Source organism: Cupressus sempervirens, chromosome 5 (genome assembly GCF_028749045.1).
Source record: "Cupressus sempervirens isolate cs-2001-9-10 chromosome 5, ASM2874904v1, whole genome shotgun sequence".
In the NCBI taxonomy this organism is placed as follows: domain Eukaryota; kingdom Viridiplantae; phylum Streptophyta; class Pinopsida; order Cupressales; family Cupressaceae; genus Cupressus; species Cupressus sempervirens.
Genome location: NC_143122.1, coordinates 138,220,343 through 138,364,521, shown reverse-complemented (window position 1 = coordinate 138,364,521; position 144,179 = coordinate 138,220,343). Strand labels below are relative to the sequence as shown.

At 35.4% G+C, this 144,179-nt stretch overlaps 1 protein-coding gene across 1 annotated transcript; it reads left to right on the top strand.

Moving 5' to 3' along the window:
• Window positions 1–42,444: 42,444 nt before the first annotated feature.
• LOC149554879 (uncharacterized) lies at window positions 42,445–140,691 on the top strand. Its single transcript, XM_089828883.1, has 9 exons — window positions 42,445–42,608; window positions 49,690–49,761; window positions 64,688–64,777; window positions 72,835–72,877; window positions 110,293–110,399; window positions 111,698–111,793; window positions 114,574–114,764; window positions 129,317–129,386; window positions 140,095–140,691. The coding sequence occupies exons 1-9, from the start codon at window positions 42,471–42,473 to the stop codon at window positions 140,218–140,220; spliced, it is 933 nt and encodes a 310-aa protein (XP_089685009.1). The 5' UTR covers window positions 42,445–42,470; the 3' UTR covers window positions 140,221–140,691.
• The last annotated feature ends 3,488 nt before the right edge of the window (window positions 140,692–144,179 follow it).

The window sequence follows — 144,179 nt, the reverse complement described above, 5'->3', positions numbered from 1 at the left end:
CAAATACAATGTCCTAGATCCTGTATTCATTAAAAATTACCACACATAAAGCTTCCATTTGGGGAAAAAATCCTCTAGTTCTCAATGGGGTGGCTGCACAGCTAAAGCCTCCTCTCCAACAACCCTGCAGAGTTTCCTACCAAAAAAGCATAACCACTAATTTGTCAGAATGACGGGAAGAAAAACTAAATATTTATTTACATAATTTCATGGGGCCACCTCTGGATGAAAAACATAGGAGTTCTATGCCTCTCCATGAGACCAAATTCTTTGTAAGTTTTGACATCCCTGACTTTTTTTACATATTTTTACAAATTCTTTGTAATGTGCATGCACAAGAAACCAAAACATCCTACACATTCAACACCTTCATCATTCAGCTAGGAAACCTAACAAATTAAGAATTGGTGCAAAGAAACATTTACTCATGTTTTTGTTTTAGCTATAGCATGGAAATAATAGTTCAAGATTTTAAAAGAAACTAAATAATAATAATGGTTGAATATGATTTGTGGAGAATAAATTATATAATCCAATTACATGTACTTCATAATTTGGATTGACAGTCTTTTGGTAAGTAGAGTATCAATGAGTTGAAGAGTAATTAGCCAACACTTTTAAATCTTCTTGGTCTAAAGCCTCTTTACTGTAGAGGCATCCTACACTAGTGAATAAATAAATGAATAATTATAATTGAAAAATCCCATAACTTGGAGGCCACCCTATGTCAGGTTGTGAAACATTGAAATATAGGTCCATGAGTTAATACATTATTGTAGCAACAAAATTTCAACCCTACGGATACAATATTACCTCCCAAACCATCAATGACAAACCTTCTAACTATAATATTAATTTATTAAACAACTTAAGTGTCAAATAGCTACAGAAACAAGCAAAGAATAATAAACAAAAATAATATGCATGCTTTATTACTTAGGATTTCATGCCATCCAAAATGGCTTAAGAACACCTAAAGATTTCATGACACAAAATAATAACAATAGTTGAATGGAATGCGCTCAAGTGATAAATACACATGCCTATTTGAGAGAGAAGAAAAAATATTAAAAATAAATAAAATACCTACTCCAACATGCTGAGCAATGCCAGGTGGAAGTGTTTCATGACATAAACAAGAGAATGTGACAGTTATAACATTATGGCAATAGTAGTGTTAAAGAAGATGACAATAGGTGCTCCAAAATTCATGGCCTAAATGAGCAAAGGGATTCCAAAAGATGTATTATATTATGCAAGCAAGGGCCTTGAAAGTGAGTGCAAATAATTCTTTAACCAAGCCCTAGGCGAGCTAGGCAATGCCTCGCTAGGGACTGTCAGCAAATAAAGAGCTCTCAAGAGCAAAGATTGAAGAATGAAGACTTTCCCTTTTGAGGGATTGAAAACGGGTATGAGGAGGTTCTAACTTATGGAGGAGGAGTCCTAATGAAGTGTGGAAGGTGTCTTAAAAGTGGGGACAGTAGATAGCCAAGAAAGCCCTATCAAACCCTCAATTTTGCTTTTTTTTTTTGTACGGGCTCTACGCACCCTAAGACCCTAAAAATACTTGAGCATGGGTCCTATGTATCAATTTTTCTTAAGGCCAAAGGTGTTGAAACTCTAAGACAAAGTGATGTAGTAGTACAGAGTAGAAGTCTTCAAATAGCAAGGAATGGTGGAAATGCTCAAATTCCCTCAACACCCAAGGTGAAGGGTCCTAGTGCCAAATACCTATCAAAATTATGGATATGGGCTTAATGGAAGGTTATCACAACCCCACAAGACAAGGTAACCTAATCACTAGGTCTACACAAGTACCAAGCACCAAAAACTCAATATGTACTACTGGATTCCCTTAGCCAAAAGAGGGATCAAACCCCAAAAACTGAATACAAAGACCAAGGGTGGCCTAAAATCATTTATATGGCATATTTACGTCCTAAAAAACATGAATCCATGATTCATTTCATCAAAGACAACTTATAGTATGAAGTTGCTTTGAAAAACCCCTAAATTGGCTTGTAGCCCTCCTAGAATGAGGAAGAGGTGTAAATTTGGATTCTTCCAAAGGACATGGTGACTTGACCAATTATTTGGATTTCCTTTTTGGTCTTATGAAACATGACAAAGTTCCCAAGCATGAAGAAGAATGGAGGTTGTTGTTGTTGCAACATTAGACCAGATTTGAAGGCCTAATTAGGGCTCTGTTTGCACTGTAGGTACACTTTCTAAAAAGATAAAATACAATCCAACAATTACAACATGTGGGGGCATGTAAATGAGACAAATTTCCTGGATCTTAGCCTCTGGTGAACCCAAGAACTCAATCTAGAAGGACTGTTGTAAATGTTGATTTGGTGTACTCTTCGTGAAGCACACCTAGGGTATGGCGGCAAACTCACCTCCTTGCATCTTTTGGGGAAAAAAATTAAATAATATGAAATTAAATTTTTACACCTTGTATTCCACCAAATGGCATCAATTTCCCATGGTGGAATATGCCAAAATAACCCAACCCTAGCAAGTTGTTGATTTATAGGCTAATTTTTGGGCAGCCGGCAATAAAAATTGAATAACTTTCAAACTATGAAGAGTTAGAACATGAGATTTGTTGAAAAATTAAATAGATAAAATTACTCAACTTTTAGACCCACTAAGACATCTCCAATCATCTATATACGTCTGTACTAGGGTCTGCAACACGTGTTTATGCAAGGAAAAATGTTGATTTTATTGCTTTCAATGCCAAAATTACATATCTATCCTATCACCCACCTATAAGGGCTTAAATAGGATTCTCCCAAGGGTTATATTATTGGTTTGAACCAACTAGATGTTTGGGAGAGGATTTCACAAGTTTTAGCAACTTTTAAAGAAGTTGCTCAAAGTTGCTTTGACAACTTTTAGAGCAATTTTTGCATATTTTGCAATTTTGCATATCTAGTGACCAAAATTGGCCCTAACCTTATTTTTAAGATCCTTAAAGTATTTTAACATGAAAACATGTAAATACCTATGCCTCAGATCATTAATGACTAATATTTAGACAAGGGCTTATAAAATGCCAATCTTGTAACTATGGCCTTACAATGAGATCCAATGTTAAATCTATTATTCCTAAGCATGACTAAAGGCCAAAAGGACCTTAATTTCAAATATTTATGGTAATTTTTGAAGTTAGAGTTGGTGCTCCTGCACCACAAAGGAGCTATTGGCCCTAGAAATCTGGGTGGAGGCCTAATTAGGGACTCTCCTTGTAACCCTTTTGTGAAGAAATCTTGAAATCGGGTAGAAACCCATTGTTGTTATCCATTCAAGCACAATAAAAGTGTTTCAATAACATCTTAGGACATCATGGAAACCTTGGTTGGATTGGGGAGCGCTATGGTACCCTAGTAGACCTATAAAACCTTTGGAGGGATATTGTTCCTAGAAGAGTAAGGGAGTGATGTTGCAAGTTTGGATTAGTTAACCTGGTGAGGAGCTTGGGCAAGGTCAGGGGATGTTCTAAGTAGCAAGAGATCCTATAGAACACATAGGTGTATAGAAAACACCAAGATCCACATATAATATACAAGGTTGCACAAGGACGGGGGTACTTGGGGTACTTAGGGTATGGGTATGGGTATGGGTACGGGTACAGGTACATCTATTTTTTATAATAGGGGACGGGGGTACTTGGGTATGTCAAACTTTATTTTTAATTATACTTTTATATTTATAGAAAACTTGAATTTATGAGTCATGACAATGATTTTTCAAATCAAGAACAGTGATAAAGTTTGCAAATATAATGTATTGTTTTCAGTTTCAAATTTGTTATATGTTTGTAATAATAATTTATGATAAATGTTTAGATGCATAATATAGAAGGTATGTTTAAACAAGAACAAGAAGATCATAAATCATATGACAATGACATATTGCAAATGATAAATTTCTAGCTTTAAAACTGATAAAGTTTATTGTTGATCAATACTGTATCAAAGTTTCAAACTGATTAGGTATTGAATTAAGCTTGATAAACAAATAACAGAGAAGGAAAACTTTAAACATGAACAAGATCATAAATCATATGACAATGACATATTGGAAATGATAAACTTATGCTTAAATAGTGATAAAGTTTATTGTTAATCAATATTCTATCAAAGTTTTGAATTGATTAGGTATTGAATTAAGCTTGATAAACAATGAGCTAATACACAAACAAAAAATCAAAAATAATAATAATCTGAAATCTCAATCAAGGTCCTTAGCTATAATGCTCTCCACTAAGTACCCAGTACTTGGGATATGTGTATTTGGTACTTGGGTACGTGGGTACGAGTACCAAGGGTGTCATACATGAAGAAACATATAATATATTATGATAACCAGTAATGTCATACATGAACAAACATATAATATAAAATGATAACCAATAATGTCATACGTTAAAAAACACATAATATATTATGATAACCAATAATGTCGTACATGAAAAAACATATCATGTATTAACCAATAATGTCATAAGTCTAATAATGTCATGCATCAAATAAATGCCATACATCAAATATAAAATGTCATCGAATATGTCCACTAACATAAAATTCAACATATATGTCCACTAATACCTATACATGTATTTCTATCAACTATATCTTCTCCTTCCCACAAGGGGAAGGAAACAAATCTCTAGAGGTCTTTGGTCATCGTGTGGAGGGAGATGATGGTGATGATGGGGTCTTCCTCACACGCTCGCTCATCCTCTTGTTGAGCCTCTTCTCTAACTCAAGCTGATATAAACAAAGTAGATATGAATCAATAATTATTATACATTGAAATCAAACACAAAATTAATTATTTTCTCACCGCCATCATATAGTCGCTCTGCAAGTGCACCTCAAAGGCTCATGGGTGATCGGGTGTGACAAGACCCTACGATAATTCAATCAATATAATCATTTATAAATAACATTATAAATTTTGATACTAACTATTATAAACAACTAAATCCAAGAAAATTCTTTCATACCTTAGTCAATGGCTGTGAACTAGCCATAACTGTAGCCACTCCATAATTGACAGACTACTAAAGATGAGGAGGAGTCTTAGATGTCAAGAGTTGTATGTCATACAATACACGTTACATGTAACATGAAACTAAAACAAATATAATCAAATGAATTAAATTAACATGAGACATATGTACCTCTACGAAGCTCGTATCATGTCTAGGCTTGGAGTCTGTAGTGAATGCCGACAATCCTGTAGAGAACTGATGCACATGCATAAATTTTTTTGTCAATCCTTCATATGATTACTTAATAAATATATGTATTAATTTAAATGATTAAATCGATACATACCTCTTTACTCATCAACAGGACGAAAAATGGGGTCGGGGGATCGCTACTAGGGCCGCCAACACTCTAACCCTAAATTTTGAACAATGTCAACACATGCTAATTAATTAGTCATTCACTATGTATATAAAATGTGATCAAATTGGTTTATTATAATTTTAATTTACCTGTGTGTCAATGCCAAATGTCTCATTCATGAACTGATCAGTCACTAGCCCATCATCTGCACCATCTGTAGCACATGATGTGCACATATGACCGCGACGTGCAGAAGGCTCCTCCTCAACTAATAGACTTGTGCAATGAATGAGGGTCTGTGTGAAAGCACTAATAGTCCCTAGAGTGCTAGCCTCTACATGTTCCTTCACAACTAAAGGAATAGTCACATGCTCACCCTTTGACTAGAGCACAGGTGCCCTAACTACATTAGGGTCACAACGTGCCCCCGACCTCTCAAATGATGACCCCCCACCTCTACCCTGAGAGTCTAATATATCAAAATAATTGAGGATCTCCCCAAGGACAAACTCACAATACAATTTCCTTAAGAAATACATTGGGACCTCATGATTATTGCAAGAAGGGGCATAAAAAACCATCCACCATCTATCCCAAAAATTATTTCTAATACCATCGTGTATGCACCAAAGGATGGGGAACCATTTAGTTCCCTCTCTAATAGTATCTTGTTCATCAGGCTTTCTAAATAATACACAAATCCTCCCTTTCGGTATATCTTTTTTTTTAACATCTTGATATGATAATTTATTTGCATAATATCATTTTTGTTCATCCCTCTTAACCTACCAAATATCTAACTGACCACTAACAGAAGCTATGTGGATCTTAATAGACTCAAGGGAGGATGCCAATCGAGCTCTCATTGGATTGGTTTGTCCACAAGCTTTCAACCTACCAATGAGTGCTTCTAATTCAGTTTTGCCTCTTTCTATTTCATTTATTATGTTTTCTTGTGTGCCAGCAGGAGGTCTTTCAATTGGTGTAGGTTGCAGAATTTGTTGTTCTTGTTGTGGAGGGTTTTGGTTTGGATCTTGTTGAGGGTTTTCATTTTGATCTTCTTGGGGATTTTTCGATTTATTATTCACATTTCCTAATAAGAAATCAATTGAAATCTAAATAAATAAACAAATTTAAAGAACAATTGAAAAAAAAAACCTACAAAACAATACAAAAAAACATATAAAACAATGCAAAAAGAAGGTCAAACAACATACGGCTTGCTCATGACCTCAAACTTCGACGGTGAGGTGGCATATTGACAAGGCAAGTGTTGAAAACCTTAAATTTGTTGAAATGCATACGCACTGTGAGGAGTAGTTGGAAAAAAAAGTTAAAATGAATGGGTTGCAGGTTTGTAGCCCATTTATAACAATTGGGGTTTTTTAAAGCATGTACGCGTTATAGCATGTATGTACTATGGCTCAGAATACCCAAGCCATAGCGCATACGTTGTATTAAATATTAGAAGAAAAAAAAAAGTGGTGTCACCTTTTTGGCACCACAATTTGGTGCACTTACCCAATACAAAGGAAGAACAGATGATCGAGACTTCAAGAAGAATAAGGACTAGAAGGACAAAGGTAATAAATCATGTTATATTGTTGAAGAAGAAACTGGTATTGAATCTGAAAGTAATGATGAAGTAGTTGTCTATGTTGTTAGGAAAGAAGATTTTGATGAAGATGAGAAAAATACATCAATCTCTTATGTGAACAAAAGTGATAGATAGATAATTGATAGTGGTTGTTCAAATCATATGATTGGTGATAGAAGTAAATTTAAGGACATAGTACAATATGGGTAGTTGTGTTAAATTTGGTAATGATGTTCCATGTCTTATAAAGGGTAAAGGATCAATTCAACTAACTGATAAGATCAAATATGTTAGTGTTTATTGGGTTGAAGGACTTAACTATAATTTGTTGAGTGTTTCACAGTTAAACAAATCAAGTCACAGAATTGAATTCCATCACAAAAAGGCCAAAAAATTTGATGTTGATGGTAAATTGATTGGAAGTCATGATCAAACAACAGGTAACTTATTATGTCTAGATTTATCTGATGAGACATGTCTACTTGCACAACATGAAGATATTTGGCTATGGCACAAGAGGTTATGTCATGTAAATTTTGACAATTTGGTTAACATTAGTAAAATGAAAGGAGTAAAAGGTTTTCCAAGATTAAAGGAACCTGACAATGCTATGTGTAAACAATGTCAGTTGAGAAAAATGACAAATTTTGGTTTTAAGAGCAAAACATACTCATCAAATGATATTTTGGAGTTGGTGCATACTGACTTATGTAGGCCTATTGGTGTTCAAAGCTATTATGGAGACAAATATTTCATTATATTTGTTGATGACTATTTTAGAATGATAATGTGATGTTTCTTAAAGAAAAATATGCTGCTTTTTAGTTATTTAAGTGATATTTAGCCAGAGTTGAAAAAGAGATAGGGAAGAGTTTGAAGTGTTTGAGATCTGACAGAGATGGTGAATTCATTTCCAATGAGTTCAACATATTCTACAATGACAAAGGAATCAAAAGACAAATGTATGCACCTAGGACCCTCCTCAGAATGAAATAGTTGAAAGAAGTAATAGATTAATCATGTATTGTACGAGAACATTTATGATGGAAACAAATGTGTCACAAAAATACTAGAGAGAAGTTGTAAGTATAGTTGTTTATACTCTTAACAGAGTGCAAGTCAAGAAAGGTATACATACTAAGCCTTTTGAATTATTGTATGGATATGCACCTAATGTGAAATATTTTAAAGTTTTAGAAGCAAACATTACATACTTAAAGACAATAGAAATGGAAAACATGATTCTTAAAGTAATGAAGGTATATTCCTAGGATATTCCACTAAGAGAAAAGCTTATAAGTGTCTGAACTCTAACACTAACAAAGTTGTGGAAAGTGCAAATGTGAAAGTTGATGAATATACAAAGAAAAATAAAGTTGAAAGCAAGAAAGAACCTAAAGACTATAGTTCATTCATAGATGTGATTGATAGTGCTCCAAGCACTCCACCTGAAAGAGAAAACAAAGCTACAGATCCTTAGCAGTCTAGGAATTCCAAGTTGCAATAACTAGTTGTCAAACAACAGATTGTGGGTGTCAAGCAAGAGGAAAATGATGACGAGTCATAAATAGAGGAATCCAAACATCAGGAAGGAAATGTTGAGTGTACAAAACATGAACTAGAACTTGAAAAAGAGAGAGATAATAAACTTGAAAGCATTTTTCAAGATGAACCTATTGAAGAAAAAAGAAGAAAAGAACATGTTCTGGAAAAATATGTGAGAAGACATCATGCACCTAAACAAATCATTCAAGATAAAGATTCTGGTGTTATGACAAGAAAAATATTCATGAGTGATACATGTTTACTTTTTGAGTTTGAGCCCAAATCTGAAAAAAGATTTTTTGGAGAATGGAGATTGGATACAAGCAATGAATGAAGAAATTGAGTAAATTGAAAATAATAAAACATGTATGCTAGTACCCATACCTAAAGAAAAAAATGTTATTGGAAAAAAATGGGTATTTAGGAACAAAACTAATTGAAAAAGGAGAAGTCACAAGGAACAAGGCAAGACTGGTATGCAAAGGATATGCACAAGAGGAAGGTGTTGACTATCAAGAAACATTGCCCCTGTAGCAAGACTTGAAGGAGTTAGAACACTACTTTTTGCTTATAAAGGATTTAAGGTATATCCAATAGATTTCAAATCTATATTTTTGAATGGGATACTTGAAGAAGAAATATACATAAAACAACCTAAAGGATTTGTAGATCCCAACAACAAAAAACAAGGTGTGTAAGCTGCACAAAGATTTATATGGTTTCAAACAAGCCCCAAGAGCATGGTTTCAAAGACTAAAAAAATATTTGGTGAAGATTAGTTTTGTGAGAACAAACAATAACAAAAATATGTATTTGAAAATTGGCAAGAACAATGAGGTATTGTTATCTAAACATTTTGTTGATGATATCATATTTGGAGGTAAGGAAGCATTATGCAAATCTTTTGTTGATGAAATGAAGAAAAAATTTAAAATTTCAATGTCTGGTGAGATAAAATTCTTTGCTGACTTACAAGTATATCAAATGAAGAAAGGTATCTTCATTACACAATTCAAATATATCAAGGAGATATTGAAAACTTTCAGGATGGAAGATTCAAAACCAATGAGTACACCTATGTATATTGGATACAATTTTTTTAAAGAATGATGATTTTTTTGATGTAAACCAAACACAATATAGATAAACGATTGGAAAATTGTAATATGTTGTTCATAGGAGACTTGATATTGTATTAGCAGTCGGGAAGGTTGCAGGATTTCTAGAAAATCCTAAGGAAAATCACATGATGGCAGTGAAAAGAATACTGAGATATCTGAAAGGAACAAAAGACTATGAATTGTATTACTAAAAAAATGATGGGTTTGAACTGAAGGCATTCACTAACTCTGATTGGGTAGGAAATTTTGATGACAAAAAAGCACAAGTGGAGGTGCATTATTTCTAGGTAAGAGATCATGGAAAAACAAGAAGCGGAACTACATTTTCCAATCAACAACGAAAGTTGAACATGTGGCAACAATAGTGAATTGTTCAAATATCATATGGATCAAATACTTGTTGAAAGTTATAAAGGAAGAAATTATTGATCCAGTGGTTATCTATTGTGATAACACAAGTGCTATTAACATATCCAAGAATCCTATAATGCACACAAAGATAGGGCACATTTCTATCAAGTATCATTACTTAAGAGAGCTAGTCCAAGACAAAGAAGTGAAATTAGAGTATTTGAAAAATAAAGAAAAAATCACTAACATATTCACGAAAGCTTTACTCGAAGATGCTCATGAAAATCTTAGAGGTAAACTAGGGGTGATTCCCCTAATAAAGCTAAATAAGATACAATTAAGCATTGCGGGGGTGATTCCCCTAATAAAGCTAAATAAGATACAATTAAGCATTGCATCAAATGGGTAGATCAAACTATCTTACAAATCGATGCAAATAATTATGCATAAGGAGTTGTCTAAAGTAGTAGTAGTAAAGAAGAAGGACAAAATAATGAATTAGTCATATGAAGATGACAGATGAAGAAATCAGAACTGACATGAAGGTAACTGTAGTATGAATTAAAGGTGTCTTTGACATTGTTGTCAAAGAGGGAGAGGTTATCTAAGTTACCGTGGAAAGGAAGAGATGTAATTTAGTTACCTATGTTGTGATCATCATGAGGGAGAGATTATTAGAAAGGTTACACAGTAAAGAGAAAGTGAAAGATTATTCAGACAAGATCATAATGAAAGAGGGAGATAATGAAAGTTCGAAGAGATATCTAAGTAAGAGGAAGTGATTACGTAGAGGGAGCTCATAAGATTTATTTGAGGTGTTTCTAGAGATATGAATCGGAATAAAACTAAGGATATTAATGAAGATCTGATACACTGAGGATGTTTCTCAAAGTCAATACAAGTTTTGGATTGTATGGTAACTAGAACTATTCAAGAAATTTCTAGAGGTTTTGTCATCAATGCCAAAGAGGGAGATTGTTGGAAACTACAATTAGAATAATTGTTATGTTGTCATTGATGTCAAATCTATTGGTGAGAAAGTTTTTTATTTGATCTAAGTGTCATATCTATTCTATTGATGAAGAGGATTTGAGAATTTGTTCATAACAAAAGAATCTAGAGGATTTGTTGAGTTATGAAAATGAAACTACAAATGGACACTTGATTAGTTGGACTTTGACAAGATAAATTGATTGTTTAAATCATGTTGTAAGAGTAGAAGACAATAATGTCCAAGTCTTGAAACTGTGAGCAAAGATATATCAAATGCATAGGCTTAACTAAGCAACATAGTTGAAGACTAAAGAATTTTGAAGTACATGTCAAGTGATGTTAGAGTCAATTGAGCCATAGTAAGTGCCAATAAAAATTAGTCTTGGTCGAGCATCAATATTGACCAAGTGATAGTGTATGTGTCGAGCAAGAAGTTTAGTAGTAACTGAGTAACCCAATGATGACTGAGCATCAGAACACAGTGTTGGATGCAGAACAACATTTTAATTATTTGCAAGGAATCATTCTTTGCAATTGACTAAATTGATCTTGGGATATGGAAAGTGTGTTGAAGATAAGGATCGATGATTTGTATCATTAAATTCCAAGAGAGGATTAGGTAAATGACCTAAAGGATTGGATTCCAAGACAAGTTTCTAGAAAAGGAGAGAAAAATAGAATGGTGATCAGATTTATTGTATGTAATGAATTGAATCGTAAACCCTAAGATCTACAGTGGTTTTTAAGCATAAAAATATCAAAATTACCTATTTAAGGAGGTACATGGGCTAACTTATTGTGTGTGTGTGTGTGTGTGTGTGCGTGCGCGCTTGTAAAGTTGAAGCAGTGACTGATGTTATTGATTGGAAAATCAAAGTAGAAGGCTAAAATGAGTTAACAAGAAGTGAATTATGATTTCTTGAAGAGTTTCCAAGTGAATCAAAACTGAGATGACCATGGAGGCTAGACACTGAATCAGTACATGATAGCTAAACAGAGATCTGTACATGCAAAGTGAGTTGTACTCAATATATCAAAACCTTGTTGTTACTTTTTGACCATTATAAATAATATTTAAAATCCTTTAATCATGGTTGACCTAACAGTCATTTCTAAATCATTTAACAATGTGACATTCTAATGGAATGCTCTAAAGTCCTCTAACAAGGCCACTTTTAATAGGGTGATTAAATCCTTTAACGAGTCACATTTAACAATGTGTTTTGTAACCTTTAACAAGGTTGGCTCCTAATAGAGCTCACTTCAAAAGAGTGAAAATTGGTGACATGTTGCTGGTGATTTTTCCCAAATTGGGTTTCCACGTTAAATCCTAGTGTCAAAATTGTGTGGATATTATCATGGTATTTTACTGATTAATGTTTACATTCTAAAAGTTTGTTATTTTAGAATAGTGGACAACTAACTAATGTTACTGAAAGTTTACATTAGAGACCGAGCAATGAAATGAAAAGATCTAAAGTTGTTTAAGTGTTTGTTTGTTCAATTGGTACATTTGGTACATTTGGACCTTGGATAATCAATTCAACCCCCCCCAACTCCTCTTAGTTATTATAAATATTCTAACACTTCTTCTTCCCCTCTATAGGATTATTTATCTATAAGGAAGATCCTGATGATGATCCACCTTCCCCACCTCCACCAAGTGTTCAATGAGTGCACAAGTGGGCTTGTGATATTGTTAATGTAGTTCAACCTATGGTAGGAGAACCTTTAGATTCTTGTCACACTCATTCTATGGATGAGGAGCACTCTTCTTTGATTAACCACACTTGGAATCTTTGTTAAAAGGAAGAAAGTTGGTTCAGTGCCAGTGGGTATACCATACCAAGTATGGTGTAGATGGTTCTACTAATAGGCACAAGACACATCTTATTATGAAGGGGTTTTCATAGGTTAAGGGTATATATTACTCTAAGACCTTTGATCTTGTTACTAAGATGAGTTTTATTTGCCTTGTGCTCTCTCTTGAAACTTCTCAGGGATGGATAGTACTTCAGATGGATGTGAAGAGTTCATTTATACATAGAGACCTACACAAGGAGATCTAAATGGAGAAGCCTCAGGGTTTTGTGTAGGACTCTCCTACGGTGTATAGACTTAGAAGGTTTTTATATGGTCTCAAACAAGCCCATTGGGATTGGTATGAAAAGGTGGATTCCTTCTTACTTGCGTACAAATTCACACGTTGTAATTCCAATCTTACTATGTACATTCAATGTCATGGGGCTGATCTATCAATACTTGTGCTATATGTTGATGATCTCATTATTATAGGTAGCTCACCCTCTATGATTCAAAGTGTTCACCGAGCTTTGAGAGAGTAGTTTAAGATGACAGATCTTGGACTTCTACACTATTTTTTGCCCCAACAAGTTGTTCAATCTTCAAATGGGATAGCCATACTCCAACAAAAGTGCACTTCTAATATGCTTCAGAGATCCAATATGCTTTATTGCATACTTTCTCCCACACCTTTTCAGTAGAGTGTTGTTTTATCTACCACTTGTTCTACTCCTACAGTGGATTACACTTTATATAGACAACTTGTGGGTAGTTTTTTGTACCTAACACACACATACGTATCTTTCCTTTATAGTTGGGCTTGTCTCTATATTATCACATGATCCTCATGAGATTCATTAGCAAGCTTCCAAACATATCGTGAGGTACATTCAAGGTTATACATGTTATGGCATTCACTATACATCAAGGGATCCTCACATTCTTGTTTACATAGACTCATATTGGGTTGGTGATGTTGATAATCAGAGGTATACTTTTGGATTTGTTTTCTATCTTGGTTCTAGTCATATCACATGGCCTTACAAGAAGTAATATGCTTGCACATTATCATCTACAGAGGTAGAGTACATGGCAATTGTGCTAACTAGTTAGGAGGTCTTATGGCTTCAACAATTGATGACAGAGTTTGGTTGTCCTCCTAATAGTTCCACCTTCTTCTATTTTGTGATAATTAGAGTGTTATCCAAATTTACCTCAACCCTATTGAGCATCAAAGGACTAGGCACATTGAGCTTCATATGCACTTCATCAAGCATTTAATTTAGGATGCCTCTCTTATCTTGGAGTACATTTCCACTACTTAGCAAATTTTTGACATCTTCACTAAACCTTTTTCATCCCTGTGATATCTTCAACTCCATTCTATGCTTGGGGTGAAGGAAGTTCTCCTTGGGGGGTGCTAATGATGAGTCCTTACTTTCTTCTTTATTGTTTTAGCATTATTCTATCTCTTTTAGGAGTAGGGTTCCTCCCATGTGGTTTTCTCCTTTTTCTCTATTTTTCAAAGATTTGGTTGTGTTGGGTACCTCATCAAGCCATGTTGTTGGGACCCATTTATGCTTTTAGTATTGTATTTTCCTTGCTTTTTCTTGCATTGGTTATAGTTGAATTGTTTCTCATCTTAAGGGGAGGGGGGAGGGGTGTTAGAGTAAATAATTGATTTAATTATATTGATTAAATTAACTTTACTCCCTTTTTAAGATTCCCCTTTATGCAATTGCATTGCTATTTAATAATTAAATATTAATTATTAAATGTCCTTTGCCTCTTAGGGTTTCCCTTTTAGGTTTTACCATCTCCTTCTATAAGAGTTGATCAGTTATATGTTTTTTCTTATTCTTTTATTTGATAAATATATTCCTGCATGTTTACATAAACAAACCCTTGCCCTCTCTTGTCTTTTCTTCTTTGTGATAGGTTCTTGCATGCAACTGTTCTATAGGATCTATGGATTTGTATTGCTCAAATCCTTCAATTCTTATACCTAAATTGGGTAGTAAATTCTATATCAAGAAACATGAAATTAATGTTAAGTTTGATGCTAAAAGTGATGAAGGAATATTTCTTTTTTCTTCTACTAAAAGCAAAGCATACAAATGCTCAAACAAAAGGACAGACAAGATAATTGAAAGAAAAAATGTAAAAGTTGATCAATTCTTAGAGAATAATGAGTAAGACATTGTGAATAAACCAAATAGGTACAATGGACTTATATATTATGAACCTGTGAACTCGAAACAACACCACAAGTGAATGCAAGGGCAGACAATGCTCAACTAGTAAATGGAAATAAACTTGAAACTAATAATGAGAATGAAGAGTTCAGAATGTTGAACCAATTACCTAAAGAAATATAAGGATAAATTATAGTGTATCTGATATAATTGGTGACAATAGTGAAGGAGTATTAACTAGAATTCAGTTAAGAGCTACATACATTGTATGTTTTCTATCAGAAATTGAACCTAAGATTATAAAAAGATACTTTAAAAGATGATAAGTAGATATCAATAATGAAGGAAAAATTTAATTAGATTTAAATGAATAGGACATGGTAATCGATACCTAGATCTAATGAGAAAAATGTGTTAGATACTAAATGGGTTTTTAGGAATAAGCTTGATGAAAATATGAAGTGATAAGGAATGAGGCAAGAATAGCAAAGGTTATGCTCATGGGAAGGATTTTATTATGGAGAGACTTTTTCACTTATATCGATAGATTGGAAGGAGTCAGAATAGTGCTAATGTATGTTTCTTACAAATGAATTAACTTCTATCAAATGGATGTGAAATCTTCTTTTCTAGATGGAATACTAGAATATATACATAGAACAACCTGAAGGATTTATTACTGAAAAAGGTAAGGACTTGGTTTGCAAATTATAAAAAGCATTGTATGATTTGAAGCAGACACCAAGAGCATGATATGAAAGGTTACATTCTCATTTAATAAAGATTGGATCTACAAGAACAAGTGATAATAGTAATGTTTACTTAAAATCATAAAATGAGGGGAAAATATTAATAACTAAAATATTTGTCAATTACATAAATATTTAGAGGAAATGAATCTATGAGTAGGTCATTTGTTGATAAAATGAAAAAAGAACTTGAGATGTCTATGATAGGAGAGATCAAGTTCTTTAACGGATTGAAAGTATGATAGATGAAAATAGGTATATACCTAACCTAGTCTAAGTATATTAGGAAATATTTAAAAAATTAGGCATGGAAGATTTAAAACCTCTAGGTACACCTATGGTTATTGGCTACAAATTATCCAAGGAAAAGTGTTCTATGGAGGTAAATGAAAAATTATATAGATCAATGTTAGGTAATCTACATTATGTTGTTCATGGAAGAACAAATATAGCTCATGTAGTAGAAATAGTTGTAAGACTTTCATCAAATCCAAAGGATTCACATATGAAATTAAAAGGATATTCAAATATCTTAAAGGAACTAAATATTTTGGTGTACAAAAAACAAGAAGATTTCGATCTAAAAGTATATACATATGTTGATTGGGCTTGAAATGTTGATGATATAAAAAGTACAAGAGGAGGAGCTTTCTATATTGGAAACATATTGGTATCATTGACTAGCAAGAAACAAAACTGTATTTCACAATCTACAACTAAGGCATAATATGTTGCTATTGTAATTAACTGTCAACAAGTAATTTAGATAAGGAAAATACTAGAATGAATACATGAGAAGGTAACTAAACATGTTGTAATTCATTATGATAATACTAGTGCTATAAACATTTCAAAGAATCTAGTGATGCATTCAAATACCAAGCACATAGCCATAAAATATCATTTTTTGAACAAGTACAAGATAATGAAGTTAGATTGGCATGCGTTCCTATTAAGTAAAAGGTTGCAAATATATTTACTATACTATTACCTATGGAGAGCTTTTAATATCTTAGAGGTAGATTAGGGGTCCTACCCCTATCTACTATCAATTAAGAAAGAATATTCAAGTTGCATCAATTCATAACACAAGCTAGAAGATCATAAGCATGAATTGATTATAGGTGGACTACTCCACAAAGGGAGAAGTCTAAGTAAGTCAAGAGGAGGTTAAGTATAATAGGTAACATATTAGAAGTAAATGCAAAAATATTGATCACCTTTGGCATTATTACCAAAGAAGGAGTAGATGAGAAAGTATCCTATAGATAGAACTTGAAATATCAAGAGAGAAACAATGATGAGGAATAGGCATAACTAAAGTAACATCAAGGGGGGGAAAGGAAATAAGAGGAAGCAAGAAAAAATAGAATCAAGAAGCATGGGATTATTGACTCAGGAATTTAAGGTATTTTTCATAGGCCTGATGTGATTAATCAATAGGATGGCAATAAAGAGTGAATATGGAACTTTGGGCAAATATAGTGGACACATTTCCACTTTCATCTATAGTATCAATAATATTTTCCATCAATGTCAAAGGGGGAGATTATTGGCATAATTGATTAATGGTGTTGATTGGATGATGGATATTTTTGACATAATGGTGATGATGATATAGTATATATTGGAACATGATTTGATGACCAAATAATTAATTATATTGTCTTCATTGATGTCAAACTATTTGACCAAGTGTTTTGACATGTTACCACCTATTCATGAGAAGAAATAGTGAGTTACAAAATGATTTAAGTGTTTCTATCATAAATAAATGTTAAGTGATGAGTATATATGTGATTTCTATGATAACACCTATTTATGTAAATATTTGAGAAAGTTATGGAGACAAGAATCAAATTGGGTAACAATTGAGATAGACAATGAAGAATAGTTGAATGATTTTGATATAACACAAGGTAGGTTGCTAACACTTAGTCCTAACTCTCTTAGAACTTTCTTAGGCCTATGCTTAGCCTAATAGGGTTCTTTTCTCAACCCCAACCAATAGATTATCTTTATTAGATCCTTCCACAAACTCCTACCAAGGTAACTTCAAAGAATTGCTTGCATGCTCCTTTTCAAGATATTCTTCCTACGCACCTCCATAAACCATTTTGCAACCAAATGGACTATAACTCCTTTTTGATGGGATGAGAGTTTCCACAAGTCATTTTTGACCTTCCCTAGACTCCTAGTATCCTTCTTTGCAAGATTTTAATATCCATTTGTTTCCAAGACCAAAACAGTCCAAAATAGGCCTAGTTAATTAGGCCTCCTAGTTAGGCAAAACAAGAAATATCTCAAAAATTCCCTTATCAAGGTGGCAAAAAAAACTGATTTATGAGTACCTTTTCGAAGATCTCAATGATTTTCAAGTTTTTATGTTCTCAAGGTGTCCGTACAACAGAAAGCAAGAATTTAGCCTTAATACAAGGGTTTCAAGCAAAATTGCAACATCACCTAGGGCCTCTTCACAAGGGTAGCAAATTTGATCTTGGAAACTTATCCTTTGGAAAAAATATTAATTTATTGTACCTCTACCTTCTCCACATCTAATTTGAAGTATTAGCAACATTCAAACCTTCATGTTCTTTCTTTTACCACTGTGATTCCCTAGCCAAGTGCACAAAACTTGCCTAGGGCATCATTGGAAAAATAGAAAATTTCATTTTCAGAGCCCAAGCTTTATAATAAACTATGTAAATTATTTCATCTCCAATTTCCCTCATTTCCATGATGATTCCATATTGGGAATTCATGGGAGAGTCATTTTTGTGTGGGTTGCCTAAGTAGGACCAACAAACAGGGTGTTTCCAAGATAATTTTCAAAACCTTAACAAATGAACACTTGAAAGGAAAAATACTATAGAAAAAAGTATTTTAATATAATGAAATAATTGAATCTAAAGTTAAACTACAACCATCAATCCACTGGTTTGATCTTGCATTGCAAAAACTAAAAACTTTAAAGAGAAAAATGCTCAAAAATGTTTGTATTCAAATGCAATATATCTTCTTCCAATGTCCAACCTTTTGAACTTGATCCTTTCAGGTCTTATAAGGACTCCCAAGGTTTTGGTTTAGTTAAACCAACCATTTTCCTTCTTTTCCATGCCATTTCAAGAAAAATGCAAAATTTGTTATCAAGCAACTTGGCAAAGTTGTTGGCAACTTTGGCAATTTTTACATTTTTTACTTTAGTACCCTTTAAACCTTTTTGGATAGATATAACTAGGTCCAATAGAGGTTATTATGCATACCTTAGCCTCCTGGCAACAAAAATACTCATTTTTTCCCTCTAGACCCTGCCTAGCAACTTAGCAACTTTTTTACAATTTTTTACAATAATTGATCAATTTTGCATTGTAAGAGTTCCAAACATTTGGGCAAGATGGAAAATCACTACTTAGCACTTAGTTGAGTCATATTCCATTTCCCAATTAATTGTACAAATTTTGAACCACTTTGACCACCTAGTGTCCACCTAGAGTTCATTTGCACACCTAAACAAGGCTTAGCCAAACCAACTTGGCCTAAGCACCCCAATACAACATAATGACTTGGATAGAGTCACAAAAAGCTTCAAAAAAAAAACAAAAAAGCACAAAAAAAACCAAAAACAAGGTTTTAGGTGCCTTGCACCAGATTTCAATGTCTCTTAGTATCTATAAAGGAAACAATTGAATTTATTATTTGTTATTATTCATGAAGACGTTGAGGAGACATAGTTAGGACAACACTCTATAATGAAGATTGGTAAAAGTGATTTGATTAGTTGAAAGTGTTACAAAAAAAAAGGTCTTATTAGTAAACAAAGTCATATCAATAAACTAGAAAGAGAAATCTTATGGGTAAACTAAAAGACAAATCTTATCGGTACAAAGGAACAATAGGTGAATAAGAAAATTGTGAAGGCTTATCCATAAATGAAGAATAGTTAGAGAAGATTCATGGTGCGATCATACAGTTTATGTTATTATTGGAAAGTGTGCTTTGTATTGGACAACTAGAAGGCTAAGGCATGATTTAAGAAAAAGAGGCAATGACACAAATATTGAGGTAATATGTTTGAGAAAGATTCTTCAAGAAGTTTTCTACAAGGTCAAAACAACTTATGGAGTTCGAAACAAATTCCAAGTAAAGACAAAATGTAAGGCCGACATGGTCAAAGGAAGAGAAATATGAATGGTTAGATTTATTATGGTTAATTTGGCTCATTGAATTTAAGTTTAGGTTTTCTGATTGAAGTGACTCTACATAAGGAGGAAAATGAAGAAGTTTTTTATTGTGGAAAAATAGTGTGACAAAGAAGATTGCTAGAGAAGGTTGTGATCATAGAGGAAAACAAATAGATGACTACAATCAGAATAGAAGATCAAGTATGGTATGTTGATGTGAAACATAGCTTTATTGGATTTGATTTAGCAGATATAGAGCAAACTAGAGTCCACTTCTTATATATTACTCTCTAACCATTATGGGATAAAAATCCCTTAATCGAGTGATCTTAAGATATCTTTTGTAAAATTCTTTAACCACATAACATTCTCAAAAGAGTGTTCAAAATCCTCCAACAAGGTTACTCCTAATTGTGTGTCAAATATGTAGGTATCTACAAAAAAACACTTCAATAAGATATTATATCATTAGGGGGTTAGCACATGAAATGTATAAAAATAAAATCATAAGAACCCCAACAAAATTGTCATATTGCTCTCTAAGGCATGGGTGTGAAAATAAGCTTGGTTGCCCTCAAATCAAGATCTTTAATTAGTGACAATGCACCACTAGAATAAGAGATTCAAATGACATGAACAAATGTAAAACATGAGTTTCATTTCATAGTTCTGAGATGAAAGATTAGCTAACTACTATGAAAAGTAAACAAATACACAACATGAGTAAACAAAATAGCAACATAACATTACTTGTAAGGATGAGGGATATTTGAGCTTCAAATGAATTCTATTCATAGAAAGGATCCTCAAATGAGTGGTTAAGGTTCAAAGTTGAGGGAGTGTTAGGGTGCAACATGGAGTGATTCATGTGATGTGCTCCCATTCATCCATGTGGCAACTTCCTTGTCCCTTTCTCCTCTTGTAGTGACATGTAATTAGGAGACAATATTGTTTCCCTTTTTTTAATTACTCTATCCAATTCCATTTAATCATTTGATTTAATTAAATAGACTAGGCGATTAATGGTTGATTTAGGAATTAATAGATTTGATTGATCATTTGATTGGGATTGAATTGATTGATTTTGATGAATTGTATTCATATTTGAGTTGGCACAATTAAGGTTTTTTTTGATGAATTATGTGAGTAACATGGTTAACATAATTGAATTGATTTTTGAAGGAAATTATGTCAGTAACATGGTTGACATAATTAGAAGAATGTTTTGATTAGGAGAAAATAAGGTTTCGATTTTGTAGGACTATTTTTTGGTGATTACATATGCCCCTCTTGAATCAATGTATGAGCAGTGTGTTGATTCAAAGAAATAACTATGTTGTCATAGAGACCACTTTGATATAAAGCGATGAAACTATCTCTAATCCATGGATTGCGAATAATGAGTTTGATCAGATAAGATTCAATTGATTGTAAGACTTTAAGCCATTGATTTTGAACTTGCTATAACAAGAATTGACCATATTGACTCCAAAATTGATAGATCGAATGTCAATAAGGGCTCCAAAGAGATATCATGTTTAAGTCACAGTGTGAAAACTGAATATATAATCATGATTTGCTAACAAATAACCAATTTAGGTCACAATGTTAAAATTTATATAAGTCAAATGATATCAAAAGAATTGATGTTAGATTAACAAAATAACCACTTTGATATGGTGCAATGAAATTGATCAACTATGAGATTAATTTATTTTCATAGATTAACTAGTTTGATATGATCTGACAAAACTAATAAACTATGAGATTGATTTGATTTAGGCATAGATAATTAACTTGATATGATGCAATGAAGTTAATTACCCAACAGTCTTAGCTTGATCGAAGCGAACTGTCATGCCCCTAGCATTAATAGACATGATTTGATTGAAGATTGATTGATTTAGATATTATTATACCCCCTCTAGAGCAAAATCAAAATGATACTTGATGAAACCTTGATTTGAAGCATTTATATGATGTTTAATTAAATAGAAATGTGATGATTGATTAATTCAGAGATGATGAGAATCACCTGGAAGTTGTTGTGATTGATTAGTAGATGTTTTGAATCCTTTGCTGATTTTTTTAATCAATTACAGTTTGATTTGAGTTAAGATAGTGTTGATTAAATGCAATATGACCAAGTTCTTTGTATGATTGGGATCATATGATTTTAATTTTGGTCTCGATAATATGTAATATTGATAGAATCATTTGACCATGATTTGAGCGAGTAGTCAAACTTGGATTTTGATTTGTGATATTAGATTTTGTTAACCACTCATATGTATGGTAACAATTATTTGAAGCTCAAATAACCCAATGCAATCTAAATTAACCATGAATGTATCTAAGTTAACATGAATGTAGATAATTTTTTCAACCATTACTCAAAGTGAATCATTTTTCATCATCACACATTTGTTGTAACAAACATCATAGGCTAGTACAACCTTCACTAATAGATTTAATAGTCGTGAAGGTATGAATACTATTTAAGTCAGATGCAATGTCAAAAGTGAACCTAAGCATCAAGGTATGTAGGCTAGGATGACTTGTCAGTTAATTTCTTTTGTTTTCATAAGCAAGATGACATTGTTTTGCCCCTTGTCCTCACAACTCTAGTCATTTAGACATCATTGAGTCACACATGGTTTATGATGACTAAACATCATCAATGATGCAAAGAAAATTTAAAGTTCAAGCATGTCCCTCTAGTCGTTGAGACATCACAAGGACAAGCACATAGTTATAAAACAACCGTTGTGCAAGTTTGTGTTAGTTGTTCCTAATTTTAGCTTGTTTTAAGACTTTTCTATCTAAATCTACTTGTTTGTTTGAAAGTACTATTGAGAAACAGTTTTGTCTTAGGTTCACTTGTCAATTGCAATACGAGTGGAGTGTTGAGAAATATTGTTGATTAAAGTGTTGAGAAACATTATTTTTGTTGTTTGTTATAGGAGTGTGGTGTTGAGAAACACCTTTATTTGTTTGTGGTAGTGTTTGTGATAATTTTGCATGTAAGAGTGTTAACAAACATTGTCCTATGCCACTAGAAAACTTTCCTAGACTACAAATTAGGCTTGAAAAAAATTGGTGGATCAATCACGACTGACGAGATATACTTGACAATTGGATTAACTAGTAGAGAGGTTCTTAGTGAAATACAATCATCCTAAAACTTGGATATTTATAGATTCCATACTTAGGTGGCTATAGCATTGTAAATTTCATGTCAAGTTCAACAGTGTCTCAATTTTACCAATAACTATGTTGGAAAAAGACAATGAAGCTCAATGGTGTCTCAATTGTGATGATAACTGGATTGGCATAAGGTAGTTAGCTTGGTGAAAATACTCGCATGTGAGACTTGAATGACTCACTTCAGGGTAATGATTGATGTCAATTGGAGTCACCCTCTGTAGGATGACTAAGAACTTGTCAATAACAAGACATGATTGTCCAAAGGATGAGATGCAAGTTGATTAAAGATCTCACATAACTAATAGATTCAAGGCTAGGCTTGAAATCTGCATTTTTTGGAGATTATAGATGTTCTCTTTCTTTTTTTTGCATTTTTAGCAATTTTAGATTTTTGAGATATTTAGATGATTTTGAATTTCTTCTGGATATTTTTCATTTTTATTTTGGATTTTTAGAGATATCTAGTTCTCAAGGAAGGTCACATTATTTTGCCCCTAGTGTCTAGCAAGGTACAAGACATGATAGATTAGCAAGTTGATATCCCAAATGGATAGGTAATGATGCATGAAGCAAGATGTGATCCTCAAGTCTCAATTATTCAAGATTTTCCAAGCTAGGAAAAGGTAATATAGTTATACAAAATATTTTTTGGATAAGCAATGATAGTTAATGAGCTAGATAACATATAGGATAATGACTAGATGTCATGAAAGCACATGGTTCCACAAAGTGGACATGTCAAGAGGTTTCTAAGAACCATGTTTTTCTTCTTCTTCTCTCTTTTTCTTATTCAATGTGATCAAGCCCAAGGGGTCAATGGAATAGGATAATAATAGGATATAATGCTTAGAATGAAGTGCTCTATAGTGAATGACTTGGGAAAATCAAGATCATGATAGGGTAGCTAATAGATAAGATGGTCAATGCTCTTAGATAGCTCAACTTTGTCAATATTAGAGGTGAAATAGGAAGTGGATGGATGATGGGGAATTACACACAATGCCTATTTGCTAGATTTCCACCATGGTACTTGTCCAAGGTGCCACAAGAAGTGGTTTTCACCATATGAAAAACTCTCTTTTTTAAAAAAAATTCTACCAAGGTGCTTGTTTGCCAAGTTTTGACCAAGACGTATTTTCTCTTCTATTCATTTTTTTCTTTTATTTTTTATTTTTGGAAGGACTTCTAGCCTTTTTCTCTTTTGATAATGATCTTTTGGAAAGGATATGTAATGATGACCTAAGGTCACTAAAAAGTATGCTCAAATATTTTGATAAGGTGATGGAAGGAAGATAATAGAGCAGATAGAGGTATATGGAGGACAAGTCTTTATGCATTGAATGCAATAAATTGGATAAAAGGATAGAAGGAAGATGGATGATATGTAAGTATGGGATAATAGATTGTATGTTGAAAGGATTTAACAAAGATAGATGAGAGGGCAAGGAAGATCAATATTGACACACACCTTAAAGAGTGGTGGAATTATGGAGGAAATATGAATTATGTAGCTCTAGGATTTAATGCATGAGATGATGGAAGATTCTTGGAGGAAGATGGTGTGGAAGCCCTTGGAAGCTTCAATGTTAAATCTAATTTGTTTTCAATATTAAAGTCCATTAAGAGAGACATGGGAATCCATGTAACTTTTGATTTTTTACTTCTTTTAAATGCTTTAGTAAGCATTTCTTTAATGATGGATTTTGGAACCCATATTTTCTTTGATTTTGTTCTTTTCTTAGTGTACCTTTGTGGTCTCTTGAATCTTTTTTCTTTCTTTATATTCACAAGTCAATTAGATTGGACATGGTGATATTCATTTGTAAATGGATTTTTCTATTTCTTCATTTTATGTTGTACATCCAAATTGTTTATAAAAGACTTGGGAATTGTGGATGAATGAGGTTGATATGGTGGGTTTAAATGGATGGGTGGATGAAAGTTTCTCAAGGATGAATATATTTGTTGATCTTGGGGTATAGGAGATGAATGGATATAAGGTCCCAATATAGATGGAATGTTTGAAGGTTTTAGCTTTGAAGTATAAGGACCAGGTATGGATTTAGATGGTGCAAATGGATAATGTATAGGGATATCAACATCTTTAGAGTGAGTAACATGACCAATGTTCTCATATTTAGGAGACAAATTTACATTAGTAGGCTCATGAATAGCTTTTACAAGATCAACTAAATTGAGATGGATATGGAGAAGTATCATAAGTTAATGAGATACTACTTTTATCTTGAAAAGGATCTTTGGATAGCATAGAATGAGTACTTTTCTCTTGATTTTCAATAAGCTCACTTAAAACGATATCTTGATCTTTCTTGGAAGATGGACAAGATGTGAAGGATATATTGTTCTTGAGATGGAAGGATGACATCATGCAAGGCATGTAAGGAGATGGAGTGATATTCATCTTGACCTTTATTCATATTTATTTCTTCACCTTTTGACTAGTTCTCTAGAAATGGAGCCACTTCTAAGGGCGAGGGTGTATCTTGTACTTGCATGATAAGAATTATAGCACATGAAGGTTTAGAATCTTTGATTTTGGAATAATTGAAAAGATGTGTTGTCAGATTCTTTTAGAGTTAGCCCTTGAGGGTACACATAGTCAATGTGATAAGCATTGGATCCTCTATTCAATGAAGTCATGTTGGATAGCTTTGATGCTTTAGGAGAGGCATGAATGTTAGAAGAAGTAGGATCTTCAATAGAACCAATATTAGAAATAGGTTTATTTTCTTGAGAGTAGCATCTTCATTACATGAATTATTAGTATTTTCAATTTCAATCGAGTTATCATCAATAAGATATTGGATCTTATGTTTCAATTCCAAGCAATCTGAAGTTTTATTCTCAATATGTCAATGATATCCACAATAATTATTTAAGTATGTCATTCCACATGAGGTGGTTTGAGGTAACATGATTAGATCTTTGTCCATAATTTTTCCAAAGTTGTTTCATAAGCATAGTCCAAAGGAGTAAAGAACCTCTCAAAGAAATGTCTAGGTTCTTCTTGATGCTCTTGTAGATATGGAAGATATTCAAGGGAATAAGACATATCCATTTCTTCATTTTTTTGATCAAAGATATGTTCATTATTAGATTGTGAGATATCCTCTTCATCAAATATTAGATTATCACTATTGAAATTTGATTACAAAGATCATTGTTGAAAAAAGATTATTGAAAGAGGGAGATTGTTGAAGAAGACTATGTGTTTTGATCATTGTTTTGTCATTGATTTCAAACCTACTATTTGCTGGTAAGACAATTGCTTATAAGATTCAAGTACCATTACTTAGTTGTTTGATGAAGAGGATTTAATCAATAAGATGTAACAAAAGCACCTAGAGGAAAGGTTGAGTTATGATTATGTAATGAAGTACAAGGATTAGTTAAGATAGTGATGATATGATGTATTGATAATCTACTTAAGGTTAAAAATGTTGACTACACTAAGAAAGTTTAGAAGAACAAGTTACACAAAGTTTGTCTGCCAAGCTTGACCGAGTGGATCATAGGTGTCAAGCAAAGATAGTGCAAGCCAAGCAGAAAGTTAGTTGGAATAGAGTAAAAGAAAATTCTAGTGGATGTCAAGCAAGACAGTAGAAGTTGAGTAAGGTTTAGTTGATGACAAGCATCAATAAGGTTTAGTTGATGCCAAGTGATTTTATAGTAGATGTCGAGCAACATAGTATGTGCCAAGCATCAGACGGTTGATAATGTCCAGCTGTTGTATTATTTTAAAGATCAAAGATTCACTGAATTTGAGTTGACAAGTTTGTTTTCTTGAAACTTGTGAACTAGGAGGAAGATAAGGTTGATGAGCTAGTGGCACATAATTTGAGGTAAACCATTTTGAGGTGATTTCAAATGGAGTCTAGGAGAAGTTTCTAGAAGAGATATGAGATATGGGGTAGATACATTATATCCTACCTAATCCATCTGAACCCTAATTTGGATGATGGAAAATGAGTGAGAAAATATCCTAATTTCCTATTTATAAGAATGTATGGTCATGAAGCAAAGTTGTCATGCGCCAGAACCTAAGGAAGAGAAGGAGTTAAGGGTTTTGCTTCATCAAGTGACCTAAGAGAAGAGTTTGCAATAACATGTTAAGCGAGAAGGCTCAAGGAGATGAATGCTTAAAGGGTGAACAAGCTATTAGAGATGCAAAGTATGAAAGCAAAGCAAAATTGAGGACTGAATAGAGATCTGTAATCTACAAGAAGAAGTTGTAAGTTGTATTAGATCAAAGCTCTACTGTTACTCTCTAACAATTGTATCAATCTCGGGTAAATCCTTTGGATTGAGGTTGACCTAACAATCATTTGTAAGTCCTTTAACTAGGTGGAATTTCAAGTGAATGGCCTAAAGTCCTCTAACAAGGCTCACTTCTAACAGGGTGATTGAAATCCCTTAACCAAGTCACATTTAACAATGTGTATTGTAACCTTTAACAAGGTTGGCCTTTCGCAGGACATCACTTCAGAAGAGTGAAAAGGAGTAGCATGTTACTGGTGGTTTTTACCAAATTGAGTTTCCACATAAATCATTGTGTCAAGTGTGTTGATGAATCTATTATGTTTCATGCTTTACATTTCTGCAAGTTGATTTGATAGTAACCTACAAGTTTTAAGTGATTGCATAATCTTATGGATGCATGCATGGATATGAATGTTTTATGGATTCATTAAGCTATGAAAAGTTTTATTTATACATCTGAACCTTGGATAACTGATTCAACCCCCCCCCCCCCCCCCCAACCCTTCTTAGTTATTTTAAAGAATTTCAACAACTGGTATCAGAGCCATTTGCTTAAAAGGACTAGTTTGAAGGTACTAGAAGCACAAAGATCAAGATGTCTAAAAGAGAAGTGCCCAAGCTCAATAGAGATAACTTTCCTGCATGGTACAGTTTGATGAAGCTACACCTTGGAGGACTTGAAGATCATGCACAATCTACCATTTTTGTGGAACATGTTGATCTAGCCGGAGCCCTAACTGCTGAAGATATGAAGAAGAAAGAACATAATCAAGCGATGTTGGAGATTACCTCTGCCCTAAGCTATGTCAAATTTGATGATATCAAAGGTTTTGACAATGCAAAGAAAATGTGGGATGCCCTAGCCACCATCTATGGAGGAGACAAAAATGTTCAAAGTGCCAAATCTGAGAGTCTCAGAGGTAAGTTTGATGATATGAGAATGGAAGAAGGTGAGAATATTGCTTAATATGTTGCTAGAATCAAAGAAGTTATTAGCGCAATAAAAGGAGCTACTAGTTAGATAGGCGATGATATTGTGCTAAGCAAAGTCTTGAGAACACTGTTGCCTATTTATGCTATTAGATTTTCTGCAATTCAAGAACTGAGATGTATTCTAGGAAATGATCTAACCCTTGAAGGTGTGGTAGGTAGACTCATTGTTTTTGAGCTATCTAACTTTGATAATTACAAACCTGAGAGTCTTAAATTTGCTTTCAAAGCTAAGTTGTTATTGAAGGATTATGATGAGAAGAAGTAGAAGAAGAAGAGAAAGACAAAATATGTGTCTAGTGACAATGATATAGATGAAGAAGATGTCAAACAACTGGAAGCACTACTGGCAAAAAGATTTCATAGAGGTAAAGGTAAGTTCAAAGGTAAGCTACCCATCATTTGTTTCAATTGCAATAAGGTTGGTCATATTGCTGCAAGATGTACACAAAAGAAGAATTACAAAGGTGGTGACAAGTACAAGATCAAAAGAGAAGATGACAACAAAGATTACAAAGACAAAGGCAAGAAGTCATGCTACATTGTTGAAGAGGAAAAAAGGGATGATTCTAATAAACATGATGATGAAGTGGTGTATGTTGCAATGAAGGACGAATCTAATAAAGATGAGACAATTGCACTTGTGACTTATGTGAACAAAAATGATAGATGGATCATTGACAGTGGATGCTCACATCACATGACTGGAGAGAAAAGTAAGTTCATTACCTTAAACTGTTATGATGGAAATAGTGTAAGATTTGGTAATGAAGCACCATGTTTGGTAAAAATAAAAGGTTCTATCAAACTCACAGATAAGATTTCATGTGAAAATGCTTGCTATGTTGAAGGATTGAACTATAACTTGTTGAGTGTGTCACAACTAAACAATTTGGGATGTAAGGTTGAATTTAAAAACAAGATTGCTAAGATATATGACAAAAATGGGAAACTGATTGGAAAAGGCGATCAAACTAGGAACAATATATTTTATCTTGACATAGAGGATGCTACTTGTCTTGTTGTAAAATTTGATGATGTATGACTTTGGCACAAAAGGTTATGTCATATTAATTTTGATAACCTGGTTAGTATTAGTAAATTGAAAAAAGTTAGAGGTTTTCCTAAGTTGAAGAAACTTGACAATGCAATGTGCAAACAATGTTAGTTAGGCAAAATGACAAAGTCAAGCTCTAAGAGTAAAACTTATACCTCTAAAGGAATATTGGAGATTGTTCATACTGACTTGTGTGGACCAGTTGAGATGCAAAGCTACAAGGGAGATAAGTATGTAATGTTATTTGTTGATGATTACTCTAGGATGCTGACAATTATGTTTTTGAAATAGAAATTTGATGCTTTTCAAATGTTTAAGTGGTACTTAGCAAGAGTTGAGAAAGAAATAGGTAAGAGTATGAAATGTTTGAGATTTGATAGAGGAGGAGAATTTACATCAAATGAATTTGAGATGTTTTGTAATGAGAGAGGAATCAAAAGACAAACATTTTCCCCTAGAACCCCTCCACAAAATAGGATTGCTAAAAGGAAAAACATGTCTATAATGGACTATGCTAGAACACTCATGATGGAGAAGAATGTTGCTCTAAAATACTAGAGAGAAGTTATAAGTACAGATGTCTATACCTTGAACTGTGTGCAAATCAAGAAAGGTACTCATTCAACACCTTTTGAACTATGGTATGGATATCCACCCAATGTAAAATATTTTAAGGTATTTGGAAGTAAATGTTACATTCTTAAAGATGTTATGAATGGTAAACTTGATGCAAAAATTGAAGAAGGTATATTCCAAGGATACTCCACAAGAAGTAAAGCTTATAAGTGTTTGAATACTAACACTAACAAAATTGTGGAAAGTGCAAATGTGAACTTTGATGAATATATAGAGGTACATGAGGATGAACCTATGAAAGAATCGGATGGATACAAATCATTTGTATACTTTTATGAAGGAATGCTTAATGAAGAAGATGTTGCAAATCAAGTTTCAAATCAACAGAAAGCTTAAGCGACTGCTGAGACATATCCTATGAATGTTGAGTTGCATTCAAGAACCAAGTTGCATTCAAATGCCAAGTTATAGAATGAAGTGGATGCACATTTTGATTCTGAGATTAGTACACATGAAAGATATGCTAAGATACCTGACAGAGATGTACATAATGATTCCAAATCTGAAAGACAAAATGAAGAAGCAAGAGTTGAGCCAAGATTGTCCAAATATGTCAAAAGACATCATCCTATTGCTCAAATCATTGGAGATAAATATGCTAGGTCAATGATAAGAAATAGATTGAGAAGTGAATCATGTTTGCGAAGCATGAAGGAACCCAAAATAGTGAAAGATGCATTAGAAGATGTGGACTGGTACAAAGCCATGGAAGAGGAGATTGAACAAATAGAAAAGAACAAAACACAGAGTTTAGTTCCTAGACTAGAGGACAAGAATGTGATTGGCACCAAGTGGGTATTCAGAAACAAACTAGATGAAATGGTAAATTCACAAGGAACAAAGCAAGATTAGTTTGCAAGGGTGTAGACGCTAAAAAATGGCTCGCATCTATGGTTTCATCACTTCTTCATACTAATTTGTCCCATTTTCTCATTCTATTAACTTTGATCTTTTGGCCAAAATCAATCATATTTCATCATTTGTATCCTCTTTCACATCAATTTCATGTCATTTCAAAATCATTTCATATAAACTCAAAATCACCCCAAATCAACTTGGAATCACTTGAAATCAGCCCTAATCAACCCAGAACATATCAAAAATTCCAAATTAATCATCATCTATCCAATCCTAGGTATTGTTGTGGCTTTCTGTGTCTTGGAAACCTATCAACCTATCAATCTTATCAATCTAACCTTAGTACCATCGCGGCTCTCAGTACTAGGTCAAACTATCATTCATGTCATCTAATCTTTGACATTATTGAGGCTTTCAATGTCGAATCATGGCATTATCAACCATTTTAATAATATTGACAATGTCTGTTGATGTTATTATGATCAATCTTATCGATCAACCTCGATCCCGTAGCATTTGCAATGTCAGCTAAATGTTACGTATCAATCAATTCATGTCATGCATCCTTGGCATGTTATCAACTTCAATCGATTAATCTAACCATGGCTTTGGTCTACTTGTCATCATCTCATTCGATCTATATCATCATCACATTTTCATCAAAGGATACAGTCACATTCATTTAATCAATTTGGCCAATCATTTACTAATTTTCTCTATAGGAATAAATAACCCATAATTTAATTCTATTATGCTCACTAATTATTCTTCCTAATTATCGTCCTCAATTAATTAATTTTATTAGTTAATTGATTCATCATTTACAAACCATGGAAATTTACAATTTCCTGAGTTCCATTTTCCATCATTAATTCCATTTTCTACTAATCCTTATTTTGTGGAATAAAAGGATTTTTAATTCGAATACTCCATAAAAGATTGCATCATAGTGACACTTGGATATGACACCTCATGGATTCTTCTTTGAAACTTGGATAAGATATGTCATAATCAAATATTCTTATTCCTTATGCATGTCTTTATTTGGATTATTTGTCATAGATACTTGGCTTTAAGTGGGTTGAGGTGTCTTATAACGCATCATAGATTATCTTCCACATTTAGCCAAGTTTGACTTTCATGTGTCATAGAATCTTACAATTGGCATATTTTGTCATATGCATCATGGATTCTCAAAGGAATCTCTTGCCACATCACATATCTATGGGTGACAAATCCAAGGCTCTCATCCTCCATGCCAATTATAAGATGAGAATTCTTCCTCTCATTTCGAGTCTTAATTCTTGAGTCCTTGAGGTCCTAATTCTTGAGTCTTTGAGTCTCTAATTTCTTTGCATTTTGCATTCTTGCTCTCACACTAAAATCACACTTCAAGTATTCTCATGGCATTATCCCTATCATAGACTTTGCTTCAATATTGTGTGCACTATAGGCAAGTTGGAGCTACATCATTTGGAGAAGAAAGAAGGACATGGGAGCTACAAATGAAAGAGGGGGTTTCTAACCTTGTGTTTTCTTCGTTTGATTAGTTTGGCTTTCATGGTAGACTAGTGGGTGCTAACGTATGATTATTGAGTTTGTGATTTTCTCATAGTATGTTATGCATTCAACCCATTTTTTAGGTCCTACAAAGGGATATGCTCAAGAAGAAGGAATTGACTATGGGGAGACATTTGCCTTTGTTGCTAGAATGGAAGGAGTAAAAACTCTACTTGCTTATGTTGCATGCAAAGGTTTCAAAGTTTATCAGATGGATGTTAAATTTGCATTTCTGAATGGCATATTAGAAGAAGTTTACATAGAACAATGATAAGGTTTTTTTGATGATAACAATCAGAACATGGTATGTAGACTACACAAAGCTCTATATGGTTTGAAACAAGCACCAAGAGGCTAGTATGAGAGACTTTATAACTATCTTGTGAAGATTGGATTTGAAAGGATTGATGATAACAAAAATCTATACATAAAGACAGAAAAAGGCAAAGGTATTTTGTTATCTAAAATATTTGTTGATAATATCATATTTGGAGGTCAAGATGCTTTATGTAAGGATTTTGCAAATCAGAGAAAGAAGGATTTGAAATGTCTATGTTTGGAGAAATCATTTTTTTTTGTGGGCTCACAAGTATATTAGATGAAGTATGGTATATACATCACTCAGTCAAAGTATTTCAAGGAGATATTAAAGACTTTTCGATTAGAGGATTCCAAACCAATAAGTACACCTATGGTGACAGGACACAAGTTGTCAAAGAATGGTGATTTTGTTGAGGTCAACCAAAACATGTATAGGTCTATGATTAGCAAATTACAATATGTAGTACATAGAAGACCTGATATTGCATTATCTATAGGAATAGTTGCAAGATTATTTGCTAATCCTTGGGAGAATCACTTAATGGCTGTGAAGAGAATAATGAGATATTTGAAAGGAATATAAGAGTTTGGTCTATACTACAAGAAGAATGAAAAGTTTGAATTGAGAGCCTACATTGATGTTGATTGGACTTGAAACATTGATGATAGAAAGAGCACCGGTGGAGAAGCATTTTTCTTAGGCAAGAGACTAGTTACATGGACTAGCAAGAAATAGAGTTGTACTTCACAATCTACTGCTGAAGTTGAATATGTTGTTGTTGATGTATATTGCACAAATATTGTATGGAACAAACAACTACTAAAAGGAATGAAGGAAGAAATCACAGAACCGGTGATACTTTATTGTGATAATACAAGTGCTATCAATATATCAAAGAATCCAGTGATGCACACAAAAATAGCACACATTGCAATCAAGTATCATTACTCGAGAGAGTTAGTTCAAGATAAAGAGGTGAAGATGGAATATGTTAACACAAAGGAACAAATTGCTAATATCTTCACAAAAGCATTACCTAAGGATGTTCAGGAGTATCTAAGAGGTAAATTAGGGGTGATACCCATATCAAAGGCTATCTAAGTAATAGAAGAAGTGTCCTACATCAAACAAGCTGATGTTCATATGTTACATATTGATGCAGTGGATCTTACTTTAGGAGTTGCCTAAAGTAATCACAGAGTTGAAGCTTCAAATCAGTCACAAGTAAGGTGATAGAGGAAGAAACTGAAGGAACTACAAAAGCCTATATCTACATATTTTAAGATGACAAGTTTTTGGTATGTCTTTGGCATTATTGTCAAAGAGGGAGATATTATACTAATCAAGAGTCGAGTTAGAACAGATAGGGAGATATTGATCAAAGAGCCAAAAAAGAGGGAGATAATTACTAATAAAAAGGGAGATAGATCAAAGCCATAATGTATAATCATTGAGGGAGATATTCCTGATCAAAAGTATCAAGAGATTATTGTCATAGAGCTGGAGAGTGCTATTGATCTTACAGGGAGACAATTGCTAATATATGAAAAAAAAATGCAAGAAAGAGGGAGAAATCCTAATCTACCTAGTAAGAGGGAGATACAAGAGGGAACTTAGAAGGAGTTATAAGAAAGAGTTTTGTAACCTAATCAGAAGATGGAAGTTTTTGATAGAGGGAGAAATTTTGATACAAGTTTTCTTTTTGGTATTGTCTTGTTGTTTTAACCTAGTTAGTTTGGTTGAACAAGATGTTCATCATTTGATTGACTTAGTTGATCAATTTGGTTTTCCATCAATGCCAAAGAGGGAGATTGTTGAAATCTGATTGAAAAGATCATTGTTGAAGAGAGATTATTGAAAGAGGGAGAATGTTGAAGAAGACTGTGTATTTCAATCATTATTTTGTCACTGATGTCAAACCTACTATTTGCTGGTGAGATAACTGCTTATAAGATTCAAGTATTATCACTTAGTTGACTGATGAAGATGATTTAATCAATAAGATGTAACAAAAGCACCTAGGGGAAATGTTGAGTTATGATTATGTAATGAAGTATAAGGATCAGTTAAGACAGTGATGATATGATGTATTGATAATCTACTTAAGGTTACAAATGTTGGCTACACTAAGAAAGTTTAGAAGAAAAAGTTACACAAAGTTTGTCCACCAAGCTTGACCAAGTGGATAGTAGGTGCCGAGCAAAGACAGTGCAAGCCAAGCATAAAGTTAGTTGGAGCCGAGTAAAAGCAAATTTTAGTGGATGTCGAGCAAGATAGTTGATGCTGAGTAAGGTTTAGTTGATGTCAAGCATCAGTAAACTTTAGTTGATGTGAGTGATTTCATAGTAGATGCCAAGCAATGTAGTATGTGTTGAGCATCAAACGATTGATAATGTTGAGCTGTTGCATTATTTTAAATATCGAAGATTCGCTGAATCTGAGTTGACAAGTTTGTTTTCTTGAAACTTGTGAACCAAGAGGTTCAAAATAAGGTTAATGAGCTGGTGGCACAAAATTTGAGGTAAACCATTTTGAGGCGAATTCAAATGGATTCTAGGAGAAGTTTCTAGAAGAGATACAATATATGGGGTAGATACATTGTATCCTACCTAATCAATCTAAACCCTAATTTGGACGATGGAAAATGAGTGGGAAAATATCCTAATTTCTTATTTATAGGAATGTCTAGTCACGAAGCAAAGTTGTTGCGTGTGAGAACCTAAGGAAGAGAAGGAGCTAAGGGTTTTGCTTCATCAAGTGACCTAAGAGAAGAGTTTGCAATAACATGTTAAGTGAGAAGGCTTAAGGAGATGAATGCTTGAAGGGTGAACAAGCTATTAGAGATGCAAAGTATGAAAACCAAGCAAAATTGAGGACTGAATAGAGATCCGTAATCTAAAAGAAGAAGTTGTAAGTTGTATTAGATCAAAGCTCTACTGTTACTCTCTAACAATTGTATCAATCTGGGGTAAATCCTTTGGATTGAGGTTGACCTAACAATCATTTGTAAATCCTTTAACTAGGTGGAATTTCAAGTGAATGGCCTAAAGTCCTCTAACAAGGCTCACTTCTAATAGGGTTATTGAAATCCCTTAATTAGGTCACATTTAATAGTGTGTATTGTAACCTTTAACAGGGTTGGCCTTTCACAGGGCATCACTTTAGAAGAGTGAAAAGGAGTGGCATGTTACTAGTGGTTTTTCCCAAATTGAGTTTCCACATAAATCATTGTGTCAAGTGTGCTGATGAATCTGTTATGTATCAAGCTTTACATTGTTGCAAGTTGATTTGATAACAAGTTTTAAGTGATTACATAATCTTATGGATGCATGTATGGATATGAATGTTTTATGGATTCACTAAGCTCTGAAAAATGTTTATTTATACATCTGGACCTTCGACAACTGATTCACCCCTCCTCCACCCCCCAACCAAACTCTCAGTTACTATAAAGAATTCCAATGGTCATATCTTGGTTTTTCCATGTTTGAAGGGGATGGAACAGTGTTTAAATAATTCCTAGATAGAAAGAGACAAAATGACCTTAAGGAATACTTGTCTAACGAGGTCCCTTCCTCTTTCTTCATTTCTTGAATTTTGGATTAGCTTGACATCATTTAATAAGGTTTAAGATAGGTTGATCATCCATGTTTTGATTGTCTTGATCTTTATCCAAGTCATAAGGATTTCGAGTCACTCTTTAAGTAGTTGTAGATGTCATTGATTGTGTATTTGGTTTTCTTTGTTTGATAAGAGTTCTTGATCCAAATAGGGAATGTCTTCATGAAGTTTCACTTTGTTCAAAGGTTACGAGTCTTCCTAGCTCTTCTTTAGTTTGTTCAAGATGATTATTAGTGTTCAAATGATATGCTTTGGATCTTGGAAGAACTATGAATGTTTTGTGTTTGCAAAGTGTAGGTCAAGTTGTAGTATCCCAAAGTTTGAATAGGTTTGAAGTTTGCAAGTGTGTTTGTCTTTCTAAAAAGATCTTGATATATGTGTCACAAGGTATATTTATGTGATACAGAGAGGTGACTATTTTTAGCATCAATAAGGGATGACTCTCTTATTTAGAGTCGAGAACCAAAGGTGTTTTGATTTATAATACAAGACAAACATAACTAGCAAGATATATTTGAACTTTGAGCATGTAGTTTGTGGTACACTTGTATATAGACCTAATAAGAGTCTTTTATTTTGCTCCTATAACAAGATGTATTGCAAATGGTTCCAAAAAAGGTATTATAATATGCAATTAGTTTTTGAAAAACACTTTTAAAACTGCCCTCTTCCCAAAAATGACCTTTCCCAAAAATCAGGCTCCCAAAAATGACTTTCCTCCCAAAAGAAACTCACTGCTTCCCTAGAAATGACTTGTAGAATTTTGGAAAACCAAAAATGACTCATAGAACTCTGCAGAGACTTGTTGATTCCCCAAAATTGACTTGTGGATTTTTGTGGAGACTGATAGGCTCATTGGAAACTAAAAATGACTCTTAATAGGAAAATGGGATACTTTATCAAGTTTGGGACTTTTTGGGTTGAATTCTTCAATTTCAATGTTTCAATAGACTCAAATGTGAGTCCTCAATGTTTTACAATAGGGGGATTTTGTTGAAAATAATCCAACCAAGGACAAAGTAACTTGGAAACATGGGGGTAATTTTGACAAGTTTTGGACTCCAAAAAGACAATGGTTATTCCTATAAAGAAAATTGGTGGTAAAGACACAATCCTTATCTCACAACTCATGTGCATACATTCACCTCACACAGTCGTGTCACCCCTAAAGGGTGCCCATATTTTTGGTGTTTCCAAAGACTTAATGAAATATGCTCAAAGGTTACCCTAAAGGGGCCAATGTCATATTTGACCTTAAAACATCCAAGTGTATGCCTATGGTGAGAATCGAGAGGAAAGCTTCTTCTCCCTCCCTGCACAAAAATATGCCCCCTTTCGGAGGTGAATCAGGTAGCAAGTGTCTAAAAGTGTTTAATAAGCTCCTATTCACATTAACCCCTGGTGTTCTTGCAAGTGAGATTGAGGCCTCTCACCACACCAAAACTTGAAAGTGTCCACCATTGAGAAGGAGGGCACAGGGAGTGGTACCACTCAATATAATAGTCAGGGTATCCTCAAGATATGTGATAATATTTAATCAAGAGGATGGAATAAACATGGCTTTGGAGTCTTTGGAGGCTACAAAAATAATTTATTATAGTGAGTTGGAATCATCAGCGAGAGGTTTGTGCTCACTTGGGTTATTCCTGGAGAGATTTTTCCCTCATCTGGAAGGCCCTCTAAAGGTGACTCATGGACTGACTAGTTTGGATCCAAGGGTCTAAATTTTTTATTCTCCAAAAGGATAAGAGCATACTCCTCTATCCTTGTCACTTTGTCGAAGAATGTAAGGCATGTTCATCACTAAGCTAGCTCTTCTCCTAACCAATCCAAAAGATTCTAAGTTTTTGATTGTCCCACAAGGAGAAAAAGAACACACTTCCCTCAGTAGTAGATAGGACAAATGGTTTGCTACCTTTCCTTGCTCCCAAAATTTTGTATCTCGTAAAGAGGTCTAGGTTTCTAATTTTTCCATGGTCATGACCTCCATGTGACAAAGAGAATAATCCCCTATATCAATATCAAGACTCAAGAATGATTTTAACAAGGCCTATTTAGACTAGTTCTTAATAAAGCACTAAATAAGCACAATGTTTCAATGATGTCTTCAAGACAACCTAGATACACTCATTAGTAGTCTCAAAGTTTGATATGTAATCTTTGACATGCGTATCTTTGATAATCGTCTTGTAAGAAACTAGTTAGGATCAAGCCATCACAATAAGCAAGACAACATTAGAGGGTTAGTGATAAACCAAATGAAATCAAACATGCCACAAATAATGTACAAGTTAGGGTTAGCTCAAAATAGGTCAAAATTACATCACAACAATAAGTTCACATTAGGGTTAGCTCAAAATAAAGTGTAAAACATCATAGTATTGTATGCACCCTAAAATGGTCGCCTAGACTATGGGCCCCCATTCTTGAATTTATCAATTCCATTCTTCAATTAATTGATTTCCTAAATCAATGCATTACAATACTTTATTAGATCAATTCAAATCATTTTCTTTGATCAAATTGTAATTAATTCAATTATTTCAATATTTTCTAAGATTTGATCATTTTATCTTAAGTCTTATTTAATTAAAAGAAAACCTCTCTTTTAATTAAATAATTAATCCACATTTAATTAATTAAGAGAAAAAACCCTCTTTTAATTTAATTAAATATTTCCTATTTAATTAAAAGAACTTGCTCCCTTTTAATTAAATAAAATCCCACTTGAAAAAGGAAATAAATTAAATAAAAATAAATAAATCTTTTTTTTTTTCTCTACACTTAAATGCACATATCTCTAAGTGGGATTCCTCTTTTTCCTCTTTCCACTCTCTTCTCAAACACCCCTCTTTTCTTATTGGTGGAATTTTGTCTCACATGGATCAAACTCTATTATCCCATATTGATTGCGAGAAGCCTCCCACCTCCACATTTTCCTTTATAAGGAGTCCTTTCCTTCTCACTTTGATATATAGAGAAATATAGAGAGGGATGAAAAGAGATACATGGAGAAAAATATAGATAAAGATATAGAGAGAGATATGGAGAAAATAGTTCGTTGCTATAGTATTGTTGCGCTACAAGTTTAGACGATGATTTTAGAGAATGAGTTAGAGCCTTCAGATTTAGACATTGGAGCTTCATTGCAACTTCTCTCTTGTTTTCTTATTATCTCTTGCATCCATGGCTTCCATCATCAAGTTTCATCCTTGCATTTTCGTATTATCTTAGAGTCATATTTGTTTTTATAGATTAATATTGCATTATTATTTCCTTTCATAGATTAGTTTTCTTTTCATGCATTGCTTTGCATTGTTATCATTTAGATTAGCTTGCATCTTCATTTGCATTCATATTTTGATCCTTGAATCTCTCATTTTATGGTGTACTTGCATGGGCACAAAGCAGGTCAAACTGAGGGCCTTAATTACAAACCCTCGCACTCCATGAACAAAGAGCTATGAGTCGCCATTTGAGACCTCATTCTTGAACAATCTTGGATTTAATGATTCATAGAAGTGTGTCAACATTTTAGCACACAAGTATCGACCCTAAAACTAGATAGATAAAATAAAACTCAAAACTTTAACACTTTTGAAAAGGCCTCCCCAAAAATGACATTTTACCTAGAAGCAATCTTCTACACCATAAACAACCCAACCAAGAACAATCCTCTGCCCCAAAAAATGATTGATAGATTCCCAAAATCCCCAAAAATGACTCATAGATTCTTGTGGAGACTAACAGATTCTTGGGAAACCAAAAAATATATATTTTTGGTGTTTTTTTGGGTAGAATGAAGGATATAGGTCAAAGACAAGAAAGCAAATGAAATGTGAGGGGTCTAGCCCCACAATGGAAGCCAAACATGTGTGTCAAATATGTGGGTGCATGCAAAAACATACTTCAATAAGACATTATATCATTAAGGGGTAAGCACATGAAATATATCAAAAGAAAAGCAGAAGATCCCCCAAAAAACCATCCTATTTCTCTCTAACCAAGGCATGAGTGTGAGAATAAGCTCGGTTTCCCTCAAACCAAGATCCTAAATCAATGAAAATGCACCCCTAGAATGAGAGATTCAAATGATATGAGCAAATAAAAAACACGAGTTCCATTACATAGTTCCAAGATGCAATATTAGTTAATTACCACAAAAGGAAATAAATGCACAATATGAGTAAACAAAACAAAAGCATAACATTCCTTCTTAAGAATGAGAGCCAATTGAGCTTCAAGTGCATTCTATTTGTAGAAAGGAGTCTCAAATGAGTGGTTAAGATTAAAAGTTGAGGGAGGGTTAAGATGCAACATTGAGTGATCCATGTGATGTGCTCCCATTTGTCCATGTGAAATTTTTCTTGTCTCCTCGCCCTCTTGTGGTTACATGTAATTAAGAGACAATAACATTTCCCTTTTATTGATTACATATAATTAGGAGGCAATCAATGCTTGATTTAGGAAATAATTGATTGAATTGATCATTTGATTAAAGATTGAATTGATTAATTTTGATGAATTGTGTTGGTATTCAAGTCGACAAAATTAAGGTGATTTTTGATGAATTATGTTAGTAACAAGAACAATATAATTGAATTTATTTTTAAAGGAATTATGTTAGTAACATGGTTGACATAATTAGAAGAAAATAGGGTATTGAGTCTCTAGGACCATTTTTAGGTGATTACACTAACATGATCTAAGACTCTAATAGGTCTCCATGGAAATCCCTTAAACGATTAACACCTAATAGTGATGTTGTAACCCTTAATTAGGTAAAATCCTAACATAACATATTTTAAAAGAGTAGAAATATTTGCGAGCATCATTCTCACATCGTCGTTTTCACCCTAATCAGCTTTCCACAAGATATATCTAGTGTTACTATTGTCTAGATATTTTCGTGTATTGCATGTTACTTTACCGAAAGTACTGATGAAAAAATCAAGAAGTTCAAAAGGTTAATATGCATAGTAAAATTTGTTTGGTCTATAGTTTTATTGGGTTGGTATTATCAATTCAACCTCCGCCCCCCCCCCCCCCCCATCCTAGTAATCAATCCTATACCTACAATGGGCACTGCAAACCCATCTCCCATGAATATGAATGGAATACTTAGCACTCATTGGATGTAAGTGATGCTCACAAAGGTGATGCACATGAACTTCTTTAGAGGTCACCCATCTTCGTACTACTTTAGCTCAAGCATACTTAACTACAAAGTTTCCTTCATGGTTAAACACACTTTGCTTGCAAAACCTTCACTGAGTGTTATGAACCATTCATTAGAAAGTCCTTTAAGCTCTTCAAATGACAAGTATGAGATATTTTTCTCAACAAGTCAAATTATGATATTGCTTCAGGATTAAATTGTGTAATTTTTGAGTCAAACTCATTGACCCATGTGTTATGAGTAGTGGTTCACATAAGCCATAAGAATGAACGAAACATGTAACACTCATTGGATCTAGGTGATTCTCACAGAGGTGAAACACTAAGACTTCATAGGAGGTCACCCATTCTAGCACTACTTAGGTTGATAAAATTATATGGTTTTAGCAAATTTGTCATTGAACATAATGATAAAAATAGTTGTAGTTGTTGTACAAAAGAAAAAAAGTAGTCATCTAAATTATAATTTTGAGCAACTACTACAACCATTACAACTTATGTCCGAAAAAATAAATATTAGCAAGGTGACATAAATAAAATTAAAAATTATTTATGCCTATCTATACAAATAAATTATATAACATATTAACTCAATTTGTAAAATTATAAATATATTTTTAACTAATAAAAGAAGTTACCCCACTGTCCCAAAAGAGCAACCATTTCCAACTTTAAATTTGATCGCGAAACACATTACCCAATTGTTCCCTATAATGTATGTGATGTCCCAACGAAACACGCTAAAAGAGAATGAACAAGAAAAGTCCTAGCCAGGTAAAATAAAAAATCCTTCCCCGCTATATTATCACAATTTAATTAGAGCAGGTTTCACTATGCTCCCTGGGAAAGCGTGATTATGGATGAAAATTCTTCCCAAAATAACCCCAATAACCAAAGCAGCAACAGAGACAGAAGAATGGCAACAGCGGAGCAGCTAGTGTTGGAGCTTACCATTCCCGAGCACAGGGAAAATGCTCTCCTCGATCTCTCCAAGGTACCTACCCGCTTGTAACTCCTATTTTAAATTTCTCCTGGATATCCATGGTTACAAATCCCTAATTTGAAGTTTCTCGAAGACATCCGTCTCTATAAAACCCTGGTTTCAAAATTTTATCAGGTTCCCTTATATTCAAGACTCTGTGTTGGGTTTTCTCCACGGTACCATTTTCGTAAAAACACACTTTTTGATTTTATTATTTTGTTTGTTGAGGTGTTCTTTGTTAAATTGAACCCCAACTTGATAATAATATTCATAGTCGAGACTCGAAGGCACTTGTACTACAGTCATGTCTGACGTTGTCGACTTGTCTTCGGGGTTTCTTTTTGATCGAGGCGTTCTAAAAATTGAATTAGATTTTTTTTAAGAGAATGCTGTTTGTCTTTTTGGAATTTTATAAGTCGAATTGAATTCCAATTTCGCTTTTTCAGTTTTGCCCTTAATTTTTCAACTTTGCCCGTACAGACAATTTACATATCGTTAAATTTAGCTAGAATGAATTCTTGTGAGCACTTGTGTGTTTAAAGGTTTTTCTGGGGCCAATCTTTGTTTTAGAAATGGCTTCTTTATGATTATGCAGAGACCTGAGATTCTACTAATTTTGCGAGTCCTACTAATTACTGTTGACAGGATAGCACATCTTTATCTTGGCATAAATGTCTTTTAATCCCTTACCTTTTTTTAAGCTTGGTAAGTCTTTGCTCAGCTTATGAGCTGCGAGTTGGTCTAAGTTGAATGTTGTTTTTTTCCTGAACCAATCTTGGGGTCAGCAAGTGGGATGGCTAATACAAAATATAGGGAAAATCTAAAGTGCTCATATGGGAACATGGATGAAGCATGCATATATTCATTATAGAATGTTAACATATTACGTTTTGAAATGTTCCTTTTTAGGATCCCCTTATACTTTGACCTAAATTCACAAAACCAAAATGGAACAAAAGCAGATATGTAATTAGAGACATAATTCTTACTTTAATAAGATGAGGTAAGCTGTATAAATATCTGAAGTCCAATTTCTCATATCAAGTTGATCTGTTAGATCAATCTCCTCTATCAAATGGATTTTTTCTGCTCAATCTGATCTTAAAATCTGAATAGTACACTTTTATTGTTGCTCCTCATTATTTGCTTGGAATTAGCACCTTTCATTAGAATTGAGTCTCCATTTGTCGTGGTTGCCTTTGAGAATAATATATTAACACGAATTGCTCTCCTAGGATGTCCTCAAATGAAACATCCTCCCCTTTATATCTTCCAATGCGGGGAAGAGTCAGACCTCTTTATCCTGGTTTCCCTTTGAAAGAGTCATAAACCTTCACATTTACCACCTTTTCAAAGAGGCACAACCTTTCATAACTTTGGCACTTCGAAAGAATCACTTCCTTACTTTCTTCTCTATTCTTATTTTCTCTTCTATTAATTCTTCCTTACTTCACACCTTTTCTCTTCCTTCCTCTCTCGCTTTTCAATTGAATTTCTCCTCCCCTTTTATATCTCGCGTTTGAGGGAGACAGAAATTTTTATTTCATGGCTTTTGATCCTTCGTTAACTTTTCTAAATTTAGTCATATTCTATTTTAATTTTGTTATTATATATATATATTTTAATTCTTTTATAATTATTTATTATATATTCTTATTGCAAAAAGGGGACATCAGACATTTGTGTTCAGAATTCATTGTTAATACTCAATATACTTTCAGAATTTAATAAGTTCAAGTTTCATCGTCAATATATGCATTTGATATTAAACAAATAACATGCAAAATATCCAAAGGGTACACTCCTTCCATATGGTTTCATTGCCAATGACTATAGGAAACTACAGAGAAAAACAAAGTACATTGCTGCCTTGTAATCTGCATCTCCCTACATTGCATCAAATCAAAGCTCTCAACTGAGTCATTGCCATTGTCACAGTCCATTGCATCCAATAGAACCCAAATCCATCCCCTTGTTCTCTCCTCACCAACCTGTGCCATGCTTTAAGATCAACATCCCAACTGTAGAGTTGTAGTCTATTGAAACTGATGATGAAGTTGAAGAGCACTTATGCATGACCATTAACTTCTTTGTTTGTCTTGAGGTAACTCAACTCCTCTTGATGGAGTGAATAAATCCACAATCTAGATCGATTCCTCTTTGTTATAAAGGAACTGGCAGTCTGTACAATGAGGCGAGTTGCAAGCACCTTCCATTGTGATGAATCCTATTCATACCATGTCTAGGATCTAGTAGGGTCACTTTAAGCTAATATAGCTCTATCCAAAATTGTTTGTGGTATACTCAATGTTCGACCATGAAAAATTGCAAAGTCAAGGAATTGCATGTGATGTATTGAAGCCTGCTTCTCTAAATACATCTTATTGATGGCCTATGTGAACTTGTTTAAAACTTATTTGTCAGCACTTGGAGTTACCCTCCCATCCTTTGGTGCATTAGAGAAAAGACTACCATATGAAGCGCAATGTTCGTCATGCTCCACCTCTGCAACAAAATGGGCCTAATATGCTGCTTATGTAACCCCAATGTAGGATCCCTAGCCAAAATTGTTTGCTTTATCTTCCCAGATATGCTCCCAAATGTCTCAAGAATCTCTCCAAAACTAGTAAACTTTGTGTTGGCATAATTGACATGTTAGAAAATTTGAAAGTTGGAACATTGGACAATAATTTTAAAATATTTAAACCAAAAATTTAATATGAAAATCAGCAATCTAATATTTAATTCTTAAAAAATCAGCAATGTCTATCTCATAGTTGATGGAGTTCCTTGAGTATAGCTTGAAATGGGCCATCTAGTCCACTTTGAATTCACCATCATTATCTGTAGAGGCTCATGCACCTCAATCATCTTCTCTAATAAGATGAAGTAAGTGGCATAACTATGGTATATCCATTAAAAATCAAAATCAATATAAGGCTTACCGTAATTGGAATACAAATGTTTGAATTTTTTCAAATGTTTTCGAATATTGAAAGTAAAACAAAATGAAGTATGTGGCATACCTTGTCTCAATAGGTTTGAGGAACTTTTCGAAAATGTCTTAAAAAAGAGCAAGGTGTGCAAGTGAACATTTGATTTTTTCTAACTTCTGCCACCCTCGCTTCACCCAATCTATCTTGCTTATGCCAATGTATTGTTTAATGCATGCACTTGTCACGGGGTCCAAAAGATTTGCTTGTAAACACCATCCACCATCAAGCTCGCAAATTTGCACATATGTGCCGAGTCAATGATCACCTGTACTACATTAGCATGTTCAACCTTCTTAATGGAATCTCTTAAAATAAAAAAATAAACAGTCTGCATCCTTACACTTCCCTTAACAGCCCTTGAATATGAGAAAATAAGAATCAATAGGGCATATGACTATAATATTGTTGAGTGGCTGATGTCTATGATCAGTCCTCCCATCCATTACAATAGAGCAACCTATCCTCATCCAAGTTTGCCTCATGCCCTCCATTGGTACATTAAACTTGGAATCCTTTTTGCCTAGGAGGGTAGTACTTTGCTTGTGATCTTCTAGGATATGAACGAGGGACCAATAAAGGTTATATCTCTTACCGCTTGTTTGAAATAAGAGGAATGAGCCACATGAAATGGGATGGCAAAAAGAATTTGGCAATCAAATGCTTTGTAGCTTCTTGTGCTTGCACATTAAACATAGCTTCTTGTGATTGCACATTAAACATAGCTTCAATCGATGCTTCCTTGTCACCACTTTGCATCTTCTTTCCTTTTGTGCTAACTTGACTGCTACTAAGTGTGGATGACATAGGCATACATATTTTGAAATTAAAACAAAAGATGCTTAAGTAAAATAACTCATAAGTAAATAAAACTAAAGTAAAATAACTTACAAGTAAATAAAACTTTCTCTTGAATACAAATAAAGTAAATTAAAATAACTCTTAAGTAAATAAAATAACTTTAAAATAAGTCTTATGTATATAAATTAAAATAAAACAACTCTTTGGTAAATATAGCTCTTTAATAAAAATACTTTTGAAATAAATTGTAAAATGCACATAATAACTAAAGGTTGATATCTCTAATTGTTTTTCTAGTTTGATGTATTTAAGGTATCTACACTAGTTTCACATGGGGGACAAATTCCATTTGAACTAACATGGAAACTATTTTACTCTGTCCAAAGATTTTGGTTTTAACTTTTTGTCCCCTATAATTAGTTTGATGATGTGCTCTCTTTCACTGCTAAATTATTACCATTCACATATTTGGTCTTTTATTATTCACCATGTGATTTTCTAGTGTATGTAGGACTTAGGCAACCCCTTTGTCACTAAAATGAGATTTTTGATCTGTAATATGATTCTAGGATATTTTTCTTTTAATGAAATATCAAACTCTTAATCTAGTTTATAGATTTTATAACAAATTTCTGTTCAAGATTTTTACATTATACTAGTTATACTGTAGTTTCTAATACTTTTAATTTGATACCCAAGATATGTTATGGTAAATTGATGGTGTATCAAACAGAGTAGATGAAAGCTCCTTATATAGACTTACAAGGACAATGTTTCTATTATGAAACAATCGTGAACTAAAGATGAAAATAGAATCTACCCAATAAACCAAAGACTAATTAAGATGACCATTAAAGAAACATTACAATATTGTAATACCCTCCCATAATAGTCATTATCTACATACCTAGCAGAAGATTGTACATGTCTTGTGGTCATAATTTCTTAAGATGATTCTACTGCTGTCAAGATCCTCACCGTTTCTACAAAATGTAATCGACCAAGAGTAGCCAAAATCTGTCTAGAAAAAACAGTTTAGGTTGCCCCTTTCTTCAAAATGCTCTGTAACTAGAGACAAGAGCCTTCCACTGAGATGAGTCAGTCACCAACCCTCCCAGAATCTACAAAACTTCTGACTAAAAATCATCACAAAACATCCAACTAGATTTTGGATTACAGAGCTATCACTCCTTGCAGCCATAGACACACAACAAGAACAATTACCACAATTGAGGAAACATCGGCAAACCCTTCAAATTTTTATTGAAGAGCATGATGTCCTAGAACAGATTGCAAATAATCACATTTTTGAGGAAAAAATTGCTAAATCAAAGATTGCAAACCATTTTTTACTGGTGAAAACGGTAAAATCCCACAAAGGAATCCAACACAACTTTGTGAATTACAGAAATCCAAAAATGCTTTTTGAGGATAAAATCGAAAAACCTTTCTAGAAATTAGAGAGCCCTCCCTGATAGGAGCAAGCCCTTAGTTTTTGAGGAAAAATTATAAACCATTTTTTTTTCAAGGAAGAAAATTATTAAAACCAATGAATTTTTTTTAAAGGGAAAGATTTATGAAAACCCATCAGAATTTTTTGAAGTGAAAAAATTATGAAAACCCATAAGAGAAACCTTCATGTGGTGAAACATGAGACTTCATGTGGTTAACAACATATGCAAGAAACATGCAACTCACAAAAGCACATGCAAACAACATGCATGTACATACAAAAAAATGCAAATACATGCGAAAAAACATGCAAGGACATGCATGATGCAACCCTAAAAAATCAGACACTTTTGCTTAAACCATGAAACCACATGATCAAAACCCTCGACCAAGGTCACAGTTTTCAGCACAAGTCTTTGAAATGAACCATAAAATTTTCATAAAATGTCTCCAATGGTTAAAAAAGAAAAAAAAAATTCTGGAGAAAATTCCAAATCTTAAAGGTTAAATTTTTTCTTATACAAATCACCATATTTTATAAAATCCTATCAACCCACTCTGATACCATGTTATGGTAAATCGATGTTGTATTAAACAGAGCAAATGAAAGGTGATGATAGAAACTACCTAATAAACTAAAGATTAACTAAGATGATTATTAAAGAAACATTACTATATTGCAATAGGATATTCACGTTTGATGAAATATTGCACTGTTAATCTAATCTATAAATGCTATGACAAATTCTGTTCAAGTTTATTATTTTAATACAATTATACCAACACCTTGTTGATATGGTGGTTTGTTGTTGCAATTTTGTAGATGTTGTGAATTTATATTTACAATCCTAGTCAATGCATAAGATGTTATGTTTTATTGTCTAAATGTTCTCTGTACTGTTTTTGATCACTCATTTCCTGTCTATTAATAATAGATCCTTTTACCTTTTATTTGTTGTTGGAGAAATGTTGTCAAACAGTGACGACTTACAAAAATTACAGCAGAAGTTGAAAAGTCTTCCTCAGAAATTGGAAAGCTGGTTTCTCTATCATTGAAGTCTACAAATTTTAGCAAATCCATTCGATTTGAATTAGACTGAACTGTTCAAGAAAAGTGTGCAACAGGCCTAACAAGGCTATATTTCTATCCTAATAAATGGCAAAGTGTAGAAAAGAAGAAAGCCTCCATGAGACTACATGGAGGCCAACTCAGGACAACTTCAAGATCATTGTCCTTGCTATATATGGAAATGAACAGCCCTTCACATTGCTTACTCATCATTTTTCCAGCCCCTTTCATGTGAGGCCTAAGTACGTTTAGACTTTTTATAAGTTCCATTCTGTTCATTTAGACCTGAAGGCCACAGTGTAATTGAGTTTAGGTTCCCTACCTGTATGGTTGGTCTAGGGTTACAATTGTCAATATGACTGCATAAGCGACCAGTTATGATAAATGAAGTGTAATTGATGACATTTGTTCCTGCATTATTTCTTGATTTGTTCTTGTAAGTAGTACAGCTATAGAAATACAGGTACTTAATGCAAGGGTGCCTCTTTCAGGCTTATAGCAAATAATTTTAAGCACTTGTTGATTTTTTAGCGATTGTATTATAAGTTAGCATAGATCTTTGATCATCTTTCATGAAATTTAATATGTTCTAGCGAGCCACTCTGTACAAATCTTTGTAGAGTTGAGAATGCAATTTCCTGATCACTGGTTAGCGCTTTATTGTGAAATTTGGATAGTCCATCTAATGGAGTGGAGAGAAATTCTAGTGGTTGACTTGAAAATTTGTTGTTTTTTCAAGCTATGCATTTATATTTGACATGGTTTTTGTTTACGACAGAAACGTGAGCTGTTTCAAGATCTCGCTCCAATGCTTTGGCATTCTTTTGGTACTATTGCGGCTTTATTGCAGGTTTGGTTTTAGAAGACATCACTTTCACATTTTTGGTTTATTCATAATGTGCTTCTTTATGAATATCTAGATCACATTTTTACTGTAAAAATGTTCAATATTTTGATTCAGTCTTGCACACCTTTTTTATAGTGAGATTTTACTTTTTATATCTCAACCTTGTGAAACCAAGTAGTTCTAGTTATGTTATAAAGATGATTAAATTTGTTGCTTTGTCAATAATTTATAAATTGATTTTCTAAAGGCAAATGATCTTAATCTTTAAACAAATGTTGTAAGACAGAATGAATGAAGGAATTTTAGTGACACCCATGAGACCGTCTAAGGGACCAAGAGAAAACAAATTAATCTGCATGCTGAATTTTCTCAATGTTGACCCTTTTGTTGTGGATCCAAAGTAAGAATGTAGCTGTTTTGTGTACTATTGCCTCTTCAAATAGCTCATTCAGACTGTTCAATTTTAAGTTGTCTTTGTATTGACTGCGGATATACTTGTATGTTAGACAGTATTTGATAAAATGCCATGCAGTTTCCACCACCCGTTTGCTGCTAAAATTACAGGTTCTTTCCTACCACACCTCTTTGCGTACTGTTCATCTACTAGTTTCACATCACAAATGATGAGAGCTGGTCCTTAGTTGAGCAATTCAAATTTTGGCCTTACTTTTAATTGTGGTTCTTAAATAGTCTTTTATCATCCATTCCCACATTCTTTGACATAATATGCTTTTTTTCTTCCTGTCTTTTTTGTTTGCATTGCATTCTTGAATTTTTTCAATACCCACTTTTTTATCTCCTCATTAGTGTTTGGATACTCAATGAAGATTTTTGTCTCATTTGTCCATCCACTTGCCGTTTTTTTCCATGTTTTCTGTCTACGTTCTAGCTCCTCTTCAACCACCTTCTTTGGCTAGCAATGCTTATCCTATTACAATAATAGATAATCGTCTATTATTAGTTAATGGTAATCTATTGTAAATATTTAGTTAGCTTTAGTTTGCTTTCGTGTTTTTAGTTTTCTCTGTCAGAATAGAATGTTTCTATTCTTTACGATTGTTTCTTAAGGAAACATTGTTTTATTCTTTTGTATACAATGACCTTTTGGTCTTTGTTAATAACAAGCAAGTATTTTACCAATTACTTCCGTAATATGGTATCAGAGCTAACACTTCAATTTTTTTCAAAAATTCTATAATTTCTTTTTGAAATTATTTGCTTCAAAATTTTTGGAATTAATTCTGTGATTTCTCAAAAACCTGTCTAGGGTTTTCCGTTTTTGTGAAGAATTCGTGTGTTCACTATCTTTTTTAGGAATTTTTTCGGAAAAAAATGTCCGCTGAAAATCGCAAATCTGGAGGATGTTTTATCTACAACTCGCGAGCTCCAAAATCGTGAGTGGAACATGGTTTGGTGTTTTTAGTTTTTGGTGTTTTATCCTTTGCAAATTGCGACTGGAACATGTTTGTTTCCACATTGCAACCCGCGCGATTTCTTGCTCAATTTGTGACTGCAACTCGCGGCACAACTGGTGCCCTCGTTTCTTCAAGTTGCCGTTTTTCATCTAGCTGCATTTTCTACTGAAAGAAGCAACATTCTTTGCATTCATTTCTGTAGCTGCGATCTAGAACTTAAACCGACGGTTTTTGCCTTCAAAATTGTCACTTTTTTGGCCTACAAACACCATTTTTCTACAAATTTGAGCTTTCATTACTGTCGACTTCGTTTTTTTTCGAAACCCTGATTTTTGACCTTGAATTTTTTTTTGATTATAGATTCTTGGTGGGTTTTTTGAGAGCTCAATTGGGTTGTAGTCCGTTTTTTTGGGTGCCTCATTTTTTAGTACCTCCTTTTTCGAGCCAGCAAATCCAGAAAACGAAGCCATATTCCTTCTGGGTTTACAACTGGTGCACTCGTTTCTTCAAGTTGCCGTTTTTCTTCTGGCTGCGTTTTCTATTGAAAGAAGCCCATTCTTTGCGTTCATTTCTATAGCTGTGATCTAGAACTCAAACTGATGGTTTTTGCCTTCAAAATTGTCACTTTTTTGGCCTAAAAACACCATTTTTCTGCAAATTCGAGCTTTCATTGTTGCCGACTACGTTCTTTTCGAAACCTTGATTTTAGACCTTGAAAAAAAATTGATTATAGATTCTTGGTGGGTTTTTCGAGAGCTCAACTGGGTTGTCGTTTGTTTTTTCTAGGTGCCTTGTTTTTTGTACTTTGTTTTTTGAACCAGGAGATCCAGAAAACGATACCATATTCCTTCTGGGTTTTTCGAGCTCTCTTCTAGGTCACTCTTCGACTATGTTACCCCAGGTTTTCGAGATGTGGGGACGGGGAAACGAGTTTCTGAGACGGATTTTTTTTTCTTGGAGCAGGGGATGGCAGGGGGAACAACTATATAAAAAGTAGGGAAAATTTTAAATATACAGGGAAATTTTAAATATTCATATTAAAACATGGATAACGCATGCTTATATAAATTATAGAACCTTAACATATAATGTTTGTGTTAAATAATTTAACTTTAGAGTTCGCATGAGAGTGGAAATCAAACAAATGATCAAAATTGAAACATTAATTTTATGGGACAGCCAAGGGAAAGGTTTTCGGAAGTTTGCAAGTTTCCATGACGGGAGGGCATGGGGACGGGGTCAATTGTTGCCGAAAATGCGTCCCTGGGTAACATAGCTCTCCAATTTTTTTGGGTCTTCCATTTTTTGCCTCGAAGAATGTGCCTTCACAACTGTTCACTGTTTTTCATTGAAAAATGTGACATGGCATCTTTGACAAACATTCTACTCAAGCACAACTCCAAATTCAATGGTCAAAATTATAGCACTTGGAAGCAGCAGATCATCACAATTTTTGAATATCAGAACACCGATCAACTTGTATTGGGTGTTACGAAGCGTTCGACTGCTCCTAGTTCTGATCAGGATACATGGGATCTAAATAATCGAGAGGCAATGATGCTTCTCAAATTATCCATGGTTGATGATCAGCTTTCTCAGATTCTATCTGGCAAGATAGTTGCCGAGGTTTGGACACATCTCAAAGGTCTTCATGAGACTTCTGACAAAAGCAAGGCCTTCTTTTTGAAAAACACTCTGTTTTCTATTGTCATGGATGAGCGCACCTCGCTCTAGGCACACTTGAATCGGATTTAGGAAATCCATGATCAGTTACTTGCCATCGGTCGCAAGATGGAGGAAGAGGATATTGTGGTTATCACTCATTGGAGTTTATCAAAGTCCTATGAGTATTTTATCAAGATTCTCAACATCACATCTTCTGGTGTTGATTTGAAGTTCATTGATCTCTGCACACTACTGCTTCAACAAGATCGGTGGAAACAACAATTCGGTAGTAGCTCCAGTTACACCTCGATAGAGCAAGCCTTTGCTGCGTAATCCTTTCAGAAGAATAAAGGCAAGTTTCAACAACCATCTCAGCAGAAGTCTTCTGCTCTAGCATCAGATGGTTCCTGAAAGAAGAACATTCAATGCAACTACTGCCACAAGTTTGGACACATGAAGGTTGAATGTCGGAAATGCTTAGCTACACAGTCAAAGCAATCAGGTTCGCAGCCCAAAGCAAACAACGCAGAGCACACTGAGCAAGCGGAATTTGCCTCTTACACCTTCATGGCTAAAAGACCTACAGATCATGTGAAGTTGTCTGCCTGGTACAGTCATTCAGGTGACTCGTCATTTCACTCACCGTAGAGACTGGTTTACGGACTACTAGCCTTATTTAGACTCTGTTATTTTTGGTGGCGGAGAAGAGTACACGGTTGTCGGCAAAGGCAACATTCAGATTCAACCTGCTAGGAGGAATCTCATATTCCTTGATGTGTATTGCTTCCAGGGATGAAACTAAATCTACTCTCAGTTAGTCAGTTGCTACGACATTCTCCACACTTGGATGTCACCTTTAGTTCACGTCAGGGCACCATCACTGATCGGGCAACTCAGTCTATTGTTGCAGTGGGTCTTGAGAATCATGGTCTTTTTAGACTTACTGATTCTAATGATTCTCGGGACTTAGCTATGGTTGCTCGGTGGTCTTCTGTTAGTACACTTTGGCATTAGCGACATGGGCACTTAAATGTGCATTATCTCTCTCAGCTTGCTTGGGATGAGCTTCTTGGATTGCTAGAGATTTAGACTCAACGGCTTGGAGTTTGTGATGCATGCCAGGCTGGGAAGCAACATCGCACACCTTTCACCATTGGCAATTCATGGCGAGCTCCTCAGGTATTTTAGCTTGTTCATGCCGATATCTGCGGCCCTATGGCCACTCCTTCTGTTCTTGGGTCCAGGTATTTTCTGTTGTTTGTTGATGATTTTAGTAGAAAAATGTGGGTGTATTTCCTTAAAAAGAAATCAGATGCTTTTCCTGCATTTCAGAAGTTTAAACCTTTAGTTGAAAAAGAGTCTGGGAAATCTATTATTACTCTTAGATCAGACAATGGGGGGGAATTTTGTTCAATTTTTTTCTCTAGCTTCTTGGATACACATGGCATCAAACGCCAGTTAACTACACCCCACAGGCCACAACAAAATAGTGTAGTTGAACATCGAAACATGACAATCATCGAGATGGCTCGATCCATGCTCAAACACAAACATGTTCCGAGGAAGTTTTGGGCAGAAGTAGTTAACACTGCCGTTTATCTGTTGAACTAGTCACCCACAGTGGTGGTCAAAGGTAAAACTTCGGAAGAGGCCTGGTCAGGTGGCAAGCCCAAAATCAGTCACTTGAAGTTTTTTGGCTCCCTTGCTTTTATTTGGATCCTTGATGCGTCACGCACCAAGTTGGATGCCAAGAGTCAGAAACTCATGCTTGCTGGATATAGTAGTCTTCACAAAGCCTACCCGCCTGATCGATGTAGAGACATCTCGTCTCATCTACAATCGTGATGTAGTCATTGATGAGCAGCGAGAACCTTTCATGCCGTTTTCTCCTGTTCATGATTCGGCATACTAGCCTATGAAGGGTCATGATTTGGGAGTTCGACTTCCATTAGATCCACCTGATGGGAGGGCTCTAGTAGCTCCTGTAACTCCAATTATACCAATGATACCTGTAAAGACACCTTCGGCTTCTCCTGCAGTATCACCTTGATTTGTAGATGCTTCACCTGAGTTTGATCTCGATTCTTCTGATGAGGACCTCGGTCACGAAGCATCTCCTGATACTAATGTTGGTCATTCTCCTATCCAGCCTAAGTGGTGGGCTAAGACACTTGCTGATTTTCATGATGATGAGCTCATAGATAGGAGAATTGTTCGGAAAAAAGAGCAAAACTACAGAGTCTGTTCACTTTGTTCTCATGGCCAACATTCATAGTGTGTTTGAACCTTAAACATATTTCGAGGCTAAAAGAATTCTAGAGTGGAACAAGCCATGGCATCTGAACGCTAGAGCCTGCTGAAGAACAACACTTGGGTCCTTTCTGATCTTCTACCAGGGAAGAAACCCATTGGCTGCAAATGGGTATACAAAATCATATACAAATCGGATGGTACTTTGGACAAGTACAAAGCTTGTTTAGTGGCAAAGAGCTTTTCTCAGCGTCAGGGCATTGATTATGAGGAGACCTTTGCTCCTATTGGAAAGATGAGCACCATCAGATTGGTCCTAGCCATGACAACACAGTTTGGCTGGAAGGTCCATCAAATGGACGTCAAGAGTGCTTTTTTAAATGGTGATCTCCATGAAGAGGTCTACATGATGTTGCCTCCTGGTTTCAAGGTTATTGGTAAGTGATCAAGGCTTCAAGAGGAGTTCTTCATACTCAAATCTGTACATCAAGACTACTGACAGTGATATCATCCTTTTGGTTATTTATGTGGATGATTTGATCATCATTGTTAGTTCGACATCTCTAATTCAGGGAATCAAACATAAGTTATGCCAATCTTTTGATATGACAGACCTTGGGCTCATGCATTATTGCCTAGGTGTTGAAGTTTGGCAACAGTCTTCTGGTATATTCATCTCTCAGTCCAAATATGCCAGGGCCCTGGTAGACAAATTTCGTATGCAGATTGCAAGCTTGCATCTACACCTATGGAGAAAGGTCTCAAATTATCCATAAAGTCTGATTCTCCTTCCATTGGTGATACTACGTATAGGTAACTAGTAGGCAGCCTCATCTACCTCTCTGCTACTAGGCCTAATATCAGGTTCGCAGTTAGCTATATTTCATGCTTTATGACAGCAACTAAGGTTGATCATTGGATGGCAGCAAAACGTGTGCTTCGTTATGTGAAGGGTACTTCAGATTATGGACTTTTATACTCTCGAAGCTCTAATCCTAAACTCAGTGGGTTCATAGATTCAGATTGGGCAGGCTCTGTTGATGATAAAAAGTCAACTTCTAGATATGTGTTCAGTTTGGGATTCAGTGCAGTCACAGGGACCAGTAAGAAGAAGCAGACAGTTTCTCTCTCCTCTACATAGGCCGAATATAGAGAAACTGTTAAGGTAGGATATGAAGTTTTTTGGCTTCGTCAGGTGCTTGGAGATATGCAAATGTCACCAACAGGACCAACTATTCTATTTGTTGACAAGTTAGCACGAAATCCAATCTTACATGAACGAAACAAGCATGTGGATGTTCATTGTCATTACATACGACCGTTGGTTGAAGACGAGACTATGGATTTGCAGTATGTTCCTACGACAAATTAGACTGCAGACATTTTCACCAAGCCTCTTGGTCCCAATAAGTTTGTCAAATTTAGAGGGCAACTGGGTGTTTTAGATAGATTAACCATTAAGAGAGGGTATTACAATAATAGATAATTGTCTAATATTAGTTAATGATAATCTATTGTAAATATATAGTTAGCTTTAGTTTGTTTTCGCTTTTTTAGCTTTCTCTATTAGAATAGAATGTTTCTATTCTTTACGATCATTTCCTAAGGAAACATCGTTTTATTCTTTTGTATGTAATGACCTTTCGGTCTCTGTTAATAACAAGCAAGTATTTTACCAATTACTTACATAATATATCCATGTTACCAACTCTTTTTGTTAACGTTTTCTTTGAAAATAATGACAAACAATGATAAACAAAATAAAAACCACTAAGACAAAACAAGTTATCCTACGAAAACTCTTTAACTTGAGGGGGAAAACCTATCCACACCAAAAATATCTCTTTTATTAAATAAAAATAAAGCTCTAAGTACAATGCTTCTATTTCAATACATAACTTATCATGCAAAACAATGATCTATATCTCTTGAACTGAGAGACTCTTCATATCATAGCCAAAAGTCTCTTCATTTTCCAAATGTGTGACATCATATTTCCGAATGTATGTCAATTCATACCCTCAAACATGTCTCTTCATATTTCCAAATGCGAGTATATGAAAGAGCACCATGCAGGTTATTAGTATCTCCCGCAACTACAAACATTGACACTCCCTCTTAGTAAAGGAGATATCATTTGCATATTTCATGTCATCATGATAAACACAAGGGCTACACCAATATGTCAACAACAAAATTTTATCATGGATTTTCTCCAACATGAAATAGTCATCTCAGCAATGATGTTTACCATGGATACTCCCAGAGGGTGAAAGAACATAAAACTAAGTCATGGAGTCTCACACATGATGTTTATCATGGTTACTGCCAAAGGGTGGATCCACCATAGCTATTGTTAGAGGGTGGAATCAAGGACTTTCATCTCAAAATTCCCTTACAGAGAAGATTGCATTAACAAGGGATCACACCTCAACTTTTCCTTGACAGGGAAGAACCCATTAAGAAGGCACTGAACCTCGAACTTCTCCCTCACAGAGAAGAGCTCATTAGCAAGGGATTGCACCTCGAACTTCTCCCTCACAGAAAAGAACTCATTAACAAGGGATTGCACCTTGAACTTCTCCCTCATAGAGAAGAACTTATTAAAAAGGGATCGCACTTCGAACTTCTCCCTCACATAGAAGAACTCATTAATAAGGGATTGCACCTCAAACTTCTCCCTCATAGAGAATAACTCATGATCAAGGGTTGCACCTCAAACTTCTTCCTCACAGAGAAGAACTCATTACCAAGGGATTGCACCTCAAACTTCTCCCTCATAGAGAAGAACTCATTAAAGCACATAAAAGATCATTTGGATGCTGAGACTCACTCTCAACTGTTGAGAAATTTAGCCTCATAATGAATTGAAGCCAATTACATATGTAATATATATGTGTGTGTGTGTGTGTTGATGGATTTATGTTGATACCCTTTAATATGCCATTCCAGGAATATCACATTGAGATGATATATCTCCATATGCTTGAGAGCATAATGTGTTCCATAACAAATCCTCCCTCGCTAAGAGGGATTGTTAAGATTATAGCTATAGTCGGATTGATTTAATCGTAAGATACAATGTTGATATAATATTATAAATATATTATATTATATATATAATATATATAATACATATGTATTATATATAATACATATGTATATTGTATTGTTATTATATATTATCTAATAATGATTAATCTTAGTCTCCTACTCTTATATTTATAAGAGATTGGGATTTACATATGAACATACCTATAACAATGGCAGTGTAATTACATTTGCCGAAACCGATCCATGTTACTCAACATGGTATCAGAGCAAGGTTCCTTCTATAAAGACTAACAATTTGAAGGTAAATGAGAGAAAATGGAATAATCAATATACAATCCCTTCAAAGGAGGAGAAATCAAAACAACATCATCCAATGAATAAGAGTGTGATTGGAGACCTAACATAGATCCTAATGTGTAGCAGAGCAGAAGCCACAGGATGTTGTTGAGTAGTGAATTAGGGTTGTGATTGCTATGTTATGGGATGGCTACCTAGTGTCGAAGAAGCACAGGCAGGGATTTTGAAATGCTACGGTGCTCAAGCCTAGAAGACACACTGTTGGCATATCCAATCAGCATATGACTGCGTATTGGGAATGGAGGGAGCGCGGAAAAGAGGTTAACACACTCTGTTGAGACACGACAAGAATAATAGAGATTGCAATGTACGCATTTGAGCATTACTGAATAGCTTCATAACTTATACGGGACACAAAATTCCGTATTTGTAAATGCATATCGGGCCATATACTTCATACATACTTTCAAAACAAGACTAGGAGTATTCTACCCTTACCCGCTGAAAAGGAAACAAAGGAAAAACACATTCAAGAGAGTTGTGATGCCATTGGTTCGATCGACGACCCTATGAAATAGAGAATAGCTTAAACATTTGAACATGCCTAAGGAAATTATTATCGTTTAATATCTACAATAAACCTGACAATGGATAAAGTATATCCTTGACTTATAATAATGTTAACAGCCTTGTCACCACTACTAAGGGATTAATATATGCCATAGCCTAGGAGATAAAATTAAAATATGATTGAAAGGGTCGACACTTTGATTCCTTTGAATAATACATGCCACGACCAAAGAACATGCACTATAATGGGATTTTTTATTTCATGGAAAAAGAGAGCTTTTTATAAACATGCTTATAACCTTATACACATGGAAATAAAGTGCAGAAGGAAATGTATTGAATATGTTTGCTCAATCAAAATACCATATTCAAGTAGTATGAATGGCAAGGTGGCTCCTATGTATAAAGGTCTAGAGATTCCAAAGGTATGTCATGAAGGAGAGGTAGGATCCGCCACCAAGTAAACAATGTAAGGAGCCCTCTATTTAGTTGTCCATCACGTGGGAGGAGATCCTCAACATAATCACACATAATATTTTGTGTTAAGGAATATATTAGGAAGTGTGGTAAAGACTTTGGGTACCAATCCCATTGAGGTAAGCTTAATAGGTATATTATGTTACATGCTTTTTATTAGACACATTATTATATAAAGTAAAAAGGAAAGACTACCAACGGGTGCGGTTGTCGACCAAGTGGTATGATATATGATATGTTTTATATTATTTCAGTATTATGAATTAATTATTTTTCATATTATATATTATTTCAATATTATGAATTAATTATTTTTCATATTATATATATAGTATGAAAAATATATGTAGAAAGTTACAAATGGATAATATGTAAAAATCCAATAAGAATGACATTGTGAGTTATAGTAGATCACTAGAATAAAAGTAATAAATAATTATTTTTCAATTACAATATTAATGTCTAATGGAATGAAAGATTAAATAAAAGGATATTGATGTACAATTAAGTATTTATCTTTGAGTATTTTATTTAATTGATCAATGTAGTCTCTCTCTTATATTTTATGTACTATAAGAGCTATTTGCCTTGATCTTTTCCTCTGAGAATGTTCTCTCATGAAAAGGAGGATTGATATCAAGTTTGGAGGGAGCTTAATACTCCATCATAAGCATTATTGAATGAGGACTTAGGAGATTAAGATTCAGAGGGAGCTTGACATTTCATTAGAGGCAATCTTGAAAGAGAGTGAGCAAATAGAGGATATGATGTAGTCAACCTTTGGTGATCTTGATCTTATTGATTGAGAGGGAGTAAACCACGTTGTGATAGATTCACTAATGATATAAGTTTGGAATACACAGATTGCAAGATGTGTGTAATATAGCTTTAAGCAAAAGATCAAACAAATTCCTTTGCATAAACAAACGGAATTTGAGTTGTGAGACGTTAATGAAGTTTTTAAGAATTCATTTGAATCATCTACGAGTCTCTCTTTGATGAATGAAACTTGATGTATGAGTTGTAGATTCATACATGTGGCACAATCATACTCAATCAAGATATTGGTGTATTGTGGATGAGTTTGAGAAAATGGAAGGACATGTTCGCTTCTACTGTTAAGCTAAATGAATGTTTGGACCTTCAATGGATGAAAAGAGCAAGTTTGAACTTAGAAAGGAGTTGTCATATTTGATACAAAATTGTTCAACAATATAAGAATGAGTGGAAATTTTACATTGTGGGGGGAATAATAGTCAATGTTCCATTATCAAATAATCTAAAAAGACAATTTCTGAATCTTCATGTGCAAATAAGTATTCTTATCTTTTATATTTATCTACTCTTTGTAGTCTCTCTCTTATTTGTAATTCTATATATACTATAAGGGTTCTTTGCCTTGCTCTTTTCCTTATGTTTGAGGATATTCTTACAGGAAAAGAAGGTTGGTACTTTACATATGCTACCTAATATTGTGCAGACTCAATCTAATGATAATAGCTCCAAAGACCTTGATGATCAAGATGAATAAAATGAGGCTCTTGAAGCAAACATCTTTGATGATTGAGATTCTTCTACATTAAGAGGAGGTATGACACTTATTCTAAAGCAACATAGGAGTTTAGAAGATTGATACTCAGAGAGAGTCTATAAATAGATGTGTGTGATTGCATGATTTTGATGGGCCTACTCCTGTGTATATCATGAGGAAGTGATGAATTATCACCAAAAAATTAGATATTAGATTTAGAGTGAGTTTGACAAGAATCCTTGGGGAAGAGAGCCTCTAAAGGAGTAACTATTGGACATGACTTCTCAGGGTCATTGTTCAGAGGGAGAATTTTTTGAGGTGCAACCCTTTGTGAATGATTTCTTCTCAATGAGGAGAAGTTCTAAGTGAAACTCCTTGTAATGCAGTCTTCTCTGTGAGAGAAAATTAAGGTGAAAGCCTTTGTAACACCCTTTGACTGGGTTCATGGTGGTTACTATAACACATATGTAATGAAAGGTGACGATCTTTCATTGACATATATAAACAGAAGCTAACCATTGTAAGGTAACGATCTTATAAATGGTAGACTTGTTATCACGACAGACTTCATTAAGTTGTTGTCCCAGAGTGCTAGAAGTCATGATAATGAACGTATCAACCAGAAGGTAACCATTGTAAGGTGACAACCTTATTGACCTATCTCCTAGATGCGCTACATTAACTTGTAGTACCTAAATGTGTTGGATGCCTAAGAGCAAGTGTTATCATGGTTCTTTGGGCAGAATTTTGCTGGACACCATGAAAATCAATTTGTTATGGTTCTTCGGGCTGGATCTTGCTAGACACCATAACTTAAATCTATCATAGGCCACACTTAAGGTGGTGTTCAAATCTTGTATTATAATTGCTTCAATCCTCTCTTTTGCTAAAGAGGGAGTGTTGAGAAATTTAGCCTCATAGTGAATTGAAGCCAATTACATATGTAATATATGTTAATATATATGTGAGTGTGTGTGTGTGTGTGTGCGTGTGTGCGTGTGTGTGTGTGTGTTGATGGATTTATTCTGATATCCTTTAATATGCCATTCCAGAAATATCACATTGAGATGATATATCTCCATATGCTTGAGAGCATAATGTGTTCCATAACAAATCCTCCCTAGCTAAGAGGGAGTGTGAAGATTATAGCTATGGTTGGATTGATTTAATCGTAAGATACAATGTTGATATATATATATATATATACAATTAATACATATGTTGTATTGTATTATAAATATATATTAACTAATAATGATTAATTTTAGAGACATGTCTCCTACTCTTATATTTATAAGACATTGGGATTTGCATTTGGATCATTCCTATAATAATGGCCTTCTATTTACATTTGCCGAAACCGATCCATGTTACTCAACATCAACAGGGTCAACATACTCATAGATTGATTTTCATAATAAATTAATTGACTCCAATGTATGACCAAATAATGAGTTTTTGCAGTACACTGCTTCATGAGCTTGCTGATCCTGAAGTTTTACTCATGTCTTCAATTTTCAGTTAACTCCCTCTGAATGCAATCTCTCATCATCCTTATACTTCTTGATCCATTGTAGAAGCATTTTAGAGAGACTACTAATAGACTCAACCTATGCCCTAAAGAGAATATTAATGCTAGAAGCATACATGATTCACTCTTCCCTATGTTATTGCATAAATCGACTACATAAAATTCATAATTAAAATTTTAAATTTATAATAAAATGTACTTATCTTCTTATTGTAGTCAAAGAACTGGGTCAGTTCTCCAGAGCAGAGAGTCTTTCTTGACAATTCCAGCTTTAACCAAGAAAACTTCAAGCATCATCTCCCTCAGCACTCACAGCGCTGCCACATACAATTGTCTGATACTCAAGACAGAACTCAACACCACAGCAAGAGTCAATGGTAGATCCTCTTACTGCTACACATTACACTTTCTTGTAAAAGTCACACGTTTACCATAATACTTCTGACGCTTAGCAAGATCCAATGATTCTAAGATCCATAGCTTACATATTCAAGAGCGACTGCTTCATTACCAACATGCTTCTCAAAACGTGCAGCTGTATATTCCATTAATATTTTCTAATGCCTAGCTACACAATAACGTTACAAAAACTGCCATCAGACTAGAACAAGGACGGAAGAATAAAGATTAAAAAGGAACTGGCAAGCTCTTATTTCTGACATTGTCCATAAACATAGAACATCAAAAGTGAATGCTCTTCCAATTTAGCCACCATGCTGCCGAAGACTGCTGCAGCCCATAAACAAATAAATAGTGCCTCATTTTATTGGCTTGTCTTGAAGAGTCAACGTTTTGAAAAATCAAGTGATGACATGACAGCTTCATCTAACTTGTCGCAAGCAAGCAGCTAAAGAATACAAGCAGCCAACTCAACCAGTCAATTATGCAGCTCAACCATTCAACCGTGCAGGTCAACCTGCTCTGGTAACATGTTAATGTTTTGACCAGAAATAAAGATAAACAACCATAAACAAAATAAAGAACACCAAGGCACAAAATGACACAATAATTTATCTTGGGAAAGCCCTCCAACTTGAGGGGAAAAATCCAACCACACCAAAAAATATCTTTTATTAAATATAAATATAGGTCTTAATACAATGCTTCTATTTGAATATGCAAACTCATCGCTTAAATCAATGATTTTTATCTTGAATGGAGAGACTCTTCAGATCATAATCAAAAGTCTCTTCATTTTCCAAATGCGTGGTCCTTCATATTTCCAAATGCGTGTCTCTTCATACCCTCAAGCACATGTCTCTTCATATTTCCAAATGTGAGTATGTGAAAGAGCACCATGCAGGTAATCAGGATATATCTTGTAGCTACAAACATCAGCAACTTAAAGTAACATAGCAAAGAAATGATCTCTGAGGCCTCGATGGGAAACATACCAGACTCTGCTATGAGGATCTCATAAGGAATAGTTGTCTTGACCTTGGGCTATTAGTGATAAGATGATCTTAAATTCTTTTTGTTTGACATCATTTGTGATTTGACACATTACTCATTCAAACCTAACATTCGTAAAGGATGATCAGTACCACTAATAGGCTAAAGAGAGCCTTTTTTGTCTTCCAATCCCACAACTCAGCCTTCCTGCACCTATTCTGGAGAAGATATGATGCTTTCCACCGCTCTGGATTCTTTTTGAACTGCTTGTCTCCCAACCGAGTCTATAGTGGATATCAATTCCCAGATATTTGTACTTGTCCACTGTCTCTAAAGAGCTGCCTTCAAATATAAAAGTATGCCGCTTTTTCTTTTTCAAAGAAAAGCTCACAACTTTTTTCTTGGTGGTATTTACTCGCATCCTCACTTCTAGGCAAAAGTGCTCCAAGTTTTTCAAACGTTCTCTTAAACCTTGAGCAGATTTAGCCATAAGAATATCATGTTGAAGATTTAATATAGCTCAAGGCAGCATTTTTTGCAAAAGTGTCATTTGTTTATGGATTAAATAATCATGTATATATACAATTTATGTTATTCATTTGAACAACCATCTTGTTCCTAGAATAAAAGATTGTCACACTGTTTTCTATTTGACAAGCTTAAATGTGGGGAATTGAAGACACCATTTGCTCCAATGTACATGTATTCTTTTGGCAAATTCTGATACTTAATTTGTAAATTTTGCAGGAAATTGTATCTATTTACCCAATGTTATCACCACCTACTCTAACAGCAGGTGCATCAAATCGTGTTTGCAATGCATTAGCTCTTCTTCAGGTTTTATTCATTTCTACTGACTCGTTATTTATAATTATTGACATAGTATTTGTTGTTCAACGATATAGGAGGAATCAAATGTTTATAGTGGTGTAATTAGGCATTGATTTTGATGTGCAAAATGAAAAAGGATGTCTGAAATGTTTAGGAGTGCTTGTATTCCAAATTACCATAAACAATGCAATTTGAAATTAGATGTTTATAACATGACTTCTACCCTCAAATCTTTAATTTATTATTTGGGCACTGCTCTGAGCCCAGAAATTATGGCCATAAAATGATTCCTCCCTCTATTGAATCTTTGTTAGAAGTTGAATTTAGGAAGAATTACATGTATTTAAATTTATGAAATAGTTTTACTTTTGACTCTGTAATAATGGATCTGAAGTGTAAAATGGATGTGGAACTAGCAAGAACAAGTGCTCGTGTGACAAAATACCATTTATACTCTGATATTAAATTAAGTGCTTAGAACACTGTATTCCTACCAAATGAATGAAAACGTTGGTAGATGTGTAAAGTACCAAGTATGCGGTACAAATATTTGCATAAATATAAATTTAGATACAGAACACAAGGGATGTATTGAGAATATCGATGCTTCCAAGTAATTGATATACTCTGGACTGACCATCTTGAGGTAGGCCACACTATACGACTTTCATTATGAAATGAATTACTCCAAATTATCTCTCACTATGAGCCAAATCAAATTCAATAGTTTCATATGTTGCCTTCAAATGGCACGAGCCTCTCTCTATAACTTATCATCGTTACATTAACTCCATGATGATGCCAATAAAATGACTTCAGCCTCTCTCTACATATAACTTATATCTATTGTAAAATTTAGAACCAGAAAAACAAAGAAACAATGTTGTGAAACTCAGAAACACACAGGAACAAATAGCACAGCTATTTTTCCTGGGAAAATTCTGCACTTGAGGGGGAGAAAACCCAGCCACACAGAAATCAACCCTTTATTGAATGCATAAAATCTGGATACTATGCTCTCAATCTTAATCGGAAGATAATCTAATCAGGGATCGTTAACAACCAACAACAGTATGCCTTTTAACAGTTTGAGCAAAACCTGCTTAACATCTACAATACATACAAAACTTTATGTATGTCACAGATACTAAAGACAAAATGATTGACACACCAAAATGATCATGCACCGATCATTCACAAAATAATGTCTGTAGCAGACACAATGATTGCTGATGCAGATACTATAATTTCTCTCTGACATGGAGATTGCTATCATTCACACACAATGATATCTCATTCACACTGGAATAAGCACAACACACTGAAGAAAAAACTCAACACCACTAAGAAGTCACCAGTGAGAACCCAGTATGCTTTAGGAGGGAAAATGCTGACCATCCCCACAACAAAGCTCGTTCTCTGTAGTCATTGGAAGCATAAAAATTACGGATGGCAATGATTTTCCCAAGATAATTCATTGTGATCCAACATACTCTGTTGCAAGGGTATGTATTAGAATCAAACACCAAGTTAGACAAAGAGGGCCCAACAAGCCACCCTTCTCTCTCTCATGCTGAGAGAGAAAGGACTTTGCTTGATTCCATATGAAATTGAGAGAGGTGGAAGCTTGGTATCCAGTGGCTTTAACTTCTTCGAAGCATATAATATCTTTCTGCATCAATTTATTGCACCAGTCTCTCACAACAAGTTCCCCTCATTCTAGCTTGCTAGGTGTAAAGTTATTTATCACTTTGGGAAGAGTTTTCGTGGTTTTTGTTTAGCCTATTGAAGCATTCTGGGTTGACACCATTTTTTTGGATGTGGCCTTCCCACCACCTGAGATAGATGGTCTATCAGAAGTTTTCCTCTTCTTTTTAGTAACTTTTGTGAAAGGGGGGAGATCTTCTTTTGGAAGTGCATCACACACATCAATTTATGTGTTAATTTTCGCTTCTTTTGGAAGTGCATCACACACATCAATTTATGTGTTAATTTTCGCAACCTCATTGCCAACCACTTCAAAATTACAAATCTCTGCATTTTCACTAGTCTGTAGGGTTTTAGCTCTTCTATAATTTTCAGCTCTTTCATTAATAGTGGCCAAGGCCAATTGTTGAGCATTAGGCCTTTTTGGTTCATCATTTCAATTGGGCACATCATGTTGAATGACCGATGTATTATGGGTCTTATGTTAGGAGTTAGCCAAAATAATTTCTAAATCATCCTTAAACAGAGGACTAGTCAAAGACATTGAATACATAGTTGGGATATCCACCTTCCCACACAACTCCCTCCCTATTCAATGATTTAGCAAGGTTACCATCTTTATTTCGGGGGCTATGTACATCACCATTCTGAGCAGAGTTATGGTCACCAGAATCCTTGTTAGTTTGAGTCTTTATTAGAAACCACATTAAATGATTCATTATTTGGTCTTTTCAGCACAGGGCAGTCTCTGTGGTTATGTCCATTGCACCTATAACGAAAACAAGCCTTTAAATTGCTCAACATTTCAATAACCCAAAATATAATATCTTCTTTAAACTGTAAATAGATTTTCTCAGATATATCGAATTCTAGGTTAGTGGCTATTAGCACCATGGCATTGAAATGTCAAAGAGTGACCGTAGACTCTTCTATCTGTAAAACAGTACCCAGTGGTTTTAAAATCTGAGGCAGGAAGGACCAAAGTTCTGTTGGGCATTTTTAATGTCCAACCAGTCAGGAGTCTAACAGGAAATAGCTTGGTTCATATCTCCTTTCGGAGACTATGGGAAAGAGCAGGACAAGGATCACAATATGTTCCAAAAACATTAATTGAGAATTCTCCCCTGCATTCTATGGCCACAACAAATAAACCCTTATGCATCATTCGACAAAAACTGACATAAATTCCCATTTTTTAACCCCAAACATTTGCTATCGAATCACCAAAAGCTATCTTGAAGGTAAAGCTCTCAAGGCCATACAAGCCAAAAAAACTGCAACATTCCTTAATCTATTTTGTTTGCTCTTAATTGCCTTCAACATGTTGCTAGACTGTTGCTGAATAATATTTCTTGATGGATTGACAATCAATTGCTTGAATAATAGTTGAATGTTCTTAGGAATAATTCTCGAATGAATTTCTGAATTTACATGTTTTCCTGTGTTTATTTATGGAATTCTGCCTTGAATTGATGAATCAAAGCATCAATTGATGCTTAATTGATTGTTAATTAATTTCCGTTTTGCTGTTCTTAATTTATCTTTTGAGTTGCTAATGTTTTAAATGAATTGTGCTCTTCCTTTATTTCTTCAATTTGTTAATTAATTTCCATTTTGCTGTTCTTACTTTATCTTCTGAGTTGCTAATGTTCAAAATGAATTGTGCTCTTCCCATATTTCTTCAATTGATGGAAGAGTCATATCTATTCATTCGAATTGTGGCCCTTGCAAGGGGTACACCTCCTCACAAACAATAACTCACTTTGTGTTGTTTTGTTTTGATTATTTTTTAGATCTTTTTGGTTATTGCAGCCAATAACATTGACTTAACAAACCTCAGTTATCTCTCCCCTTTAAATATAAATTTTGGTGCCATTTGAATTTCCTTTGTTCTGAATCAGCTCCTGACATAGAATTGTTATTATATCCTTTTTAACCTTTGTTGGCTCCGTTTGTTGAATCTTTTTATCCTTTTTAATTAATTTCCGTTTTGCTGTTCTTAATTTATCTTTTGAGTTGCTAATGTTTTAAATGAATTGTGCTCTTCCTTTATTTCTTCAATTTGTTAATTAATTTCCATTTTGCTGTTCTTACTTTATCTTCTGAGTTGCTAATGTTCAAAATGAATTGTGCTCTTCCCATATTTCTTCAATTGATGGAAGAGTCATATCTATTCATTCGAATTGTGGCCCTTGCAAGGGGTACACCTCCTCACAAACAATAACTCACTTTGTGTTGTTTTGTTTTGATTATTTTTTAGATCTTTTTGGTTATTGCAGCCAATAACATTGCCTTAACAAACCTCAGTTATCTCTCCCCTTTAAATATAAATTTTGGTGCCATTTGAATTTCCTTTGTTCTGAATCAGCTCCTGACATAGAATTGTTATTATATCCTTTTTAACCTTTGTTGGCTCCGTTTGTTGAATCTTTAGCCCTGGTCCCTTCCTAATATCTTTTATTTCATCTCTAATGTCCTCAACTAGGACCTTGCTTGTTTTACCATAAAATTGGCCCATTGCTAAAATATCTTTTATTTCATATGTAATGTCCTCAACTAGGACCTTGTTTTACCCTAAGATTCCCAATTAGGGTTTGGGTTGTCAACTGGGACCTTATTTGTTTCACCCTAGAGTTGGCCCATGCTAATATATTTTATTTCATCTGTAATGTCCTCAATTGGGACCTTACTTGTTTTACCCTTAAATTCCTAATCAGGGTTTGGGTTGCGCTTGGAAATTGTAATTTACTTAAAGCTCTGTAATGTTCCCTAAAGCTGCCAATTACCAATGATTCACATACATCGCTATGCATTTAAATCAAATTGAAGTAGGAAACAGTGAGTGATTCATAATACATTTGACAGTTTACATACTTAGCTCCAATTTCTTGCTTCTTTTCTAAACATCAACCCAAAGGAGGATGAGGATTTACTCGTCATAGGGCAGTTGGAATCCAATCTACAAGCAGCTTCCCTCAAGTTTTTGGGAGTGCATGTTCATACCCGTCTTGGGACTTTTCCCTTGAGGCATAGGAAATACATGTCCTTACCCATCTTGGGACTCACCTACCTTGTGAGGACTTGCTCCATCTCTCTTGTCCTCTTAAGGGGCTATAGCGAGTGTTGAAGGAATCAACTATGACTATATATGACTATACTAACTTCAAATGGATTATATATATCTGTGTGTGTGTGTGTGAGTATAAAATACAACATAACTTATATATATATATATATATTTCTGATTTCACTAATATAACTGATTAATGATACAGTATATGTATTATTAATAGACCATATATTGGCCCTTATTCCCAATAGAATTCAGATATAACATTCTGTATATCGGTTTCTAACTCAGATATTTTACAGCATAATTTGTTGTCCCACAATGCTTGTGATCAATGTAAATGATTCATTTACTTTTTTCATCTCTTCCTGAAGAGTATCAAATATATTTTGTATCTTCCGATTCTTCAATGCCTTGAGAGGATAGATTTGATATCTATTATATGCTTTGCCCATCTGAAACGTTGCAACCTTTAAGATGTGGCTTATGCCTCTTCATATCCATATCATTTCAATGTAGTAAGTTTGTTAAGTAGACCATTAGACTTATGCCCGTCGGTCTAACATCACTCTTTCTTTAATTGATTGCCGATGATAAGTCTAAAGGCAGTGCATCTTGGTAATTCCACTTTAAGTCATGATTGCTATCCCTAGTTGCAAATTCAATAAAATAATTTAATATCACTGAGGGTACTCAACCTGTTTCCTTAGTCACATCCTTTTATTCTTATCTCACAACACCATCTGATAGTCGCTACCTACTCACTGTCATTCTGGTGTTGAGCATTAGTCATAGTCCAGACCGCTAACATCTATTCTGTTCGGTCATTTCCAAGACAGCAGACATTGCTGCTGCTCTCTAGTTCATAGGCACTAATTGTTTAGATTGATTATAAAATGAATAATGAGTCTTTAGTGGATCTGTTCATGCAAATCTAATGTTTATAGTTATGATGATCCTACCATCGTATTTCCATTGTGCGGTTGGCTCCGGTATCTATTTTAACTTGAAATTGCTTGCTTGGACTGCTGCCTCAACGTATCTTTTTTTAATTGCGATAATTTCAAATTCTCATGGCTTGTACTTAGTCTATTGTTTAACATAACTTAGTCAGAGTTCCTATCTTAATGTCTGTTAACATTTTGATCACATTTTTTGCTGCTTAGTTATTTCTGCTCTGCAAGCAATGCTTTCTTAATCATATCACTGTATAGTAATCATCTCTGTAGTGAATCATTTATTAGTGTTTATTAATATAAACATAACATAGAGAAACTTAGTTATTCTTCCTCTGCAAGCAATAATTTCTTAATCATATCACTGTATAGTAATAATCTCTTTAATGAATAATATATTAATGTAGACATATCTTAGCCATCCTATCTTAATGTCTGTTAAAATTTTGATCATGTTTCTTGCTGTGTAGTTATTTCTCCTCTGCATATCACTCTATAATAATTATCTCTTTAATGAATTGGTCAGTGTAATAATTATAATTGCTTTTTGACTATTCGGTTAAATTTCCTTATGTTGTTGGTTATCATGGTTATCCATTAATCCATTGAGATCAGTATATTGGTTTACAATCATTTTGCCTGTGATAGATTTATTGACTGACTTAACCTTGATATTGCCTATTTTTGATGTTGCCATTGTCTACTCCAACCATGATACCTTCTCTCCATGTTCCTATTTTAGATGATTTGTTAATTGCAGACATATCATGCTTGCTATCACTGACACTTCTTCATAAAGGATCTATATTGCCTACTTTATTTGATGTTGCCATTGTCTACTCCAACCATGATACCTTTTCTCCATGTTCCTATTTTATATGTGTTTGTTAATTGCAGACATATCATGCTTGCCATCACTGCCACTTCTTCATAAATGATCTTTTTGATTATCATTGCAATTTTGTTTTTCACAGACTCCACAAAATTGAGATACTTAGTTGTCTTGCAATTATATTATATAATATTGATTTTTATTGGTTATTTGTTTATTTTTATGTTTAAATTCTAAGTTGGCGGTTCAGATTCTGGCTCGTATGCGGGTTCAACATTCGTTCAAATTCTTTTTGGGCTGGGTTCGGCTTTGTTTTGGGTTCATCTGTACAAGTTTTTTTAAATAAAAAAATTATATATATGTACAAAATATGCTGTAGCAATTAAGTTCATAGACTGCTATACTAATGATAAAGCACTTAGCAAAATACACCACCAAATATATTAATTGAATTGGTTTGGTTTGGCTAAGAGTGTTAATTGAATTCTTCATGTTTTAGAGTGTTTGGAGGAGTAATTGGGTTGCCTTTTCTTGTTGCTCCATAAATGCCCCCAATTTATTTCATATTAGTTCGCCCATTTTATCACTCTGAGTATGGTTGTTACTTTCTGCAAGTTTCTTCTTTCTCTTTCCAAGGTCTTTCAGTTCTTTGGCTTAATTGCATTAACTATCTTTTGATCTGCAGCTGGCAAGATCAAGGATCTAATAGCATTTGCAATGTCCCTCTTAGGGATATTCTTTAAAATAATGTAATTCCCTCAAGATGTAATAATAGTTTTATTGAGGATTGCAATCTTTATAAATATTAAATAGATTCAAGTCAATAAATCACTGCACAACATCCAAGTTGATCGTATCATGAGTTGCCTGTGAATGCCTTACAAATCTGCTGAGCCAAAAAAGATTTTGTGTCTAACTCAGCCATGGACAAAGACAGAGAGATGGGAGGGGGTGCTTTAACCTCATCCTTGAGATGTCTGGGACAGCCTGAAAAGTCAGGGGACACATCACATGGTATACTGGTAATATTTAACTACATATGTTTGGTTGCTGTTTAGATAATGTCTTGATAGTTTAGAAGTCCCTTTGTGCCCTGAAGTTGTGCAATCTTAATGGCATATGGTGTTTTCTTACATCATGATGTATTAAGTCCCATTGTCTCTGTTTGTGTATTTACTAGACTATATATAAAATCTTTGAAGCTAGTCCCCTGGACAAGTGTTAGAGTATTCAGATAGAGCTTTGGATGATTTATGATGATATTTTCTGGTTCTAACTATTTCAAGAGATATTTTAGACATGAAGGCTTAGCAATTACTTTCGAGTTTTGCTGGATGTTTTTCATGCTACTTTCATTTTTCTAAGGTTAGATGTTCCTTATGCAGATGTAAGCTTCAGAATTCACACTTTCAATAGTTTAGTCATAAATGTATAAATTGTTATATGTTGAAGGTGTATTTGAGTTTTAATGAGATCTACTTTTGTCTTTGTTGAGCAGTGTGTAGCCTCTCATCCTGACACTAGAGGTCTTTTCCTCAATGGTAAGCCTACCTAATAACTACCTATTTTTTTTCGTATGATTAATGGACCATTCTGTTAGTGGATATTTTGTTTTCCAAAATATTATCTTAAAATATGGTAGTTCTTGACCCATGTTGACGTTAAAGAGTATTTTATTTGGTTGGAACTTATTTTGCTGCTTCTATAATTTAGTTTTGTAAATGTTCCTGGGTATTCAAAGATTTTACTGATTATAACCAATATGAAACAAAATGTTAGTTACTCCAACTTGAAAACCCTGGTAACTGGAAAATTAGGAAACAACTCAATGTAGTGATTTGGTTCAATCAAAATCTAGAATATATTTTGGTTGGTGAAAGTTTGAAACATGAACAAAAGTTGCACGTAGTTTGAAACTCTTTTTAGCTACAGATTACACAACTCAATGAAAAATTTCTGAAAGTAAGACACATTTGTCCATATTGGCATTGTCCTTATTTTTGATGTCATTTACATATTTTTTTTGTTGCACCGGAGGTTGTTATTTACACGTCAGTGACAAGAATGTCAAATGTATAATGGCCACACCGAATATGAAACTCAAGTCAAAACAATAATGTAATTCTCTCTTGAAGTCACAAATATTCATGCCCCAGACCATTGACTTATTCAGAAAAGATCCAATGTTCTTTCTGTAGGTAGAGCACTGTTAGCTTAAAAAGACCCAACTAGTAAATAGCGTTCTAGCTCCAGAAAATTCTGTGGGAGGCCAATTTACATTGCTACAAGCCACTATATCCTCTATTTCTTAGAGGAGTTGGGAGTGTTCTGATAGATGGAATAGAGTGCGTGAAGAAAAAGAGAAATTGCATTAATGCCAGCGACTGGAGCTATAAAAAACGTCCATTTGCAATACCTAAATCTAATCTAATAATCTTTCTGGGTGCTGTGTATACTTTTGTTTGTTTATATTTGTCAATAATTCTTCATTGTAGTTGTTGTATACTTGCTTATTAATAACAGAGACCGAAAGGTCAATTTATACAAAAGAATGAGACGATGTTTCCTTAGGAAACGATCGTAAAGAATAGAAACATTTTATTCCAGAGAAAGCAAAAAACGAAAGCAAACTAAAGCTAAAGATATTACAAGATAACCATTAACTAATAATAGACGTCTTATCTATTATTGTAATACCCTCCCTTAATGGTTAATCTATCTAACACACCAAGCTGTCCTCTGAATTTGACAAACTTATCAGGACCAAGAGGCTTGGTGAGAATGTCTGCAGTCTGATCTGTGGTAGGAACATACTGCAGATCTATAGTCTCGTCTTCAACCAGCTGTCGTATGTAATGACAATGAACATCCACATGTTTGGTTCGTTCATGGAAGACTGGATTCCGTGCTAACTTGATAACGCCTTCGTTATCAACAAATAGATTAGTCGGTCCTGCTGGTGACATCTGCATATCCCCAAGCATCCGACAAAGCCAGACAGCTTCACATCCTGCCTTAACAGTCCCTCTGTATTCAGCCTCTGTAGAAGAGAGAGAAACTGTTTGCTGCTTCTTGCTGGTCCATGTGACTGCACCGGATCCCAAACTGAACACATATCCAGATGTTGACTTTTTATCATCAACAGAGCCTGCCCAATTTGAATCTGTGAACCCACTGAGTTTAGGATTAGAACTCCGAGAATACAGAAGTCCATAATCAGAAGTGCCCTTCACATAACGAAGCACACGCTTTGCTGCCATCCAATGATCAGCCTTAGGAGCTGTCATAAAGCGTGAAATATAGCTGACTGCGAAGCTGATATCAAGCCTAGTAGTAGATAGGTAGATGAGGCTGCCTACTAGTTGCCTATACGTAGTATCATCAACGGAAGGAGAATCAGACTTGGCTGATAACTTGAGACCTTTCTCCATAGGTGTAGATGCAGGTTTGCAATCCTGCATTCGGAATTTGTCTAACAAGGCCCTGGCATATTTGGATTGAGAGATGAATATACTAAAAGACTGTTGCCAAACTTCAACACCTAAGCAATAATGCATGAGCCCAAGGTCAGTCATATCAAAAGACTGGCATAAGTGTTGTTTGATTCCCTGAATCAAAGATGCTGAACTGCCAGTGATGATCAGATCATCCACATAGATAACCAGAAGGATGATGTCACTGTCAGTAGTCTTGATGTACAGATTTGAGTCTGAAGAACTCCTCTTGAAGCCTTGATCACTGAGGTACGTATCAATCTTGATGTACCATGCCCGAGGGGCCTGCTTCAAACCATAGAGAGCTTTTACCAATCTGAGAACCTGATGGTCTTTACTAGCAACCTTGAAACCAAGAGGCTGCGTCATGTAGACCTCTTCATGGAGATCACCATTCAGGAAAGCACTCTTTACGTCCATCTGATGGACCTTCCAGCCAAACTGTGCTGCCATGGCTAGGACTAATCTGATGGTGCTTATCTTTGCAGTAGGAGCAAAGGTCTCCTCATAATCAATGCCCTGACGTTGAGAAAAGCCCTTTGCCACTAAACGAGCTTTGTACTTATCCAAAGTACCATCTGATTTGTATTTGATTTTGTAGACCCATTTGCAGCTAATGGGTTTCTTCCCTAGGGGAAGATCAGAAAGGACCCAAGTGTTGTTCTTCAGCAGTCTCTAGTGTTCAAATTGCATGGCCTGTTCCCACTCTGGAATTCCTTTAGCCTCGGAATATGTTTGAGGTTCAAACACACTGTGAATGTTGGCCATAAGAGCAAAGTTAACAGAATCTGTAGTTTTGCTCTTTTTTCGAGCAGTTCTCCCATCAATAAGCTCATCATCATGAAGATCAACAAGTGTCTTAGCCCACACTTAGGCCGGAGAGGAGAATGACCAACAGGTAGTACTAGGAGATGCTTGATCAGCAGGATCCTCATCAGAAGAATCTGGATCAAACTCAGGTGAAGCATCTTCAAAACGAGGTGATCCTGTAGGAGAAGCCGGAGGTGTCTGTACAGGTATCACTGGCAGGACTGGAGTTGGAGGAGCTACTGGAGCCTTCCCATCAGGTGGACCTAATGGAAGCCGAACTCCCAAATCATGAACCTGCATAGGCTGGTCTGCTGGATCAGGAACAGGAGAAACAGGCATGAATGGTCCTCGCTGCTCATCAAAGACTACATCGCGGCTGTATATGAGACGAGATGTCTCAACATCAATAAGGCGGTAGGCTTTGTGAAGACTGCTATATCTAGCAAGCATCAGTTTTTGACTTTTGGCATCCAACTTGGTGCGTGAAGCATCAGGGATCCAAACAAAAGCAAGAGAGCCAAAAACTTTCAGGTGACTGATACTGGGCTTGCGACCTGACCAGGCCTCTTCCGAAGTTTTACCTTTGACCGCCACTGTGGGTGACCGGTTCAACAGATAAACTGCAGTGTTAACTACTTCTGCCCAAAAACGCTTCGGAACATGTCTGTGCTCGAGCATGGAACGAGCCATCTCGGTGATTGTCCTGTTCCGATGTTCAACTACACTGTTTTGTTGTGGCGTGTGGGGTGTGGTGAATTGGCGTTGGATGCCATGTGTATCCAAGAAGCTGGAGAAAACATTAGAACAAAATTCCCCCCCATTGTCTGATCTAAGAGTAATAATAGATTTCCCAGACTCTTTTTCAACTAAGGGTTTAAACTTCTGAAATACAGTAAATGAATCGGATTTCTTTTTAAGGAAATACACCCACATTTTTCTACTGAAATCATCTACAAACAACAGAAAATACCTGTACCCAAGAACAGAAGGAGTGGCCATAGGGCCGCAGATATCAGCATGAACAAGCAGAAGGACTTGAGAAGCTCGCTAGGAATTGCCACTGGGGAAAGGTGAGTGATGTTGCTTGCCAGCCTGACATGCGTCACAAACTCCAAGGTGTTGGGTTTGAATCTCTGGCAAACCAAGAACAAGCTCATCCCGAGCAAGTTGTGAGAGATAATGCACATTTAAGTGCCCATATCGCTGATGCCAAAGTGTGCTGATGGAAGATCGCCGAGCAGCCATAGCTAAGTCCTGAGAATCACCAGAATCAGTAAGTCTGAAAAGACCATGATCCTCAAGACCAATTGCAACAGTAGACTTAGTCGCCCGATCAGTGATGGTGCATTGATGTGAACTGAAGGTGACTGCCAAGTGTGGAGAATGTCGCAACAACTGACTGACCGAGAGTAGATTTAGTTCCATCCCTGGAACGTAGTACACATCAAGGAATATGAGCTTCCTCCCAACAGACTGAATTTGAATGTTGCCTTTACCAACAACCGTGTACTCTTCTCCACCACCAAAGATAACAGAATCTGAATAAGGCTGGTAGTCAGTAAACCAGTCTCTGTGGTGAGTGAAATGTCGAGAGGCACCTGAATCAATGTACCAGGCAGATGACTGAACATGATCTGCGGGTCTTTTAGCCATGAAGGCGTAAAAGGCAGATTTTGCCTGCTCAGTGTGCTCTGCACTGTTCGCTTTGGCTTGCGAACCTGATTGCTTAGACTAGGCAGCTAAGCGTTTTCGACATGCAACCTTCATGTGACCATACTTGTGGCAATAGTTGCATTGAATGTTCTTCTTTTTGGTACCATCGGATGCTGGAGCAGAAGACTTCTGCTGAGATGGTTTTTGAAACTTGCCCTTATCCTTCTGAAAGGATTTCGCAGCAAAGGCTTGCTTAGTGGAGGTGGAACTGGAGCTGCTACCGAACTGTTGTTTCCACCGATCTTGCTGAAGTAGCAGGGTGCAAAGATCAGTGAACTTTAGATCAACACCAGTAGATGTGATGTTGAGAGTCTTGATAAAATGCTCATAGGAATTTGGTAAACTCCGAAGAGTGATTACCACAATATCCTCTGCCTCCATCTTGCGACTGATGGCAAGTAACTGATCACGGATTTCCTGAATCCGATTCAGGTGTGCCTGGAGCGAGGTGCACTCATCCATGACAATAGAAAACAGAGTGTTTTTCAGAAAGAAGGCTCTGCTCTTGTCGGAAGTCTCATGAAGACCTTTGAGATGTGTCTAGATTTCGGCTGCTGTCTTGCCGGATGGAATCTGAGAAAGCTAGTCATCAGCTACGGAGAGTTTGAGAAGCATTACTGCCTCTCGATTGTTCAGATCCCATGTATCTTGATCAGGGCCCGGAGAAGTCGGACGCTGCTTAACACCCAGAACAAGTTGATCGGTGTTTCGATATTCAAAGATTGCGATGATGCGCTGCTTCCAGGTTCCATAATTGCGACCATTGAATTTGGAATTATGCTCGAGCAGAATATTTGTCAGAGATGCCATGGCACGTTTTTCAATGAAAAATTGTGAAAATCTGTGAAGGCACGTTCTTCGAGGCAAAAATACGGAAGACACAGAAGAATCAAAGAATGACCTAAAAGAGAGCTCGAAAAACCTAGAAGGAATCTGCTGTCGTTTTCTAAATCCGCTGGCTTGAAAATTGAGGTGCAAAAATTGAGGCACCTAGAAAAAACGGACGACAACCCAGTTGAGCTCTCGAAAAACCCACCAAGAATCTGCAAACAAAATATTTTTTCGACCCCAAAAATTAGGGTTTCGAAAAAAAACGGCCCTAGCTGAAAAAAGCTTGAAAAAACTTCAGATTTCTTGATAAAAAATGGTCGAATCTGCTTCCCAAAGCACGATGACAGACTGAGACGGCTAAGAGCATGAAGATTTGATACAGAAACATGCAGATTTTCACCCCAAAAACGTGAGTCTGCTAGTCGTGCGGCTGTTAGAAACGATCTCAAAAAAAAAAAGGGTCTTAGATAAAGATCTGAACCAAAACTGTCGATTCCACGTCTTTGGTAGGAAGTACAAACCCTTGCAACTACAACATGAGCCTCCAAATCGCGCGGGTGTAGGCTGAAGACGCGAAAATGGAGTGTAAAAAAAAAAAAACGCGATTTGCAGAGGATGTTAGGCAAAAGAAATCGCGATTTTCAGATACCAGCTGAGAATGGTACAAAACGACCACGATTTTCATGCAATTTGTAGACCCGAGTTCAAAATTTCTTTAGACAGAAAAACCTAGGCAGGTTTTTGGAGAAAATAGCTGAAATAATTTTGGAAAAATTTAAACAAATAATTTCAAGAAGAAATTATAAATTTTAACAAAAAAATTTAAGCATTTAGCTCTGATACCATATTACGAGGTAATTGGTAAATACTTGCTTATTAATAACAGAGACCGAAAGGTCAATTTATACAAAAGAATGAGACGATGTTTCCTTAGGAAACGATCGTAAAGAATAGAAACATTCTATTCCAGAGAAAGCAAAAAACGAAAGCAAACTAAAGCTAAAGATATTTACAAGATAACCATTAACTAATAATAGACGTCTTATCTATTATTGTAATAGTTTGAAACTCTTTTTAGCTACAGATTACACGACTCAATGAAAAATTTCTGAAAGTAAGACACATTTGTCCATATTGGCATTGTCCTTATTTTTGATGTCATTTACATATTTTTTTTGTTGCACCGGAGGTTGTTATTTACACGTCAGTGACAAGAATGTCAAATGTATAATGGCCACACCGAATATGAAACTCAAGTCAAAACAATAATGTAATTCCCTCTTGAAGTCACAAATATTCATGCCCCAGACCATTGACTTATTCAGAAAAGATCCAATGTTCTTTCTGTAGGTAGAGCACTGTTAGCTTAAAAAGACCCAACTAGTAAATAGCGTTCTAGCTCCAGAAAATTCCGTGGGAGGCCAATTTACATTGCTACAAGCCACTATATCCTCTATTTCTTAGAGGAGTTGGGAGTGTTCTGATAGATGGAATAGAGTGTGTGAAGAAAAAGAGAAATTGCATTAATGCCAGTGACTGGAGCTATAAAAAACGTCCTTTTGCAATACCTAAATCTAATCTAATAATCTTTCTGGGTGCTGTGTATACTTCTGTTTGTTTATATTTGTCAATAATTCTTCATTGTAGTTGTTGTAGAAAATTAGAACTGGCTTAAGAGCACAAGCTTTGGGCAGTGCAAGGACCAGCTTTAGCCACTGATAAATAAATTGGACATTGATGAACACAAACACAATGTGAATATGTTTAGAAGGCGGGCTTGACCTATTATTTTTATCATAAAAACTTTTTGCAAAAATAGCTGGAATCTAAGCATTGGTTGTTAATGCTTTGAATCAGAATAGCAAAACCAGAGCAGAAATCTTATACAGAGCACAATAACAAATAGACACAGAGATTTGACCCTGGGAAAACCCTCCCATGTGAAGGAAGAACCCAGCCAACCAAAGAAATTCCCTGTTATTGAATACACAAAACTGGATACAATGCTCTCAGGCATAACATGAAAATGAATCATTTGCAAGATTGATGGCTCTTATCAATTATCAGTAATATGTCTTAAGCAAAACAATCTGCTTGACATCTACACTATAATTAAAGATTACTGATACTAAGATACAAATGAACAACTTATGATAATAATCACACATCGTGCAAAGTACTAGTACTGTCTGCAGAAGTCATAACAAACTTTTACCCAGCAATGTCTAATGTGAATCATCGTTAAATCATCACACCGTCATATGCAGTGCATCCTGAATATATAATAATTGTTGAAAATCAAAACAAACTTGGAATGAGCATTTTTGCCAAACTGATTGATCATCTATCATTCGAAGCAACCGCTGGTCACTATGCTGTCAATAGTAATGCACAGCTGTTCCATGAGCTGGAATCAACCGTGCTATCAAAAATGTTACACTAGAATAGTTCTTGCTCTGCCACAATAATTTTGAATTTGCCTTGACACAAAACCACCCATCAAGATCAAAATGACAGGAAGCCCCAAAAGGAAATCACATTTGGCATCATTAGTGCCCGTTCGCTGCTCCAAAAAAAAATACATCAGCTTCAAATACGAATCGATGCCCTCAATATGAGGGACATCGATGTTAATAGGAGAACAGACAACAATAATAACTGATGCCTGTATGATGAGAACCAACGAAGGTTGCTGTTCATCTGTGGTTGGGAGGGCAATGAGATTGCCCACAGTTAATCGTGCATTGTAAATTCAACATGGTGTCAGAGCCATGGCCGGATCAAGGCCTGTTATTTCTTGTTTCTCATATGGAGGTAAAATTAGAAGAAAGATCCTAATTGTGATGATGGATAAAGATGGGATAATTTCTGTGTTGAATACACAAGTTGATTGCAAGTGAAGATAAAAGGATTAATGACTTAGTTATAGACAACATATATGATGATTGGTGACAGCAACTAATATGCATCATTGATTATATGGAGTGATAACCAGTCGGCAATGTATGAAGAGAATTACCAAATTTGAATGTTCACAACTACTATGTGGTACAATTGGTCATCAAAAGTAATCTGCTAAAATAGCTAAAGGCAAGAGATGTGTTAAAAGCGTCGAGCAACTGACAGTGAGATGCCTTAAATATGTGGTTTCAAGCATGCCATGATTATACTATATGCATAAAATAGGTCTGTTAGCAGCGTATTGAAACCTCCAAACAAATACAGCTTGCAGATTCTATGGCCGTTGCAAAGCTTTCTTCCTATTTGTATGACAAGTGCCTGGTAATATTGTATGCAGCAAGTGCATTTGTCAATGTGTTATGAAAGTAAAGTTTTCTGAGGAAATGCAATCGACAGGGGTGAAGCTACAATCTACAACACTTGCAAGACGTTTTCAGGCCTGTATGATAGCATACAAACAAGGTATATTGTCGGGTGGGTCCTTAGGCAGCCCGACTTATAATTTCATACCACTAGACTATGAGCTCGATGTCAGTCAAAAGTGGAGCCTATCATTGGTGGAAGATATACATTTCTGCCACATAAGTGACCTCAGACTATGAAGAGCATTTTCTGTACTAAAGTTACCCTTTCTCCACCGGCACATAAAATAATTTCATTGGGCATTTTACCTAATCATCTGATATAGACAGACACATTGAAAGCAAGGCCTCCTTATGATGTTTATCATAATCTGCAAAATTTGTTGATGTTTTTAAAATGCATATCATCGTACAATCCTTATCATCTCTCTCACGTGATGATGCCCAATACGCATGTAGTAATATATCGCCTTCATTCAGACGATTATAATATTTCAACGCTCGAAGTGAGGAACATAGTCAATATCTTTATTTGGCTTCGACATAATCATTCTCCAATCATTGCTACCGAACAAACACTGAGGGCACTGCTTTATGGAACACTATAAATAATAAATCACGAGTTTGAAGAAGAGTTTAGTGTTATACCTGAAGAAATTGTGTTTTCAATAGAGACACTGGTACTTCATAGCTTCCCATACTTGTATGAATCATTTGTAGAAGCTTTACGCTTGATGGTTGAAAGTAGAAGATTGACTTTGGATCAAGTCAATTCCTAGTTGCTACAAAAGAAGCAAAGACTTCACACAAACACGAGTCCAATTCCAAACAATCTGAGAGTGTGTTTGCTGTACAAATGAAGGATATTATGGTCAGAAACGTCTTGGGCAATATGGTATGTAAGTATGGATGTAGAATAGCAGAATATGAATGAATACACAAGAAACATGGGTTGTTGGGATTCTGCCAGATAAGATTTACTCTGTTAGATATGTGTGCAAGATAGGTGGCATACACATGTATGTAGTCTGTTCGTTATAGTACTTGATGCAAAATGGGGTATAGGCAAGACATGGGAACCTCTTGGTGTGCTTGCAAAATGTGGAAACAAGCAAGGCCATGAATTATTTCATAGAAGGCCTCAAAAGAGGACATTTGAAGGAACAAAGTGAAATAATTTAAGAAGATGTGCTAAATGTGGAACAATATGACTCAACTATTTGTGAACTGCCTCAAAGAAATTTCAATCCAAGGTTTGGAAGACAAGAAATGAGGAATCACCAGTGATACACATGGACTGTGCAGATGTCATTGCAAGAATACAACATATGAAGAAGAAATATGATAAGGTGATCAACATGATTAGGAATTCTTATCTCTGTAAACATGCCATCTTATCTGACCTGCAACAAAAGGGTTTTTCAGAGGTGACCCTTCATTTTGTTAAAGATGATGATCGAGGATTTCTTGGTCAAAGCTGAAGTTGTTAGGGAAGACTCTCCGCTCTTTAATCTCCAGGAGTATTGGCCCAATTTTAATCGAGTTGCTAAAGGGGTACAAGTATTGCCTTGAAGGCGTTATCCTTTGACTACAAGAGAAGTATTTTACAATTATAACTTTGAATATTGATCATGAATTTATTTCATGCAGTGACACAAGATAGTGAATCCTGTATGCCTTTAGCATTAGTCGAGACATAAGTTGAGTCTATAACTAATCTCTCTAAAATGCTTCTAGGACAGATCATAAGCATAACAATAATGTAAGATTGCATTCTTGGAGTAAGATAGTTGCCATGATTGGGATCATGTAAGAAGGGTATGCTTCCAAGTTAGGGAGAGTAGCTACATGATCCACTTCAGTTGACCTCCATTGATCTTGGTCATATTGGCTCAGAAGGAGTGGACCATGTTGAAATGGTTTCTCTAGTGATCAGGGAACTGTAGCAGTTAGAGGACTATAATTCATGGGATGGAGTTTCATGCATTTAGGCTGGAAGTTTATGCAGACACCTATTTCGTAGATGGATACTTGGTGATCTTGATATACACTAAGAGTGATGTAGACTCCAACCTTGTGATAGGTCTAAGCATGTGGAGATCAAATATAACTTTATTAGAGATATGGTGCAAAGGAATGCTGTTTAGTTGAGACACATTAGCACTGAAGAACACGCGGCTGGTATTCTCACCAAGCCGTTTGCTATAGAGAAGTTGTTGCATAGTTAAGATAAGATTGAAGTTGTGGAAGACCTTTATGCCAACACCTAATTCGTGGATAGATGGATACTTGGTGATCTTGATATACACCAAGAATGATGTAGACTTCAACTCTGTGATAGGTCTAAGTATGTGGAGATCAAATATAACTATATTGGAGATATGGTGCAAAGGAATGCTATTTAGTTGAAACACATTAGCACTGAAGAACACACAACTAATATTCTCACCAAGCCCTTTTCTATAGAGAAGTTGTTGCATATTTGAGATAAGATTGGAGTTGTGGAGGATGAAGCTCTTGCTGAGAGAGGGAGTCTCAACATCATTGATTCCTTGAGATGTACTGTAATGCATTTTTCTCTTAGATAGAGAAATTTGAGGTGAAAGCCCTTATAGCATTTTTCTCTAAGACGAAGAAATTTGAGGTGAAAGCCCACGTAATGCATTTCCCTGAGATGGAGAAATTGGGTTGTCAACCCTTGTAGTGTAGTTTTCTGAGATAGAGAAATTGAGGTGTAGGAATTGAAGGTGTCAACCCTCGTAATGCATTTCTTTGAGATGTAGAAATTGAGGTGTCAACCCTCGTAATGCATTTCTCTGAGACAGAGAAATTGAGGTGTCAACCCCCGTAACGCATTTCTCCTCGAGAGAGACATTATGTGTAAGCCCTTATCACCACCCTATGATATGGTTCATGATGGACGTCATGTGTGTGATGCCATGACTGTTGGACTAACCGCCAACGTTCCCCTTGGAGATTCGTGACATGGCTTAAATGCCTCCTATGTTTTATAAGTCTAGTGGTTGTATTAGGCATTACTAGGTCGATCTTTTGGTGCAATGACAACCCTAGCTTGTAACAAGTGGTATCAGAGCTTGGTCACAGTTTCAAATCTCCTCGAGTAATGTTGAGGGGGGATTGTTGGACTAATCGCCAACGTTCCCCTTCGAGATTCGTGACATGGCTTAACTGCCTCTTATGTTCTATAAGTCTAGTGGTTGTATCGGGTATTAATAGGTTGATCTTTTGGTGCAATGACAACCCTAGTTTGTAACAATGACAACACCACGTGAGATAATCTGTTGTGACTTTCTTGTACTTGTGTTTTCACCCTTTGGATGAGCCATGTTGAATCATTGTAAGGTGATGATCTCACAATGATAGACACTTGTGCATCTTACCATCATTGTGACGTGACAATCTAACAATGATGGTTGACATCTCATGAAGTAATATTTTTGGATAGCCATGATGGTGGATATTATTACAAAGTAATTGGTAAAATACTTGCTTGTTGCTAACTGAGACCGAGAGGTCATTATATACAAAAGAATGGAATGATGTTTCCTTAGGAAATGATCATAAATAACAAAAACATTCTATTCTAGCTGAAAGAAAGCTAAAAAAGCTGCAACAACAAAAGCTAACTAAATATTAGAAACATTCTAATATTTATAATAGATTACAAAATAGATTACCATTAACTAATAATAGACGATTATCTATTATATTAATATCCTCCCTTAATGGTTAATCTATCTACAACACCAAGCTATTCTCTGAATGTGACAAACTTATCAGGACCAAGAGGCTTGGTGAGAATGTCTGCAATTTGATCTCTAGTAGGAACATACTGCAAATCTATTGTCCCATCTTCAACCAATTGTCATATGTAGTGATAGTGAACATCCACATGCTTGGTTCGTTCATGGAAGATTGGATGTTGGGCTAACTTGATAAGGCCTTCGTTATCAACAAACATAGTAGTCGGTCCTGTGGTGACATCTACATATCCCCAAGCATTCAGCGAAGCCAAACAACTTTATATCTTGCCTTATCTTGCCTTAACAAATTTGAGTTTGAAGAACTCCTTTGGAAGCCTTGATCACTGAGGTACTTATTAATTTTTATGTACCATGCTAGAGGGGCCTACTTCAAGCCATAGAGAGCTTTTACCAATCTGAGAACCTGATGGTCTTTACCAACCTTGAAACCAGGAGACTGCATCATGTAGACCTCTTCATGGAGATCACCATTTAGGAAAGCGCTCTTGATGTCCATCTAATGGACCTTCCAGCTAAAGTGTGCTGCCATGGCTAGGACTAATTTGATGGTGCTCATCTTTGCAGTAGGAGCAAAGCTCTCTTCATAATCAATGCCCTGACGCTGAGAAAAGCTCTTCATAACTAAACGAGCTTTGTACTTATCCAAAGTACCGCCAGACTTGTATTTGATTTTGTAAACCCATTTGCACCCAATGGGTTTCTTCCTTGGGGGAAGATCAGAAAGGACCAAGGTGTTATTCTTCAGCAAGCTCTTGTGTTCAAATGTCATGGCCTGTTCCCACTTTGGAATTCCTTTAGCCTTGGAGAATGTTTGAGGTTCAAACATATTGTGAATGTTGGCCATCAGAGCAAAGTTGACAGACTCTGTAAGCTTGCTCTTTTTTCGAGCAATTCTCCCATCAATGAGCTCATCATCATGAAGATCAGCAAGTGTCTTAGCCCACCACTTAGGCAAGAGAGGAGAACTACCAACATTAGTATCAGGAGATGCTTGGTGATTAGGTTCCTCATCAGAGGAATCTGGATCAAACTCAAGTGAAGCATCTACAAAACGACGTTATCCTGTAGGAGAAGCTCAAGGTGTCTGTGCAAGGATCACTGGTATAACTGGAGTTGATGGGGGCTACTGGAGCCCTCCCATCAGGTGGACCTAATGGAAGCCTAACTCCCAAATCACGAGCCTTCATAGGTTGGTTTGCTAGATCAGGAATAGGAGAAACAGGCATGAACGGTCCCTGTTGCTTATCAAAGACTACATCACGACTATAGATGAGACGAGATGTCTCAACATCGATTAGGTGGTAGGCTTTGTGAAGACTATTGTATCCAGCAAGCATGAGTTTCTGACTCTTGGCATCCAACTTGGTGCGTGATGCATCAGGAATCCAAACAAAAGCAAGGGAGCAAAAAACCGTCAAGTGACTGATTCTAGACTTGCTACCTAACCAGGCCTCTTCTGGAGTTTTACCTTTGACCTCCACTATGGGTGACCAGTTAACAGATAAACTGTAGTGTTAATTGCTTCTACCAAGAACTTCTTCTGAACATGTCTATGATCAAGCATGGATCGAGCCATGTCGGAGATTGTTCTGTTCTGACGTTCAACTACACTGTTTTGTTGTGGTGTGTGGGGTGTGGTTAACTAGCGTTTGATGCCATGAGTATCCAAGAAGCTAGAGAAATCATTAGAACAAAATTCCCCCCCATTGTCTGATCTAAGAGTAATAATAGCTTTTGCATATTCTTTTTTAAGTAAAGGTTTAAACTGCTGAAATTCAAGAAATGTATCTGATTTCTTTTTAAGGAAATATACCCACATTTTTCTATTGAAATATTCAACAAACAACAAAAAATACTTGGACCCAAGAACAAAAGGAGTGGCCATAGGGCCGTAGATATCGGCATGAACAAGCTGAAGTACTTGAGAAGCTCGCCATGAATCGCCACTTGTGAAAGGTGTAAGATGTTGCTTCCCAGCTTGTGACATGCATCACAAACTCCAATTTGCTGAGTTTGAATCTCTAGCAATCCAAGGAGAAGCTCATCTCGAGCAAGCTAAGAGAGATAATGCACATTTAAGTGCCCATATCGCTGATGCCAAAGTGTGATAACAAAAGATTGCCAAGCAGCCATAGCTAAGTCCCGAGAATCACCAGAGTCAGTAAGTCGAAAGAGACCATGATCCTTAAGACCTACTGCAACTGTAGATTGGGTCGCTTGATCAATGATGGTGCACTTATGTGAACTGAAGGTGACATCCAAGTGTGTAGAATGTTGCAGTAACTGACTGACTGAGAGTAGATTTAGTTCCATCCTTGGAACATAGTACACATCGAGGAAAATGAGATTCCTCCTAGCAAACCAAATTTGAATGTTGCCTTTGCCGACAACAATGTACTCTTCTCCACCACCAAAAATAATAGAGTCTGAATAAGGCTAGTAGTTAGTGAACTAGTCTTTGCGGTGAGTGAAGTGACGAGAGGCACCTAAATGAATGTACTAGGCAGACAACTTCACATGATCTGTAGGCCTTTTAGACATAAAAACGTAAAAGGCAGATTCTGTTTGCTAAGTGTGCTCTGCACTGTTTGCTTTGGGCTGCGAACCTGATTGCTTAGATTGTTTAGCTAAGTGTTTCCGACATTCAACCTTCATGTGACCAAATTTGTGGCAATAGTTGCATTGAATGTTCTTTTTCCAGGAGCCGTTTGAAGCTGGAGTAGAAGACTTCTATTGAGATGATTGCCGAAACTTGTCTTTATCCTTCTGAAAGGATTTAGCAGCAAAGGCTTTCTGTGTGGAGGTGGAGCTGGAATTGCTACCGAACTATTGTTTACACCGATCTTGTTAAAGTGGAAGTGTGCAGAGATCAGTGAACTTCAGATCAACACCAAAAGACGTGATGTTGAGAGTCTAGATAAAATGCTCACAAGACTTTGGTAAACTCTGAAGAGTGATAAGCACAATACCTTTTTCCTCCATCTTGTGACCAATGGCAAGGAATTGATTATGAATTTCTTGAATCCTATTCAGGTGAGCATGAAGTGAGGTTCGCTCATCCATGATAATAGAAAACAGAGTGTTCTTCAAGAAGAAAGCTCTGCTCTTGTCAGAAGTCTCATGAAGACCTTTGAGATGTGCCCATATCTCGGCAGCTGTCTTGCCGGATGGAATCTGAGAGAGTTGATCATCAGCCATGGATAATTTGAACCTCTCGATTATTTAGATCCCACGTATCTTGATTGGTACTAGAAGCAGTCAAACGCTTCGTAACACCTAGAACAAGTTGATTTGTATTCCGATATTCTAAAATTGCTATGATCCGCTGCTTCTAAGTGCCATAATTTCAACCATTGAATCCGGAGTTGTGCTCGAGCAAAATGTTCGTCAGAGATGCATTGGGATATTTTTCAATGAAAAAACATGAAAATCTGTGAAGGCACATTCTTCGAGGCAAAAAATGGAAGACCCATAAAATTTGGAGTGTCTTAGAGAAGAGCTCGAAAAACCCAGAAGGAATATGTTGTTGGTTTTTGGATCTGTTGGCTCGAAAATTGAGGCATCTAGAAAAAATGGATGACAACCCAGTTGAGCTCTCGACAAACCCACCAAGAATCTAAAATTAAAATAAATTTTCGAGCTCAAAATTTAGGGTTTCGAGCAAAACGCTAGCCGACGACCATGAATGGTTGAAGTTGCCAAAAAATGGCAGATTTGAAGACCAAAGATGTTCTATTTGTGGTAACAAACAATTGATCTGAAGTCGTTTCTGTGCATAGATGTCAAAAATGACCTTTTTTCAAGTGGTTCCTGGTTAAAAATGACCCTTTTAAAACCATGGATGTCGTTTATAGACTTGAGTTGCAGAAAAAAGGGCCAAGGAAATCATGTTTTTCCTTTAGATGCGATTTGGAGAGCCATGATTTGTAGATACAAAGGTCACGAGTAGGTAGGCTTGATTTGTTTGCAAAACGTCACCAGTTTGCAAGAAAGAAAGAAAACTTGCCTAGACCAGACAGCCGCATGTCCAGATTAGACTAGACGCGATTTGCACAGAGAAATTTCTCGTCAAACCCTAGCTTGCGATTTTAGTTTGATTTGCATTCGAATTTCTTAAGGCAGAAACCCTAGGTGGGTTGTAGAGAAATTGATTGAAATAATTTCGAAAATTTTTAACAAATAATTTCAAAAGAAATTATAAATTTGGTCGATTTTTTTTTGAAGTGTTGGCTCTGATACCATATTACAAAATAATTGGTAAAATACTTGCTTGTTATTAACAGAGATTGAGAGGTCATTATATACAAAAGAATGGAACAATGTCTCCTTAGGAAATGATTGTAAAGAATATAAACATTCTATTCTAGCTAAAAGACAGTTAAAAAAGCTAAAACTAACTAAAACTAACTAAATATTAGAAACATTCTAATATTTACACTGCATTACAAAATAGATTACCACTAACTAATAATAGATGATTGTCTATTATTGTAATAGATATCATGTGAGGTGATATCTTTGGATAAGCCATATTGATGGATATTATGCATGGAGATGTCTATAAGCCATAAAGGTGGATATCACGTGAGGTGATATTTATGTAAAGCCATAATGATGATATCATGTAAGGTGATACACATCAAGTCATATCTATGGATAAGTGATACTGGTTGATATTACAAGAGGCGATATCTTTTCCACATATGGGTGTTGCCATTGTGGTCAATCATCACAGTAAGGTGAGGGGACTTGTAAATGATAAGAAGGGTTCCTCTATAGCTAAGAGGGATTGTTGAAGATGACATCAAGAGGACAACCGAAAGTTATTAAAAAGGATTCCTCCCTAGGTAAGAGGGAGTATTGATGTTCTTGTAACTATGGCTAGATTCCTTCAGGCCAACATAAATAACAAAAGGTTGTGTGAATATAATTATTGATAATATATAATAATTGTTAAATATGGACTAGAAGCTATAAATCAAACACATCCATATATCCTGGGAAAAATCGTCTGAAACGAGGGAAACAACCTAGCCCCAAAATGAATCCTTTTGTTTATGAAGTAATCACCATTACAATATATCAGAGTTGTTGCTCTATGAACATGTGAACAATCAATCCTACAGTCACCTCTAATCAAGGCAAGTAAAGCCCGATAATACATAACACATCAGTGTAATTCTATATATTACCAAATCTTCGTAAAATTTGAACCAAAAACCTGAGATGCAAAACACAAATCTAAGAGAGAGCAATTGATAGATCAGAGATGTTGTGTATATGGAGGGAGCAAATCATTAGATGTTCTCCTGAAGAAAGCTCATCAATCACAATGAATAATGATTGCCGTGAGATAAAATTGAAGGTTATATTTTTATGCTCCCGATACCATCATTTCTTAAAACTGAATGGTGACCTAATGTGAGCGATGACGGAAGAGTGAAACTCCCACGTTGATTGCCGTTTTTAATACATTGGGTTATCTTCATGCAATATCCCTCTTGGCAATAGGTAACTGAAAAGAAGAAGATAACTGTTGCTAGCAAATATGCGTGATATAGAATGAAACAAGCGATGAAATATAAGATACCTATTCGGATATACAAAATTTCTCCAGAAAATTGTTAATTCAAATTTGATATAAATTTGCCATTTCTAAATCGTAATATCCAGAATTTCATATAAAGGCTAAAATATTTAACATTCCCTCTTAGCTAATATGAAATTTAGTAACTAGATGAGTATGCATTCATATGCTTAACACAGTAACCCAATTATTTATAATCATTGAATAGCTCACATGAAAAATAATTTTATTCATAACTAATAATCATGGAATTGCTCAACATGAAAAATTTGTAAGACTCACAGCTAAGCCTTTACTCACGGACTCTCTTAATGTGAATAGTCATGGAATCTCTCAACATGACATCCAACTCTCATCACAAAATTTCTTAAAGTGATAACATCATGGACTCTCTCAACATGATATACAATATCGCATGGTGAAAGAGTTGTCATAGCTGATCTTACAATATTTATTTATATCACACATCAAAAACGGTAATAGATAAATCTTAACAAAACTAGTCTTTGTTCCATTTAAGTCTTAAGATTTACCATACCTAGCCTATCTCTAAAATAATGAAATTTCACCTTAGAAAGGGGCTTGGTTAGAATATTAATAGTCAGATCATCAGTGCTGATATACTTCAGCTCCACAGCGTTTCAAAGTGCCATGTCCCTTTAATAATGATACTTGATTTCTATATGCTTTGAGTTGTCATGGAAAACTGGATTTATAGAAATCTTTATTCAGCTTTGGTTATCGCAGAAAATTGTATTAGATTCAGAAGATTTTCCAAATAATCCACTCAGAAGTTGACAAAGCAAAACAACTTCTCGAGCTGCTGAGCAGGCTGCCACATATTCAGCTTCAACAGTACTTTGAGCGACACATTTTTGCTTACTGCTGCACCAAGCAATAATGGCTGAAACAAAAACCTGAGGTACTCTTTCTATCCACAATACAACCAGCCCAATCAGAGTCTGAGAAACCATGAAGTTGCAGATCATTAGAACAAGAGAAACTCAATCCATACTGTAAGGTCTCTCTGACATATCTCAAAATATATTTAGCTGCAAGGAAATGATATTTTCTTGGCTCACTCATAAATTGACTCAAAGGATTCACAGCAAAGCAGATATCAGGCCTTGTATTGACGAGATACATGAGAGAAAGCTGCCTATAAGGAGTACAATCAATTAATTCTGAATCAGCTGAAACTACTTGAAGTTTCTTCAAATAAGATTCCATAGGAGTCACATTTGGCTTGCAATCAAGCATACCAATCTCTTAAGGATGTCTACAGCATATTTTCCTTGACTTATAATGATCTTATTAGATTGTTGCCAAATTTCTAGACCATGGAAGTAGTGCATTAAACTAAGATCTTTCATCTCAAATTCAGAATTTAAATCTTTTTTACATTTTATAATCAGTTGATCATCTCCTGTGATAAAGAGATCATCAACATAAAGAACAAGGATCACCATAAGGGCATTATACCTTTTGAGATAAATATTTGGATCAGCTTCATTTTTTGTGAAATCCAAACTCAAGAGATAGCTGTCAATGTGCTTGTACTAGGGTCAAGGTGCTTGTTTAAGGCCATACCATGCCTTTTTTAGTTTGCATACATGAGTTTCTTTGTTATGAAAATCCATCAAGCTGCTCTACATAAACCTCTTCATTAATAAAACCATTGAGAAAGGCTGTTTTGACATCCATATGATGAAGCTTCCACTTTTTAGGACGAGGAACAATCTCTCAGACTTTATTTTTAGGACGAGGATCAATCTCTCAGACTTTATTTTTAGGACGAGGAACAATCTCCCAGACTTTATTTTTAAGAATTGACTCATATTCTTCTAGCATGGCATCCTTCCAAACCTTCTAACCTATTGCTGATTCAAAACAAGAAGGTTTAGCATCAATGAGATTACACATCAAAGCAGAATAGTTACCAAATGTATGAAGTCTTTTACTTTCCCGAAATGCTTCCTTAGGAGCTGAAATTTTTTTAGCTTCTTGCATAATGTTTCTTGCCCACAAAGGTCTCTTCTTTTCATTCATGTGAACACTAGGATCAGGTTCAGAGATTTCTTGAATCTTAGGGGAAGGGGGAGAATCCTCCCTCTCAGAGAAGCTGGAAGAAGTAGGAGCAACAAGAGGAGGATTTTGAGTAACAGAAGGAACCTCCAAATCAATATCAATAGAAGAATCAGCAAATTTGCAGCAATCAAAATTTTCTTCAAAAGAAACATCTCTACGTAGCTCAATTGATTTTTGCCCTAGAATGTAGATTCTATAAGCTTTTGAAGATTCACTGCAACCAACAAAGATTCCCTTTTTACTTGAAGTATCTAATTTAAATCTTTTATCTTTGGCAATATGAACATAAACTGATGAACCAATTTTTTTTAGATGAATCACGTTATGTTTAGAGCTAGAGAATGCTTCTTCTGGAGTCATATTATTAAGGACATGATGAAGACTTCTATTTTGAACATAAACTGCTGTCTTGCAGGCCTCTGCCCAGAGAAAACTCTGTAAGTTCTGATAATGAATCATTGCTTTGGCAGCCTCAACAATAGACCTGTTTTTTCTTTCAGCAACCCCATGCTGCTGGGGATTGTAAGGGACACAAAACTCCCTCTTGATTCCTGCTTCAACACAAAAGGATTGAAAAGAACCTAAAATAAATTCACCACCATTATCAACTCTAAGAGTCTTAATTTTCTTTTCTCAAAGGTTTTCAACTAAGGCCTTAAATTCCTTAAATTTGGATAGGACATCATTAGAGTCTTTGGATTTAAGGAAGTAAATCCATGTCTTGCGAGAATAATCATCAATAAAGGTGATGTAGTACTAAAAACCACTTAAGGAACCTGATGACATTGGTCCACACAGATCTGAATGAATTAGCTCTAATACATGCTTAGCCCTACTTTCACTTGAATGAAAAAAGACTCTTTAAATTTTTCCCAGGGAACAACCTTTGCAAACACCATCATGAGAGGGGTTGATAAGAGGGAGACCTACAACTAACTTCCCTAAAAATGAAAGTGATTTAAAGTTGAGATGACCAAATCTTTTATGCCATAACAAATTATTATTGGAAGCAACATGATTTAGAACTTGAACTTGATTAGCTGAAAGCTTATAGAGACTTCCATGACGTTCTCCAATAATTTCAGTAGAACTGAAATTAGAATCTTTCTTCCAAGCAACCACACTTCTATTAGAAAAAGCAATATTGAAACCTTTATTTTTTAAGGCTGAAATGGAAATTAAATTCCTCTTGATACCAAGAACAAATAAAACATCACTAAGATGAAGAGGAATACCAGATTTTAATTTTAAGAAGGTGTTGCTTGCCCCTTTGACATAATAAGATGCATCATCACCAATGATCACTTGAAGATGAGAATTCTTTTCAATCAGATTCGAAATATATTGCTTGAACCCAGAAATGTGATGAGAAGCACCACTATCTATCAACCAAGTATTGCGATCAGTTTGTACATGACTAGACAAAGCTGATATGATTACAAGACCTTTTGAATGATAACAATAATCCTTTAAAGGAGAAGAAATCTTTCTTATCAACACAACCACATTATTAAGATTGAGTTTCATAGTGCAAGGCTTAGCAAAATGACCAAGTTTTTCACACCTAAAGCATTTAATCTTGGAGAAGTCTTTTTTTCTTTTAAAATTAGAAGATGAGGAAGGATTTTTATCTTCAAACCTTTTGAAATACCTTTTTCTTCCTCTTTTCCTTGAAGTGTGGGAAGTAAGCACTTGATCTTCCACATTGTGAGATTTATGAGAACTCCCTCTAGCCTCCAACCAACATTCGTCTTGAATACAATTAGTTCTCAACCTTTCAAAGGTTGGTAAATCACTTCTGTTGCTAATGCCTTGAATGACTGATTCCCAAGAATGAGGGAGACCATTCATTGCAAGCATGACCAGTGCTTTGTCATTGACAATCTCTCCAATGGTACTTAAGTGATCCTTTAACTCAGAAATCTTCAAGAAGAAAGAGACAATGGAGTCACTTTTACACATCTTAATATGAAGAAGCTGCATAGGAAGTGCCAGAGCTCTGTTAGTATTATTTATATCATACACGCTATGCAGGAAATCAAACATCTCCTTGGCAGATTTTAGCTTGGAGACGGTAGGCACAAAATGATCCATCATGGAGTCAATGATTATCCTCTTGGCCATAATTTTATTCTTCTTCCAAGTTGCTTTTTCTGTACGGTCAGTGGGTTCTTGAACTTCAGATTCCACAAATGAAAGAAGATCATTTTCCTCAAGTACCAATAAGATTCTGGATTTCCAAGAAATGAAATTAGATGCTCCTTCTAGTCGATCTTCAACCTTCAAACTAGGCACCATGATGGAAATGAAGAAGCAAGATTAAAAGAAGAAATCTAGTCCAGCCTTAAAGATTATAAGCCTAGCTCTGATACCATGTTAAATCTGGACTAGAAACTATACATCGAACCCATCCATATATCTTGGGAAAGCCTTTGAAACGAGGGAAACAACTCGGCCCCAAAATGAATCCTTCTATTTATGAAGTAATCATCATTACAATATATTAGAGCTGCTGCTCTTTGAACACGCGAAAGCCCGATAGTACATAACACATTAGAGTGTATATATATATATATATATATATATATCACCAAATCTTCATAAAACTTGAACCAAAAACTTGAGATGCAAAACGTAAATCTAAGAGAGAGCAATTGATAGATCAGAGATGCCCTGTATATAGAGGGAGCAGATCATTAGATGTCATTCTCCTAAAGAAAGCTTATCAATCGCAATGAATAATGATTGCCGTGAGATATAATTGAAGATTATTTTTGTATGCTTCTGATACTATCATTTCTTAAAACTAAATGGTGACTTGATGCGAGTGGTGAGGGGAAAGAGTGAAACTCCCACGTTGATTTGCCGTTTTTAATATACTGGGTTGTCTTCATGCGATATCCCTCTTGGCAATAGGTAACCGAAAAGAAGTAGATAACCGTTGCCAGCAAATATTTGGGACCCAAAACAAAAAAAGAGATGAAATATAAGACACCCGTTCGGATATACAAAATTTCTCCAGAAAATTGTTAATTCAAATTTGATACAAATTTGCCATTTCTAAATCATAATATTCAGAATTTCATATAAAGGCTAAAATATTTAACAATAATTATATTGATAATTAATAATTATATTGTTGATAAATTATAATTATAATTATATTATTTTTGTGAAATAATATAATAATTAGCCACCTGGAAGAGTAGCATCCCCTAGTGAAGAGACACCACAAAAGATATAAAGGAAGATTAGTCTAACTCTCTTGGATACAATTTAATCATACAGATAATATTTAATAATAATATGTAGATAAAATATATTAAGGTGCTTGGGGGAGACGATTGCTATTCATCTATGTTTGGGAGGGCGATGAGATTGCCCATGGTTAATTGAGGATTGCAAATTCAACAACCTTTGACTGCCTTTATATGGAATTGGAAAGTAAGACTGAAAAATTGGATTATGTTAGCTCATTTTACATTGAACTTAAAACTTGAGAAACATATGACTAGTAAAATTGCTGGTAACTCTATTGAAAGCTTCGACGTGAATATTCTGCAAATTTTTCTTATGAAGACATGGCTAGACAAAACATGCTTTACTTGACCAATCTACAATCATCTTGTAATGTTTATGGTCTTTTTTTGAGATACAGGACAAGGATACTCAACTTATCTGCATTTGTTCTTCAGTGATCAACATGAGACATGATATTGAGTGCATCATGAACAAATGGCAAAGGGTGCAATATTTTGACTTTGGCCAATATATAATGCCAATCATATTTTGGCTAGTTTGGGGACAATTTCATTTTTTGTAGAATAAAATTGCATATCAAAGATCAGAAATAGATGATACCATAACATGTTAGTCTTGAGAAAAATGCACCATATTGAGAATAGATGTTGGAACTGGGCCCATCTTGTATATCAGTTTGATTAATTACAAACTCTGTCAAATGATCTCAAAAACTTGTGCTTTTATAATGATTTATGCCATGACTATCGAATTGATCTTTATCTTACAAAATTGACTAGGTAGATTAATTAGTAATACTTTTAGTGAAGTCTTGATTGAGATGAGAAATTAGTACTCCTGCTGTGAGGGAAGGAGGTGGGTGGAAGCATCCAGAGAGTATTGGAAGTGAGGAAGACGACCAATCTCGATGCCAGTCAAGCTCAATAGGGCATAAGCTTGGGCGTATCAACAATAGGCTATGCCTTCGGGGTCACACCCTGTAATAGTCGCAGACAAGCAGTAGGCCAGGTAAGAATATGAGCACCAAATTTGGCCAAAGTAATGCTGCGAGGAGTAGATTGGTGACATTTGGTGGTGTGTCGAAGGAGAAGGATTTGAGCCCTCTCAATGAAGGTCCAGTTGGTGTCCAGGAGAGAGAGGGTCCCCTCGCAACAAAACCATACAGCACAGCCGTTTTGGACCAAGGAGTCTAGAAGGGACAACTTGGACGTAGAGTCTTGAAAGTGATGTCTGATGCGTCGTCTCTCAAGAATAGCTCGGGAGTCAAGCCCATTGTTGACTTTGGGCTGCATGATAGGGCTCATGCTGAAGCAAGGACCGGAGAACATTGCTGTTTGATAAGTGGATAGGGAAGTAATCTCAATTTCACAGCCCTAAAAATAGAAGGGAAGATGGGAGGTCTTCAAGCAATTAAAGATCATCACTCGGGTCTTCCCCATATTCACGACTAATTGTCTCAAGTCACAAAAATGGATGCCAAACCATCAAGAAGCTGTTGAAGGCCCTCTGGAGAAGAGTCCAAATGAACAACATCATCAACAAATAACAACTGTCACTAGAGAGCGAGAAATCATAGAGGAAAGCCTCAAGCTCATCAATGTTTATGCCAAATAAGGTGGGAGAGAGAGGGCAGCCTTGCTTCACCCCAATGGTGCTCTGAATCAGGTTGGAGAACCCCTGTGAAGTCTTAAATCTGCCCACCACACTCTTGTATAATCTCATAATAGTTGTTAAGGAAGTCCCATAAATCTCAATGTCTCTAAGTCACTGGAAAAGAGCCTCATGGGGAACAAAGTCAAAAGCTTTCGGAAAGTCTACAAAGCAACATTAGACTTTCACTGAGCGGTGTCAAGCCTCCTCAATGATAGCTTGTAGAGTAAAAATATGGTCTGTAGTTTGAAAAGTAGTGCGGAAACCGACCTGACCCCTCGGATGGGAATCCCACCTGTCAAGCTCTCTAGATAAAATAGTGTTCAACACTATAGCATAGAGTTTAGCAAAAGTGTGCCCAATCATGATTGTCCTGTAATTCTTGGGGTCGGATAAGACCCAACCTTATGAATATGATAGATAATGTGCCATTACAAAGAATCAAGAAATCCCGTGCAAACTACATTATTAAAGAGCATAGAGAGGAAGGAGCCCAAAATCATATAGCCAAAAGCTTGAAGAGTTCCACTTGAAACACTTTCTCATCTGCAGTCCTACTACAACTTATGGATTTGATAGCCTTGCAAATGCATGAGAAGGTGAAGAGGTGGCAGTGGGTTAGGGGAGTGAGGTGGATGGAAGGTTGGTCGAGGATGTCGTAAAGAGTGGAGGTGTGGGAGACTAAGGAGCTCTGGTCCAAGGTGGAGGGAGGAGGGGGTTGGTAAGGGGACAACATGCGCTAAAAGAGCTTGGGGGAATGCAAGAGGGAGGCATAGAGGGATCAATACTTGATGAAATCAACAACCGCTTCTTGTGATGAAGAAGGTAGGCAGTAGGAGAGACATAGTTGGGTGAAGGATGAGGAGTGGGAGGTGAAGGCCGAACAAATCAAACGGTGGAAGGATGCACAATCATTGTTAAACCATTGGTTCATAGGATATGTGTTCATTCGCTTGGGGTTGAGGGAGAAAGGGCTAGTGCGATGGGGGTGGAGAGGAGGGCAAACTCCCAAAACGCAGTTGCCAGAAGATCAAACATGGAGGAGGCATGAACAGGCTTGGTGAAGGAAGCTTGGGGAAGGAGCCGCCGAAGATGGAGGGTAGAGAGGTTGTGATCGCTCTCCAGAAAGCAGAGGGAGGAGGAAGGGGGAGTGGGGTGGGGAGACATAGAAGGAGAGGTTGAGTAGTGTGTGATTGGCTAAGGGGAGGTGAGAGATAGTGAAGTGACTAATGTAGGGGGTGGAGGAGGCACAAGAGAGAGCGTAATCCAGAACACTTGCGCCCCCACAATGGGGCTAGTAGGCGAAGAGCTTAGAGCCAAGAATTTTTTTGAAAATTTCACGCCTTGGACACTTTCAGGCCAATGGGAGAGACTTAGCTTATTTTCACCCGATTTTTTTTTTAACTTGATTTTCTAGAGCCATCAATTCTATCCTTAGGCCGGACAAATTTCAAAGTTAATTCCAACTTGGCAGGGTAAAATTGTGAATATTGTACTTAGACATTTTCTTTTGAAAATTTGGATATAATTGTATAAATTTGGATAATTCTCAAAAAATGAGATTTTTGTTAAATTTGGTCTTTTGGAAAATCTTAATTATTTTTTTGGTGAAGAAAATTAATTTTTGTGATGGTGAAGTCAGATTGCAAAATCGATGTTTAGGCTCTAGAGAAATAATTTTGTGTTAAAATGCTAAAATTGCTTAGCTAAATCGATTGGGATTTAAATTGCAAAATTTGGCCTTAAATGGATTAAATTGCCTTGAAAACTTTTCTAGCCTTTAATGAAATTAGTAATTTTAATATTGAAAAATGGCTTTTGGCTAGCCAAAATCTAATTTTAATGACGTATTAATTACTAAATCTTCATTAAATGGAAATATTTAACACTTCTAAGGCATTATTTATTTTCTTTTTGCAATTTTGGTCCAAATGGCAATTTAAAAAGCAATTTTCATTTTGGCAAAATTAATATTTAGCTAAGTATTTAATTGTGGGTCATAATTTTGCATTAATTATTAAGTTGGCTTGCTTGGGGGGAGTAAGAAAGTTGGGTATAAGAGGAGGCCTCTCTCCCATTTCCTCCTCACTTCTCACTTCTCCTTTTCAGGGTGTTGGCGATTTTGCAAGAGCAGATCTGCACTCTTCTTGCTTGGCGAAATTTGTGGAAGGCGAATTTTGTGGGGGCCGAAATTTGTGGGAGCCGAATTTTGTGGGAGATAAAATTCTGATTTTTGCAAGAAGTTGCGATTTTTGCCCTAGATTGGGTAATTTTATTTGGAGGTGAATTACATGATAAATTTCTGATTTGCAAGTGGATTTGAAGTTCTTGAGGTCTAGTCCTAATTCTGAAAAGTCGCTGTACGATTATTGGTTAAGGTGAATTTTAATCATTTAGAGTTGAAAGGGGTCCTTAAGTTGACATCCTTCTTTCGTTCTAGTCTAAGGATTGCTTCCCTTGGTTCTACTTGCCTTCTGGTCCACCGCTTTACCATCCCGTAACAGGGCAACAAGTATGGAGGATGTTAGTGCAAGTAAGAATCCCAAGCAGACAAACACTAAGAAAGACAAAGAGGATATGATGCCCAAAACACCCTTCTTGAAAATGAGGCGAATAACCAATACCAATGGCGGTACAATAAAAAGATATACAAAAGGCAGTTGCACATCATAGCCTAGGCATTGACACTTTCATTACGACCATGATGAGCGACAACGGAGCAGCCTTTGATTTTGAAGACATCTGAGAAGAGGATATCAACGAGACAGATTTTGGATCGAGGTTGGATGAGTTGGGGAAAGCTGCTATCAAGAAAAGGCATTTGAGCACCCTTTCCTCTCTCAGTGCTTTTATTGGATTCGCGAAGGAATATGAGAAGGATCACGAAAGGATACTACAAGTAGCAAGCGGTGTGGCGAAGTCAGCAGAACTCAGGGCAAAGCACACACCTTGTCCTCCTATGGAAGAAGTTAATGAGAGGCTAGCTAAGTTCATTGCCTTAGCTAAGAAAATGAAAGAAAAGGGAACAGTTATATTAGAAGATCATTTGATGTAAGCCCAAGTGGCAAATTTCTCTCTTTCTTCTAGAATAGGACAAGTGTCTATTTCTGATTGGCCACCATTTTGGTGCCTTCTCATTGGTTGCTACTTGTTGCACTTTTTGAATTGGTCCATTGCTGAGGTGGCAACTGCTCATCGGCCGATGGGGTGGCAACCCTAATTAAGGTTTTGAGGATCCAATTTGGAGTGTTGATCTTGTTTTGATCTCTGCCGTTCGATGTATTTTTGGCCCCTATATAAGGCCATTTGCTCTCATTTGTAAAGTGTTGGAGAAATTGTTGCAAAGATAATACCAAAATTGCTCTCTTTTTCATTGTTGCGATTTGCATGTTGATTAAGAACATTGGGTATTATTGTATGTTTTCTACTTCCACTTAGATTTCCTGTCAAGTTGTTGAAGCAAATTTTTATTTGAAGTTGTTTAAGTGAGGTTAAAGTAGATGGATAATTGTATGGTAGCATTGATAAATGTTTGATAGGGATCAATAGTAGATCACTAGCATCCTAACGGCTGGTTGGGAAGCTTTGTGTGGCAAGCTAGTTTATTATTCCTTTGAATCATTGCACTTGTGGAAGTGAGGCCGCTAGTCAGCTCTCATTAGGTTCGCTCCTCGTTCATTTGCTAACCTTCCATTCGTAGGAGTATTAGTAGAATAGTGAGTAGTTGGGTAGTTGAAGTTTAGAGGAAGAAGTTAAAGAAGTAAGCCGAATATCAGAGCTCACCCATTCACCTTCCACCACCACCTCTTTCCATCAACATCATCATCGGTAGACACACCCTCCATCATCACTACCATCAACATTATCTGCCACTTGCACATTTCACAAACCGAGCCACCATCACCTTCATCCCACCAAAGTCCAAGTCATCCTCGAAAGAATAGCGTAAGGTCGCCTACATGATTATCAACAAATCACATCAATAAAATTCAGCAAGTATCCAACAGTGTAAGGAACATTGGAGTTATACACATGTCCCATGAGCAATAACTTTTAAAGAGAGGAATTGTATGTTGATACTCTGTATCAAATGTTCAATTGCTAATATGTTATGTAAGTGATACAAAACTCGCATCAACATTATCTGGTGCTAGAAGGAGGGCTGAATGATTTTCATTTTTGGATCAACTTGAAAATTCGGAGCAGAGATTGAGGAATGAGCTTTCAAGGTTAGATTTGAGATGAGAGATCTCTTTTAAAATCAAAAAATCAAAAAATTCAGAAAATTCAAAAAGAAAAGAAAAAAAGGAAAGGTTTCTCAATGTATAGGCGAGTGGATGTTCATCCCATTTGGTTTGATTTGAACAAAAGGTTACCTCCATTGAATTTGTCTCAACTTGTAGCACCAAGGAAATGTAGGATACATGGTACTACGGATCATGGGGAGATATATTGTTTGGTGTTTCTCTTAAGAGTGGACATGGCCTTAAGAGGAAAATTTTCTTTTTCACAAATACATGAGCTTGCGGTCTTTGTCAATTCGGAGGAAGATTTTCTTGTTTTCAAAGAAGATATCAATAGGGAACCAAAAAACATGTGGAAAACGTTATTGGTGCCTTGCACATTGTCTCATATATTCAGACTCTACTTGCCCATCTTGCCAAGACACCATTGACTTGGTCAAGTTTCAATTGGGTTGGTATGAGGAAATATCAGTAGGGGGTGGTAAGAATTTCTTTCAGCTTTCAAGTTGGACACCAAAGAATGAAGAAGATAAGATTTATCAAGAGGATATGGTTGATTTTGATATTCAAGATAACCAAGTGGATGAACCTTCACACATTATATTAGGAGGTGGAGAGGTTGATAAGAAAATCAAGGAAACAATTGAATTTATCCTAGAAAGAGAAAGGATGGTAGGCAAAGATCAACAGAGGAAGACACACGAAGAACTACAAATGGGATATCAAAAGGTGGACGAAGAGGAAATCTTTGGTGAGCCTTCATGCATAATTCAAGGGGTGACTCTTGAGGATTGGTTGCAAGAAGTTTCAAATATCCTTAAAGAGGAAGATAATCAAGTGGGTGAGTTGAATAGTGAAATACAATATATCACAAGAGAATCAAGATATGAAGAAAAATTTGATAAACCAATACAAGATGCTATCTCCACCACATTCTTTGGGGGGATGCTTGAAGATCCTATAGAAGAGATACAAAAGGAGTCATTGCCCGAAGCACTTCAAGGTGATCAAATTGTTGCAAGTAGCATGATTCACCATCAACTCCAACCTCCAGAAAATTTGCCACTCGAAATGGAAGTTGATGAGCCACTCACAGAGATGTATGATGGTTCTCCTATTAGTCTTGAAGGTACAATGTTTTGTGAGAGTCTACATAAAGAATTGCAAGATGTTCCTGAGAAGAGTTAAAATGGAAATTACATGCTAGATGATGAAGCTCCTATTGGTGAGGATAGGTAAGGATTGTTAGGTGGTGATCAAGTTACTCCCATGGAAAAGGAAAACAAAAAACAATTTGGGTTGATGCTACAGTTGGATATTGTGTTCGAGTAACTTGGAGAGGTGTTTGAGGGGGAGAATATCAAGGAATCCTTGATTTTTAAGGATACACTTGAGGAGATTCACAAGGATTCATGGTTCACTGTTTACAGGGACAAGCCCCCAAAGACGATATTTCATGAACTTGATTCCAAGATTGCTCCTGCATGGGCTACTAACGAGTTCGATATAGATGTTAGAGGGCAGATTCATCACCAATTGCGACCTCCTGAAGCTGTAGATGATCAATTGATGTTTAAACAAGAGTTACCACCTAAAACACACCAAGTTGTTTCTTTCCCTGCTCTTAATGATGAAAGGTTTGAAAGTTTTTATTTTGATTATGGAAATTCTAGAGAAACAACTTGTATTTGGATTAATCATGGACCCTATGGGTTGCCTCAATTGTTGGTCTTGCGTATTAATTTTCTAGCGTTTGAGTTTGAAGTGACCAAATTTTTTTCAGAATACAAGGATGAGTTTGGGAGATTGAGAACTATCACCCAAACCTTGTTACTTTGAACATCTTGAGAAACCATGTTAGATCCAGTGTATATATTAGATCAGTTAGTGTTGTCCCTTTAGAGTCTTGTACATAGTTAGGGTAGGTTTGTCTTGGACCATTTGGTTCAGGAGAGTAGTTTAGTTTCCTTTCAGTTGGGTAGATTAAAGTTCCCCTTTTAGTTCTTTAGAGTAGTTTTCTTTTAGTTGTTTAGTTTTGTTTAGAGTAGTTTTCTTTCAGTTGTTTAGTTTAGGTGTTTTGAGGGAGCTTGAATTTGATTTGTATCAGGTCATTTGACTTGAGATCCTTTAGCTTCCTTTAGTTGGAGAGCATTTTGGTTTTGGGTCTTTGCAAGTGCAAAGGGGGTCCATGTTATCACTTGTTGATGAGGTGTGTAGATTTTGCATTTTTTGGTGACAAAACGGAGTCCATCTTGTTCATTTCTCGAATACTTTTAACAAGGTTAAGAAATTAAAGGATGTGTTTAGTTGTTGGTCTATGATAGGACTTGTACTAGATTTGGGTTAGACCCGATAGAGGTTCCTAAGTTATCTTTGACATGGTTACAACATTCTACTCACACTTAATTGCTTTGAGTTCTTGGTATTTTGAAGTGAAATTGACTTAGTAAAAATCATACACCTACTTCAGCGCTACTGTGGTCTTCCAAACCCTCCGCAAGCTTCATTGCTTGCAAACCAAACAAAAGATTGAAAAGAAAAAAAAGAGAGGAGAAAATATCATGAGAAAAGAGAAAAAGTATTATGAAAGTGAAAATAAAGATGAAATTTAGTTCAAGGTTGTGCAATCATCTCTACCGGTGCTATAAAGATAATCACTAAAGGTAGAACCATGATTGTGGTGCCACAACGATAACTCCATTGGGGCTATAGACGCCTGACTGGCAGTGGGGCTCTATCCAGGTTGCTTTTGAAGTAAAGATATTATAATAGCTAAGTTTAATGGATCTAAGATATTATCGAGTTCTTGTCAAGCAAGGAATAAATCATTTGCACACACGAGTAACTTATGGTCATAGTGCTTAGGTTCAACATGAGAGTTCTTTCCCTTGTTGAGTGCTCGCCCTTAAGTAGATTTTTGGATAGGCCATCCTGAGATTTTTGTTCTAAGTTACTTATTTCTTGAAATGTTTAGGAACATTTCTTTGGGTTGATGCTAGATGTTGTGAGGTTTTCACACCATCGCCCCAAAATTTTGGGGACCACCCTTTTTTAATCGCCTTGGCAAATTTTTGGATTGTCCAACAATTTTGATTTTTTGAAAATTTCACGCCTTGGACACTTTCAGGCCAATGGGAGAGACTTAGCTTATTTTCACCCGATTTTTTTTTAACTTGATTTTCTAGAGCCACCAATTTTATCCTTAGGCCGAACAAATTTCAAAGTTAATTCCAACTTGGCATGATAAAATTGCGAATTTTGTACTTAGACATTTTCTTTTGAAAATTTGGATGTAATTGTATAAATTTGGATTATTTTCAAAAAATGAAATTTTTGTTAAATTTGGTCTTTTGGAAAATCTTAATTGTTTTTTTGGTGAAGAAAATTAATTTTGGTGATGGTGAAGTCAAATTGCAAAATTGATTTTTAGGCTCTAGAGAAATAATTTTATGTGTTAAAATGCTAAAATTGCTTAGCTAAATCGATTGGGATTTAAATTGCAAAATTTGGTCTTAAATGGATTAAATTGCCTTGAAAACTTTTCTAGCCTTTAATGAAATTAGTAATTTAATATTGAAAAATGACTTTTGGCAAGCTAAAATCTAATTTTAATGACGTATTAATTACTAAATCTTCATTAAATGGAAATATTTAACACCTCTAAGGCATTATTTATTTTCTTTTTGCAATATTGGTCCAAATGGCAATTTAAAAAGCAATTTTCATTTTGGCAAAATTAATATTTAGCTAAGTATTTAATTGTGGGTCATAATTTTGCATTAATTATTTGTTTTTCTTCCTCCGAGGGTCCAAGTCGGCTAGCTTGGGGGGAGTAAGAAAGTTGGGTATAAGAGGAGGCCTCTCTCCCATTTCCTCCTCACTTCTCACTTCTCCTTTTTAGGGTGTTGGCGATTTTGCAAGAGCAGATCTGCACTCTTCTTGCTTGGCGAAATTTGTGGAAGGCGAATTTTGTGGGGGCCGAAATTTGTGAGAGCCGAATTTTGTGGGAGATATAGTTCTGATTTTTGCACGAAGCTGCAATTTTTGCCCTAGATTGGGTAATTTTATTTGGAGGTGAATTACATGATAAATTTCTGATTTGCAAGTGGATTTGAAGTCCTTGAGGTCTAGTCCTAATTTCGAAAAGTCGGTAGACAATTATTGGTTAAGGTGAATTTTAATCATTTAGAGTTGAAAGGGGTCCTTAAGCTGACATCCTTATTTCGTTCTAGTCTAAGGATTGCTTCCCTTGGTTCTACTTGCCTTCCGGTCCACCACTCTACCATCCCATAATAGGGCGACGAGCATGGAGGATGTTAGTGCAAGTAAGAATCCCAAGCAGACAAACACTAAGAAAGACAAAGAGGATATGATGCCCAAAACACCCTTCTTCTCGAAAATGAAGAGAATAATCGACACCAATATCGGTATAGTGGACATGATACGAATGAGGGATAGATTAAAGGAAGGACAATCCCCCTTGGCTATTGGTAAAGGTAATTTCAAATCATTTAGAGTTGAAAGGGGTCCTTAAGCAGATTTCCTTCTTTCGTTCTAGTCTAAGGATTGCTTCCCTTGGTTCTACTTGCCTTCTGGTCCACCACTCTACCGTTCCGTAATAAGGCGACGAGCATGGAGGATGTTAGTGTAAGTAAGAATCCCAAGTGGACAAACACTAAGAAAGACAAAGAGGATATGATGCCCAAAACACGCTTCTTCTTGTAAATGAGGTAAATAACAGATACCAATGGCAGTTCAATAAAAAGATATACAAAAGGCAGTTGCACATCACAACCTAGGCATCGACACTTCCATTACAACCATGATGAGCGACAACGGAGCAGCCCTTGATTTTGAAGACATCAGAGAAGAGGATATCAATCAGACAGATTTTGGATCGAGGTTGGATGAGTTGGGAAGGCTGCTATCAAGAAAAGGCATTTGGGCACCCTTTCCTCTCTTAGTGCTTTTATTGGATTCGCGAAGGAATATGAGAATGATCACGAAAGGATACTACAAGCAACAAGCGGTGTGATGAAGTCAACAGAACTCAGGGCGAAGCATACACCTTGTCCTCCTATGGAAGAAGTTAACGAAAGGCTAGCTAAATTCATTGCCTTAGCTAAGAAAATGAAAGAAAAGGGAATAGTTATATTAGAAGATCATTTGATGTAAGCCCAAGCGACAAATTTCTCTCTTTCTTTTAGAATAGGAGAAGTGTCTATTTCTGATTGGCCATCATTTTGGTGCCTTCTCACTGGTTGTCACTTTTTGCACTTTTTTCATTGGTCCATTGATGAGGTGGCAGCTTCTCACTGGCCGATGGGGTGGCAACCCTAATTAAGGTTTTGAGGATCTAATCTGGATCGTTGATCTTGTTTCGATCTCCGTCGTTCGTTGTATTTTTGGCCCCTATATAAGGCCATTTGCTCTCATTTGTAAAGTGTTGGAGAAATTGTTATGAAGATAATACCAAAATTGCTCTCTTTTTCATTGTTGCAATTTGCATGTTGATTAAGAACATTGGGTATTATTGGATGTTTTCTACTTCCACTTAGTTAGATTTCCTATCAAGTTTTTGAAGCAAATTTTTATTTGAAGTTGTTTAAATGAGGTTAAAGTAGATGGATAATTGTATGGTAGCATTGGAAAATGTTTGATAGGGATCGATATAGACCACTAGCATCCTAGCGGTTGGTTGGGAAGCTTTGTGTGGCAAGCTAGTTTATTATTCCTTTGAATCATTGCACCTGTGGAAGTGAGGCCGTTGTTCAACTCTCATTAGGTTCGATTCTCGTCCATTTGCTAACCTTCCATTCATAGGAGTGGGAGTAGAATAGTGAGTAGCTGGGTAGTCGAAGTTTAAAGGGAGAAGTTAAAGAAGTAAGCCGAATATCAAAACTCACCCATTCACCTTCCACCACCACCTCTTTCTATCAACATCATCATCGGCAGACACACCCTCCATCATCACTACCATCAGCATTATTTGCCACCCGCACATTTCACAAATCGAGCCACCATCACTTTCATCCCACCAAAGTTCAAGTCATCCTCGAAAGAATAGCGTAAGGCTGCCTACGTGATTATCAACAAATCACATCGATAAAACTGAGCATCCAACAGTATAAGGAACATTGGAGTTATACTCATGTCCCATGAGCAATAACTTTCGTAAGGCTGCCTACGTGACTATCAGCAAATCACATCGATAAAACTGAGCATCCAACAGTATAAGGAACATTGGAGTTATACTCATGTCCCATGAGCAATAACTTTTCAAGAGAGGAATTGTATGTTTGATACTTTGTGTCAAATGTTCAATTGCTAATATGTTATGTAAGTGATACAAAACACGCATCAACAGACACCCATAACTTGTAAGAAGCCCCTGGCTGTCCTTGGAAAAGCATTGAAGACCCAGGCTAGTTAGATCTGCCACAAAAGTACAAATCGAATGAGACTCGCGGTCATGGAGGTGGCTTTGAAGATTTCTGGTCTGTGTAATAAAATCTCCTAAGATGATGTCACACATGGTCGAGAATTTGGAGATGTAATCATTCAAGTCAGTAAAAGGGTTGTCATCACCCACATTGTGTTCTGCATAAGATGAGGTGGTCGATGGAACATAGCAAACTCTAATGAAGATATCCTTGTGGTGTAGAGTAGTATGGCCAATGTGGATCCACATAAATCTAGCCATAGTATTAAGAATAAACAATCGAAGTAGAACCGTAGAGTTGGTCACAGATCAAGTAGGCAACACCACCAAAACCTTTAAGCCAACTAGAAGTCCTGACCTTGTCCCTATAGATAGGGAGCCATTGGTACTCGACGAATCCAGGCAAAGGACGAGTAGGACTCTCCGGAGTCTCGGTGACAAGAAGAATATCTACAGATTTGACATCATCGTGAAAAAGGCTTGGCAAGGACCAAAAGGTGCCATTGACATTCCAACATTCAATAAGAAGGGAGCGACTGAGAGGCTTCCTATTGCCCAACTACTACGGAGACCGTCATTTGTTCTTGAGGGCCGCTCTTGATTCTCACCCAAACCGGTCCATTTGTAGTTGTAGATCTATCTATTAAATGCTCCTATTACCAATTAATTAGGAGGAGATCTTGTTTTTTGGAAGCATACATTATATTAGCAGCAGTTTTGTCTGGGTTGTTTCTTTGTACTTCCATGTCTTAATGTATGGGAACCGAATTCATCTTTTGACACCATTCCTGATAAACCCCTTAAAAATGGATGTTACAGCCACTTCTTTTTGAGCTTCAAAAGTTCAATTAGGATGGATCTTCCCAACTATTATCCATATCCAAAGGTGAATGATAAAAAAAATTCCATGGATGTTATAAGCATTGCTTTTTAAAATGCTTGCAAATACTGAAGTTGAATTATCAATGAATCCAAGTGAGAGTCTTCAATAGATTTTTAGATTTTACTGTGTTGTAAACTTCATTCTGTCTCTTGGAGAAGATACTGTAAAACAATTAATGTTACCATTAGTAGCTCTTACAAGGTTTTCCCTGGAATGTCTAAGCGGTCATTTAGCTCTTCTTCTGTGGTTTTTTCAAAGAAAATAAAAGAGTATAATTGACAGAAAGCTTGACAAAGCTGGAAGTTTTAGCCTAGATTGTCAGATTATTTTCATTTTCAGTGCAACACAGATCGCTGTTGAAGTGATGTGCATGGGTCTCAAAATTTGATCAAATGTATTCTGTGGCGTAGATAAAAAGTAAATTTCTTACTGGGATAATTTCATGCCTGCACATATTTCAGTTCATATTTTTAGGACATTGAATAGTCTAAGACTAAATATTTGTTTAATGATGACACTTTTCCCTTCTCCACCTCATGTATTCCATATGGCATAGTTTGCTTGGGGGCTTGTGATCTAGCATCTAGATGCCAATTCTTTCTAAGTTTGGGGATTCGTTATTGTTTATTTTTAATTGTTTTAGAGGTAGATTGCTGTTTGATTTCCTTCTAACCTTTACCCTTTTGGTTGAAATCCTTTCTTTCATGATAGTAGGGTGATGGGTGATTCCATTTAATAGAATGTTTTATTTGAGATTTGTTGTAGTTTTTGTGTCAGATTATGAAATGGCGAGTTTGTAAGTAAATCAGCTGTATTTACATGTTTTTTTCTTATGTCTGCTGCAGCTCATATACCTCTATATCTATATCCATTTCTGAACACTGTGAGCAAGTCACGGCCATTTGAGTACTTACGTCTCACCAGTCTTGGTGTGATTGGCGCACTTGTGAAGGTAGATGAAAATCTAAAAATAAATTATAATATTATATTTTAAATTATTTATTGCAATAATCCTATTATCACATCCCAACAAAACCTTGCATGTTAGGTTAGCTTCTATTATGGCTGAAACAATCATAGTTTTTTATTGATCAAGTCCACATAGATACTAAAATTTTAGGAGTCTAATTTGAATATTTTTTAAGTCTGCATATGTTCAGCATATTATCAGGACAATGATTTACATATCCGGATGTGTTCTGCTGAAGCAACCATAGTTTTTTATTGATCAAGTCCACATATATACTAGAATTTTAGGAGTCTAATTTGAATATTTTTTAAGTCTGCATATGTTTAGCATATTATCAGGACAATGATTTACATATCTGGATCTGTTCTTTGGTGTTTACGATGACAAGTTTTGTAAATACCTCCATGGTTTTCCCTGCAATGTTATGTTTTTGTGCTTTTCTCCTAACTGTATCTGCTTTCTCATTAGAAGCATAAAACTCTAAAGGATTTGGTGGCCATTCTAATTAGATTACTGCTGCTGCATGCCTTATTAGATATGTACCATTCCATTTAAGCGACACCTGATATATTTATGGATGCAACCTTACATGGCTTGGATCTGGCCTGCAGGCTATATAGATTGGACCAATGTTTTATTTTGTATAAAAATTGATTGACACAGATAATCCCATTTAAAGGAAGAATAGCTCACAAGAAGTAATGGAGAACACTTAACCCTTTATAAAAATGTTTGCTTTCTAATAACAATTAGAGCAGGATGCTTTTATTTCAGTTGTATTTCCTATTTGATGAATGCCATTTTCAAATTTCTATGTTTGATAAGGCCCTTTGCAATATTCAATTTTGTAAGAATGGTCCAGTTTTACTGTCTCTAAGGTCTCCTATAAAACTTCATCTGTATTTAACACCCTATCCATTCGTTTAATTTTATCTGTATCCTGTTACATAAATTGGCACATACATCTGACCCCTTTGTAGGAGAATATTTTAGTGTAGTTATGTTTTTATGGTTTCATCGTAGAACTTCTTGGATACCGTTCAGGTATGAAAGTTATAACTTATATTGATCCCTTTATAGGAGGATATTTTAGTGTAGTTATGTTTTATTGTTTCATTGTTGAACTTCTTGAATGCTACTCAGATATGAAAGCTGAATGTTATGATTTAGGGCAGTGGATGATCCTTGATGATGTGCAGCCTACTTGTTCTCCCTCTGCTAATGTTTTCCTGTGATTATCATTTGTATTATTTTATTTATACTGTTGTGTTATGATTTAGGTGGATGACACCGATGTTATCAATTTTCTACTTTCCACAGAGATAATTCCACTATGTTTGCGGACAATGGAGATGGGAAGTGAACTCTCAAAGACAGTGAGTCTTTGAAATTTGTTATTAAAATTTCCATATTTGCATTATTGTGTCTGCTGATGTAAAAGATTACAATATGATAATGCTATATGCTCATTGTAAATTGAACTATCGACCATTTTACTTCCTCTTATGTGTTTTTTACAGCATCTTTAATGTGGCTGTGCGAGTTCACAAGTATCTTTCTTGCGTCTACTTTTAGACTGACAGGATATTGTCATTGTTGTTAGCAAGTGTAAAAATGTGCTTTTATGGTACTTCGTTTGTTTTCTCTTATGATGCTGAGATGTGTATCCTATGCTGGGAGCAAGGATGAAGTATATTGCCATGAACATGTTCACAAAAATATACATTAGATGAAACCTTTAACAGCAAACAAATAGCAAATGATGGCTTTTCAAAAACGAAAATCAAAAGTTTCGTATAAAGATAGAATATTTGGTACAAAAAAAGCTGGACAGCTGTAAAGAAGGAAAGAGCAGCCAAAAAAAGATTGTTAAAACAAAGGTAAATGTAAATAAATATTTTTCAACAAAATATATTACAATTGTCTTATCTGAAATCCAGGCATGGTTTTATTCATTTAAATCATATAAATGTAGTGAATAAAATAGTAACACTACAGAGGCATAAATTATGTGTAATCTTTTCCTGAAATATTGAGGAAAGTTGTGAATAAAATAGTCTGAATTGTGATTTATCACAAAGTTTATCTATCGCTGCAGGATTTGACTTAAGTGATTTCGTTTGTCCTAAAAAGAGGTTTCAAATTATTTTTAAAGTTAGTTTGCATGTGACCATGGACACAAGAATCATTGGTAGCCTTGACTGACATGGTGCTTGGTTGTCTATACACTGATTTTCTCAAAGCATTCTAGACAGCACTCCTGACACTCTATCCTTCACTTTTCATTCTGCCACACAAATTTGGTTCTTTTGTTGGTCATTATTTGCAGTTCTGATTTTGGGGTTTATTCGCAGTTTTGACATGTCTCTTAATATTATATACATATTCATTGAGAAGGTAACTTGAAACACACAGAAATTAAAAACATTTGCCATTACATGTTACAACAGTGAATCAAACATACATACAATGAGATCTTTAACAGATAATACAAAGGTATTATGCTAACATAATCTGCTAACGGAAACTTGAGCTTTTGTTTCTTTAGTTGTTCTTTAAGAACCTCCACGTCTACCTTGCTTCCCCTTTCTGCTTCTCCTTGTCCTCCAAGTCCTGCCAAAGAATAAAGGGTGTGCATGAGGAGGGTACCCTGGGATTGAAATCAGTCCTCAATAGTAGCAACCAAACTATACTCTGGCTTTGTGAAAGATAAAATTGCATCCAAACCCGCTCTACAGTCTGGCCTCACACATCTTTCAACCACCATTTTCATGGCTTCCTTACTATCCAATTCAAGACCCCATACACAGAACAAAGATGCTATATCTGCATTCGTCCTATATTTGAATTTTGCTAGCATAAAGTCATCACCTAGTAGTCGACAAACAAGCTGTACTAAGAAGGGATCATTAGTTGTGAATATAATTTTCAAAAAATCTTCCGAGGTGTGGACTCAAAATTGTATTTTCTGTTTGGAGGCCGTCAAACCTGAAATTTGCTTCCCATGTTTTCTCAACTCTTCTCCTTCCAACTTAAAACACAAATGATTTGCATCTACCAAAATTCCCATCAAAATAACTCATGCACCACCTTTGTGGGGCTTTTGCGCAATAAGTGTTCCGTAGTCTTGCGATGCACAAATATCCCTTCCCATGATGACTTCACAAAGCTGAATCGTTGAAACCTCCACCTCAATGCCTCCAAATTAGTTCTTGAAATTTACTGCCAATTTAGATGGTAAATTGGCTAAAGCATTTCCCTCCCAAAATATATGGGAAATTTTGAAATTACTAGAGTTTTGCCATTTTTTCTAATAATGGTGATGAAATTGTTGATCTTCCACACATGAGCCCATCCATTTACTACAGCATTGATGATGAGTTGAGAATCACCTTCCAAATGAAGTTGGTCAACATTAATATGTTTGGTCGAGTGTGAACTGCAAATAAAGCATCCTGCACTTCCGCCTCGTTGTTTGCTCCTTCGTCAAGTGTCTTGTGGTCACTTGCCAAGATATTGTCATTAGCATCGCTCAAGACACATCCTGCCCCGGATTCCCTTTCAATGCCTCATCAAAATTAAGTTTACTGACCCGTCCTTGGCTTTCATCCATTTTATTTCATCCTTGCCCTTGCGGATAGGATCAACCCTAAGATTCCCATTAATGGCAATGCAATTTTCTTTACCAATTTGCCAATGTTTTGAAATGTAATTCTTATGCATCTTTTCATGACAAGTTAATCAGCACTGCCACCCCCTGCGTGTTGGCGAACCCAAATTGGTTGTCACGTCCTGAAACTTGGTGGAACATAGGATTTAAATGGAGCAGACACCTGAGAATGATATCACTTGGCATCTTTTACATAGATTTTCGTAGGTTTTTTACTTCTAATTTGAGGGTATTATAATATGGATAGAAGTTTGAAAGTAAGTCAGGGTGATAGTATAATCTTGGATGTATTGCAGGCATGTCTTCTGTTATAAAATATTGATAGATCATTTGCTAAGCTTGATATCTGTTATAAATATTTTCAATTTGCAATTTATTGCTGAAATGGTTTGACAAGTTTGTTTTTTCTGTATTATGCTCAAAAGACGTTCATAATTTATTAGTCTGTTTATGTCACTGAATCAATTCTGGGTTGGAGTTTTGTAGGTGGCAACATTTATTGTCCAGAAGATACTCTTGGATGATGTTGGGCTAGCTTATATTTGTGCAACTGCAGAGCGTTTCTATGCAGTAGGCGCTGTGTTGGGAAATATGGTTTCATCACTTGCAGAACAACCATCTGTGCGATTGCTCAAACACATAATTCGTTGTTATCTTCGGCTTTCTGAAAATCCAAGGTAATCTCTTAATCTATTTGATTATCATTTGTAATTATGAAAGAATGAATTGAATTTGAATTTTTGCTGAAGTAAAAAACTAACCAGAGTTACATGTGTTAATTTTTTTTAAAAGCTGACTTTAATGACGAAATTTGCAATTATCCCTTGGTTTGATCTTAGTATTGGCTTTGCATACCACTGATTTTATGGTCAGTCAGTGTTATAGAATATGCATTACTTGAAGGCTGCTATGGAAAATCCTCCCCGCATGCTATCCATCATAAATTCATTATACTAATCAGATTCTTGATCTAATTTTTTAATGCTTTGATCAGGACAATACACTTCTTAACTGCAGATTCAAACAAGCTTGACCAATTATAAATTTATGTTTAATTTATGGAAAATATGTAATGATGCCTACCTACTTTTACAATAAAGATTGGAATGCATATACCAAAGTTCCCAGCCTCAAACTTGGCATGGACTTGGCAAGGCTAAACCAACGCGGGACTTGGCAAAAAAGCTTGGCTAAAACTTGACAAAGACCCAGCAAAATGAAAAATTTAGAAACCCAACAAATTTAGTGGTTTTTAAAGTTTTAAGGGTTTAAGACTTGTTTTATGCACCTTTTATTAAATAAAGCTTAAAGGCACAATAACATCATCAAATAGAAGCTAATTTGATCACATACACAATTATACATTAATCACAGTAGTATAGACACAAATTGTAGCTGAAGGAAATAACAAACTTAGATATTTAAAATAATAAATATTGTCAAATGTATATAAAACTCATGGAATATGAAATCCAAGACATCAAATGTTCCAAACATATATCAAAACAAAAACAAGAGTATGGTTCAGCCTCAAACTCAAAGGAGCTTGCATTCCTCCTACAAAGTTTTCTAAGGTTGGTCCTGGATGAATGAACATCCATAGTTTCTGCCAATGAGATGCCACTTTGACCAACACTAGCTCTGCCTATGCCTGTGTCATACTTTATCCTACCCTGCCATGGCCCCAACCTCAACCTCTCTTTCCGTTTGGTCAGTCCACTCATTGTCCTTGTTAGTAAAGATAGGATTGGTAGCTTGTGTGATCCATTCGAGTTCTAGATTGACCTTTGGTGTGATTGAGCTGGAGTCCTTGTCCAACATCTATCTTGTTCTAAGATGGAGGTTTTAATGAAAAAATACTAAATCATCCAAACTCTCCACATACAATTTGTTGCACCATTCCGAGTGAATGTGCTCAAACATGCATCACTTGTGCTCACAACCCGAAGTGCTACATGGCTGGCTCAATATGGGGATGACAATTCTCTGAAGGTTTGGTGTTTGAGGCCCAAAAATTTCCCACCATCTATATCTAAGATAAGAAAAAAAACAAAATTAATCTCATTTTTCAACTTTAAGACTAAATTATAAAATCAAATTATGCGCCTAACATATATTTTTTCTTTGTTGCAATTTTTTGTGAGTGACTTTGCACATTTGACTACAAAATAGCTCCCCTTGTGCATGATCGAATGCCTCCTCGTGAAGTGTAGTTCTAATATTAGTATCACTAGTAAACATTGTCTCTAACATTGAATAGACCCCAATAAGAACCTCTTCATGCACCTTGAAATTAGGGTAGAAGCGGCATGCAAGATTTGTTAGGAAAGCTACATGCGGAAACGCCTTCCTAATGCCAATTTACAGGGGAAATAAGAAAGATTTCAAACATACTTCAGAACATTGAGATAAGCAGAAGAAACAAGAACATTGAAAATGCTATGCATGCAAGATAAACATAAGAGACTAGATTTAATGTGGGAAACTCTTTTGGGAAAATTCCCACCACCCCAAACTTGAGCAACTTCTTTGTATTACAGTAATCAATATTACATACAATGAACTACAGATTCTTACTCAGGCTAACAGGCTCATATTGTGTTACAATCAACCTGATATTCCATCAAGCACATCCCAACGAAACATGAAACAATTTAAACACACTGCAATTCGTTATGCAATTTGGTGCATTAACTGTCACAAAACAAGATGTTTATTGGCAGCCTTGGTACTCCTCCTTTTGACAGTCCCAACGGTCACTCCTCCATCCGTGAGTCACTTCCTTCGGGTCTCAACAGCTACTCCTTTGGCCTCAGATCACTCCCTTCGACCTTAGACACTCCCTTCAGCTTTGGGTAACTCCCTTTGGCATTGGGTTAATCCCAATGCTACAATAAGTTGGCCCGAAGAACCATGATAAGTTGGTTATCAAGGTGTCTAGCAAATTTCGGCCTAAAGAACCATGATAACACTTGCTCCTAGACATCCAACACATTTAGGTGCTACAAGTTAATGTAGCAAATCTAGGAGATAGGTCAAACCATTGATAAGGTCGTCACCTTACAATGGTTACCTTTTGGTTGATAAGTTCGTTATCATGACTTCCAACACTTTGGGACAACAACTTAAATCATATGTGAAATAATAACCACCATGAACCCAGTCAAAGGGTTGTACAAAGACTTTCACCTTAATTTTCTCTCATAGAGAAAAATGCATTACAAGGAGTTTCGCTTAGAATTTCTCCTCATAGAGAAGATATCATTCATAAAGGAAAAATTCTCCTTCTGAACAATGATCTTGGGAAGTCAGGCCTAGCAGTTACTCCCTTAGAGGCTCTCTTCCCCAAGGATTCTTGTTAGACTCACTCTAAATTTGAAACATGGTAAAAGTCATCACTTCCTCATGATATACATAGGAGTAGGCCCGTCAAAATCATGCAGTCGCACACATGTAATTTTAGACTCCCTCTGAGTATCAATCTTCTAAGCTCCTGTGTTGTTTTAGAAGAAGTGTCATACTCCTTAATGTAGAAGAATCTCATAATCTCAATCATCGGAGATGTTTGCTTCAAGAACCTCATTTTATTCATTTTGATCATCAAGGTCTTTGGAGCTACTATCATTAGATTGATTCTGCACGATATTAGGTAGCATATGTAAAGTACCAACCTTCTTTTCCTGTAAGAATATCCTCAACCATAAAGGAAAAGATCAAGGTAAATAACCCTTATAATATGTATAGAAATACAAATAAGAGAGACTACAAAGAGTAGATAAATGTAAGAGATAAGAATACTTATCTGCACATGAAGCTTCAAAAATTGTTTTTTTAGATTATTTGAGAATGAAACATCTCCCCCCTAAATAAGGTTCAAGTGGTAAATGGAACATTGACTATAATTCCCCCCACAATGTAAAATTTCTACTCATTCTTACATTGTTAAACAATTTTGTATCAAATATGACAACTCTTTTCTAAGTTCCTTCTTGCCCTTTTCATCCATTGAAGGTCCAAACATTCATTTAGCTTAACAGTAGTAGCGAACATGTCCTTCCATTTTCTTAGCAAGTCCACAATTCGCCGATATCTTGATTTAGTATGATTGTGCCACATGATTGAATCTACAACTCATATGTCGAGTTTTGTTCATCAAGGAGAGACTCGTAGATGGTTCAAATGATTTCTTAAAAGCTTCATTAACTTGTCACAACAACTCAAATTTCCTTTGTTCATGCAAAGGTGTTTGTTTGATCTTTTGATTAAACCTATATTACCCACATCTTGCGATCTGTGTATTCCAAGTTTATATCATTAGTGAATCTATCACAATGTGGTTTACTCCCTCTGAATTAATATGATCAAGATCACCAAAGGTTGACTACATCATATCCTCTATTTGCTCACTCTCTTTCAAGATTGCCTCTAATGAAATGTCAAGCTCCCTCTGAATCTTAATCTCCTATGTCCTCATTCAATAATGCTTATGATGGAGTATTAAGCTCCCTCCAAACTTGATATCAATCCTCCTTTTCATGAGAGAATCATATCCTCTATATGCTTCCAAAGGTTGACTGAATCATATCCTCTATATGCTTCCTCTCTTTGAAGGTTGCCTGTAATGTCAACCTCCCTCTGAATCTCAATCTCTTTTTTTCTACAAGAACATTCTCAGAGGAAAAGATCAAGGCACATAGCTCTTACAAAAATACAAAAATACAAATAAGAGAGAGACTTCATTGATTAGTTAAATAAAATACTCAAGGATACTAAATACCCATATGATAATTAATTAATGTTCTGCATAAGTCTCCAATTTGACCATTCACTATTCATAATAATAAAATATGTTAATAGATCAATATTAATAGATAAGCATGCTAGTATTAATATAACATACATGCTTACCTTATTTCTACTTACCTTGCCCGCTGATAATGTCGGTTCTGATCTATGTCTTATCAGCCCTTAATAGATGACTTGATGGACATGCATTTATTGGGGTTCCATGTTCCATGTTGTAATTGTAGGCTACATGGATATTTAGTTTAAACCTTTTTCTTATGAAAGCCTTGACTTTTCAATCTTCCTTATACTCCATGCATGCATTGGTCAGATGGTTCTTGAGTCATTTTTCCCTCACGGTGTGCACATTAATGACAATGTGGCCCTTAGTTGATGTCACCCTCCATCCTTCCTATGCATCTTATTACATAACTTTAGACAACTATTAATCCTGTCCCTGTCTTGAAATGGTAGGAGTTATTAGTTGTTTACTAATGAAATACTTATGGCAATTGCTAAAGACTACACAACCTTGTTTAACATGTTGGTGTATTGTAAATGATGTCATATTCTTTTCTCAGATGAAAATTTCATTCATCATACGTAAATTCTTGCCTATTGATATTTAGAAACACATTGTCATTGATCTTTCTTAGCAGTTCATTGTTTAATTGTGTTTTGTAAAACATAGGAATGCTTTCTAAACTTTTAACTTGAATTTCTTAGAATCTTTAGGCAAATCAGATGTCTGAATAGGATCATTTTCTTCATAGCATTTATTCCTCAACAGGTCTTGTTTAAGACATTGACTTCTTTGCTTCTGAGAGCTATAAGGATGTTGAATATCTTGCTCATTTTTTCTGTATTCAGATTTATCCTCTCAGTAGCAGTTGATTTTAATTTGATTTAGTGAACTTTTGAGCTTTGACTGACGCTTACACCTTAGTCAATTGTACTATCGTTGTGTCCACTGATTTGGAGATACAAGGATGATGGCAACTTCCTTATTTTAATTGTCAACCAAGTTTATGAAATGGACTATCATAAGGGATCTGTGTCCTTTCTTTTGTAGATTCCTCTATATTCCATTCATCACCATTTCTGTCAGATATCTTCAAGAGTACCTTATGATGTTCGCCATATTGTATAGTCCTTTCTACCCCTCTATGTGAATAGTAAAATATGTTCTTTGAAACGCTATTATTCCAGACAACTACTTATTGTACTCTTTACCGAGTGTCTTCCTCCATAGCATTCTAAACTTTAGTGGGTTTCCTTGTTTCAATGATTCAGAGATATTTTATTCACCTCCATCCATAGTCATTGGCCAAGATGATATCTTTTTCTCTGATCTCCGATATGTTGGAATACTTTAGAATAATTGAGAGAGGGGGGTGAATCAATTATCCAAGGTCCAGAAGTATTAATAAAACTTTTCACAACTTAATGAACTCATAAAACATTCATACCCATGCATCCATTATGTAATCACTAAAACTTGTATGTTACTGTCAAATCAACTTGTAGAAATGTAAAGCATGAAACACAACAGGTTCATCAACACACTTGACACAATGATTTAGTGGAAACCTAATTTGGGAAAAACCACCAGTAACATGCTACTTCTTTTCACTCTTCTGAAGTAATGCCCTGTGAAAGACCAACCTTGTTAAAGGTTACAATACACACTGTTAAATGTGACCCGGTTAAGGGATTTCAATCACCCTGTTAGAAGTGAGCCTTGTTAGAGGACTTTAGGCCATTCACTTGGAATGCCACCCGGTTAAAGGATTTACAAATGACTATTAGCTCTACCTTAATCCAAAGGATAACCCTAGACTAATGCAATTGTTAGAGAGTAACAATAGAGCTTTGATTTAATACAACTTACAACTTCTCTTGCAGATTACAGATCTCTGTTCAGTCCTCAATTCTGCTTGGGCTTCATACTTTTCAGCTCTGACAACTTATTCACCCTTCAAGCATTCATCTCCTTAAGCCTTCTTGCTTAACATGCCATTGCAGACTTTTCTCTTAGGTCACTTGATGAGGCAAAACCCTTAACTCCTCCTCCTTAGGTTCTTGCACACGACAACTTTGCTTCATGAACAAATATTCTTATAAATAGGAAATTAGAATATTTTCCCACTCATTTTCCATCGTCCAATTTAGGGTTTTGGATGGATTAGGTAGGATACAATGCATCTACCCCATATCTTGTCTTTTTTAGAAACTTCTGTTAGAATCCATTAGAATTCGCCTAAAAATGGTTTACATAAAGTTTTGTGCCACCAACTCATCAACCTTATCTTCCTCCTGGTTCACAAGTTTCAAGAAAACAAACTTGTTGGCTTAGATTTGGCGAATCTTCGATCTTTAACATAATGCAACTGCTTGGCATTACCAACCTTCTGATGCTTGGCATTAACTATAAAATCACTCGGCATCAACTAAAGTTTACTGATGCTCGACATCAACTAAACTTTACTCGGCATCAACTATCTTGCTTGGCATCCACTAGAATTTTCTTTCGCTCGGCTCCAATTGACTTTTTGCTTGGCTTGCACTGACTTTGCTCGGCACCTATTGTCCACTTGGTCAAGCTTGGCAGACAAACTTTGTGTAACTTGTTCTTCTAAACTTTCTAAGTGTAGCCAGCATTTTGTAACCTTAAGTAGATTATCAATACATCTTGTCATCATTGTCTTAACTGATCCTTGTACTTCATTACATAATCATAACTCAACTTTTCCTCTAGGTGCTATTGTTACCTCTTATTGATCAAATCCTCTTCATTAATCAATTAAGTGATAGTACTTGAATCTTATAAGCAGTTATCTTACCAACAAATAACAGGTTTGACATTAGTGACAAAACAATGATTGAAACACACAGTCTTCTTCAACAATCTCCCTCTTTCAACAATCTCTCTTAACAATGATCTTTTCAATCAAATTTCAACACGATACACCCTATACACTATGTTCATGCTTTCACATCTGAGATCTGTTGGTCACATTGCTTGGAGGTTTATAAAGACTTTTCAACAAATGTATTTGTGCATAAACCATGATCGCACCGGTTCAGGATCCATAGTTGATTTGGTATTTTCTAACATCGTTGTTCGATAGGACGCAAAAGAACATAAGAGTGGATGTTGGATGAATGCATTTTCTGCATGTATCTATAAGCCTCATGTAATCGATATCTTCAACTATACTTTGTAACAGGCAAGTCAAATGCATTCAAAAGTTGTTAAGTTTGCGTGTTTCATCTTCATTTTTACATTTGCAACTGGCTTTGATACCATGTTGAGTAACATGGATCGGTTCCTACAAATATAATTACACTGCCATTGTTATTGGTATTTTCCAATTGCAGATCCCAATCTCTTATAAATATAAGAGTAGGAGACATTTCTCTTGTCTCATGAAGAGACATGTCTCTATGTTTAATCATTATTAGTTGATATATATTAACAATATTAATCACAATATAACACACACACACACACACACATTTATATAATATATCTATAATATTATATGTGTGTGTGTGTGTGTGTGTAATTATAATGTTATACATGTGTGATATATTATATTAACATTGTATCTTATGATTAAATCAATTCGACTGTAGCTATAATCTTAACATTCTCCACGCTAAACTCTCCCTTACGATAATAGAGAAGCGTCTATAATTAGTTAATAGTAATCTGTTTGTAATCTATTGTAAATATTAGAATGTTTCTAATATTTAGTTAGCTGTAGTTATCGGTTAGCTTTCTTTTAGCTAAAATAGAATATTTCTATTCTTATATTCTATTCTTTGCAATCGTTTCCTAAGGAAACATCGCTTCATTCTCTTGTATATATAGACCTCTCGGTCTCTGTTAATGACAAGCATCTTACCAATTACATCGTAATAGATACCTCCATTCATTCCTCATTGCATGAGAAAGTGAAGTTGATCAGGTTTCTTGTGACTCTTTTTTCACACAACAGATCTACACATCTCCTCCATTTCTCTGTGTGAGTTTGGAACCTCTCTTAAATGCTTTTAAGTTTTGCTGCCTGTCCTCTTCTTTGCACAGCTCGTCTTTTCTCTTTGTCTCCTTTTGTTTCTAATTGTCTCTTCTTACCTGTGTTCTTGAGGAAGATATATCAACTTTGTTGCAAATGTGGTTGCTGTTGTACCGAAAGATCGACCTGTCAAATCCACAGGAGGTGGTTAGTCTCCTGTGATGAATCCCTAGGGGAATGCAGACCATTTTTCTGACAAACCCCACAGAGAAGATTCTGAATTGATCTTGCTCACAGATATTTCATATCTCGGCATTAAAATCATGATATTTTTTGAGACTGCTTTTACACTATTTTAGTTCATTTTGTGCTGGTCAGTGACATGTATCCGAGAGCCAAAATATGTTGTTTGGATTTGAATATGAGAAGACTGCATCACCGAAGACATTAGCTCAGACTTGGTTCCATTTGGTCAAAGGATTGCAATCGCAATTATCTAAATTGCAACTGTACTTTAGGTTTGCCAAATGAGTCTTGATTCTGTCTGATGCTACTGTGAGTGCTAAAGTATTGAGGATCTATCTGAGGAGTGTAGGCCTCACTGTAGTGCTAGTGGCACTTTGCTAAGTAATATAGGGTTTTCTTTATCACGGTTCATGGCTCTATGTTGTGTCTTTTGTTTTAGTGTCACGAATCTCATAATTCATGAGATTTGTATACCAAAACAATTGAGTCTGTGCATGTAGGGGTGGGTGCTTGCGTGTGTTTATTTTTAAAAATCTTGTTTACCTAAGCGGAAACCCACTTTTTGTTTAGTCACTTCTTCTATACTTCTGTATGTTTTGATTGAGGCAGCTTGTAATTGCTTAGATTATTTTTTTCTCTTAAATTGAAGCAGATGAGAGTTCATAGTAAAACCATTAGTTTTTGAAAAAATTGCAATCTTTCATAGTATTTTTAAATTGCCAAGTCAGTTCACGATCAGCAGCCAAGTTTTTTGAGTCCAAGCATGGTAGTCATGCTTCTGATAGGTTAATTTCAGGAGCTGATGATTTGGTGTCAGACTGTGATTAAGGGGACATTGTATAAGTCATGGTAGCCATTCTTAGTGGAGTTGGGGCCGATTGGGATGCAATTTTTTTTGATTGTCTATCAATACTGATGATCTAAGTCACAAGGTTCGAGTTTGTGTTCGTATTCGACAACCATAAAATTAGGATGAAGTTCGGGAAGGGCAAAAAGTTCGAAAAAGATTCGTAATTAAATTCGCTTTATATGAATTTAATTTTTTTCAAAAATATAGCATAGAAAAATAATTCATTTTTATTTTACACTTCATATATATAATAAAACATTATATAAAGAATAGTATTAAAATTATGTAAATAATGTATTTTAACAGTATCTATATGTAATCTCATTTCAATATTTATTTTACTAATAAATTATATTTACTATATATATAATAAAAATAATATTAACACATTATTTTAAAACTACTATATATAAAAATAAAGGTAATATTAACATATAAAATAGTATTATCAAAGTATAAAACACAACATGAATATATTAAACCTACGAACAACATTAGAAATTTAAAAACAAATATACCCAACACTAAAAATATTTTCATCAAACAGGAAAAGCTTAGTTCGAAACCCGATGCCCTGCATTTCCTCCATTTTCTTCAGCAGCCACAACATTCTACAAATCCTACCCACGATATTTTGCAAATTGATGGGGACACAACCCAAGAACAGAATGGACACAACAGAAAAGGGAAATTGTATTAACTGAAAAATAAGCTAGTACATTTAGTACAGAGAAAATAAACTTCAAAACATGCCCTAAGGGCTTACAATAGCATAAATGTGGAGATAATTTCTCCTTTTAGTACCTCCTCTCAAACTCCACTCCGAACTGCCTTTTACAATGCCAGGAATCTCCTTAAATAGACCCCGGAGGGTTAAGGACTAGGAATACATTCTAGAAAGTGCTAGTAGGCATCCACCGACCAAATAGAAGGCTCCAAAAGCTGCATTAGAAGTCGGCGCAAATCTAGAAGAATCCAGAAACGGTAACTGAACTTCCGGGAGGCATAACTTTTGAACCGTAGCTTTGATTGACAAACCGTTTACATTTCCGGAAAGCTCTTGAAGTGTTCTATAGCCCTATGGACGAGCTTTGCTCGTCCCCCATTTTTCGGCCCTTTTCGAGGTCATTTAATGCCCCTAACCTGACTTTGAAGCATTCTTAGGAGGTCTCCAAAACCCGAAAAACTGCAATAACTTTCAAACCGTGGGGCCTTTTGACCTGATTTTTTTTCTGGAATGCTCTAAATTACAATTACATTCGTCTAGCCAATTTACACCTCCTAGTTCACCAAAATGATGGCTCAATTACATACTCCTATTTTTTTGGGATTTACACGAACACTGATAGTGGAACTGTGAGAGTTGGAACCTTTATTTGACCCAAATGGGTATCCAAAAATGAAAACACATGAAACAGAAACTAAGTCTAAGTATATTTTTTTGGGTGACACAGGATTGCCCTTATACCTCTGGATGCTCCTGCATCACAAATCCTTTGTTGGATGGAATCGCATTCACAAAATTACCCCCTGCACATCCGTGGGTAGTTTTTCCCACCCATCTGAGACAATAAAACACAAATAACGACCGAAGATAAACGTAGATAAAACCTCTTGGTGTCAGAAAAGAAAATGAAAACACAGAAGACCCTAAAAAAATATTTTTCAAGCAGATGTATATGTAGACGAATTTTGGGTGGATTTTAACAATTTTTTATGACATTTTAAAGTTCGCCGAATTTTGAACCTCATGGCTGAAATGCGGCGAACCCTGTGACACAGCTAATGATTGACTTGTTCTCTATGTATTTGTGGATAATAATGCCGAATTATAAGAAATAATGCAGACAATCTCAATCTATCTGAAGAGTGGAATATATTTTCTGATCCAGAGCTAAGAATTCACTTTTGTTTTTTTGATACTTACAAACTCAGATGCAAATATTGGATTTATAAGGGAGAGGTAATCTATCTTGTAGTTTTCTTTTGAACATGAAAAGTAGACAATCATCCACTAAGAACATTGTAGTTTAGTACAAGATACAAGCACTCTGGATTTTATGATTGTTTTGACTAATTGAACCTACAATATGTAAAAGAACAACTACTACGACTAACTATAAGGCTGGATATGAATATTATAAATTGAGATTTTTGAACAGCCAAATGCATATAGAATTCACCACTTTGATTATGCTAATTTTAGGAGAAATCCAATCCGAATTTACTTTACAAAATAAGTTGGATTTCAGGATTGTAAGTCATAGTTCTACTCGCATGCAATTTTTAGCTTGTTGATTTCAGGATTGTAAGTCAGAGTTCTACTCGCATGCAATTTTTAGTTTGTTGACAGAGGACAAGATACTGATGTGTGCTTAATGGAGTTGTGTATGATCAAACTTTGCCTGATCGCTGATATACTTGGTGTAGTGCTGTAGGACTGTAAACTTGTTACCAGCCTGCACAATGGTGCACTGTGATGCTGAGATGATGAACAGTTTAATTGATCCTTAAATTTGTTGTAATTAACAAAGGAAAGGAGGCGATTGACAACTGATTTTTACCAGTTGTTGGCACCCTGCACTTAGTATATTTTGTGCCCTTCATTCCAGCAATGCAATGATGATAGCAGTGCCCCTGTCTTGCACCAAAACTATGTTACCCCAGGTTTCCGGGACGAGGGGATGGGGGAAACAGGGAAATTGGTTTCCTGGATGGATTTTTTTTCCTCGGAGCAGGGGACAGCAGTGAGAACAACTATATAAAAATAGAGAAAATTTAAAAAATATAGGGAAATTTTTAATATTTGTATAAAAATATAAATAAAGCATGCTTATATAAATTACAGAACCTCGACATATAATGTTCGTGTTTCACATGAGATTGGAAATAAAACAAATTATCACAACTGAAACATTAGTTTTATGCTAAGTTACCAAATTCTCTCCAGCAACCCTCAAAGTCTGGTTCAATTCTGTACAAAGTCTGGTTCTTGTCAAATTCTCCCCAAATTCACCTATAGAGCCACAGATTCGGTGCGAATTCTGTCAGAGGAACCTGGGCAGAATTTGGAGCAAACTTTGAAGAATTCGCTGCCCAGCGGCCGAACCCAAGCCAAATTTGATCTCAAAAGAATATTTTTTACTTTTTAAAAGTGTGTTTGTTGCCTGATTTGGCATATTCGATCCTCCCAACCTTAAAAGTGACTACTAAAAAAGCCAAAAAAGATGGTTCATATGTCATTTATGCATTTGTGAATGAAAATGAAAACTTCCTTATAGAGGTAATCCAAATTGACAATAGGTGAAATCCAAATTGATGAATATAGAGGAATTTCTTTAAAAAAACAATAGCACCTTTGAATATAGAGCTTAAAATTTGAATCTCAACTTTAGATCTAGCCTGGTTAGAATTCCTCTAAACAATACAAAATAAAAAATCAGATAACTGCGCTTATCTTTTGATGATTCCTGTCATTCTCAAACTGTACCCTTGATATGCAAATATGTCCCATGCATGTGAACACAAGTGTATCAGGTTGCATGTATGGCTAAATGATGCAATTAATATCCTTTTGAACTGAAACATAGATATGGTGGTGTAATTTGCTATATTTCTTTACTATTAGCAGAGTGGTGTATGGAATTATTTGTTGTTGCATTATATAGTAGTTATACACACAGACACATTTAAAAAAAAAGTAAATGTTTTTTATGGACGAACCCAAAATGAATCCGATCCCAATCCAAAAAAAAATTGGTTGAATTTCGAACCTGAATCTGGAACCTGCGTCCATACTGGAATACAAACCGGCAACTTAGATTTTATGGGACAGCCAAGGGAAAGGTTTTCAGAAGTTTCCGAGTTTCCAGGAGGTCCCGGAAACAGGGACGGGTCAAATTTTGCCGGAAACATGTCCCCTGGTAACACAGCGCCAAAATCACAAACAGATGATAATGGCTTTTCTGATTTAACAGTGATCAAATCACTGTAATTTGGCTCAAAAATCAGCTATGATAATGATGGGAGGATAATCTCCAGAGAATGAGTGTATATTCAAATTCTAACTCCAAATAGTATGATAATCTGCTCTGAAAGTACAGTGATCAACTTGGTATACATGATGCTCAAGTTGTGATGAAGTCCAGCTTCAAATCCTTCCAGGGCACTCCAAAGTTATATTGGCTCGAAAATCCCAATTTTGTGTGCTTGCAGTCACCAATTAACTTGAGCTGATTATTATGACAAATTCTCCAATTCACTCTGCCATGCAATCCCTGATAATTGATAATGAATTGCCAATGCACAAGGCTAGGATTTTGTCTTAATCTCTCGAGATGAAGAGCGAAGAGGGTTTCCAATCCTCCCAGTCCTCAGAAATCAGCCCTGGGTTTAAGTCTTGGATGGTAAAATGAAAATAACTCTAGAATGGAAGAACCAAATGAATTTATGATGATCAAATGAGGATAGTTGCTTCAGTCTCTTTTCAATTTGGGCCCTTGGTTCCTACTTTTCCTTCCAAGTATTTGATCCTTTAAGCTTTTGAAAATACTGTTGATCAATGCTAATGTGTAAAAACAACTTTTATTTTAATTGTGATAATAGTATTTAGTTGCTTTATAAATTGCCAGGTTAAACTTAAACAATATAACCAATTATTCTGGACCAGAGAGGGGCACATGACAAACACAGTTTATCTGGCATCATTTGTGATCTAGGGTGTGCTGTTTTACATTATTGTTCCATCCAAATGAACAAAGCATTTGGTCAAGTGTATATATATATATATATATAACAATGGAAATATCAAGTCTGCCTTTTCTACATTGACAGATGTCTGATGTTGCTGTTGTGCTTGAGCCTTGGTTGGTAGAATGTTAGATTGATTTGCTTTGTTTCTGTAAGCTTAATCTGAACTTGGTTAAAAGGAGTACCCAGGTGGGGGCTTTCTTATATATTGTATAGTCTGTGGTTGAAAGTCAGTCATGTCTGTAACAAACATGATCAGTACATTTCAGCATTGAATTTTTCTTAATATGGCTATATGTATAATGGAAAATATTATATAATTATTGGTACTTTTGTATATATTATATAACGTTTATAATATATATGAATGATAATTGATGCTTTTGTAATATTTTTTTTCTAATTTTATCAGTTGGTTCTGTTTACCTCTTGAAAATGATGCATGCTGCATTTGTCATTCAAATTTGTTAATGGGTTCTTCCATTCTTTGTTGTTTGTTACATCTTTAAAAAATTTTCTGATAAAGCAAAGTTCACTGAAGTAATATTTTCATTATTATATTTGTTAATAATTACAGGGCATGCGAAGCATTAAAGAATTGTCTTCCTGATATCCTTCGTGATGCAACTTTTAGCAGTTGTCTACGGGTATGTGGTTTTGCTCCTTTACCAGAATGCAGAGATTTAATTTCTGCCAACAATCCTTCTAGGATGATTAGTCCTTGTGCCAATTTTCTTATTTTCTCCTTGTGTTTCTATGAAGTCATTTGTACATGTCACATCATACCAAAACTTATTTAAATTTGTATTTTTATCCTGTGCTGTTAACTCTTATTGAAGCAACAGTGTTTGGTGATAACATAGGTGTAATTGTTTGCCACAGAGGTCTTGATTCCAGTACTGAATTCCTAGGATGCATGGAAAGTTGTGGTTGCCTGTTGATGTGGTTATTGCCGATTATTTTAATCTGCAGTAGAGTAATTTCTTATATGCAAATTGTCTATTAAATTGTAATATGCTCAGAGAAAAAGTAGTGAACAGCTTGGCTACATAATTTAAATCATAGAAATGCTTGACTTGTATTTAAGCTTCATTTGTGGATACTTGGTTTTCAAAGAGATATTCTCAAGTGAGCATGGTTCTTTTTTGTTTGTGGTCTCGATGTGCTGTTCAGTGTCAAGGAATATGTGTTTCCAAACAAAGTATCAAGTTAATAATAAATTGGTCCAACTTCATCTAAAGTTATTTTTTAAATTTATTTTTTCCTCCTAAACCTAACACAAATCCTTACGAATCAAAATGAGATATTTTTTTTTCACAAATCCATGCATCTGATTCGCGTGCCTGAATCCAGACCTGGACCTGAATTGGCAACTAAGAGTTAATTTAATATATGACGTTATCATTTTGTTTAGCTGTGCTACAACAATTTATTTTTTGTGGATTTAATTTTATCTCTTATAATACTTTTCATGGAAACCTATTTTTTTTCAAACTCCTTTCAAAATATCTACAAACTGCAAATGTGTACTCTCTGTTCACTGCATAAAGAGTTTTCTTTATTTAGGTGCACTTTTATTTGTATGGGCTCCCTAAATATCAAAGAGTCTAAGGATATCTTCTCTCTTGCCTAAGATAACTTATTGGTGGTGTAGATTAGATGAAAGAACAGACAAACCGCCACTAGAGGGAGTGCTAATTTATGGTTGATGGTTAAACTTTTCCTAAAATTCTAGCCTTTACAAGAATCCTCAAGCAATGAACATATTGCCCAAATTTGTGTCGTCCTTTTTGCTTGTGTTTCTTCCTTTTGTGTCCTAATGAAATGGTCATTTCGTGATCCTTCATTGATATTGTTTCAAGAATTTCCAAAGGGTCACCGTGTTAAAATGTGCTATTGGCTGTGTAGCTCTCCCTCACCCCCTACCTCCTCTCTCTCCCCCCACTGAAAGTCCTTAGTGAGTTATTCAAAACTAAAAAAACCTAAAATTCACTTAGTACTGGGTTTGTCTTCCACCTAAGTTAAACGCCCAAAAGTAAGTACTTGTTGGAGCTTTGCTAGTTCTTGGAACCACCATTGGCATTGTCAACTGTACCTCGAGCTATCAGAATTGTTGAGGGCTTCTTTGTTCCTTGGCTCGTGTCAACATCTTGCATGCATTGGCAAAGTTTTTAGTAATGTTTGTTTGGGGCTTTTAATGATTACAAGAACGGTCAAAGTTGCAAATCGGTTCTTGTTGCCTATTGAACTATCGACCGCTGGCTAAGATCTAGAAGAAGAGAGAAGATCAAGGCAAAGTGTGTGTTAGAATTCCCATTGTTCTTGAAACCATGTGAACCTTCAATGAGTTCCTAGTTTTGATATGGGTGTCCGTGAAGTGAAAATATGATGACCAAGGTGACTTGGGAGGTAGAAGGAAGTTGAAATAAATGAAGAGAAAGACGCACAAGGCAAGTTGGATGGTATTAGAGATTCTAATGGTTATTGAAATCATCGAAGCTTTTGACAAGGTTGCTAGTTCATTTGGTACCTTGATTGCTAGTGATGGAGATTTTGAGCTTCTAAGTCCTTCACTTGGCAAACATTTGACATCCCTTTTGGCTTCTTACCTTCTTAGTATGTGTTTGATGCCAAGATTGAAGCTTGCAAGTGGAATGCAAAGTGCCTTGGTAGGGTTGTGGGATTTTCCTTGCTTGTTTCTTGTTTTAGAATGTGATCCTATAGTAGGCCAATGACCCAACTCTTGATGGTTTCATAATCCTTTGTTGGGAGTCTGTGAATTTTAATTTCAAATCATTGTTGGCTTGTTTTAGTTCAGTACGGTATAACATCAATACAACATGGATACCATAACTTCACATCTTCAAAAAGCCTATTTTAATGTGCCAAATTCATCCACATTTTCTTGATTTTTTATAAGAGTGTTACGTGTAGACTTTTGTTGCCTACTTTTGGCATTACTAGAAATTGTGGGTATAGTCCATAAAATTCCACATTGCGTTGAATCTGTCCAATGAATTACATAAGTTGAATATAATGTGTAAGTTGACGGACCTATGATTTGAAAAACCTAATTAAAAATTTTCGCAAAGAAAATAAAGGTAGTGTAGTGGTAGTTGAATAGTTTTCTTGATAATTGTTTTAATATTTTATAAAATTAAAATTATATTAAATAAATGTTAATAGCTTGTGTTTTATTTTATAAACTGTGGTTATGAGGGAAAATATATCAAAAATTATATTATTATATAATTAGAGAAATTTATAATAATTAAAAAGTATTATAATATAAAATAGTTGATAACTATAATAAAAAATATGTATATTTATAATTATTTAATATTAAAACTAACTTTCAATATATTTATATAACAATAAGTATACCCATTAATTTAAACATTTGTGTTATATTAGTACTTTTTTAATGAATAAATCCTGTATCTTGTATCCATATTGGGGGTCTTGAAAAATCCATGTCCATGCAACTTTGTATTATAACTAACATTTATGTACATGAGAGCTCCTCAAATGAATCTATCTCATGTGTGTCATGATTGCTTATTGTTATCAGCTACATAGGGGTTATCGAGGCAGCCATTTTTTCTTGGTTTAGTGATAGTTTTTGCAACTAAGATATGAAGTTGGGTTTGGGTGTAGATGTTCATTGATTTTATAGTTAATGTGAGTTTAATACATGTTTAGACATAGCCTTATGAGCACCTTTTTGAGTATAAGCTAAGCTCAACAAGGCTTAGGAGATATAATCCACTCTCAAGAGTCAGATTTTAACCCTTTAGGATCTGTAGATGGCTGATTTCACTTGCATAACAATAACCCTTATCTTGCAAGTGAGATTTGATTCTAGGAAGTGGAGCATCAGTTTTGGAACCCAACAAAACATACTTCTTGTTTTCTTATATTCGACATGACTTACAAATAGACAAAGGAATGGTGCTCGTGAAATTAGAAAGCATTGCCTAATTGACAATTTTGACTTCTTCATAACAGAATAAGTGCAGAGTTTCTCACTAATTGTAAAACATTTACTTTCACTACATGCTAGGTAGGAGGATGTAAAATGTATACAACATTCTTAGGTCATAAGTGTTAATGCATCAGACTTAAGTCTTATATTATACTGAATATTGTTCAGGATCAGAATGTAATAATAGGCTGAAGATGGTATGAATTCTTTCCTGCACTACAATGTACTAAAAGTTGATATTCGGAATCCTTCTGCTGTATAATAACTTGAAGACTTATTGTAATTATGTGTTCACCGTATTTTACAGAAAAGGAGATTGATATCACATATAAATGTGAGGGCGAATTAATGAGGAGTCACGACTGATAGCCGTGACTCATACTTGAGTCACGTCTATCAGACGTGTCTACTGTTAACAACAGTAACTAAGCAAAAGTCAACCGCCGTTGATTGCATTATTATATATTGACGCCCAATAAAGTGAATCCAATTTGTTATTTAAAATCGACGTGAAGCTCTAATCTTTTATATCGATGTGAGTTAGACATATAATCATAACTTATGTTTTAATTTTATATTTAGAATAACAATATATATATATATTTAAATTTTTTTATCAAATAATTCATATATAAAATAACATAAGTATAATTATAAGAGTTATGAATAACTTTTAACTAATCTACACTTTAACACTCCCTCTTAGATTAGTAAGGAAAACATGAATAAGAAGTCTTTGATCAGAAGATTTCTTTTATCCAATGTCAAATATAAAACATTGTAACATGTGAGAGTTTGGCCTATCAGAATATCAATTTCATGATATTCACCAATCTCTCAAAAGCAATGGCCTATCAGAAACATCAACTTAATGATGATCACCAAATGCTCAGTGTGGTAATGGACTATCAAAATATCAGGGCATGATATACACCAAGTACCGAAAATATATCTATACAAACAACTTGTAGATAATCAAATTAATGATATCAACTGCCTAGTTGTTTGATTTACAAGATAAGGCCCTTACATGAAACACTTTCACAAAAAAGAATTATGCTACAAGTTATTGTAAGGACGTCACTTTACAACTTCTCCTATACAAGTGATAATCATTTAGAAGTCGTCACTTCTTCATGATGTACACAGGGGATAGGCTCATACATGAATGACATCAAAAGTTCACATGAAGTCTCCACGAATACTGTCATGTGGTGTTGTCACAACATTCACCATAAATATATCAGAGAATAAGGTTTCTCCCTCTTAGTTTGATATCAAATTTTTTGACCTCTTAGCACAAGGTTCTCTCCGATGAAGTGTTAGACTTCCTCCGAATCTGTTATCATTCTTCTAACTTCTTGGAAGCAAGTCATGTCATGCTTCCCTAGTTCAATGGATATCCTGATAGCATAAAACCTTCCAGCCTACATACATGAGATTTTATCCCATGAATCATGGCAACGTCTATACAGCCACGGAAATGCACTTTCTTACGAAGGAGAGGACTGAGAATTTTTTTTGAAAAGTTACAAAAAGCAATGTAAAGGAAGTGCATTTTCGTGGCTGTATAGCCACGGGCATGAATCATAGTCCTTTAGCTGTTATAGTTTCTGACTAGTGTTGAATCCATCAACAAGGTCTACTCCTTCTGAACCAATATTATCAAAAGTTTGATTGAAGCATTTTTTGTTTTTAATTTTTAATTTAAAAAAAAATTTCTGCTCCCTCTCTTTCTCCAAGGTTGCCTCTAATGAACTGTCAGACTCCCTCTCATAATTTCAATCATCAAGGATATTTGTTTGAAGAAACTCACATTACCCAACCTAATCATCAGATGATTCGTAAATCCTAGATCACAACTTCTTTGGAGCTAATATCATAAAGATTGAGTCTGCACAATATTTGGTAGCATGCCTAATGTTCCAATCTTCTTTCATAACTACGCATCCTTGTTACATGCAGGTCTATATCTGAAAATGTCTTCTTAGATCCTCTTTTGAATCAGCTCCTCACTAAGGATGGTTCAAGTGGGAATGAAACATTGTCTATTATATTTCCTCCTACAATGTAAAATTCTCACTCTTATGCCATTGAACAATTTAAAAGATTCTTTCTCCTCAAGAGATGTCTTGACTTAATCCTCAAGGACACAATAATGATGCCTTACAGTGAGGATTATCTCAACAACTATTAACAGGACCTTCTTCCATGGTCTTTTCTTCATCAAATTTCTCCCACTCCTTTGTTGAAGGTTGATTGAAGTGTGAGATCTCCCTCTTAATATCAATCTCCCTCTTCCTCCATTTTAGTGATAACCATGTGTAGTGTCTTATAAGGGAAATTACATACATTTATTAATTATTTGCCATTCACAATGACAATTCAAATCTGTCACCTCTCTGGTGAAGTTGGACCCTGATCATACTTGGCACTGGTGATGTTTTTGAACTGAAGGTAGTAAATTGAGAGTGGTGCAGCGGATTGAGTTTGATTTGGACAAAATACACACACCAGTATTTGCATACACATGGTTGGAGAACGAGCAACACATTGAATGAAGACTTCTGCTATTGCATATATCATATTAGAAGGCATCCTCTAAGGCAGTGACCACATTTACACCAACGGATCATGCTATATTGATTTGATTGGTGAGATTCAAGGTTGGAATACCTGGATGACTTTGAGCCCACAGTGGTAATACATTCCCAGTAATCCCACATCAATTTGACAAACCTCTACAAAGCAAGATTGATTCAGTGGCTCTATTAATATCGATTCCACACGATATTTTTATGCTTGCCTTGGTCAGCTTGATTAATTCAGAATATAACAAGATCTGGAACTTCAGAACAGTGCCATCACAATTGCATCGTACACAGGACTCGGAGTATAGAGCATCAACATAAGAGCATGCGTCTGTTCGCAGCCATCACATCTTACATCACAGAAATAACAGTTCATTGAATGCTCATTGACAATATTAGCATATTCTTATTAAATGAACAGCATAACAGTTTCAGCCTAAGTCACAAGGTTCGCCGAATTTTCGGCTTCAGATTCGAAATTTGGCGAACCTTGAAAAAAGTAGAAAAAATCGTATAAATTCGGATTAAGTTCGTACAGCCAGGAAAAATCTTCTGGTTCACCGAAATACATATCCATCGGTTTCACTGCCTGAGCTTCGTCGCCACTGTTGTTATCTGTTCTCCGCATGAGCTGTTGTCGCATCTATTATCTCTTCTCGACCTGGGCTGCCGTCGCCAGTATTGTCTTCTCTGCTTGGGCTGCCGTCGCCACTATTGTCGTCTCTTTGCACGCAGACCACAATAACTTCTGACAACAGTAAATAATGTGCTCTTTCGTCACAGTAATGTGCTATTTCTTCACTTTGGTTGCAGACAACGATCCAGCAAAAAACATTCGAGCTATTCACGGGAAGAATAATATATTAGGTTTTTTCGGATGTTAAAGATACATTTGATTTTATGTTATTATTATTTTTATTTACTTATTAACATTAGAAGATTTAAGTTTATTTATTATTATAAAATTTATCTTTATTAACTCTAAATACAATATTAATATCTAGTATATAATTTATTTATTATTACATTAATGTGTCAATAAATTTAAAATTTGATTATTTGATTATTTTTCATTTTAGTTTGTTTACAAATTTTAATGTTTTATAAAATAAAAACTACTATTATTTTAATTTTTAGAAACCAAAATAAAGAACAAAAATAAATTATTGGATATACTATTTCATTTTAGTTTGTTTACAAAGTTTAATGTTTTATAAAATAAAAACTACTATTATTTTAATTTTTAGAAACCAGAATAAAGAACAAAAATGAATTATTGGATATACTATTATATATATATATATAAGGCGAATTTAATATCGAATTTTTTTTCGAATTTTTATCCTTGTCGAACTTCATCCGAATTTCATAGTTCCCGAACTCGAACTCGAACTCAAACCTTGTGACTTAGGTTTCAGCTATAGTATCAGATGAGATGAGATTAGTACTAGTCATTGTCTTTTATCTGCACCTTCCACCACAGATACTAATCATTGGAAGAACAATTGCATTGTATCTCCATTTCGATAACAAAAAAAAACTCTGAATTTGCCTCTTAAGTCGTTACATCTGCCATTTTGCCATTTTTCATATTTGGGACATTACAGGAAGACCAGTTTTATGGTTTGAATGTGAAGCTGTCTGGGACACTGTATGGTGCAGGATTACAAAATCATACTTTTATCTCTAGGGATTGACTCCAGAATTTGTGTCTAATTACATCACTGTTGTTTGTAGGCAGATTCATGTATGCTTTTTATATCTGCACTATTTTGCCTTTTTAATGTCCAATCTTCAATTATTTATCATGCAATTATAATTCCCAAAACCATTGTTCGATGACATCAAGACTGTTGATGAGAAGGGTTCACGTTGTCCATTCCCATTCCCATTCACCACTCAAGTTACACCCAAATAGACATTAATCTTCTTTTAATCACTTCATTCCACGTACATATCTACCTTTTGTCGATTTTCTTCTCCGTAGACAAAAAATTGCAGTGCCAGACCCGTACACAGGGAAATTTCCATTTGTCCATCGACTTCATCCCAACAAGGGATTTAAAGGATATTTTGTTCATTTAACTTCACTCTTCATTTTTATTAGTCTTTAAGCCTCACAGGCAGTTAGGGAACCTGCTCTGATACCATGTTAATGTATCAGACTTAAGTCTTATATTATACTGAATATTGTTCAGGATCAGAATGTAATAATAGACTGAAGATGGTATGAATTCTTTCCTGCACTACAATGTACTGAAAGTTGATATTCGGAATCCTTCTGCTGTATAATAACTTGAAGACTTATTGTAATTATGTGTTCACTGTATTTTGCAGCAAAGGAGATCGATATCACATATAAATGTGAGGGCGAATTAATGAGGAGTCACGACTGATAGCCGTGACTCATACTTGAGTCACGTCTATCAGACGTGTCTACTGTTAACAACAGTAACTAAGCAAAAGTCAACCGCCGTTGATTGCATTATTATATACTGACGCCTGATAAAGTGAATCCAATTTGTTATTTAAAATCGATGTGAAGCTCTAATCTTTTATATTGATGTGAGTTGGACATATAATCATAACTTATGTTTTAATTTTATATTTAGAATAACAATATATATATATATTTAAAATTTTATCAAATAATTCATATATAAAATAACATAAGTATAATTATAAGAGTTATGAATAACTCTTCAACTAATCTACACATCAACAATAAGCATTGAGAGGGAAAGCTTTTTCCAAGGGGAGGTATATTGTTTCTCCTAGCCTTATCTTTTAATAGTTCTTCCTTTCTCTTAGTATTCCCCTAGATACAAGCTACTTATGGGTCTCAGCCTTTCAGCACAATACTGGTTTACGGTTGGTGTTTGTTCTGGAAATGATTTTCCTCCTTAGTCTTTTACCATTCAATTTAGATGCCTATTTTGGAATTTGATATTATTTTAAATCCTTCACACTGATGGTGAGTAGTATTTTTTTTTCAGGCAATGCCACTCTGTGGTTGATTTTAATGCCCATCTTGGGACTTACTGAACAGCTATAATATATTTTAGAGCATGAGCTTTGTCTTCAGGTGTAGGAGTAGGAAGATCTGTTTTGTATAGAACCTTAGACTACTGAGGATGACCAACCTATCACAAGGTATGCTAGGCATGTTCTCCGGTTGGGTAACTCCAGGATTTAATATTCTCAATCAATGTCCTTTGATAGTTCACATGTGGCATATAAATTCCATCCATCTCCCTTACTGGTTTATTGTTCTCTTTATGCAGCCTCTTAGTCCCCTACTCTTGCATAGGTTATTTGATTAGGGATTATCTCTTGGTTGCAGCACCCCACAACTCCAGTATCATTAGCGGATGGCTCAACATTTTAAATAACTTTATACAACTTTTTTTCAAGGTTATCAACATGGTAATTCCCTTCATCATTTGATTCTTGAAGTTTGCAAGACTATAATTTAAGGCATAGTTGGACTACTCGGACTCTGAAACCATGCCATCCTAAATCAAAAAATTAAGTGTAATGTCTGCATGCTCAAGCACCTCCATTTTCCTTCCACCTGTAGCTTCTAATGAGGGTTGTGCTCCAGGAGTGTTTCTGGGCACAAAAAAACTACGTGACATGTGTGTAGGTGTCGGTGCATGCAACTAGAAACAGATGAATTGATGGTGGATTTGTTTAGAATACGAGGACCACAAAGAGAGCCCACTATGCCCTGTGGTGCTGCTTCATCTGATTCTAGGTTGACTGTAGCACCTTGAAAAGCAGCTATAGGTGCTGTAATTTCCTCATTTGCCCTCTCCTTTGCAATTTTTTCTCTTCAATCTTTTATTTCTTTGGTGGTCCAAGACAACCCATGACGTCATGATCAATAATGCCTGCAAGATGGTATTTGAGTTGGTTTATGCCTCCAAGATATATTTTTTGGCATCTAATGCAATAATTTGACCTAAGTTCCAGTCCTTTATAGCCATATTTTCAAGCAGGGCCTCTGGCTCCTGCAGGATGAGTAATATATTTATACATTAACCTACACATGCAAAGTGAAAGTATGGCATATTAATTAATCAATTAAAAAAAAACTGAAATTATTAAAAATTAATATATATTTATTTTAAATCAGTAAAACTTTAATCTGTTCTAAAGATCCTAAACATTTTCATAAGAGGATTAATAAAAGTAATAAGTTGGGTATGCAAAAATAGTGAGAATACTGAAAAAATTAGGAAAAATTGACAGTAAGGTGTGAGAATCGTGTGTTGTGGAATTTGCATCTGATTACACTATTTAGTATTAGCATGGGTGTTTTTTAGACCTAGAGGCAGAAAATGAAGTAAAATGTTTTAATCAAACAAAGAAAATGAAAAGCAGTGAAGCTAACTGTGCTTCCAATTTGCCTTTTTAATCTCTTATAATCGTCTCTCCTTGAAGAAAAATAGTTGCAAATGGTGTGCTTGATGGTTAGGAGGGTTTGCTTGCCTTGGACAGCAAAAATGATGATGAGATGCCTTTTTTCGGCTGTGGCCTTTTTTTCATCACTGAATTAAGGTGTTGAGAATCCATGCTATTTTTGAAAGGAAAAAGTGCCGCTAAAGCTGCTGCACCTTTGTTGTTTTGGCTGCATGCATCTTTTAGCTATATATAGTATTTACTTACACAGTATCTGCATATTCTGCTTCTAATGTTGTTACCAACTGAAATATCTTTTTTAATTCTAATATAAGTTTTCAAAATGGCTTTCACTAAATCTTGTCTTGTTTGCAGGAGGATCCAACAACTAGAAGATGGCTGACACAACTCATTATTAATGTAAGCAATGGAGGTGCATCACCACGTGTAACATCCCTGCAAGGTGGTCCTCTGTCTGGAGTAGAACGTTTAATTTCTTGATAGATCACAACTTGTATCAATACTTATTTTGCAGTGTGAGAAAGCTTATTTGACTGAACAGCTGGTTGGGGCTATCTCCAGTGTTACGAGATGTATCAGAAGCTTTTGTACATTGAGAGCAAGAATGAACCTTGCCAAGGATTTGTGGATTCTGATGTACTTTGGAATTTATGTTCCTTTAAATGAGGAACTATATTTAATTTCATTTGAATTTATATTCCTCCAAATGGGAGGGATGCCAATTCTTGAAGTTGAGAAATTCAACGTTTGTAACTATTCGTGAAGGTTGAAGAAGCGATTGACAATTCCTAAATAGTAATTTATAATTGTAAAAATGGAGTTAGTCAGAAGTGAGATGGGGATATTGGATTGCAACACTTCATTTTCTGAAAAGAAATGGCTGCTAAATGTGTTCAGACATTTAGTCCTGAAGTGTATGCTCTTCCATTGAATGAATTAGTCATCTGAAATGTTTGAAGTGCTTATGCAAATATAATAACAAAATGCGAATTCTTTTTTCTGTTTATTGGCATACAGTTTCTATTTAGTTTCCCTGCATATTATACAATTGGTTTTTGCACCTCAGTTAATGTCCTATGTGAACATAGGAGAAAATGATTTTAGCAATGCATTGGAATTGACATGCTAGTCTTCTAGCTGCCATTGTCTATTTTTCTAGGCAGTATGTTATTCTTGTTCTGGAGCTTTAATTTGTTTGCCTTTCGATCAATTTTCCCATCAATTATTTGCAGTCTTCGTAAGGGTTTCATCAAGGTTGCGTTTTCTCTTTAGTAAAGGCCATTCGTTGAAGTCCAGTAACACTGTTTTAACCAAAGAAAATTTACAGTAACTGTTGACAAGAAAACCTCTGGATTTTGAATTCATTATCACGTCTCACCTGACAATAGGGGACTATCTTGACTTGGCAAAGGCTACAGTGTGACGCGACTTGGTGATGGTAGAAGACAGGTTGAACCTCACGTCTGTCTGTATCTATTATCTTCTCCTTTGAACACTGGGTACAGCAAGATAGACCATGTCTGGTTGTCTTAATCCCAATTTTGCTTGTGTCATGTTTTACTTAGGTGTCTTTCATCCAAAATTTTCATTTTGATCAATACTTCAATCCAGCCCTTTGTGTCCCGAATGTAAAATTTCCATTTCCGGTTGTCTCAGTCCTATTCTGCTTATGACATGATGCACTTAGGTGTCTTTCGTCCAAATTTTCATTTTGATCAATAGTTCAATCCAGCTTTCCTTTCCCCAATGTAAAATTTCTACAGTTTATCGCCAGCGGTACTAGTTTCTTCACAGGTTTATTGTTTAAATGAGTGGGAGGCAGGAAAAGATGCATCCGTGAAAGTTCTCAGTTGGGAGTAGGCATTTATATAAAACCAGTAATTGACAACGGGACTGAAAAACTCTATCGGGAGGCTACATGTTGCCGTCCAGGTGACTTGGCATTCCTTGAAAGCAAAGATCTGACAAAATCCAGTTCTACAACACAATCAGCTTGTTTGTCAATTTCAATTTATAGTAGTCATTTTTCTTCGAAGCCACAAGTAGTTTAAAGAACTTATGAGTGTCGTTGTTTCGCATTCAACATTTATTTGCTTGTCTAGCCAATTGTAAATACCAAGGATATTTTTTACCCCACTTAATTTGTTAGGAGTTTGATTTTGAGAGCAACAAATAACTGAATTATTTGCAACAGTATTAAGATAGAGCAGGAAACAATTATAAATGTAGATGAATAAGATTCACTTTTGGTGATTACCTTGCAGAACATCAGTGTATTTGCCATCCAAATGTCCTAAAACCTGCTTGCTCCTGGAAGTTGTTGAGTCAGTTCCATTCATTAAAAAAAATCATAAAGGTGGAAGCATAAGATCAATTTACTAGACATGAAAGGGTATCAAGATACGGTGGAAAAGCCCCTTGTGGATAAAAATACTAGAAATTGTGAGCAAAAACATCTGAGTACTCCAAATGGACCAGACACTCGTTATGCCACGAGTATTACAACCAGTCTCAGCCTTTAGACATTTGAACAGCTTGCAAACATTCTTCCAAGAAGCACTTACAAGTTTGCTAGAACTTCACTGCCCAAAGTTACACGACTTTCATGACATGAGCCCAAGTATTTTCACCTCGTTTCCCTAATATGATTTGCAAGATTCAATTAGCTGTATACATAGTTTGAACCAAACAAGATATATATTCTGACCATTAAGAAGAAATAAGTTGAAACTTACTAATTATTGAGCAGCTTTAACCAAAAACAAAAATGACAGACCAAAGTGGGCCCCTCAAAACTTCTAGCAATCCCCTGGTCATAGGGAGGAAATAAACTAAAAGATACTATCATTATGGTCAAAAGAGAGTTTGGTCATGTTTTTGCCTTATGTTTTCTTGATCATGTTTTGCTATGAATGTCTCTATTCTTATATGCAAATTAGGGTTTGGTATTTTCAAAAATTGGTAAACCCTAACAAAAACCCTAATCAAACCAAGGTAATGCTCTAAGCGACCCCTTTAGGTTAAATGTTTTACATTTAAAAAAAGAGTGGGAAAGGTAGTTTTTGAAAGTATATATTTTTCGGGAACTGTTTAAAGAATTTTCATTTTGGCTTCATAATTCCCAAAAATGTTTCTTATCGTCAGATTTTCTAAGATCTACGGTGGTGGTCTTGTCGCTATAAAAACTTGCCCCCTTTTACTTCATGCGACATAGTGACCAAGTAAGCATTACAACTGGGACCCAGTTGATATTTGATATGGTTTCAATGAGCTTCGCCCGCACCGTCAGATCTTCCTAGAGCAACGATGGTTGCTATGTCGCCACCGGAAATTGTAAGGTTTTTACCCTTCGCGGCATGGTGACCATCGCAAAACAGAAACACGAGGAGACCCAATTCCAAAAGATGGGTGCTAGAATTTTAACTACTATTTGTGATTTTCGGTGGCATGACAAGATGTCAGGAATGCCAGGCATAATAAACAAGATGCTAGTTAGAACGTGCTTTGTTTTATGATGTCGGATTTTTGCATAGTCACGGGGGTTGCTATGTCACCACTGAGAATTGTAAGAATTTCGTCGGTAGCAACATGGCAACCTCCCGCAAAAGTGAAACACGACGGGGCCAACACTGAAGGCGGGTGCCACAAAGTTTGTCATCAATAAGCCTTGTCAACATTGTGTAATGTCAGATGTGTTAGATGCAGTAAAGAGTGTACCGTGGAAAGAACATGTCTTACTTAACGATGCCACATTTCTTCAAAAAATAAGGTGGTTGCTATGTCGCCACTAGAAATTGTGAGAATTTCGTCGGTAGTGACATGGCGACCTCCCATGAAAAGAAAAAATGCTAGGACCTGTTTTTAAAAAGCAGCGCCAAAAGGGTTAACAATTATAAATGACTATGCCAACGTGTCAAAGTGGTCTGATGTCACATACCACGTGGATCCACACTCAGAAAAGGATACATGTTGATTGGAGCCGTCAGATCAAAGATGCATCAATGGTGGGTGCCATGTCGCTATAAAGACTTGCTCAATCTTTAGTGCATGCGACATGGTGACCAAAGGAAAATAAGGAGGACCCACCACAGTTGCATTAAAACACTTGTAAAATATACATCGTTAGATCAAGATGCATCAACGATGGTTGCTATGTTGCATACAAAAGCTACTTGATATTTATGCATAGTGACATAGTGAGAGTGTGACACCTGTCCATGAGCGTCAGTGGGTCCAGATTAAGTTGCCAGCAGTGAAAGGAAAAGCTTATGTGGAGAAACTTGATTGGGTTGACTGCCAACCTGGCAAATTGAAAATGAGTCACTCATGATTTTATTCCTAGATCGTTGGATTTTTTAGAATCGACGATGTGTTTTCAAAATTAGAAGGTGGTGCCACCCAGTTTCTCCTTACAAATCATTTATGAAAATTGAAAGCTC

Excerpts from the sequence above, each read along its gene's own strand:
- LOC149554879 (XM_089828883.1), top strand. The coding sequence starts at position 42,471 with ATGGATGAAAATTCTTCCCAAAATAACCCCAATAACCAAAGCAGCAAC. Across the intron at positions 111,794-114,573 it reads GAAGTGAACTCTCAAAGACA|GTGGCAACATTTATTGTCCA; the intron begins GTGAGTCTTTGA and ends GGAGTTTTGTAG. Across the intron at positions 129,387-140,094 it reads CTTTTAGCAGTTGTCTACGG|GAGGATCCAACAACTAGAAG; the intron begins GTATGTGGTTTT and ends TCTTGTTTGCAG.